Source organism: Schistocerca cancellata, chromosome 5 (assembly GCF_023864275.1).
Source record: "Schistocerca cancellata isolate TAMUIC-IGC-003103 chromosome 5, iqSchCanc2.1, whole genome shotgun sequence".
NCBI classification, from domain to species: domain Eukaryota; kingdom Metazoa; phylum Arthropoda; class Insecta; order Orthoptera; family Acrididae; genus Schistocerca; species Schistocerca cancellata.
In genome coordinates this window covers 374545294-374680062 of record NC_064630.1, presented here as the reverse complement: position 1 = coordinate 374680062, position 134769 = coordinate 374545294, and the positions used below count along the sequence as shown (strand labels likewise).

The window sequence follows — 134769 nt, the reverse complement described above, 5'->3', positions numbered from 1 at the left end:
ACTAGCAGATTAATACATGATGAAAAATGGGAGGAGAGGAACCAAGGGGGTACATTAAATATGAAATATTGAAAGAGAGAAAGTAGCTATGCATGACCATGTATAGTACATGAAATTAATTGATAATAGGCTTCAGAACTTGAAATATAATTCTGAGGGAAACAAACATCAGGCAGAGGCCAACAGTGAGCGGTAAATTGGCTACGTGGTCACAAGTAGTGGCTTAAATACTTCAAGATAATGTCAACTTGCAAGCTGGAGCGGATTGATCGAAATACTGCCGTCTCTGTTCACTCTGCACTTTTACCTCTTTGTGCAGAATTACGATATCCTCTAAATTCCCCAGCGAATGATCAGCACTAAGTAAATGTTCTGCGAAGGTGGAATTGTGTACATTACAATGTTTCTATCTCAATAGATGTTCTCTGCATCTCACTTTGATTGGACAGCCATGCTACAGTGTGTTTGCTACATTTGGTACAGTAGGCAGACATTTTCGAAACAGCTTCTCCTGATGGAAAAGTGGTTTTGTTGCCGTAAGGTGCAGTCAAATGAAAATGAGACAGGTGGAAAAAAGTAAGCAAACTGATTATTATTTCAAAAGCAGTCGCTAGGACAGGTAATAAATACATTTATCTCACTGTGAGACAGGACAGTCAATACCTTCAAGGAAAAATGTTTTCGGTTGCCTATGGAACCAAGATCGTACTCAGGTGCGCACGTCTTTATCCGAAGCAAATCGATATCCACGAATGTCTTACTTCAATATGGAAACGCATGGAGAGAGTTTGGGACTGTACGGAGGATGTGAAAGTGCTTCCCAGCGAAACTTCTACAGCGTAGTCGAAACAACCCTAGCAACAGGAAACTGTGGTGAAAGGATCAGGGATTGATGTTGACCATCAATTTCTGTTTGATTGCATTATTTCTAATAAAATACTGGAAACAATGACAACCATGACATATGTATGATTAACGATCTGTAATTACCTAAAGTGGAATGACCACATAACACAAATAGAAAAAAAGCACATGCCTGGCTGAGTGCCATTAGGAGAGTCTTAAGGAATGTGATTCAAGAAAAAAGTAGCTTAGGAAACACTTGTTTAACTGACTCTTGAGTACTGCTCATCGTTCTGGGATTCTTTAACAGGTATGATTAATAGACGAGAAAGAGAAGATTGAACAAAGAGCGGTGCTTTTTGTCATGATTGTTATCACAGTGCGAGAGTATTACGGATATTCTTAACAAATTCCAAGGGTAGACACTACAAGAGAGGCATTGTCTATCACAGGGAAGAGTAGAGGGTGGTACAGCAATTTCAAGTCCCATCAATTGAACAAATCAATCATGACACATAAGCATTACCTTGCAAAATGAAGGGCGGGTCCCTCACAGTGTGTCGCAGATTTTCTCCAACCTGGTCGCAGGCTGTGTTCCAAAAAGATCAGCTTATCGAATGAAGCACTGTCACTCTCTGTAGGACCTGCCCACAATGCCAAATAACCTTTTGGGGTGTGTTTTTATCCCTTCAAAGTGGAACTGGGCAAAACAAAATAATGCCACACTATTTTGCCTCTTCTACACACCCATTAGGTTTCATCAAGATTGTTTATTGACACTTGGGATTGTTCCCTTGACAGTACAGTCACATTTGCACTTACAATCATGGCAACTCTTGGTTGAGAGACAAATTAAGTTGACATATTTTGCATATTTTCATTCAATAATGTTATATGGAATAATGTTATGAGGTAATTCATCTTCAAGAAACAAAGTCTTTAATGCTCAATAGCGTGCTATAAGAATAATATTTAGAGCTAACCCATGATCATATTGTAGAAATCTGTTTAAGGAGTTAGGCATTTTGATCAGTGCTTCACAGTATATTTATTCCCTCATGAAGTTTTTTGTAAATATCCACTGCATGTCAAAAGGAACAATACCAGAGGAAAAATGACTTTCGTTACTCCACATTAAGGTTACCTTTAGCGACTAAAAAAAACGGGGGGTGGGGGGGGGGGGTGGGGGGGTGGGGGGGGGGGGGGGGGTGTGCATAATGCTGTAACCAAATGCCAAATGATGTCTGAAAAATGTTTTTCACATAGAAGTTCATGTGTAATTAACGTTCTTGGAAAAAGAATGACCTACTTCAGCAATATTTTGAAAAAGGAAAACTTTTGTTACAACATAAATTAACGAAGCTTTCAAGTCACATACACCCCTGTGTAATAAAGCTGATTTCTAAAATACCGTTTTTGAAAAATAAGTTTGACACAAATGTGCTGCCTGGGTATTTTCAACATGCTTAACTAAAATTATTATGTTACTTATATTTGTTTTATGTTTTAAATTGTTATTTTACATTCATGTCTTTTGTTTGTTTTTAGTTTACCATTTACATATGTGTATTTTGATAATTGAAAGTAACAAATAACTCATTATTACAATACACAATAACTATAATAATGATAATCTGTAAAGAAATGTTTAAAACATAGCTTTTTTTGCACCATGCACAAAAAATGAATGAAATTTCTTCACATAATCTACACAATGGAGACGACAATTATAAAACAAAATTCAGTAGGATTTCAAACGGTCACACATGATCCTCTAAATATCCTGACTTGTATTGCAAGCTATTGTATTCCATATAGCAGTCAAATTGTCTCTGATTAAATAGTTCACCTGAATACAAATCACTATGAAATAGAATTTATTATGAAAATTCACAGTTTGAAGCGAATTTTTCAGGACAATGCTTGGTTGCATATGATGCAAGTTGTGACTGATTTGTTTGACAGATTTGATCGATGGGTCTGGGAAGTGGTGTAGCACTGTAGCACCCACCACACTTCCCAGATTAAAGCCTCTGTGACTTCAGTTTGATTGCTAACATGAAGAAAGCTCTTCACGGCATCCGCTTCAGAGCTGTTACAGAGATTCGGTGGAGAATAGGCCATACTACTCAAAATGTCAACACAACAGATGCTCCTAAGGGTATCCTATGATTCCCACATTAGTGTCAATAGTTTACTCACAATGCTGGTGACTATTTTAAAGGGGAGTAAAACTTTGAAACATTTATCTATTTAGTGTAAGTTGTAAATAAACAGTTGCCACAATTTAAGCTTCTATCTTTGTATGTCAGGTTGGATTAACAGGGTTGGTTGGTTGGTTGGTTTGGGGTATAAAGGGACCAAACTACAGGGTCATCAGTCCCTTTTTCCTGACGTAAGCAAGGCTCACGGTACAAAAATACCCAACACCACACCTAAAAAGAAAACAAATGGAACAAACAAAAAATGGGGAAAAAAATACACCAAAAGGAAAAGTAGAAGAAGTTATTAAAACCATAGAGCATATGGTCTGGGCTGGCTGATCACAATAATTAAGCAGTCCACCACTCTACAACAGAACACCACTCTACAACACATTAAAATGTCCACCCCATAAATACAAAGTGAGATGAACACATGTAGGGAAAAGATGACCACCAAGACAAACAAATGCAAAGGAAGTGTGACAGAGTTAAAATGGAGGGAGGGTGGCGACCTCAGAGAGAAGGCTAAATGCTCACCCTTAGATGGTACGATAAAACAAAACCTCACGAATAAAATTTAAAACTAAATCTGCTGTTGAGACACTGTTGCCCAACACTGAAGCTAGAGTGCTGGGAAGGTTAAAAGTCCGCCGCAGTGGCTAAAAGTGGGCAGTCCAGCAAAATGTGGACGACAGTCATATGTGAGCCACAGTGACACCGAGGTGGGTCCTCCCGACACAGGAGGTAGACATGTGTTAGCCACATATGGCCAATGTGGAGCCAACAGAGAACCACAGAGTCCCTGCGAGAGGCCTGCATGGAGGTCTTCCACGCATTCATAGTCTCCTTAAGAGCACGCAGTTTGTTGTGCATACTGAGATTATGCCATTCGATCTCCCAAAGCTGAAAAACCTTGTGGCGTATTAACGACTGCAGGTCAGTACAGAGAAAAAATGACTCGCCAGGGCATGTGCGGATGTCCTCAAGAGCACGAGAAATGGCTGCCAGGTCTGCAGTGAAAACACTGTAGCCATCTGGCAAGGAGTGCTGTTCAATATGTCCTCCTTAAACATGCGCGAAGCCAACGTGAACATCAGCCATCGAGCCGTCAGTGCAAACCACTTCATGGTCCCAGTACATGTCAAGAATCGAGAGGAAGTGATAGCAGAGAGCTGCGGGTTTAACTGAGTCCTTAGGACCATAGAAGAGATCGGACACGAACCGCAATCTTGAGCCCTGACCTGGGCCTCCGCGATGTGGTAAATGAACAGCCATGGATGGGAAAAGGAGACTGTAATTCGGATGCTCAGGAGAACTATGAATGTGTGCAACGTAACTGGCGAGCAGTTGTGCACGCCTAACCTTCAATGGAGGCACTCCGCCCTCCACCAGGATGCTGGTTACTGGACTCGTCCTAAAAGCTCCTGTTGCCAGTCAAAAGCCAGTGGTGCACTGGGTCGAGTTAACACAATGCTGAGGGTGCTGCCGAACCATAAACCAGACTCCCATAGTCAAGACAGGATTGAACAAGGGCTCAGTATATCTGCAGCAGCGTAGAGCGATTTGTACCCCAGTTGGTTGGTGTTGCTCAGGCAGCAGAGGGCATTGAGTTGCTGTCAGCGCTTTCACTTCAGTTCACGAAGATGAGGAAGCCACGTCAATCGAGCGTCGAAAACCATTCCTAAGAATCGATGTCTCGACTACAGTGAGTGGATCATCACTAAGGTAAAGTTCTGGTTCTGGATGAACGGTACAACACCGACAGAAGTGTATGACACACAACTTCATGGCTGAAAACTGGAAACTGTGGGCTAGTCCATGACTGCGCCTTGTGGATGGCTCCCTGTAGGCACTGCTCGGCAACACCAGTACTGGAGCAGCATTACGAAATGCAGAAGTCGTCTGCATACAAAGAAGGTGAGACCAACAGCCCAACAGCTGCTATTACACCATTAATGGCCACCAAAAATGGAAATACATTAAATACAGAGTCCTGTGGGACCCTATTCTCCAGGATATGGGGGGGAACAATGGGAGGCACCAACTTGGACATGGAAAGTATGGAGCATTAGGAAATTTTGGATAAAAATCAGGAGTGGGCCCCGGAGACCCCACTCACATAATGTGGCAAGGGTAGGATGTCATGAGGTCCTGTCGTAAGCTTTTTGTAAATCAAAAAAGACGGCAGCCAGGTGTTGGCGTCTGGAAAAGGCTGTTCGGATGGCAGACTCGAGGGAAACTAGATTATCAATGGCAGAGCGACCCTGGCAGAATTCCACCCTGGCATGGAGCCAGTAGGCCACATCACTCCAGGACCCAACACAAACGTCAACTTACCTTACTTTCTAACAGCTTACAAAGAATGTTGGCGAGGCTGATAGCTATCTATGTTAAGTGGGTTTTTACCAGGTTTGAGCGCTGGAATGATAGTGCTCTCCTGCCATTGTGATTGAAAGACACCATCACACCAGGTGAGATTGAAGATGATGAGGAGATGTCACTTCTAGTCGGACGAGAGATGTTTGATCATCTGACTGTGGATCCGATCTGGCCCAGGAGCTGTGTCAGGGCAATGTGCAAGGAAGCTAAGGAGCTCCCACTCTGTAAATGGAGCATTATAGGGTTCACTGTGATGTTCAGTGAACAAGATGGCTTTCCTTTTCATCCGCTGTTTGAGGGTGCGAAATGCTGGGGGATAATTCTCTGACATTGAACATAGTGCTCAGCAAAGTGTTCGGCAATTGCTTTTGCTTCGGTATATAACACGGCACAGATTTTAATGCCAATAACACCTGTAGGAGTCTGGTACGCACAAACATGTATGATCTTCATCCAGACTTGGAAAGATGACGTATGGCACCGAATGGTCAAGACGTACCTTTCCAAACATGCCTATTTCCATCTTTTCATAAGCTGGCGAACACGGGCACAGAGCCATTTAAAAGCTATTAGGTGCTCTAGAGAAGGGTGCCGCTTATGTCGGTGTAGGGTTCGCCGACGCTCTTTAATGGCCTCAGCAATTTATGGCGATCACCAAGGTACTGACTTTCACCGAGGGCACCCTATAGAACAAGGGATCATGTTTTCTGCCACATAAATGATCGTTCTTGTGACCTGCTCAACTACTACATTGATTGTACTATGTGGGGGGAGATTCAACAGTGACAGCAGAGGTGAAAGCTTCACAGTCTTCCTTGTTTAAAGCTCATCTTGGTAGACGTCCGGGGGAATGGCACTGTGGAGTGACGGGAAGATGGGAAAGTGGTCACTACCACCCAAGTCTTTGTGGGCTCTCCAGTGGACAGATGGGAGAAGTCCTGGGCTGCAGACAGATAAATCAATGGCCTAGTTAGTACTATGAGCCACACCTACCTGTGTGGGGGCCCCAGTATTTATGAGGCAGAGGTAGAGTTGAGAAAGGAAAGTTTCGACATCTCTACCTCAGCCAGTAAGCACAGTGCCACCCCACAAGGGGTTATGGATGTTAAAATCTCCCAAAAGTAGGAAAGGTTTAGGGAGTTATTGAATCAGTGCAGCCAATGCATTCAGGGGTACTGCACCATCTGGAGGAAGATATACATTAAAGACAGTTATTTCTGCACCGTCCTTATCCTGAGAGCTGGGATTTGAAGGGGCACAGGTTCACTGCATGCTGAGCTCAGGACATAGACACAAACTCAACTCTATTATAGTCACAATGGTTCTTGTAATATCCCCTATAGCTGCGAAAGGCAGCGGTCCACATTTCCGGGAACCAGGTTTCCTGGAGGGCAATGCAGAAAGCAGGTGTAAAGCTTAACACTTGCTGTAGCTCAGCCAGGTGGTGGAAAAAACTGCAGCAATTCCACTGGAGGATGACATTGTGAGGCTGGAAGTGCATGAAGCACACAAGGAGGCAGGTTATGCCTCAGGGTCACCTGCTGCAACCGATTGAGTATACGTATCCATTCCTATTGTGGATGAGACAACAGTGAGATCCAGGTCCTCAGGGGATGCTGAGATCTCCACCTCATCCACAGGTGCAGAATTGGTAGGAAGTGGTGATGTTGGGGCCACTGGAGGGTCCTTTTTCTTAGCAGACTTCTTTGCTTGCCCTCTCACTTCTCTTTAGGAGCTTGCTGGGTGGACTTCTCTGAGATAGCTTCAGGCACGGAGAAAGACCGTGAAGCTCTTCGCCCAGCAGCTTGTGGCTCCTTTAGCCACTGGCGAGTGTCTGCTGTGGCATTAGTGGAGGCCTTGGGAGAGAGGGTCCCAAGGGATCCTTTCCGCACGAGGGGAGCCGATGGAGGCTGTTGCTTCTCCGGATGGGGGGAGGGGACTGATGTCCCCTGCGTTTAAGGGGGCGGGGGCTTGCTCCTGAAGTAGGTACTTTGGAAGCAATGGAAGGAGATTTTCCCCCTACCACCAAGGGGGCAGATGTACAGATATTCTGGAGGCCCGGAGGGTCCACTGTTCAAGACACAGAGAGTGGTATGACTGGTAATTGTGATGGCAATGGTAACGTAGCTGCAGTGTATGTGGACGTCAACTGAATGGGGTGTGATCGTTCAAATTTATGTTCAGGCTCTGTATAAGTCAACTGGTCCAAGGTCTTGTACTCCATGATTTTCCACTCCATGATTTTTGGAGTACTGTGCAATCTGGCGAGCAGGGAGAGTGCGGCTCTCTGCAGTTGATACACGAGGGAGGAGGCGCACAGGGAGTATCTGGATGTAGTTGACTTCCGCAGCGTCAACATGTGGCGTTGGAAGTGCAGCAGGAAGATGTGCCAGAATTTCCAGCACTTAAAGCAACGCATAGGGGGAGAGACGTATGGTTTAACGTCACAGCAGTAAACCATCACCTTGACCTTTTCAGGCAATGAATCACTCTCAAAGGCCAAGATGAAGGCACCGGTAGCAACTCTGTTGTCTTCGGGTACCCTGTAAATGCGCCAGATGAAATGAACACCCCGCCATTCTAGATTGTCATGGAGATCATCATCAAACTACAAGAAGTTGCGATGGAAAATAATCCCCTGGACCATGCTGAGGCTTCTATGGGGAGTGACGGAAATAGGAATATCACCCAGCTGTTCACAAGTGAGTAACGCTTGGGATTGAGCTAGGGATGCTGTCTGAAGCAAGACTGCACTGCTTCTCATCTTGGACAGCACTGTCACTTCTCCAAACTTATCCTCAAGACGTTCAACAAAAAAATTAAGGCTTCATAGGTAGAAAGGAGTCCCCATGAATTCTCTACAGACTAAATACCGAGGCGAATATGGCTCTCTTCTCTCTGTAGCCCTACGTTCCTCCCATTGTGTAATGAGGGAGGGAAACGATTTAGGGTCATATCTGTCAGCATTATACTCGATCTTACCCTTCTTAGAGACTGCTGGTGCCGGACGGTCACCAGCAAGAGATGACTTAGTCTGCTTCATTGCGGGTCATCCGCCCTGATGCCACCCACTCCAATTAGGGGCTCTCCCCACGGGTGCCACCCAGCCATAGCAAAGGCCACCTGCCATGATGGCCATTGCCAGGAGTCCTGATGCCCCAGGAAGACAAGCATCATCTACTCCTTGGCATACATGGCGAGTTTGCAGCTCAGGCATCAGCAGTGGATCCCTGTGTTGTCAGGCACCTACCACCAAATGGGTACATGATGGCCCCACCACAACAGACTGGCTACTGTGCTGGATATTGGGTGCAGAGAAATCCAATACTGTCATGGGGGTGAAAGAGGACAGGAGACAATGGAAGAAGATGACATACCCCGGAATGTGTCTTCACCCAAATAGTTTAATTGCAGGTGGAGATCCAAAGTCATGACAAGAGGTTCAGGAGATTGAATCAAAAGGCACTATGGATAACTCATGCAGGACATAAGGTGTCTTCCCCCATGTGGCCTGCACTTCTGTAGAATTTGGAAAGTGGCAGGTCAAACCATAAAATGAGACCTGAACTTATAGGGCCAAAAAGTGTTAGACTCCTTTTAGTCGCCTCTTACGACAGGCAGAGATACCTCGGGCCTATTCTAAGCCCCGGACCTGCAGGGGGAGATTAACAGGGTGTACCAATCAAAAACTAAGAACTAAACAACCACATATGTTGCAAGAGCTGAAAGGCTAGACACTTAAGAAAGATGTTGAATATCTCGATGAAATATACTTAGAAAATTTCTTGATATGGTTTCTGGGGCAGAATGTACACACATTCTCCATACGCATTCTTTTTTAAGTATGTGAATTGCTTGCAAAATTTTAATAAGCTGGAGACATACCTTTTCCAGAATTTCACTAGAATGATGAAACATGATTTTTGAATATATTTTAAAAGCAACTGGACTGAGACTTGGTTAAGATCAATATCAATACGAAAGACGGAATACCAGTTACAACCGGACTTGCATTACCCTTCAGTTTTTGCATCACCCAGGATGTCACTGTACTTCTAAAGGACACTTCTCATGGACTTACATCTCCATACAAAGACATTGACAACACTTGGTGGAAGGACTCAAGGATTCATCACAGAAGTTTGAAATAAAAATCGTATGTGTATGTCGATATTTTATTTTTATTCACCAGTAGAGAATTATTGATTTCTTACACCTACAACCAGAATTATTGGATGTGGAAGTAATGTGTGCAAAAGAACATGAGAGCACTGCATCAAGTTTACACCATGCAGACTACAATCACGGATCACTGCGGCATATCTTCTACTAATACGACGTAGCAAACAAAAGATAATATTATGAAAAGGACAGATTGCTACTCACCATATAGCAGAGATGTTGAGTCACAGATAGACACAACAACAAGGCTATTAAACAACTAATTTCGGACAAAAGTCTTTCTTCCAATACCACACACATCCACACATTCATGCAAACGCAACTCACACACACGACCACTTTCTCTGGCTGCCGAGGCAAGACTGCAGCCTGGCTTCACCAGCCAGAGAGAGTGGTCATGTGTGTGCGAGTTGCTTTTGCGTAAATGTGTGCACGTATGTCATGTAATTCGGAGGAAGATCTTTGGGCAAAAGCTTGTGTGTTTAACAGATTTTTTGTTGTGCCCACATGCGATTCAACATCTCTGCCACGTGGTGAGTAGCAATCTATCATTTTCATTTTCATAGTAATAGCAGACAATGTCCTTTTTCTGATAGCAGTCTTTGTATTAATACATTCTATATTCTCTGTAAAGGAACAGTGACCTCTGTATAATAGACTTAAGACGTAGCATAGGTACACAGATACAGAGCCTTTAATGACTAAAATAACAAATCTTATCTACAGATCTCTCAGAAAATTAATGGCTGTGAATGACACAGAACCTAAAACTGAGCACATGAAAGCAAAACTAGGAACACTGCACTCCTTTTTCAATTGTTTGTTTACTAAGGAAGATACAGATGTACTATCTCAGTTTACTTCTCACACCATTGTAAAGATGGGCAGTATAGGTATTAGTCTTAGTGGAATTGAGAAACAGCTGAAATTACACAAGGCTCCAGGGCCAGATGGTATCTCTGTCAGATTCTATAATGAATTTGTAGCTGAGTTAGCTCCCATTTTAACCATCATATACTACAGTCATTTCAACAAAAAACTGTATCCAGTGATTGAAAAAAAAAAAAGTACAGTTAACATCTGACTACAGAAAGGGTAACACAACTGATCCACAAAATTACCACCGGTTCTCATCCCAACTATTGTAAAATCATAGAACATATCCTGACCTCAAATACAATGAGGTATCTTGAATGGAATGACATCCTCTATGGCATCCAGCATGGATTCCAAAAACATTGTTATATAGGCACTAGTTTTTCAGTAACTGTTGTTCAACATCGATTAGAATGGACAGGGACTGTAACTTCTGTGTTCGGATGAGGGCTGAGTTGGCATCCCTTCGCTCACCGCTGCAGGCAGTGCTGACTTCGGTCGCGCAGCTTGAGGCTGTTGCCAATGGGCACCACTGTGGGGAGCCGGACTTGGGTATCACGGGGATGTCAACCTCGTCCCGTCTGTCCCCAGATCGGTCTGCTGCTGTGGTTGCCCCAGTTGCTGCCCGCAGTGGGACTGAGCCCTCGCCTGTGGTCGATTGGGAGGTCGTTCCAAGGCATGGCAGGCAGCGAAAGACATCCCCGGAGGCTGATCAGAAAGCCTCCCCGGTGCGTCTGACAAACAGGTTTCAGGTACTGTCTCTGGCTGAGCCAGATGCAGCTGCCTGCCCTGTTTAAGAGGATGATTCTCAGCCTTCAAGGTCCGGGCAATCGCAGAGGGTGGGCTTATTGGTAGTTGGGAGCTCCAATGTTAGGCGCGTAATGGGGCCCCTTAGGGATATGGCGGCTAAGGAGGGGAAGAAATCCAGTGTGCACGCAGTGTGCATTCCGGGTGGAGTTATTCCTGATGTGGAAAGGGTCCTTCCGGATACCATGAAGAGCGCATGGTGCAGCCAGCTGCAGGTGGTGGCACATGTCGGCACTAATGACGTGTGTCGCTTTGGATCTGAGGAAATTCTCTCTGGATTCCAGCGGCTATCTGATTTGGTGAAGGCTGCCGGTCTTGCTTATGGGATGAAGGCAGAGCTCACCATCTGTAGCATCGTTGACAGAACGGACTGTGGACCTTTGGTGCAGAGCCGGGTGGAGGGTCCGAATCAAAGGCTCAGACGGTTTTGCGACCGTGTTGGCTGCAGATTCCTTGACTTGCGCAAGGTGAGGTTTCGGGTTCCACTGAATAGGTCAGGAGTTCACTACCACTGAATAGGTCAGGAGTTCACTACCACTGAATAGGTCAGGAGTTCACTACCACTGAATAGGTCAGGAGTTCACTACACTCAGCTGGCGGCTACACGGGTAGCGGAGGCTGTGTGGCATGGACTGGGCGTTTTTTTTTAGGTTAGAAGGCCTCGGGAAAGTATGGGGCAATCTCAAAGGGTGCATGGCAAATACAGGACGTGCTTGGATCAAGGATCAGTCGGAATTGTAGTTGTAAATTGTTGTAGTTGTGCTGGGAAAGTCCCTGAGCTTCAAGCGCTAATAGAAAGCACAGAAGCTGAAATCATTATAGGTACAGAAAGCTGGCTAAAGCTTGAAATAAGTTCTGCAGAAATTTTTACGAAGTCTCAGACGGTGTTCAGGAAAGATAGATTAGGCAGAATTGGTGGTGGAGTGTTTGTGTCTGTCAGGAGTGGTTTATCTTGTAGTGAAGTCAAAGTAGATACTCCGTGCAAATTGGTATGGGTGGAGGTTACACTTGCTGATACAATAGCTCCCTACTTAGCAATCATATACAACTGCTCGCTCACCGATAGCTCTGTACCTACAGATTGGAAAATTGAGCAGGTCGCACCAGTGTTTAAGAAGGGTAGTAGGAGTAATCCATCGAACTACAGACCTATATCATTGACGTCGGTTTGCAGTAGGGTTTTGGAGCATATACTGTATTCAAACATTATGAATCACCTCGAAGGAAACGATCTATTGATACATAATCAGCGTGGCTTCAGAAAACATCGTTCTTGTGCAACGCAGCTAGCTCTTTATTAGCACTAAGTAATGGCCGCTATCGACAGGGGATCTCAAGTTGATTCCGTATTTCTAAATTTCCGGAAAACTTTTGACACTGTTCCTCACAAGCGACTTCTAATCAAGCTGCGGGCCTACGGGGTATCGTCTCAGTTGTGCGACTGGATTCGTGATTTCCTGTCAGGAAGGTCGCTGTTCGTAGTAATAGACAGCAAATCATTGAGTAAAACTGAAGTGATATCAGGTGTTCCCCAGGGAAGCATCCTGGGACCTCTGCTGTTCCTGATCTATATAAATGACCTGGGCGACAATCTGAGCAGTTCTCTTACATTGTTCGCAGATGATGCTGTAATTTACCATATAGTAAGGTCATCCGAAGACCAGTATCAGTTGCAAAGCGATTTAGAAAAGATTGCTGTATGGTGTGGCAGGTGGCAGTTGATGCGAAATAACGAAAAGTGTGAGGTGATCCACATGAGTTCCAAAAGAAATCCGTTGGAATTCGATTACTCAATAAATAGTACAAATCTCAAGGCTGTCAATCCAACTAAGTACCTGGGTGTTAAAATTACAAACAACTTAAGTTGGAAAGACCACATAGATAATATTGTGGGGAAGGTGAGCTAAAGGTAGGACACTTAGAAGATGGAACAAGTCCACTAAAGAGACAGCTTACACTACACTTGTTCGTCCTCTGTTAGAATATTGCTGCGCAGTGTGGGATCCTTACCAGGTGGGATTGACGGAGGACATCGAAAGGATGCAAAAAAGGGCAGCTTGTTTTGTATTATCACATAATAGGGGAAAGAGTGTGGCAGATATGATACACGAGTTGGGATGGAAGTCATTAAAGCAAAGATGTTTTTCGTCGTGGCGAGATCTATTTACGAAATTTTAGTCACCAACTTTCTCTTCCGAATGCGAAAATATTTTGTTGAGCCCAACCTACATAGGTAGGAATGATCATCAAAATAAAATTAGAGAAATCAGAGCTCGAACAGAAAGGTTTAGGTGTTCGTTTTTCCCGCGCGCTGTTCAGGAGGGGAATGGTAGAGAGATAGTATGATTGTGGTTCGATGAACCCTCTGCCAAGCACTTAAATGTGAATTGCAGAGTAATCATGTAGATGTAGATGACACGAAACCCAACTCGTGCTTTTCTCACAACCTCCTGAAAGCCATGGATCAAGCATGTTTTTGGCTTCTGAAAAACGTTGACTCTATAACACACCAACATTTATAAACCAAAGTACGATCAGATGGAATATCGAACAAACTTTGTGACTGGGTTGATAATTTCCTGGTAGGCAGGACACAGCACGTTATCTTGAGACAGAAAGTAATCGACAAAAGTAAAAGTAACCTAGGTGTGCCATAGGAAAGTCTTTTGGGAGACCCTTGCTCATTTTGTATATTATTGATGCCATCCACAAGCCCTTATGGGTCCATCAGTACCGACTGACTGCCATGTCATCCTCTGCCATTGGCATCATTCGATGCAGTATGGAGGGGCGTGGGATCAGCACACCACTTACTCTGCTGTTGCGAGTTTCTGAGGGCTGGAGCCACTACTGCTCAGTCAAGTAGCCTCTTGATTGGCATCATGAGGCTGACTGCAACCTCTCTCATCCTCCCACCAAGTAAACGTCCCTGGCAGTACCAGAAATCAAACCCAGGTCTTACACATGACAGCCAGTCATGCTGACCACTCAGCTATGTAGGCAGACTACATTAATGACCTTGCAGAGTAACTGCAATAACAAGGTCACAGTTTATCATACGTGATGTAGTTATTTATAATGAAGTACAATCTGAAAAATGCTGCAGAATTATTTCATTAAATCTTGATGGGATTTCAAAGCGGTACATAAACTAGCAACTTACTTTAAACACACAGAAATATAAAATTACACACTTCACAAAATGAAAAAGTATAGTACCCTAAAACAACAATTTCATAATTAGAATCAGTCAACTCAAAAATACCTGGGTATAGCACTTTGTTTGGAAATGAAATGGAATGTCCACACAGGCTAAGTCAGATGGCAGACTTCAGTCCATTGGCAGGATACTTGGGACATGTAGCCAATCTACAAAGTAGACTCTTTTTATACCACAAGTGTCCCATTTCAAAATACTGCTTAAGTGCGTGGGACTCATACCAGATATGACTTACGTGAGATACTGAACATATACACTGGGGTGACGAAACTTATGTGATACCTCCTATGTGTTGTCGAACCGCCTTTTGCCTGGCAAAGTGCAGCAGCTCGATGTGGCATGGACTCAGTCAATGGAAGTCCCTGTAGAAATAGTGAGCCATGCTGCCTCTATAGCCATCTGTAATTGGTAAGACATTGTCTGTGCAGGATCTTATGCATGAACTAATCTCTCAATTATATCCCATAAATGCTTGATGGGATTCATGTCGGTCGATCTGGGTGGCCAAATCATTTGCTCAAACTGTCCAGAATGTTCTTCAAACCAACACAATTGTGGCCTTGTGGCACAGTACATTGTTACCCATAAAAATTCCATCATTGTTTGGGAAGATGAAATCCCTAAATGTCTGCAAATGTTCTTCAAGCAGCTGACCATAACCAGGACGCAGTCCTTTCTAAGTAAAAATGGCCCACACCATTAGGGACCAACCACCTGCTTGCAGAGCCTTGTTGACAACTTGGGTCTACGGCTTCGTGGGGTCTGCGCCACACTAACCCTACGATCAGCTCTTACCAAATGAACTCGGGAATCATCTGATCAGGCCATGGTTTCCCAGTCATCTAGGGTCCAGTCGATATGGTCACAAGCCCAGGAGAGGTGCTGCAGGTGATGTTGTTAGCAAAGACACTTGCATCGAATGTCTGCTGCCATAGCCCATTAACGCCAAATTTCGCCACACTGTCCTAACTGATATGTTCATTTTATGTCACACATTGATTTTTGCAGTTGTTAGCGCTGAAAACTCTTTTCAAATGCCCCTGCTCTCTGTAAGTGAAGGCCATCTCCCACCGCATCGTCTGTAGTATGAGGTAATGCCTGAAATTTGGTATTCTCAGCACACTCTTGACGCTGTCAATCTCGGAATATAGAATTCCGTAACAATTTTAAAAATGGAATGTACCATGCATCTAGGCCCAACTACCATTCCGCATTCCAGTTGTGTGGCCACAATCATGTTGGAAACATTTTCAGATGAATCACCTGAGTACAAACAACAGCTTTGCCAAGGCACGCTCTTTTATACCTTGTGTATGTGATACTATAGCCACCGGTATATGTAGATATTGTTATCAGATATGTTTTATCATGGCAGTACATAAAGGAAGATGGCTAAAGTGATCATAGGTTTATGTGACTCATGGAAGACTCACCGACATGTTGAAACATCTGAATTGGCAGACTATAGAAGATACATGCAAATTATCCCACTAATGCCTACTTACAAAATCCCAAGAGCCCATATTATGTGAAAATCTAGAAATATTTTTTATCTTTCTACACTGTGTTCCTATAGGGGATATAAAAACAAAATCTGACTAATTACTACTCTAGCCTCAGTCTATCGCCTTCATTTTCATGACCTTCGCATGGAACTTGGTGAAAGTACCTTTGTATACACTGATGGCTCTCTGAGTGACTGTGAAGTCAGGTGTGCCTTCGTCATTGGCACCCGTGTCTTTCGATATCGGCTTCCGGCACACTTCTCAGTATTTACAGCCGAGCTTTTTCGCCTTGTACTAGGCCAAGGAGTACATCTGGCGACACAGTCTTCCCAATTGTGTCCTCTGCCAAGACTCACTCAGCGCCCTCCAAACTGTGTGTGTGCTGTACACTGCTCATCCTTAGTGCAGTGTAGTCATTCTTCCCATGGGAAAAAATCGTAATGTGATGCCATGCTAAGTACCTTCAGCCATGAATTTCACAGAGATTTGTAGATTATGTATTACAGATGGAGTTAGATAGGACCTGGCCATACCAAATGTTCTCCACCTTTGGTGGACAACACCCTGTCACCTTGGCAATTACTCACAACAGCCTGCTGTATGAGCAACATTGCTGGATCATGCAGAAATATTACCAAATATTGCAGCCACATTGCAGCAATGTTGCCAACACTATTGTGGCTAAACACTGCTGTAAAATGTGGTCCATGAACTCCTTTACAATAGCTAAGTAGATATAAACAGTTTCTTTCTGCAAACAAAATAACTATTTGTTGAAAACTAAACAAACAAACAAACATTATTACTTGATTGTATTACTGAAACAACAATACAGTAATACAAAAAAAGATTCAATGGTGCCTTCAAATATGTAAAAATGAATTTTAAAACAAAATTATACCTCAAAAATTTTCACAATAAATTATTTATTCAAAAATTCTTACAAAACTTGAGAAAGATGTATACATTATCTCAAAATATTTTTAAAAAAAATAAATAGGCATCTCTCAAAATTCAATACAACTTTGAGGTTACTTTAACTCTGAAAGTATTGCAGCTGACAATTTCATAAATACAAGACTTTTTCTACATTTACAAACATAAATAATAAATTATTTTTGTACTTTTAGGGGTAGTACCAATTTTCATCTGAGTACAGAAAAAAAACTTCTTTATAAAACCATCAAATCCTGAAATGAAAAACATTTTCTTTACTACTATTTTCTGTCCAAACTACAAATCACAACAAAATATTTTACAAAGTAAAAAAAGCAAAGTTTCGTACCGTTTGATTCAGTGACATCTTTCATCTGCCACAACAGATATTCTGTTTATTGTTATGTAAGACGGTGGAATAAATAAATAAATAAAACGCACATTTCACTTGGTTTTGCAACTAACTTATTTTGGCAAATTATAATAGAAGTCTTCAGAAGCTGTCCACATCAATATTTCAGAATGGAATTCCTGAAACAGATAATAAATATTTCTAACTAAAAATTCTGAAAATTTATCACAAAATAAAGAAATGTGGCTTTCTGGAGTAACTCGTCAACAAATTAAGAGCCTAGAAAGATAATATTTACTGTACAAAAAAGTACAGGAAATAATGATGAGACAATGAAAGAGAAAAAATAATTTCTTCCAATGTTTTTATTGGTAAAACACTACAGCAAGGTTCAACTTTGCTGTGATATTTCCTCCATTCCCAATTTGTGGAGCAGTCTAAATTTGCTATTCTACTAACAAAATACATTTTGCCTCACATTTAAATTTAACCAAGCATAGAGGAAATAATAAAAATCATTGAAAAAAGACCCCCCCCCCCCACACTTCCTCCAGACATTTATCTCATTAGTCCTCAATCAAGCTACATCATCTTTGTCTCCAAAATGGTTATAGGTATTATGGGATAATTCTAATAGTCTACAGTGTCAGTTATTTTTATTAGCGTTTCCCAACCCCTTAAATAAATTTCAGTCTTCTGTGCAAGTCTATCAAATTTTTATTCATATATTTTCAGCATTTTTACTTCAGGTATTTATCTCTCAAGTTTGTCTCCAACAGTCTTTATATCTGTAATCATTTACCAATAACATTTATATTCCCTTTGTATACCTACAGCTACACATTATTCCTGATGGATCCTCAATTCACTTGCCCACATAAATTGAAAAGAAACACCCAACCCCCTGGGGGGGACATCCTGTTCCAGAAATTCTGCCTAACAAATGCAATCTACTCCCACACACTCCCCCAAAATTCCTACCCACAAAAGTCCCAAATTCTGAATGCAAATCCTTCTTTGAAAAAGGCCCAAAGCCTTCAGACTGCATTGGTCCCTATACTCACAACGAAACATGTTCCCTTGGTGTAAGCCTCCCTCAACTACCTGCGTTCCCTTCAGAGAATACTCATAATACGCAGTCCAATCTTTCCTATATCTTCGACTTCTGAATTGGAGCTCTTGTTCTCCAACAACTGGAACAGATTCAAAAATCTCCTCGAAAGCTACCAAATCTTTTGCCTTTCTACTCTCACCTTGGAATGCCATTACCCAATGCCACATATAAAACATCCTTGCTAGTCCCTCTTTAACACCCAGACCCTGCCACATTAATATTTTCCATCTGTCATAACCCAGAACTCACTTCCAACATCCAACAGAACTCAAAGAAATCCACAACACTGTTGCTAATCTATCCACTACGAACCTTAATCCTGCAGAAGTTTCAGTCATTTCGGAGGTCTCCCTGAGAGCCTCAAACCAAAATTCTGGCCGGGCATGAATTGTATGTTCCATCACCTTGCAAATGCAGCTGGTAAGAGGCATGGGGCAGTAGCTGGAAGGAAGGTTTTTGCCCTTACCGGTCTTAGGTATGGATATGACGGCAGCTTTACAACAGCGTCCGAGAAATGTGCCCTCTGCCCAGATGAGGTTGTACGTGTTAAGCAGAAAGTGCTTGCCCGCGTGCTGCAACATCTGAATCTGGATGGTGTCTGGCCCTGGGGCAGAGGCCCGGGGTGAACTGAGAGCATGATCTAGATCCCTCACAGTAAAGGCAGCATTGTAGCACTCACGATTCGAAGAAGAGAAGAGTATCGCCCGAGCCTTCTCTGCTTGTTTCCAATGTAGGAAGGAAAGGTGATAGTGGGAAGAACTCAAAACTTCCGCAAAATGGTAGCCCAAGGTGTTGGAGATGGCAATAGGGTCCACATGACATTGTCTGCTACTGTCAGGCCAGAAATTGGGGAATGGATCTTGGTTCCAGAGAGCCGTCGGAGGTTGGTCCACATAACAGAGGCAGGGGTGAAACTGTTAAAAGAACTAGTGAATGAAATCCAGCTAGCTCTTTTGCTAATCTGAAGAACACAATGACACTTTGCATGCATCTGTTTCTAATGAATGCAGTTTGCCATTGTAAGATGACTGTTAAAAAAGTGGAGAGCACATCTCCTTGTGCGAATTACGTCATGGCATGTCTCAGTCCACCAAAGGACTGGGACACGACGTAGTAAAGAGGAAGTGTGAGGAATGGAAGCATTGTGCAGCAGTAAGGATAAAGTTTGTGAGATATTCCACCTGGTCATCACAACTGCGGAAATCTTGTTCGAAGATTGCCAGGGAGGAGTAAAGATGCCAGTCAGTCAGCCTTAGTAAGCTGCCATTTGGGCATGCATGCAGATGGGATGGGAGTCAGCAAACGGATAGCACACGGGAAATTGTCGCTCGGTGTCAGAAAGAATGGACCAATCAAGATGATGGGTAATCTGGGCTGTGCAAAAGGATAGGTCCAAATGGGAATAGGTATGTGAGGAGTCGGAAAGGAAAGTGGGTGCTCCTGTGTTAAGGCAGAAGAGGTTAAGAAGGTCAGTCAAAAGGGCACCTCTCTGACAGGTCCTGTGGGAACCCCAAAGGGGATGATGCACATTTAAGTCACCGAGTAGCAAAAATGGGGGCAGTAGCTATCCAATAAGATGAAGAAAGTCTGGTGACATCGAATGATGGAGGGACATAAATGGTATAGAGGGATAAAGTCAAGTGAGGAAGGAAAAGGCGAACTACAACAGTTTGAAGATGGATAGTCAGCAGATGGGTTGACAATGAATGTCATCCTGTATGAGCAGCATAACACCCCCATGAGATGGAATGCTGACGTCAGGGGAAAGGTCAAATCGAATCGGTAAGTAATGTGAAAGCTCAAAGTGGTCATGAGAGTACAATTTCGTTTCCTGAAGGCAGAGTACAAGGGAATGCTGCGATGCTAAAAGCAGCCATAAATCCTCTTTGTGGAACCGAAGGCCGTGAACATTCCATTGGAGGACAGTCATGATGAGGAAGAGATATAGGGGTGTCAACTCGGTGTCTGCAGAGTGACAGGCGGTGTAGAGTTGCTACTACAGGGCACACAAGCGGGAGGATCCTGCTCCATGAGGTCCACAGAAACATCGGCTTGCTTGCTTGTGCAGCTGGTCTGTGGAGTCCAACGATGAAAAACAGCTGGTGGTGTGCACCAGCGATACAGAGGCCAGCCAGGCTAAGGTACTACATAGTAACACTGCTGAAGAGGATCTTCGAGTTGGCGAACGAGAAGATCGTTTGTCTTCGGTGGACTTCTTTGAGCCTTTCCGGTTAAAGGAAGACTCAGGTGTTCTTTGGCTGGAGGGAAGGAGAAAGTCTACACGAGAGTGCTCCTTCAGCCCTTTCCAGCCAATCGGTTGTGCAGCTGGTGGCTTCGCCCCTTGAGGAGAGAGTTTGAAGGTTTGTTGCACGTGGCCATGTCCTCCATGGAGCGAGGGTAACAACAACAGACCTATAGGTGCCAGACAGAAGAACACAGGATTTGCGACTAGCCAGTAACTTGTAAGCAACTGGATAAGGCACTTTTTCCTTCACCCGGATCTCTTGGACAGCCCGCTCATCAAGATACACGGGGCAATCCTGAGAGGAGTCAGCATGGCCGCCATTGCAGTTGATACAGCGGGGAGGAGGAGGCAGAAAGTCGCCCTTGTGTGCATTCCTACCAGAGATTACACATTTAGATGGGTGTCAACAAGACGTTCTAGTGTGGTTGAAACGATGACATTGGTAGCAGCACTTCGGGTTTGGAATGTATACTCTATCAAATGTGAGGAAAAGAGTGCGGGTGGGCACCAAGGAGGAATCTACCTTTTTCATTACACGATGGACGGCAATTACACCCTGTTTAGAGAGGTAAGATTGGATTTCAGCCTCATTAAGAACGTTGAGCAGTGTGGTGTAAATTACACTACCGAAAGAATTCAAAGTTCTATGGGCCTCAAAATGAACAGGGTAGCTGTGAAGAAGTGAGGCAGCAAGCAGTTGTTGTGCTTGAGAATTACCAAAGTGCCATTCTATAAATGAGAGCAGGATTTCACAGGGTCAGTAAGTTCATCAACACCTCTCTGAATAATAAATGAATTGACTGTGGGAAGGACTGACGGTCTTTAGTACGCGAGACCACAAGGAACTGTGGTGCAGCGGAAAGGGTCTTTGAATCATTAGCCTCATTACGTTTATGTTTCATAGACTTTAATTGGGAAGATGACTGACTCATTGTGAGAAAATTCCCCATGATTGCCAGCACCTCCAATGGCACACTCCTTCCAACTGGGGGCTCCCTTCGCAAGGGGTTGCACCCACCTTAAGTGATTGTTCACACCTCAGGTCACAACTCCCTAACATCTGACAGAGAGACCAATCGGGAACTTGGGAAGGTTGCAGCTCAGGCCACCCCTCCCTGGGCCTCGCCTGTACCGGGGATACATGCGAACCCTACCTGTCAAACCAGGGCTGGGAATTACGCATTAACTAGTCAGTTGTTTCATGTAAGATGCGTGAGCCGGCCTTCAGGAGTGCACAGGGAGGAAGAAGAAAAAGAGGAACCTCAAATGCTGAAGCGAAGGAACGACAGTAGGGAAACAAAGAAAGGAAAAATGTTCAAATGTGTGTGAAATCTTATGGGACTTAACTTCTAAAGCTTACACACTACTTAACCTAAATTATCCTAAGGACAAACACACACACCCATGCCTGAGGGAGGACACTAACCTCCACCGGGACCAGCCGCACAGTCCATGACTGCAGCGCCTTAGATCGCTCGGCTAATCCCGCGTGGCACAAAGAAATGAGAAGGGAGCGAAAAAACAAAGATGAGACTGTTCTTACGTCAGCGACAGACAATGCAGAACATTCCCAATAACATCCCAGACATGTTTCCCTAGGGAGGGGAAAAAGAATAACAAGAGGACAGACATATAGCAGGGAAGGGAAAAAACACTGCAAAGGCTGGGGGCCTGTGGTAGCCAAGCATGAACCCGTAAAAGAGTGGCGAGCCCACTGGGGAGGGACACCTGTTGTTCCAACATTGAAATCTGCAGCACTTTGTGGATGGGTTGCACTTCTGTCACATTGAACGATTCTCTTCAGTCTTCGCTGGTCCCTTTCTTGCAGGATCTGAAAGTGATGTCAGAGATTTGATGTTTTACCGGATTCCTGATATTCATGGTACACTTGTGAAATGGTCATAAGGAAAAAATCCCCGCTTCATCACTACCTCGGAGATGCTGTGTCCCATTCCTCATGCAGCAGTTATAACACTATATTCTAACTCACTTAAATCTTGATAAGCTGCCATTGTAGCAGCAGTAACTCATCTAACAACTGCGCCAGACACTTGCTGCATTATATAGGCGTTGCTGACCACAGTGTTGCATTCTTCCTGTTTACATACACTACTGGCCATTAAAATTGCTACACCACGAAGACGACGTGCAACAGACGCGAAATTTAACCGACAGGAAGAATATGTTGTGATATGCAAATGATTAGCTTTTCAGAGCATTCACACAAGGTTGGCGCCAGTGGCGACACCTAAAATGTGCTGACATGAGGAAAGTTTCCAACCGATTTCTCATACACAAACAGCAGTTGACCGGCGTTGCCTGGTGAAACGTTGTTGTGATGCCTCGTGTAAGGAGGAAAAGTGCATACCATCACATTCCGACTTTGATAAAGGTCGGATTGTAGCCTATCACGATTGCGGTTTATCGTATCGCGACATTGCTGCTCGGGTTGGTAGAGATCCAATGACTGTTAGCAGAATATGGAATCGGTGGGTTCAGGAGGGTAATACGGAACGCCGAGCTGGATCCCAACGGCCTCGTATCACTAGCAGTCGAGGTGACAGGCATCTTATCCGCATGGCTGTAACGGATCGTGCAGCCACATCTCGATCCCTGAGTCAACAGATGGGGACGATTGCAAGACAATAACCATCTGCACAAACAGTTTGACGACGTTTGCAGCAGCATGGACTATCAGCTCAGAGACCATGGCTGCGGTTACCCTTGACACTGCATCACAGACAGGAGCGCATGCGATGGTGTACTCAACGATGAACCTGGGTACACGAATGGCAAAACGTCATCTTATCTGATGAATCCAAGTTCTGTTTACAGTATCATGATGGTCGCATCCGTCGTCGGCGACATCGCGGTGAACACACTTAAGAAGCGTGTATTTGTCATCGCCATACTGGCGTATCACCCGGCGTGATGGTATGGGTTGCCAATGGTTACACGTCTCTGTCACCTCTTGTTCGCACTGATGGCACTTTGAACATTGGACGTTACATTTCAGATGTGTTACGACCCGTGGCTCTACCCTTCATTCGATCCCTGCGAAACTCTACATTTCAGCAGGATAATGCATGACCGCACGTTGCAGGTCCTGTACGGGCCTTTCTGGATACAGAAAGTGTTCGACTGCTGCGCTGGCCAGCATATTCTCCAGATCTCTCACCAATTGAAAATGTCTGGTCAATGGTGGCTGAGCAACTGGCTCGTCACAATACGCCAGTCACTACTCTTGATGAACTGTGGTATCGTGTTGAAACTGCATGGGCAGCTGTACCTGTACACACCATCCAAGTACTGTTTGACTCAATGCCCAGGCCTATCAAGGCTGTTATTACGGCCAGAAGTGGTTGTTTTGGGTATTGGTTTCTCTGGATCTATGCACCCAAATTGTGTGAAAATGTAATCACATGTCAGTTCTAGTATAATATATTTGCCCAATGAATACCTGTTTATCATCTGCATTTCTTCTTGGTGTAGCAATTTTAATGGCCAGTAGTGTATCTCTGTAATTGAATACGCATGCCTATACCAGTTTCTTTGGTGCTTCAGTGTATGTGTGTTAAGGATGCACCAAAATACACTCCTGGAAATTGAAATAAGAACACCGTGAATTCATTGTCCCAGGAAGGGGAAACTTTACTGACACATTCCTGGGGTCAGATACATCACATGATCACACTGACAGAACCGCAGGCACATAGACACAGGCAACAGAGCATGCACAATGTCGGCACTAGTACAGTGTATATCCACCTTTCGCAGCAATGCAGGCTGCTATTCTCCCATGGAGACGATCGTAGAGATGCTGGATGTAGTCCTGTGGAACGGCTTGCCATGCCATTTCCACCTGGCGCCTCAGTTGGACCAGCGTTCGTGCTGGACATGCAGACCACGTGAGACGACGCTTCATCCAGTCCCAAACATGCTCAATGGGGGACAGATCCGGAGATCTTGCTGGCCAGGGTAGTTGACTTACACCTTCTAGAGCACGTTGGGTGGCACGGGATACATGCGGACGTGCATTGTCCTGTTGGAACAGCAAGTTCCCTTGCTGGTCTAGGAATGGTAGAACGATGGGTTCGATGACGGTTTGGATGTACCGTGCACTATTCAGTGTCCCCTCGACGATCACCAGTGGTGTACGGCCAGTGTAGGAGATCGCTCCCCACACCATGATGCCGGGTGTTGGCCCTGTGTGCCTCGGTCGTATGCAGTCCTGATTGTGGCGCTCACCTGCACGGCGCCAAACACGCATACGACCATCATTGGCACCAAGGCAGAAGTGACTCTCATCGCTGAAGATGACACGTCTCCATTCGTCCCTCCATTCACGCCTGTCGCGACACCACTGGAGGCGGGCTGCACGATGTTGGGGCGTGAGTGGAAGACGGCCTAACGGTGTGCGGGACCGTAGCTCAGCTTCATGGAGACTGTTGCGAATGGTCCTCGCCGATACCCCAGGAGCAACAGTGTCCCTAATTTGCTGGGAAGTGGCGGTGCGGTCCCCTACGGCACTGCGTAGGATCCTACGGTCTTGGCGTGCATCCGTGCGTCGCTGCGGTCCGGTCCCAGGTCGACGGGCACGTGCACCTTCCGCCGACCACTGGCGACAACATCGATGTACTGTGGAGACCTCACGCCCCATGTGTTGAGCAATTCGGCGGTATGTCCACCCGGCCTCCCGCATGCCCACTATACGCCCTCGCTCAAAGTCCGTCAACTGCACATACGGTTCACGTCCACGCTGTCGCGGCATGCTACCAGTGTTAAAGACTGCGATGGAGCTCCGTATGCCACGGCAAACTGGCTGACACTGACGGCGGCGGTGCACAAATGCTGCGCAGCTAGCGCCATTCGATGGCCAACACCGCGGTTCCTGGTGTGTCCGCTGTGCCGTGCGTGTGATCATTGCTTGTACAGCCTTCTCGCAGTGTCCGGAGCAAGTATGGTGGGTCTGACACACCGGTGTCAATGTGTTCTTTTTTCCATTTCCAGGAGTGTATATGAAATTAAGATAAGGAATAACAAAATTTCAGAATTTAAATACTTGCCAGAAATAATCCCACCAAATCCTCTCAGCAAAAAGACTAAAATAAATAGCACCACCAAATGGAAACAACATGCCACTTAATACGTACAATAAAAAAAAAAATCCTTATCTATTAAAACAAAACCATAGCATTATAACGTGGTGACTAAAACCAGCTGTCTTTATGACTCTCAATGCCTCACCACAAACACACCTAAACAGATAAATATTATGAAAAGGAAAGTTGCTACTCACCATACAGCGGAGATGGAGTTGCAGATGGGCACAGAAAAAAAAAAAAAAAAAAAAAAAAAAAAAAAAAAAAAAAAAAAAAAAAAAAGGCTTTCCATTTGTGTGTGTGTGTGTGTGTGTGTGTCCATTGACAAAGGCCAAAGCTTTATTTGTGACAGTTTTTTAGTAGTGTCTATCTGCAACTCAGCATCTCCGCTATATGGGGAGCAGCAACTTTCCTTTTCATAATATTGTTACATTCCATCCTGAATTTTCCATTGTTTGACAAAAAGATAAATAATTTGAAAAAGAAAGAAGAATAACTAAAAAAAAGAGGAGGCAAACAAAGTATGAAAAACGAATTAGGAAATCGAAAAGTAACAAGGATGTGTACGAAAAACTGAGAATATAATCGATACAATGAGAAAATAGAGTATTACATTTTATGGCTGTACTACTGCATATTCGACCAGCACATTTCTTGGATATCCGTTGTGTGGCAGGCAGTGCCCTTACATCATCTGAAAGCAGCTCTTTATCAATAGACTGCTGTGCTGTTTACTACCAAGCCTCCTGTGGCTGCCACAATATCCAGGGGCGCAGATTGCAGCAAATGCCAAACGGCGCTGCAGTCATGGGTGGTTTTACTACATGCGAGGACTTTGGCCTCAAAATGGTTCTAAATTAAGTTCAAGTTCAAGTGTGTTAATCTATCAGTGCTTTAGTCCACCACTTGGCAGGACACTTCAACAGCCAGTTAAAAAGAATGGGGAAAGATTTACAACAGGTGGGAATAATAAAGATACAGGAAACAGGTATGATTTCAGGGTAAAAGTGCAAACAAAAATTCAATTGTTTTGGGGAGAGGAGGAGAAAAGTATGAAGATATAAACCGGCTGTTTCATGTGGTCCTGACATGGCCAAATTCAAATAATAATAATAATAATAATAATAATAACAAAAACAATATATTTCTTACCACAGATTTTGTTCCAGGAAACAAGTAAGTTCTTCTATCACGCGTACTCCACTATATCTAATGGCAGACTCCGAAATTCCTCATCATTTACTGAAAAATAATCATGCTTTGATTATTATTTGATAACTAAAATACAATTTCATTCAAACTAATTGTTTTTAATACATAATGTTCAAAACAAAAATTGTCTGTAGTCCATTTCTTTAGTTATATTACTTCACATCAATTAACATCTAAAGATGATAATACAGCGATTATGTTCTCGTAACATCTAGAAAAAAGGGTATCACTTAACAGGAGGCAAGACAACTAATCTGGCGTCCAACACATGACGAATTATTTACAACATCTGACTAGAAACAGACACAACATTATCAATGTCATGTGAAAGAGAAAATGTTGATAAGCTTAATAATGATAATAATCACAGACTAAAAGTTTATCAAGAAGGCTAAGTGAGTATTTGTGCTTGCTACAATACAATCGCCAACATATAGCCTAAAAGGCAAAACAAGCACATTTAGTTAAAATGTAAGATGCAGAAGATTTGTGGTGAAAGTCTAAACCCTGTCTAAAATCCCGTGTGCCATAACAATCTCATCATACAATTGAAAAGTTACCAAAATTGAGGAAAATGTGAACACTGTCAAGTTCCAGAATGCCACAAAGAATTTTATCTGACCCATTCTATTTGTGATGGCTGCACATGTTCCAACAAAATAGACAACACAGCAAACATGTTGAGCCAAAGGAAGGGCTGTGATTTGGCAACAACTTGTCTCTACAGTAACTCTGAAATTTCTTACCAAAATTATTATAATCAATTACAGTATTATGTTCATAAAATAAGACAAAGGCAACTACTCACAGATAGTGGACTGATGTGTGGAAAATAAAAACATGTAACAGGAAACACTATTCACACCAGCTTTTGACCTCTTACTCTTCTTACAGTAAAAGAATACACATTCACAAACACACAGTCCCATGGCCATGGTGAGGCAGAGCTGGTGTCGATAGTTATGGGTAACTTCAGTGCCTCTATTAGGGAAGATACATACTAGAGTGTAATGCTACCTATTTTAGAGTACTGCTCTGGTGTGTAGAGTCCGTGTCAGGCCAGCCTGAAGAGAGATACCAAAGTAATTCAGAGCCCCACTGCAGTGATTGCAATAGGATGGTATTTTCCATTCAAAAGTGTAGCACATATGCACAGAGAAATTAAATGGGAGTTGTCAAAAGAAAGGCAATACTGTTCACATGTTTTGATGTTTACTACAGAACAATTCTAAGGCCTTCTGTATATATATGGGCCCCAATAATAAGGTTAAGATTATTAGGGGGAATCTGGAGACATAAAGCCATCCATTTTTTCCTCCATTCGTAAGCAATTAAAATATAACAAGAGGTGTTTGATACTGAAATGAGTTGTCCTATGCCACAAAAGTCTAGTGTTTGCATACTGAATCTATAACACAACAAATTACTATTTCAGAATTCTATGCAAGTTCAGAACAGTGGATGTAGTGCAAACAAATGTACTATAAAATGTAAACACATCTAACAAAATTCTTTCATCATGTGTAGTTACCTATCAGGAAGAGCCTGATAAGATAACCTACATTTTCTCCTGAATTACACAAAGTTCACTTAATTACCTGTATACTCATGAAAGACAAGTGAGGAAAGTCTTACATTTTAGTACTACGTAGGCACGATCTCTGGAAATTCATCCTGTGAAAGGTGTCTTAAAATGTGTGATTCAAACTATTTCTAATATTATTCTCCAAAGTCTACCTGTTTTTCACATGTATAATTGCTTCTCACAAATACCGAATATACAACAAACAGGTGGATACGATGTTGAACGAGACTGGATGCACTGTGAATGGCTGCCTATGACCAACTCCTGTCAACCTATGACCAACTCCTGTCACAGGACTATCATTATAGTTGTACCCTGACCTGACATCTGCAGAAATGGAGAGAAAGGAGAAATAAATTGATCCCCAGACACTCCCAGTTTGGATATAACACACAAAAACCTAGGTTGAGGTCAAGGAGCACACATGGCACACAACATTAGCAATTCCAACAGCTCCTGGAACTCGCCAAAGAGACCTATGGCAAAATTTGTTAACCGAACGGATTGGGGAGAACATCAAAGAGGAACCTGTTGCAGAATATCATTTGCCATATGTGAGATCCAGTGCTTTAAAATGACTGACAACAGAAGTGTCATGGCAAACCTAAGGAAGTACTGCTTTACAACTCAAGATGAGTTTCACAAGTGTGGTGACCTACAGGACCCACAACATCTTTTTGCCTGCAGGTACCTGCCCAATCCTAGCACCACAGGAGATCTATGTGCAGCAAGTGATAAGGCCATCAAGACATCAGAATTCTGGAGGTTGAGGTCCTAACATAAAAGCAGCAGTGCCAGGTAGAACTTTTGTTATTATTTTGTGTTATCTACATCCTTCACACATAAAATAAATAAATAAACAAACAAATAAAGAAACAATTTATTCCATTATAATGTGCCATATTGAACAACGAATGCATCACAGTGCTTTGTAATATGAATGTGCAAAAGCACCAAAACTAAACCAGGTAATTCATTCACTGCACAATACGCTCAGAGCAAAAGGTTGGATTGCACTACAGTTATAATGGTTTTGCTAGATAGTATCCTGGATATGAGACCTTACAAGGAGCAAGTCAAGTTGTAACCTCTCGACAAACATTGTTTCTATCTGCCCTTAAGCTTTAGTCCAACTACCAACTTCTCATACATCACTGTTTTCACTGCAATAGAACTCTACTCTTGCTCTCACTTGATATCTATTTAAAAATAAACATGAACAGTCACAACCACAAGTTACTTCTTTTTTTCTATGGGGTTACTGGTTTCAGTCCGTTTCAGACCATCTTCAGACCTCACCCGATGATGGTAGACAGTGGCTGTGAATGGAGCAGGCACTACGACTCCACAAATGCTAACTTCGTGAAGCCATAGTGCCAGCTCTGTTCACAGCCACCATTTACCACTACAGTGTGAGGTCTGAGGAGGGTCTAAAACAGACTGAAGCTGGTAACTTTATAGATAAAAAAGAAGTATACAATGTGATCAAAAGTATCCAGACATCTGGCTGGAATTGACTTACAAGTTGGTGGTGCCCTCCATCGGTAATGTTGGAATTCAATATGGTGTTGGCCCACCCTTAGCCTTGATGACAGCTTCCACTCTCACAGGTAAATGTTCAATCAGGTGCTGGAAGGTTTCTTGGGGAATGGGAGCCCATTCTTCAAGTGGTGCTGCACTGAGGAGAGGTGTCGATGCCGGCCGGTGAGGCTTGGCACAAAGTTGGCATTCTAAAACATCCCAAAGGTTTTCTATAGGATTCAGATCAGGATTCTGTGCTGGCCAATCCATTACAGTGATGTTATTGTCATGTAACCACTCCGCCACAGGCCGTGCATTATGAACAGGTGCTCGATCATGTTGAAAGATGCAATCGCCATCCCCGCATTGTTCTTCAACACTGGGAAGCAAAAAGGTACTTAAAACATCAATGTAGGCCTGTGCTGTGATAGTGCCACACAAAACAACAAGGGGTGCAAGCCCCCTCCATGAAAAACATGACCACACCATAACACCACCCCCGAATTTTACTGTTCGCACTAAAGACACTGGCAGATGACGATCACCGGGCATTCGCTATACCCACACCCTGCCATTGAATAGCCACATTGTGTACCGTGACTCATCACTCCAGACAACATTTTTCCACTGTTCAATCGTCCAATGTTTATGGTCCTTACACCAAGCAAAGTGTTGTTTGGCATTTACTGACTTGATGTGTGGCTTATGAGCAGCCCTCGACCATGAAATCCAAATTTTCTCACACCCCGCCCAACTGTCATAATACTTGCAGTGGATCCTGATGCGGTTTGGAATTCCTGTGTGATGGTCTGGATAGATGTCTGCCTATTACACATTACGACCCTTTTCAACTGTCTGTGGTCTCTTGTCAGTCAACGATGAGGTTGGCCTTTATGCTTTTGCGCTGCATGTGTCCCTTCAAGTTTCCACCTCACTACGACACCAAAAACAGTGGGCATAGGGATGTTTAGGAGTGCGGAAATCTCACGTACAGACATATGACACAAGTGATGTCTAATCACCTGACCATGTTCAAAGTCTGTGAGTTCTGCAGAGTGTCCCGTTCTGCTATCTCATGATTTCTAATGACTACTGAGGTTGCCAATATGGAGTACCTGGCATTAGGTGGCACCACAATGCACCTAATATGAAACGTATATTTTGGGGGTGTTCAGATGCTTTTGATCACATAGTGTATCTTGTGACTGTTCACGTTCATTTTTAAGTAATAAAAGGACCACTGTTCTCCAAGATAAATATTCTCGCAATTTACTGATATCTATTTGCTTTTAGATTAATAACAGTCATTCAACTTTATTGTTTTCAGCGACTTAATACATTGGCTCAGTAGTTTCAGAAACAACTGAATATGAATAACAGAATGAAATATAAAAATTCGACATATTTCACTGAATCTACTATGCTAAAAGTATAAAAATCCTTTTTAGTTTATAATCAGGACTACAATTAATATATTAATTCTTCAAAATAAATACTAACAGATATTACGTGCAAGTACCAATGGATCCATCTCAATATTTTTCTGTATGTCTTCAACAACATTTTTTATTCTTCCATAACAATGCCTCACTGCTTCCCTGTGATATCCTTCAAGAAGATTGTAGTTTTCATCCCAAAAGTAATTAATGCATCCTAATCCTAGCTGATGTTTGAGTACTACCAGCATCTGAAAATAATTTAAAATTTTTGTAAGAAAATTTCGTAAATGACAAGCAGTGGAATCAATAAAATAATGACACATGGAAAAAGAAACTTACATGCACAAAGAGGTTTACTAAAGAGTTGCGGAAAAACCTGTCGTCTTCCTGCTCTGAAATCACCTTCATTACCAGGGTCTTCAAATAATAACTGGCAAGCATTGGCATATCCAATGTGTCTCTCAATTTCTAAAAAGAAAAGAAAATAATCAGATATGAAAAACTTACTTTTAATCCTTTTCATGTGAGCCATGATATAAACTACAAGGCATCTTGTCCCCCCCCCCCCCCTCTCCCTCCCACAGGCCCTGCACTTCCCCCAAAGAGGAGATGCAAGATAGGGTTTTATGTCCCATCGATGACAAGATCATTAGTGGTGAAACACGTTTGGAGAGGGGGCGATGATCTTTGGTTTGTGTGTGTTCATGACAAAGAGATGTCTCGAATGGAGTCTCTCTCTGTTGTAGACACAAAGAAATCTAAAATCATTGGTGTTTGTTTCTTTTTAGCAGTCAATCCAACATATCAACTGAAACACCTCTACTGTGTTTACATCTGGAATGTGTTACAATATCATTTTCACAGCGAAATGCAAATTTGAAGTGAAGATGAATTTGCCAGTTTTTCTGCAGGATTGCCGATGAACGTAAAGAAGGTATTAATGATTGTAAAATCTAGGTTACTTTTCTTTACTTTAGTAAGTGACTTTCGGCAATGCTCAGAATTTTGCCTCCTGAAAGCAAGTACAGTCCAGCCATTTCTGTCCTGTGTAATTTGCAATTTTCTCAAGTGATTTTTCCTTAAGATCCCAATATGAAATGAACTGACAGTATAAATTTTGTCCTCTAAAACACCTATGGTATTCTTTTTTCCCTGGAAGTATGAATTTCATTTATCAATGCTGATGAAGGGTGTTAACTAAAACACAACATCATAATTAAGTTCCTACACTTAACTGTTCAGATACAAAGTGTGCAGCACAAATGGGTTAATACTAATAGTTTATTTACACGTGAAGTCCAATAACAACATGCAACTTTGCTTCTTACAAAACAGCAAGACACAGTTTAAGTTTTACAATAAAGTAACACAGCTACCAGTCATTGTTAATGTTATTTATTAGGAGCAAATTAATGGTTTCAAATCAACAGGCTCATCCTCTGGTAGCTATTCAATTTAAAATTACATTGTGCTCTAGTCACTGTTAAGACCGAGTTTACAGCTTTCAAAAGCATTAATAACAATTATCCTACATTTTCATTTTCACATAGCCGCGATCTCGACAACATGTAGAGAGGTTATCATGAACTGCGAATGTGAATTAATTTGGGAGTAATTAAGCATTTACCTTCAAGGGGTAAACATCAAAGCTCGTAAAAATGGTAATCAGATGCTTTTATACACATCTGACACTGGATCACACCTTACAAGGATATGACATTAAAGTACGATTTGAAATAAATAAATAATGTAAAAATATACATAAAAATAGGAAAGAATTCTTAGAGAAAATGTTAAAAATAAATTTAATTCTGTTACCACCTTCAGAAGACGGCAAACTGGTTTCATCATTCCAGCTCCATATGTGGCTAGCACAGCCCTTTCTTGTTCATGAAATGCCAACCTCCAACAATCGTCAGCTTTTGGAAGTCGCTTGTTGGGCTTTGGTACTATAAAAAATGTGTTATGCTGTGGAATAACCAAGACACTTTTAAGTTACCAGCACACAATGCAATGCAAAACGTTCACAATATATGACACACATTTTTAAGTCTAAGGCGCTGGTAAGGTCTTGGAAAGATAGGTTGTCATTTTACATGTTAAAATTTTATTTAAGTTTTCATTTGAATACATGTCTAGTTTTAATTACTGTCTCAATATGTATTCTCAGACTTTTGTATATCAAGAAACATAGTGCAGTAATCCTATTTTTGGGGAAATGCAGAACAATATAACTCACAGCTACTGACAAATTAAACCCATGGATTGAGCTCCCATGAAATGCATGAGAGAGAGAGAGAAAAGTTGGATCCTATGGGTACTTTCGGATGCAACCATGTGTATCAAGACGAAAGAGGAATTACAGGAGTTATACAAGTTGGCAAAGAAAGTGATAAAATACACTTGTTACAGCCTACATGGTTAAGACACAATTATGGGCTATTTCATCACCTGAAATTGGAGTTTGTTCTCAGTCATATACATGGGATCGGACATCGGGCCACCTGTGAAGGCAACCATATCATATACCAACTCTGCTGCAGTAACAGCACAGCTTTGTATTTGGTATGACTACAAACCAGCTGTCCACAAGGACAAATGGCACAGCCGAACTATGGCCAAGAGCAAAGTGGACCACCCTATGGCACAACATGCAACTGAACATAAACGCTAGATTTTAATTGCTGCTTCGCAACCCAGGCCATCTGGATCCTCCCTTCCACCAACAGCCTTTCTGAGTTGTGCAGATGGGAGTTAGCCTCATTATAAATTCTCCACTCCCGAAATTATTCCAGCCTCAGCTATGGCCCCACACCCACCATCCAATAGTTTCTGCCCCCTCACCTCCTCGCAATTCATGTCCCCTCGACCTCATTGTGCACAACTCTCTGCCAGTCCATCCACCAGTGTTTTCTCCTCTCTGCTCCTCTCCTTTTCCACCCCCACCCCCCTCCACACCTGCTGCTGGGCCTCGTAGTCTTGTCCAGCCGTCTTCTAGGACCTGCTTGCTCTGCCAAACAGAGCTCTTTTCTCCCTCCACCCATAGCCTACCTGCCTCCCCATCTGTGCCCCCCCCCCCCTCCAGACTACTGCTTTTGTTCAACATAACAGAAGCATTCTGGCCAGAGTGGCCAGAGAAAGTGGTAGTGTGTGTGTGAGGGCACCTGCTTGTGTGAATGCATGTGTATTTTTTTCCTGAAGCGGGCTTTGGCTGAAAGCACAGTGCTTAAACTGTCTTAACAGTAAGAATTTTCACCCTTGTAGATCAGAAAGAAAAAATATTTATCAGTAAACTGTACGAGCACCTATGATAAAGGTCCCCGAAATAGTATCGCTTATTAAAAACAACAGTGTCTGCATTGTATTAGGAACAAGAAATTGGCTAAAACTGGAAGAAACCACTCACATTCCTCTATCCACTACAAGGAAAAACTAATACTACTGAAAGTTAGGATATTATCATCACTTTTACTTTTACGTGTGTCTCAAGACTGAAAGAAATTTCTTAAATAATTAATAAAGATATTTATGTTATTGTCTGTGCAAAGGGGCCTACTCCACACACTTCCAAGAGAAGTTAAATGATTAAGAGTGGACTAATATCTCCTCAACCCTCACCAGAAGAGATTCAGAAGCTTTCCAAATTCCTTTATTCAGCCATAAGCATACCATGTACAGCTATTTATGGTGAAAGTACAAGAACTATTAGAGCACAGATGTCCTTGATAAGGAGGATCACTGCATTTGTTCTTTCCAAGTCTGGAAATGTTCTTGCCTCATCCACATATAAGAAGATTAATTAATGAAAAAGCCTGAGTTTACTAGAAAGCATGGTTGATGAAATAATTATAAGTAATAAATATTCTAGAACTGACAGAGGATTGAACTCTGGATCATTGGCTATGTAGTGTGACCTCTTGTCACTGGGTTGCAAGTTGTTATATTACAGATACATAGTTTTATATTTTTCTTTTCTTTTCAAAGAACTACTAAATCACAAACACTGACAAAAGAAGTAGGGTGTTTACAAACTGAATCATGATGCAAACTATCTGCTCATAAAATTCATTGCATAAAACATAGTCTGATGGAAATAATGCTGTGGTTTAAAGCCTATTCATACATTGGGAATTGTGTAAAACTTTACAGTAAAGGATGAAGAGTTAGCCTTTTGTCTCTACACATAGCACCAATGTTGCTATTGGCAGTTAATTTTCCAGTTTCTACCCGTACTCTCCCAATTTGAAGATCATATAAATAGGGCCAAAGATTTCCATAATTTTCATCAGAGTCTCAATCATTAACACTCATTGTTGCATTTCTATAGCAAAAATAATTTACTGTGAATGTGGATCAGCAGCAGGACAGATTATTTTAAAACCAATTACAAACCGTTTTACGCTCTGTAATATGCAATTTCATTGTTTCCTTTTTCTTTTCAACTACAAAATGAAAATATCAGCATGTTATGCATAGGTCGCTTATGGAGTGCATTCTTGTATTACTCACAAATTAATCGTTCATATAGCAATTAACATTTTAAAATTTGTTAATTGCAGATGTACATAACATAGGTAAGTTTCATAACAATTGTTGAAAAAAGTAAAACTATCCTCAATCAAAAGACTGAATTAAATAAATAAACAAAAAACAATGCTTTACTTGTTTTATTAGGCATAATCCAACTGGCGGTGGTGTTGCCCTTCCTTTTCTACAATCTTTAAACTGACTTACCCAGCCATTAATTGGAGTACCTACAATTCCACATCTCACCTGAACAAGGGTACAATTTGACTTTTATTAGGTATCATAGAATAAGATAATAAGCAGAAAAAAACTAACGATTTTGCTATTCAAATGTCATCTAATAATATTTGCTCTACGTGTATTCAACTCTGAACACAAATTTACACATTTACTCAACAGATGTATGACTGAAAAATTGTCTTACCCTATCACTGTATTGCTGTAACTTAAAATGAGAAGGTAGATGTTCACAGCACCTAAGTTCTATCACTGGAACAAGATCAACATCCATTCTGAAGCCATCAAGTAAAACAATGTTCAGGGTAAGAGCAGGTCCACTTTTTTTCACCTTAACCTGAAATCAAAATAATTTTACAGACATATTGTTCCTATTGTATCATGTTTCTGCAGGTAACAAAATTGTATTTTAAAAATAAATAGATGTTACAATTACAGAGAAAAGGGCAATAACATTATAGATCAGAAGATTCAAATGTAAACTACCTACTATAGCAATCAAACAATCAAAAAATTTGTGTGTGGGTGGGTGGAGAGGAGGAGGGGGGGGCACGAGCGCGCATGATAGAGGACAAGCGCAGACATGCCTTTTTCTTTTTCTGATGAAGGACATCATTTGATGGCTGTGGTGAGTAGCAGTCAATCTTAATATTCCATATTACTATCTATTTTATACCTTTACAAAGACTAAATCATTTGGTATAACTCAAGTCAGTGGATTTTTAACTTGTTGTAAACATATTGAGCAGCACGGGCAATGTTTCACTTACTCTCTCCACCCTTTCCTAGACAGCACAGTGAGGAGGGGAGGGCAAGTAAACACATTTGCACAGAATTTTATTTAGGCAAGTATCCAACACAAAAAAATCAGGCACTAGTAAAAATGTCCATCAGAAGAGATAAGGCTAAGATTATCCAAATGAACTTCATAGCCGGAACACACAATTCTGAAAAGATGAATCAGGACTTCATGTTCAATTGACAGGGGCCTGAAAAAGTCACATTTGTGATAATGTGAATATAAATGCAAATTCTGCAACAAAATGCATAAATGTAAAATTACTTAATAAATGCTATTTCATTGAATATTCTTCCCAGATGAACTATTCTACTGGAGATTGTTTGAAATATCTTTATTTTCTGCATATAAAAATAAAAAGGTGTCAAACTTTCAGTTACTGGTGGTATTGCACGTCATCTGGCGGAGCTCAATTTGGAAAGATAAGGTTTGTAAAAATGTCAAACAATGGAAAATCCAGGATGGAATTATTCTGGATACCAGGGCATGTTGATATAAATGGAAACAAGGCAGCCGATATAGCGGCAAAGGTTGCTGTCCCTTTGTCAATGTGCGCTCTGTCATAAATTCACGGATGAAAAGGGGTAGCCGACCTCGAAAGCTCCAAGAGAACAGTGTACAGAGGATGCCTGTCCTCAAACAGGTATTTTATGCGTTCTCCACATCAAAAAACATAGCTACCGTTTGGCGTTCCCTGAGAAAATTGTTCATGATATAAGTGGAGAGAGCAACAAGATGGTCAACTGTGGAACGATGCTTTCGGGAACCGCATTGGGCAGTAGTTGAAAGGTTTTGGGACTCCAGCCACCAGCCTAAACGGCAATTGACCATATCCTCCAAAACCTTACAAACACTACTCGTGAGAAAGATTGGACGATAGCTGGAGGGGAGATGTTTGTCCATTCAAGGTTTCGGAACAGGAATGACGACAGCTTCCCACCATCTTCTGAGAAAGGTACTGTCGACCCAAAGTTGATTATAAAGGTGAAGGAGGTAGCACAGACTAGGGTATGATAGATTCAGCAACATTTGGATGTGGATACCATCTGGTACAGGAGCAGAAGAGTGAGAAGAGGGGAGTGCATGTCTGAGTTTTCGCGTAGAATAAACAGCATTATATCTTTCGTGATTTTGAGAGGAAAAAGCAAGAGATCACTCCTACGCTACCCTTTTATTTAGGAGAAGGGCTGGTGGGTAATTAGAAGAGCTCAAAATCTCAGCAGTGTTGACCCAATGAGACAGATTGCGACTGGACCCACTAAGGTATCCTGCGCGACAGCCCAGAGGTCAGGGAAAAACTGGATGTGCCAGATATCCGTCAGATTCGACTCCAAACAACTGATGAGGGAGTGAAAGTATTACAGAAGCTGGTAAAGAAATCCCAGCTGGTCTTCTTGCTATAGTGTATGATGTGACGGCATCGCATGTATCACTGCTCATAGCAGATACAGTTGGCCAACATAGGATGATGGCAGAAAACACGAAGAGCACGTCTCTGCTCACGTATTGCATCACAGCTCACCTCGTTCTGCCAAAGGTGTTGGGCATAGGTCGCTACATAGGAGAAAAGTGTCCAATTGGCTTGGGAAAACTTCCAGCATCTTGGGCACATAGAAGACAGTTGTGGTTGTAATTGAAGGGCACACGCAAAATGGTCACTCAAGTCACTAGAGCGAGTTGTGGTTTTAATTGAAGGGCACACGCAAAATGGTCACTCAAGTCACTAGAGCGAACCATTGAAAGTGTCGAGCTAGCCAAACAGTATCAACCAAAAGGTCGAATGAGAGTAGGGTGACATGGAGGCAGACAAAAATGTAGGTTCCCCAGTGTTGAGGCACACAAGATCCACTTTGTGGAAGAGGTCAATCAACAGCGAGCCTCTCGGACAAGGACACAGAGATCCCCAAAGCGGGTAGTGAGTGTTGAAGTCACCAACCAGCAAATAGGGTGGGTGGGGGGGATTAGAGAGCTGACAAAGGAGATTAACGAGACTGGCTCTTGCCATTGGTGGGGACGATGGAATGTATATGGTACAAAGAGAAAAGGTGAATCCAGAAAGGGTAAGAAATACAGTGACAGCTTGGAAGGGACTGTGTATGTGGATTGGGTGATAAGGGGTCGTATGATGGAGAAGAACCATAAGTCCCCCATGTGCCGAACACCAGCAACAGAGGAGAGATCAGATCTGACTGATTGGAAATAAGGGGGGAAAAGTGATCATGGGGACATAGCTTTGTTTCCTGAAGATAGAAGATGACCGGGGAGTAGGATCGTAAGAGGATCAAGATGACCGGGGAGTAGGATCGTAAGAGGATCGACAATTCATCCTGATTGGAGCGAATTCCATGGACATTCCAATAGATAACTGACATAAGGTGGACGAAAAGGGAAAAATCTCACTATGGTTGCCCTCAACTCAGCAACCACTGAGAGCCAGTGGCCAATGGCATGGAATGGCATTCAGTCAGAGGCAGAAGATCCTGATTCATACATTGTGTGGGGGCAACTACTGCCGATAGTGATCGACTGGTTGATCGGCCACCAGCGGTGCGTCTCGGTGACATGGTAGGTGACCGAGGGCAGCTACTGCAGGGTGGTGCTGTAGAAGATACACACCATGGCAGAGAAGGAGAGGAACTTTCTTTTTATCAGCCTTCTTGGAAGCGGGATGTTGAGATGACGGCAGAGGTGATGGTTGTGAGGTCCAGGTATGTAAAAAATCTCCACGAGTAGGCTTGTTTTGGATTTTGGGGCCTGTGATTTAGCAGCAGGCGATGAAGGTTGAGCCTTAGAATGAGCAGATAATAGTGGGGAGGTTGATTGGGCAATCTTTGGGCTGACCAATTAGATGACCATGGCATTAAAGGTCAAGTCTGTGTGGCTACCTCTTTAATAGGTGGAGGAGAGGTGAAGACAGGGCTATATTTAAACACTGGGAGCACAGTGGGCTTTCTACTGGCAAATAAGTTATGTGCAGCGAAGGTAGACACCTTTCCCTTCACTTTGATTTTCTGAATAATTCGTTCATCTTTAAAAAGAGGACAGTCTCTAGAGGAAGCAGCGTGATCGCCGATACAGTTGATGCAATGAGGGGGCGGAGATGGACAATCACCCTCATGGGAATCCCTGCCACAGGAAATGAATATGACCATATTGGAACACGACTGGGTGGTATGATTGAACCTCTGACACTGATAGTAATGCTTAGGGTTGGGGATGTAATGGCAAACCGAAATTATCTCATATCCCGCTTTAATGTTCAATGGAAGTTGAACTCTGTCAAACATCAAGAAGAGTGTGTGGGTTGGTACTAATTGCTTGCCAACCCTTTTTATTACTTTTATATATAATAACAATGAAATTTCATAAGGCTGTTACTCCCTGATCAGACAGGTAATTTTGAATGTCCTCATTTGATAACCCGTTGAGTGATCTTGTATAAACCACCCAGTGAGATGAGTTTTACATATGGTGTGCTTCCATCCGGACAGGGAATGTGTGTAGTAGTGTAGTTCGAAGAAACTGTTTTGTCTGGAAAGCATTGTCTATTCCTAACAACAGGGGGCCGTTTGGTACGTGGGAAGAAGACTTTACAGGACCTGCAATTGCGTCGACACCTTAATGAATAATGAAAGGGTTGACTCTTGAGAGGTCTTGACCTACGTCAGACCCAGAAACAAATGGGGCCTTCGCACTGATGGAAGAATTTTCTGCAGTGTGGACTCATCTAGCTTTCTCTTGTGGGCAGAAGGTGTAGAAGTAGAAGAAACCATTGTAAAAGTACCCCCATGATTACCGGTGTCTCTGATGGTGCGCTACTTCCTAGTGGGGGCACTCCCACCTTAGGTGATTGTTCACACCTCCCGAGAAACAAACGGACGGACGAACGGGGAGGGTGGGGGGTGGGGGGGGGAATGGGGGCGGTGGGCAATAATCGGCATGTTCAGGTAATCACCCCTCCCTGGGCCTGGCCTTTACCAGGGAGTACGTACGTGTCCTACTTGTCTATCTGGGGCGGGGAATTACACATCACCCGATGATCGGCTATGTGTGGTGGGAATGCATGGGTAGGCCTTCAGATATGCACAGGGAGTAAAGAAACAAAAATAGAGAAACAAAGAAAAGGAAAGAACAAAAGAATTCTCAAACACCGCTGCAGAGTAGAATCACGGAAAGAGATGGGCAGAGTAAGGATAGATACTTTACATTGAAGAGATAAAAGAAGAGAAATCACTTCATTCATTCACAAGCATCCGTCTCCAGACGTAGGCATGAAACATACTCCCAAAGAGAGGGAGAAGGGAGGGGTGTGTGTGCAGGATCAAGAACATGGAGGGATGTGGAAAGGGAGGGCATGCAGCCCAGAAAGGAAAGAGAGCTGCATGAGCTAAGGGTCCCATGCTTGCCACGCATGTATCCACAAAAGAGTTGCGGACCCCCAGGGGGGGAGGGGTGCTCTGTCAGTGTAACACTGACCGTGGCTGTTAGCACTCCACATATGGCACTGGCATTGACTGACTTGATTATGGTTCTGTGCTGCTAGGGTTCTACGTCGTTACCCCACATAAATTCAAAGAAATAGTATCGGCAGCAATTGAGACACTCATACCAAATAAATTAACAAACTACGGAGCCGATCCTCATCCGTACACAAAACGCGTTAGAACACTGTTGCAGAAACAATGAAACAAAGATGCCAAATTTAAACACACGTAAAATCCCCAAGATTGGCGATCTTTTACAGAAGCTAGAAATTTAGAGCGGACTTTTCAATGCGAGATGCTTATAACAGTTTCCACAACAAAACTGTCTTGAAACATGGCAGAAAATCCAAAGAGATTCTGGTCTTATGTGAAGTATGTTAACGGCAAGAAACAATCAATGTCTTCTCTGCGCGATAGCAATGGAGATACTATCGAAGACAGTGCTGCCAAAGCAGAGTCACTAAACACAGCCTACCAAAATGCCTTCACAAAAGAAGATGAAATAAATATTCCAGAATTCGAATCGAGAACAACTGCCAAAATGAGTAACACAGAAGTAAATATCCTGTGAATAGTGAAGCAACTTAAATCACTTAATAAAAGCTAGTCTTCTGGTCCATACTGCATACCAATTAGGTTCCTTTTCGAGTATGCTGATGCATTAGCTCCATACTTAACAATCATATTCGCTTGACAAAAGATCCATACCCAAAGACTGGAAAGTTGCACAGGTCACACCAATATTCAAGAAAGGTAGTAGGAGTAATTCACTAAATTACCAGCCCATATCGTTAACGTCGATATGCAGCAGAATTTTGGAACATATATTGGTTCGAACATTAGGAATTACCTCAAAGAAAATGGTCTATTGACATACTGCCAACATGGGTTTACAAAACATCGTTGCTGTAAAACACAACTAGCTATTTATTCACATGAAGTGTTGAGTGCTATTGGCAAGGGAGTTCAAATCGATTCTGTATTTCTGGATTTCCGGAAGGCTTTTGACACGGTACCACACAAGTGGCTCGTAGTGAAATTGCATGCTTATGGAATATCGTTTCAGTTATGTGACTGGATTTGTGATTTCCTGTCAGAGAGGTCACAGTTCATAGTAACTGATGGAAAGTCATCGAGTAAAACAGAAGGGATTTCTGGCGTTCCCCAAGGTAGTGTTACAGGCCCTTAGCTGTTCCTTATCTAAATAAACGAATTAGGAGACAATCTGAGCAGCTGTCTTAGGTTGTTTGCAGATGGCGCTGACTAATAAAGTCATCAGAAGATCAGAACAAGTTGCAAAACGATTTAGAAAATATATGTGAATGGTGCGAAAATTAGCAGTTGACCCTAAATAACAGAAAAGTATGAGGTCATCCACATGAGTGCTAAAAGGAACTCATTGAACTTCAGTTAACAATGAATTAGTCTAATCTAAAAGCCATAAATTCAACTAAATACCTAGGTATTACAATTACGAACAACTTAAATTGGAAGGAACACACAGAACATGTTGTGGGGAAGGCTAACCAAAGACTGAGTTTTATTGGCAGGACACTTAGAAAATGTAACATCGAAAAAGTTCAAAAAAAGGCAGCACGTTTTGTATTATTGCGAATTATGGGAGAAAGTGTCACAGAAATGATGCAGGATTTGGGCTGGACATCATTAAAAGAAAGGCGTTTTTTGTTGCGCCGGAATCTTCTCAGGAAATTCCAATCACTAACTTTCTCTTCCGAATGCAAAAATATTTTGTTGACACCGACCTACATAGGGAGGAACGATCACCATGATAAAATAAGGGAAATCAGAGCTCGTATGGAAAGATATAGGTGTTCATTCTTTCCGCGCGTTATACGAGATTGGAAAAATAGAGAATTGTGAAAGTGGTTCGAAGAAAACCTGCCAGGCACTTAAATGTGATTTGCAGAGTATCCATGTAGATGCAGATGTAATGCAATATAGGACTCTGCGACCTAGCATCTTAGAACAAAGGAACATGCATGTTTGTCTTCTTGCTAAACTTCGAAAGACAATGTAACCTTTACCAAATGCTTTGTGCTGGATATTGCTCGTTGTATTCTTTCTTATTTTGAAATAAATCAAGAGACTAATCATGGTTCACCACTGAGTTTAATTAGACCCTCACAATACCAGCAAGGATTGGTGATCCCTATGTGGTGTGTCATTTCTGCTTCCGCAGGAAAACAAAATGTGGGTGCTGTCTGGCTAACCTATGAGAGGGAGGCGGGGCTTGTTTCCCCACACCACTGCTCTCCCAGTGATAATTCTAGTTTGTTTTAATGATTGTGGCTGACTGCCTTTTTATACTGTCCACGCACTGCATTGTAATGACTGGAGAATGAAACCTGTCACTATTTCAAAATGCTGAAAGTCTTCCCCTCTCCTGCAAATAGAGTTACTTTCATTTCTACTTTACACTAAGTACCTGGTTGGGAACATCGAAATCAATATTCTGCAGGTTTTATAATACTGAATTGTGTGAGAAAAGAAAAATAATGTTGAAAACACCTTAAATTAGGGAAGCACTCCATTCAATGATAGGAAAATGCTGCTACTTCTCAACAGAAACATTTGTTGGGAGCTTAAAAGTAACAAAAAGAAGAAAATAAGCAATTGCCATTTTAGGCAGAAGGAGGGGGAGGTGGGGGAATTGTTGAAGGCTTCTCATAAATATTCCACTCAGAAAGCTCTCTAATCACCATTTTTCAAATAGTCAATTTCAAAGCACTAAAGCTTTCTTCTCAAAGACGAAATGTGACAACCTTTTAAATTTATGTGCCTAATCACTTACAAACAAAGAAAAATTAAGATTCAAATTTTGAGAGAGAGAGAGAGAGAGAGAGAGAGAGAGAGGCTACATTTTCAGGTCCCTATCCATTACTGATGGGGTCATTATACAGGGTGGTCCCGAATTCATGGTACAAACTTTAATGGTAGGTACAGGACATTGTAACAAGGATTTATTGTATAGGAATGTATAGTCGCAGGTGACGCGGTGAGGCGTAAACAGGGGAAAGAGAAATGGAGTGATCGGTTGGTGTCACTGCCGGTAGAGGGCAGTAGATGAACATGATGTATCGCAGTAGGGACAAGCGCCATTCACAATTGTGCTGCCGTAGACGATGGGTGACTTTACGTATGCAGAAAAAGCAGACATGCATTACATGTACGGCCGTGCAAATGGTAACGCCAGAGCTGCGTTACGAATGTATCGCGCGGAGTATCCTAATCGACGAATGCCGGATCATAGAATTTTTCAACGGTTACATCGTCAACTTTGTGAAACAGGTACGTTCGACGTCAACAGACATGACGCTGGTCGATTAAGAGCTGTACGCACTCCAAGACTGGAAGAACGCATCTTGAACATAGTGGCTGATAGACCCGAGTCAAGCACAAGAACTGTTGCGCGTGACGTACATGTGAGTCATCAGACTGTATGCAGAGTGTTAAATGAAAATCGCTTACACCCCTTCCATTTTCAAAAAGTACAAGCATTGAATCCGGCAGATTATCCTCTTCGCGTGAACTTCTGCCAGTGGTTGTTGCAGCAATGTGCGTTGCAGCCGGATTTCGTAGGTCATGTGCTATTTACAGATGAAGCGACATTTTCACGCGAGGGTGTCTTTAATGCGCACAATTCCCATGTGTGGGCAACAGATAATCCACATGCAACGCGTCCACATGCGTATCAACAACGTTTCGGTATTAATGTGTGGGCTGGTATTGTGAACGACTTTTTGATTGGGCCATACTTACTACCCACGCGACTCTGTGGCGAAAGCTATCGTATTTTTCTGCAAGAAGTGTTACCAGAACTGCTGCAAGATGTTCCGCTCGCCATTCGTAACCGCATGTGGTTTCAGCACGATGGAGCGCCAGCACACTTCAGCACTGCTGTACGGAATTACCTGAATGCCACGTTTGGTGCTAGATGGATTGGGCGTGGTGGACCAGTCCCTTGGCCACCCCGATCTCCTGATTTCTCTTGCCTCGATTACTTTTTATGGGGACATCTTAAGAGTCTTGTTTATGAGACTCCAGTTGACTCAGATGAGGATCTCGTTGCTCGCATATCTGTAGCTGCTGCAGGTGTGCGTGAAATACCTGTGCGTGAAATACCAGGCATCTTTGAACGTGTACGCCAATCGCTGCACCGACGCTGTCAAGCATGTATCGCTCATGGTGGACGCAATTTTGAACACTTACTGTAAACATGACACTTGTCAACAACGATTTCAATAAAATCTTTCGTTTTCCTTTCGGCCGTTATTTCCCCTGTTTACGCCTCACCGCGTCACCTGGGACTATACATTCCTATACAATATATCCTTGTTACAATGTCCTGCACCTACCATTAAAGTTTGTACCATGAATTCGGGACCACCCTGTAGATTAATTGAGGAAGGTAACGGGTGTGCCCTTTCAATGGAACCATCCTGAAATTTAACTTCATTGATCTGTATTTGTACTGCTTTTCCTCCTGAATAAAGTCAACTGTTTTATGACTGTGCCACACCACAGTTCTGACCTGTAATGGTAATGTGGAGATTATATGAGCAATGCTGCCAGCCACATTTCAGTAACTTAAGGTTGCCTAACAGTAAAATAGCATGCTTTATAGCTGCTATTTACATGTCAAAAAGGAAGGCTGAATGGACAAAGCTTTTCCAGATGCTCAACATTTTGATCTTTAAGTATGAACATGTGACATAACATACACCCATAAACTGCCCCTTTTCAGCTTTTTAACCTCTCCTCCCTGTAGTCTGGAAAAACACAGATTACCTGTCTGTTGTTTTACGGCTGCAAATTTAAGTTAGGTCTACACCCGAAATATACATTGTCAAACAGCAGGTGTACCAGCAAGCACTGCAGCAAGTTTAAACAAAGACATATCAGACTCTATGTGATGATACATGCTGTACAAGGTATGAGCAATCTACACACTTTTTCTCGATGATGATGATGATTATCTGAGGTGAAGAGGTGCTCAACATTATGTTCATCAGCTCCCTGACGAAAAGTCAGCTTATCAATCTCATGGGCGGGGATGAAGGTTGTCCACACACGCAATGCAGTTGATATTGTATTAAAGTCTGCCTCCCTCCCCACCAACATAGGGATGAAGCCTGACAGTTCACAAAATTTCAGCACTCTTGTGACACTGGAATCGGTATTGGTGAGGATGGTGGGCAGATCTCCAATGAGACTGAGGATTGCCCTAATATCACACACTGCCACACATGCTGAACAAAATGGCACACCAAAAACCTCACCTGATTACTGCCTGGTAAGCAGAACCTCCTTCCAGAGGTGAGGCTGATATGGAGTCTGCCTTGCCTCTGATCGGTTTGAGTGACCACAATTTGTTTTCAGTCACCTGCAACCATTCAGTCTGCCACTGATGCACGATGTTTCTGTCAGAATATGATACGATGGCATGCAACAGAATGGGACATCGATGGACAACACCATCCCGACAGCTTCCTTGGCTGCTTTATCGGCCATGTCATTTCCCTATATCCAGATGTGGCCTGGTACCCAGCAAAAGATCACCTCCTTGCCACAGTGTTGGAGCCACTGTAAGGAGTCATAGATGAGATGAATCAACTGGTCTACCAGATCTATTTGGTGAAGTGATTGTAGTGCACTAAGTGAGTCGAAACAGACAAGAAACCTTTCACAGTGATGTCTGTGAATCCTCTCCATAGCCCTCATAATACCATATAACTCCACATCATAATTTGTAAATTGTTCTGGAAGACACACTTTGAAAACCCTATCATGACAACAGCAGAACAACCAATGACATTCTCTTGGTCGGATCCATCTGTATGAACAACAACAAAACTGTGTGTGTACTTAAAATGGAAGAAAACTAAGTTGTAAAAACGTAATCTGGAGTACAAATTTTCCTGTACTGCAGCAAGCTTCAAATCACATTGAGCCTCTGAAGACACCGAGGCAGCAACAAACTCCACCCCCTGGCTGTGTATTTGGAGGTCTGATAGATACAGATCTTTGAGGCAGTCAGCAGCACATATCCCGAATGGCTGTCGCATGGGGCCAATTCCTGAATAGTCATTCAAAGTTGGGTTGGACCATTGCACTAAATGCCAATGAATGAGGTGACACTGAGATTTTCAGTACCTGTTGAGCCAAAAGGATATGTCACAAATCCAGAGTGGTGGTTCACTAGCCTGAAAACAGACTCTGAATTGGGTTGGTCAGACAGGCTCCAGTCCATATCCGGATGCCCTCATGGTGGATAGGTGGATAGCATGTAACATCTTGAGGTAGGAAATATGGGCTCATCCATAGACCGCGCTGCTATAAAGTAAACATGTTCGAACAAATGCACTAAACCTGCAGACGGCAGGACCTGTCAGCTCCCAATGTTTTTCCGCTAAAGCATTTCAAAATATTCAATTACTGGAAGCCCTCTGTTCCTCAATCACTTCACTGCACATTTACTGCCATGAGAAGGGGAACAGCACAGACAACTAATTCCACTTCTCCGATACGACGCAGTTGGAACACCTTTTTCTGTAGTGGGCATGTACAAATTCGTTTACTGAAGTACACAATGATAATGAATACTTAAATGTTCTGTGTAACTGATGTCAATCATCATTTATTGCAGCACATAAAACATGAACATAGCAGAATGATAAAAACACACATTACAAACAACTGCTGTTACAATACAGTATTATTGGACCACAAAGGTCGACAGTGACTGGAGAGACATTGGTAACTTGACAATTTTTTTAGTTAAAATTTACGACCAGGGAGAAGAGGAATCACGGAAAAAACTGAACAGACAGATTGTCTTCATAGGACATACTTGTGACTGCTGTAGCAATAACTAAAAACTTTCAAAATCAAGAAGTGTGACACTAGTAACTTAAAGCACACATCAAACATGGCTGCAATGTCAACATTGATCAAATTAACTCTATGAGCAGTTAATGGTCTAGTAATTAAAGATTTGATAGTGAAATACTATCTGAGATTTTACAAAATATGACTCAAACAACAGAAAACAAAAAAATATATATGAAATAAAATGTGTTGCATGAACAAAAAGTTGGCATCAGGCGCAGGTGACAAACAAAGGTAATAAGGAAAGAAAAGTTATCAACATGAAGAAACTAACACGATTAAAAAAGACAAACCACTTACCATGTTACAATGGTAACAACACTGAGAGAAGAAATTATATTTTGGTGACCAGGTGTATTAGAGAGATTTCATTAAAAAATTACCACTGGCCATGAGAGAAACGATATTACTGATACCAATACATTAAAATGAAATAGTTGTATCACCTGCTTGATATGATAAAGAAAGACAAGAACTTGAGAGAGATAATAAAGGGCGGAATCAGGGTTCTGGATCATTCAGCGAGGTCACTGGAACCATCAACAATCAGAATCAAAGATCTGCCATGTGAGTATGAAGACAATTCGAAACCAATAGGCAACAACTGTGGAGAGGCAATTACAGAAAAGAATAAAAAATAAAAACAACTAATCTCCATAAAATTCATCTGCGTTGTAGTCAGCAATGTGTTATAAAACTGTATATCAATATTCCCCCAACAGTTGCAAATGGCTTTCAACTGGGATTGTAACATTACCGGAACAGCACAATTTTAATATGTTGCCTTCATTCCTGCTCCTATAGTTCTTTTAAGGGAGCTTAAATAAAGATCATAACTTGATTGACTCTAATTTAAGACAGAATTTTATTAAGCCACACTGGTGCATCAGAGATTTATTTTTTTGATGTGATGCTGCTCCTGCAGTGCCCAAAGGTGGTTACGACAGGTCAGTATGAGCGCCTTCCGCAGAAGTATTTGAGACTACCCATGATGCAGTAGTGTCACAAGTACTGTCTCTCCATACTCCACATAATACTGACAGCAACGACTAACGAAGTCTGTAACCATCATTGCAGTTCATGTTGGTGGAATGCTTGATTATCTCAATAACTTCTCTTATTTTCCCCTTATAGGTAAGCGAATATGTTGCTATCATGCAATCCACCTTAAACTGTGTATGTTTGCACATTCAGTTTGGTATACTGTCACCTAAGATTTATGATACTGCCTGTATTGTATGTGACACTCAAACACTTTTAGCCTGTAAGTGCCCAACTACCTTACACCTGAAGCTAACTGAAGAAATTTATATCATATTGAGAATACTGATGGTATTTATGGTGGTCTTCAGCAGTTCTCTTATTTCTTGTTGCCCAATAGATCAGTTTAACACACACTCAGAAAAGAATTTTCCCCGAGGACTCCTTACAAGTGCAACAGAAAAGCAGAGTGCAATTGTTTCACCTCCTCTGAGCTTTGTAAACATGATTTTGTGAATGGTTTTATCACTATCAATTTGACGTTCTTCTGAAGTTCCAGCATAATATTGTCAGAATTGAAGATTCAGTTAGCCTGTTGATCAATGTACATTATATCAAATTCGTCAGTTACAAGTGAATCACTGGAGTCGAAGAATATGATTGTGTGTTTACACATCACAACAACTGCGGCTTTCTCTGCAACAAAGACTTAACTGAAACCCAAATCAGTCAGTAATTCTTATATATTACACTATCATGCCATATATTCTGAAACCATAATATTTCTTTTCTATTTGACTGAAATTTAGTCCGTGTATGAGAGTTTGAACCGAATAAAAACATCTCTAAACCATTTCATGCTCTTTATCTCGATCTCAATGTACTTCAGTTAAGTCATTATTCCACACCTCAATTTAAACTACATTGATTTTTGGATGAGTGGAATATGGACCATATGAGAAAAAACTGATGAATGTGATAAAATATGAGGATAAAAACAACGAAAAAGACATGAAGCTTACCAACGACAAATTAATGCTAATAACAACAAATGGAATTTGCAGTATGAAAGTGGGTACTATTTGGATAGTGGTAGTGCAACCAATACAATCTGAACTAAATTATGGACTCTCATTCGGGAGGATGACAGTTCAAACCTGTGTCTGGCCATCCTGATTTAGGTTTTCTATGATTTCCATAAATCTCTTCAGGTAAATGCCAGGATGGTTCCTTTGAAAGGGCACAGCTGATTTCCTTCCCCATCCTTCCCTACTCCAGACTTGTGCTCTGTCTCTGATAACCTCGTTGTCAGTGGGATGTTAAACACTAATCACCTTCTGCTCCCCCCCCCCCCCCTTCCTCCTCCTCCTCATGAAATATTTTTGCAATGAACTATGTGACCTGCAACAATATCAGTCTCTTCTGTTGATGGTTTTGAAACTGTATATTTTTGGCAACTTGAACAAACCTACAGCTGGACAAACATCAACATAATTTTAGATCCAGAAGAATGAATAAGAACAAGACGCTTTAACTATAACTACTTTAAATACACATTACATCATAGGCATGCAATGATACATGGTCCAGTCACATTAATGCGAGCATCTCCTATGTTCAACATCAATGTGCAATAACCACTAGCAGTGGAGGGAACATTAAGCATGGGTGGACACAGAAAACAGTGCAGTCTTTTTAGTAATGCAGAAATGGAGCAATTTTTCTGGTGTCCAAAACAGCATGATCATTAGCTTTCAGGCCAAGGGTGGAAGCATTTCAGAAATGGTTAAGTTTCTAAACTGTTCGCATGCCACAGTGCACGCCACAAAGCACTATCCAAACCAGTGCCTATGCAAGTGGTGGCTTCAGAGATGTTTATGGGCAAACAGATGTGCAACTGTTGGGAAACTGGCTGCCCGAATGAACCAAGAAGCAACCAAAGTAAACGTTGCTGCATATGGGCCTCAAGAGCAGGCACCTTGTTCAACGACCTGTGCTGACTGCTGTTCATTGGCAACGAAGGCTGGAATCTGCACACTAATATCACAAGTGGACATTCACCGAGTTATGACAGGTAGCCATTTCATATTAATCATGTTTTATGCTCCATTGGACAGATGGTCACTGACACATTCACCATAAAACATCTTAAAGTAAACAAGAAAGGAGAATTATGGTCTGGGGAATATTTTTATAGCATTCCCTGGTTGATTTCATCATTCTGGAAGGCTCAGTTGGTCAACACAACTATTCACCTATTGTTGGGGACCAAGTCCATTACTACATACAGTTTGTTTCCCTTAACAAGATGACCTCCACCAGCAAGGACATTTCACACAGCTCACAATGTACAAGCGTACACCAGGGTAAGTTTACTGTACTCCCCTTGCCATCAAATTCCCTGTATTGAGACCCAATAGAGAATCTGTGGGACCACCTTGACTGGGCTGTTCGCGTCGTTAATCCTCTACTGAGAAACCTAGCACAGCTGGCCACCGCATAGGAGTCAGCCAGGCTTCACATCCCTGTCAGCACCTTCCAGAACCTCACTGACATTCTTCCTGCTAATCTCACAAGCTTCTGTGCTGCATAAGGTGGTTATTCAGGCTTCTGGCAGGTGGTCAAATTAATGTGACTGGAGGGTGTAATAAAGGAAAAAAAAGCAAAGTTACATTCTGAAGAGAGTGATTTCAGAATTAGTAAAAATGGAGGACAGAGAGGAAGATTAAGTATCATGAATTTATTGAGGTTAATGAAGACAGTACTGTTGGTGCAAATTTGAAGTTTCTGCTCATGAAGAAAGAAGAGGACAAAGGCAGTCCTACGGGGTTGATGAATATTGTTTGTCGAGAAGCTACTGCTATGCAAAAGGAAGAAAAAACATTTGGAGTGAAAAATATCCTACACCAGTAGCAAAACATAGCACTGTGGAGACTGAAATAAAAAGGATTATCAGTAGTGGCAAATTAGAACATTCAGGTAACAGTTACGCTAAACTAAATCCACGCTGCTTCTAACAAAGATTGAAATGTCTACTCAGTAATAGGTGCAGACCAAGAAACAACATGATTTTACTTAAAAGAAATCAACCAGCAAAAAAAAAAAAAAAAAAAAAAAAAAAAAAAAAAAAAAAAAAAAAAAACTGAAGGAGCTAAAAATTTATCAAACCTGACCAATGGCTACTGCAAATGAAAGCTTCATGAAACAGCCCACGGATAGATACAGTATAAACCCATTTTTATGTTCCCAGAATTACAAACAATCCTGTTGGAGGAACATCCACAACTGAGCATTATACCAGAGGTTGAAACTACCACAACAGTTGTAAAGTTCTTTTTTATTATCACACAACTGGTTTTGGACTCTTATACACCCATCTTCAGGTGTCGTAACTTGGTGCTGTGACCCCTCGAGTGCCGCAGTGGACGTGTACAAGTCATCATGCTTTGCACTTGTAGGTAGCACACCGCGCATTGTGCACGGGATCACAGCACTAAGTTTTGACACCTGAAGATGGGAATATAAGAGCCCGAAACCGGTCGTGTGATAATAAAGAAGAGCTTTATAACTGTAGTGTATTTTCAACCTCTGGTTCCCCAATTTAATGGCTTCTCCATGGTTTGAAACATTTTTTATTGCTCCTGTCAAATTTTCTATGTTCACAATGTTAATTTGCACCCATTTTGTGTCAACATATTTAAGATCTTCCTGCAATTTACACTTTATGAAACTATTTTTATGGGAGATAAAACTGATGTAATTGACATTAAATTATACTGGCATGGTGTTAGCATTCAAGTAATGATTACAGGTGTTATGTGGTTACCTTTCTAGACACCCAGCTGCACCACTCAGCAGATCTGAGTTGTAAAAACTCAGAACAATTTGTGCTTTGCGTCCTGCCACTATTAAGGTCTCTCAGTGTGGTGGCTGATGGGACTCACTGTTTTGATATAAGTCTGAAGAAGGTGTGACTTCACACGAACTCTCATCTGTTTTTTGTCACTACCAACCCTAATTTTCAACACCGTGCACTATACGATAAGTAGTATGCATACATTATTGTAGCCATATTGTTTCGGCATTAACTTCGCCCCGCAGTTATGATCATATGCAAAGCACATTCTCTCCCCCATATTTGTAACTAGATAATAATATACAGTAGTTCCATTTATGGTTTACATATGCACTGGACACACAGTCGTCTGCTAGCTCAGGTTGACAATGTTCACCAAGCAACACAGTTACTCTTGGCAGCTGCTGTGTCATGAGTCAAATGTGTGTGTAGCACAGCTAGGCATGTTCAGGGTGCTATGTTAATCTACGTACGTCACTTTTGCAGGATAAGTTATGCTAAAGAAATAAGTGCCTTTAATGCACTGTACACTTCAACTGCATTTATTGAAGGCTGCAAATATAAATACGAAAATTACCAAACATGGCACCTTAGCTTCAACAACTAAATCAACATGACATCTCTATTTGTTCTCTCCAAAATGCATAGTTTTTAGTCAGATTTGTTATGCAAAAGTGTTGGTAAATGTCACTTAAGCAGCTTAACACAGTACAAAATTCAGATAACTCTTATAGGATAATTTAAAAAAAAAAAAACACGACCAGTATGTTGATGCCTGTTATGTACATATACATAAATTACGAAAATGCGAGAGATGGGGGGGGGGGGGTGTCTCCTGAACTTAATTTTTACTGCTTAAACAGTTATTTCCCATATTTTACATTTTCCTGGAGTTTACACTATTTTTTAAAGTACAGTGAAAAATGTAAAAGCAGGGTTTCACTCTAGTAGTTTTGTGTAATGGCCACTGTTATCACTTTAAAGCAGGATTCACGGAACACTGGTGGTGAATCAGTGCTCCATGACAAACTATTAATAACATGGCATCCTTTTCTACATTTTGACAATACTACAACAATACTGGAGAAGGAAAGTTGCTACTCACCATATAGCGGAGATGCTGAGTCGCAATAGGCACAACAAAAAGATTCACATTGTGACTCAACGTCTCCGCTATATGATGAGTAGCAACTTTCCTTCTCTGATATTGTTACATTCCATCTTGGATTTTCCATTGTTTGATTTCTGACAATACTAATTATTTTTTAAAATTTTTGTTATGGTTTCTGTGTTATTAGTTACAATTTAAAACTGAAGTAACTGGTGAATAAAATAAATTTATCCAATTTTCGAAATGGTATTAACCTTCAAGGTATTCCACTGAAGTACAGGGCTCATGTTCCATCAGTGGAAAGATTTTGGAAACCCTGCTTTAAGGACGTGCCTATAGGACTTGACATTTTGGTGCCTGCTTTTGTGGGAGCTCTCAACAAAATTCTGGAAGGATATTTACTGAAAAAAAAGAAGGAAAAAAAGAGAACTCGATTGACTGATACAAATACCAGTCAAGAACATATTTAAGGATGTTCTGTCAAAATCTGCAAGTCTAAAAAATCTAGCATAACTTTTAATTTGGAGAAATTCACACAAAAAAATTCTCAGCCTTATTATCAACCCAAAAGTAACTGAACCCTGTACCTACTAAGTAAGAAGCTTTTCAAATGTATCCTGCACTGAATGCCAAAAACAAGTGAAAGCATTTCTTGGACTTTTAAACTGCAAAATAAAATTATCCGTGGCCGATAATAAAATAACCTAACTTTGAAAAGGTTATTAATAAAATTTGCCCCAAGGTCCTGCAAATGGAACAGGAAGATGAGTTCCACACATTCAAGCCAAAGTTATACAACATCCGAATCTTTTATCACCCTGATCTTACTGAAAAATTTTACTCAGGGACAGCCACCAACAATTAAGGCCTTCATGGATAACTGTGCCAACTTAATGAGACTGATGGTAAAATACTACACAGAATGATCACTTTTTCCAATTGATCTTTGTCAGACAAGGAAAGAAAATTTTAATTATAAAGAGGGAAGACCTTGCTGCTGTTTGGAGTTTTGAAAATCACCTATTGTGTTGACGTATTATTGGAATGGAAACTGACGCACAATTGTTTAATGTGATAGTTTCGGGTCTTTGAAAGCGAACACTTACCTGGCAGAAAAAACATGTTTTACCACAACTACTGTCCAATGCTGTCAGAGTATGTGTTACAATCAACTGTAATTGAATATTAGATCAGAACTAAAAGACAACCCAATAATAAATATTGTTAAAGATAATTATGAAAATGAAAATATCAAATAGACCCAAAGTTATTATTTGAAGAAAAAGAAATACTGTACAAGCGAAAGAACCGAAATTAGAACAGGTGGAAATTGTGTTTCCCAATCCATTCCACGGATGAAGTAATTAAATCTATGCCTCTTAGGCACGGCGTTTTTGGACCAAAAAAGTGCATACAGAAATTATAAGAATAGCATATTCACCATGATATTAGAGGGAGCTGTAGAAAATAAAAATAACCACCATGTCCATAAGAATAAGAGGCACCCTGAAATCGTATGATAAATGTCAAAAATGAAAAGTATCAACAACAGAGTGAAAAGTCTTTAGGGATGATGGTAAGCCCTAAAAATTTCATGTGATGTCCATAACTGAACTTTTTGACTCTTTGCCTATGTCCACAGCAAATTTTATGCAAGCAGGAGCTTGTTTTGAAATGTCACTGAAAAAAGCTGATAGCAGAATATCATTAAGAAATTACAATAATATTATTTTCTTTTATTAACAGAACACCATGTATGATTAACAACAGATCCTAATTCTGTTCCAAAATTTGTAAACAATTCACTTAAAGAAATATCTTCAGACAAATCTGCATTGCCAACTACTTGTAAATCCAGTAGAGCATGTGATAGGGGCACTGAGAAAATTATTCAGTAGCAAGAGCAGGACAAGAGACAAATTGTGGTCCAAAAAATCACCGCATTTTGAGTCATCAAGAGTTAAAACCAAAATAGTACTGGCATGCCATACTATACATTGTTAACAGAACATAAACCTGAAAGTATCTTTGATGAGTATGTGTGTTTTTTCCCAGAAACTACAAATAATGGGAGGGGTAAAGACAGGCAAATGTGGTGCTGAGTCATTGACAGGCACATAAACAAGACAGAGTATGCTGTGAGCTTGTGAACAAAACCTTCCCCAGAGTAAACAGAATACACATACATACACACACAAACATGCATGGCTATGAAACTTCCTGGCAGATTAAAACTGTGTGCTGGATCGAGACTCTAACTTGGGACCTCTTCCTTTCTCACACAAGTGCTATATCAACTGAGCTACCAAAGCACGACTCACAACCCATCCTCACTGTTATACTTCCACCAAGAACTTATCTCCTGTCTTCCAAACTTCACAGAAGTTCTCCTGCAAAGGGTAATTTTCCCCGAGTTTGAGTCTCCATCTGGCACACAGTTTTAATCTGCCAGGAAGTTTCATATTAGTACACATTCCAAGGCAGAGTGAAAATTTCATTATACATGGCTACATTTTACCTGTCAACTACGTTGAGCTAGCAATCTCACTCAACTGAAGTGAGGGGATTTGTCAGATGCAGTGAGGCAGGATTTATATCACCACAATCAACAATGAACAAGGATGAGCTGACCAAAGCCATGTTACAATCCACCAAAAAAACACACCAACAATAGAAAGCGAACACATGAAAAAATTGAGGAAGTTATAGTACCCCATTCGGGTAATTGCATCAAAGTGAAATTACATGCCAAATCAGAAAAATTTACTGAATCAGGTGTAGTTCAAAGTTTCCATTTTGGGGAAGGCTGTGACATTTATCAATTGGAATTATGATGCAAGTAGCCGAAACAAGACAAAATACTGTTAAAATACGTTTTTTTTTTTTTTTTTGTGGTTTTAGGGCGCACAAATTCAACGGTCATTAGCGCCCAGACTATGTTAGGAATGCACCGCGAGTCACAAGTTTAAAACAGCAACGAAACGGAGGGGGGGGGGTGGGGTGGGGGTGGGGGGGAATGTGTTGTGCATCACAATACAGATAAAAAGCAACATTGGTTTTGTGCCTAAAAGATGATGTGAGGTGACCTTGTTGTGCCTCAAGAATTTTGGGGTAAATTCTAGAGACCCTCGTATTTCCACAGTCTCAAACATGCATTATTTTTAGAGACGAGTGTGGTAAAGTAGAACTGTGTCTACTGCACCACAATTATGTGTGTGCAGGATGGACGTGTATCGGACAGATGATTGGCTTGGGCAGGTAGTCACGAAGCCCGCTTAAGAAGTTACACATCCAGCACAAGAAGTAACCGAGACGGTGCGACGTCATGCATTATTGTGTGAACATTAAAATGTTGTTGAAAACTGTTGTGTGTGATGAAAACACAGTGACACTGAATTTAAAATATTCTTGAGTGTACGGAGTTATTTTAGAAGTATAAAAAATTCCTCCAAAGTAGCATCTTATCTTCGGAGAAGAAGTTATGCAGGACCTTGCAGCCGGCTATCCTGAAAAGAAGATCAGCGAAGCAACTAAAAGTACCTTCAATAGCCAAGGGGGAGGGTGAGTCTTGCACACCAATACCACACTGCCACCCTTAATCAGCAGAAACCACCAGAATGTGGCGACTGCGACAGGACACGAAAAGGAGGAATTTTTTTTTGAAGAAGATTGAGATGAGAAAAAGTTGAGAGTTGCCGTAACAACATATAATAACAAGACGAAAAAATTGTTCTACAAGATTTGATTAAGAAGATTTGGTTGTGGGGAGGAAGCAACCCTCACACACACATTAACCAGCTGACACCGTCGCAGTAACCCACTATCGTTGCTGGTTGCTGTTTGAGTTGCCGACTTCGCGCCCGCTGATGCCACGACAAACATTTGATGCTGCCGGCGACTGTGCGGTTCACCGGTGCCGATTCTACACCTCACTGACGCAGCATAATATTCTACACCAGGTGAGTGGGAAATAAAAACTTTATTACTTTAGTAACAAGTGTTACAGAATACTGCGGAGTGAACTTTTATTGTGTAATTGATATAATTGAAATTAGTATTAGATGCTCACAAGAGCTTAAGTTTATAGAAATATGGATAGCTTAAAACAGGCCACGCAGAATCGAGAACCAGCTACGGCCATGGAAATAAGTAAAGAGATGCCTGATGGGCCGGAATTGGTAAAGGCCGAGTTGATAAAGTTTTTTAATGCTTTTGGGAAAGATTTAGACCATCACTTCGCAACCTCGAGGAAAACATTAGACAATAACTTCAAGAAAAACCTGGACTTGATACACTCAATAGGTACTAAAATAGATACCCAGACTGAAACTATAAAATCCCAGACTAAAGTTTTATGTGAGACTCTAAAGAGGTAGACTCTGTAAGTTCTAAGTTACATGCTCTGACTGAAATCCGAAAAAAGCCAAACAACAAACATAGATTCGTTGTACGTCAAAGTAGACACTCAGAAACGAACCTAGTAATCTGTGCGAAGGTACAATTGCTTTGGAAACTAAATTTGACACTAAATGTAATAATAAAGAACCCAATCTTAATGAAAAATTAGAATCTTGTGAAAATGTATGTAATGTTAAATGTAATTCTGTACGACAGAAAATGAATATCTTGAAAAAGAGCACAGATCGACATAAGGAATTAATATTGATTATTCAATCAAAAAGTCTTGGTGTTAGCAGACCAATTGCCAGTTCGCAAATAAACGATGTAGAACAAAATTTCAAAGAAGAAATACTCGACTTTGACACTATAAATGTAGGTAGTCTGGTGGAACCTTTTGAGCTAATTGTAGATCGAGAAATTTCCGAGAGTATAATCTCCGGAAATGCTGGGTTGTTGCTTTTTCCAAACCTAAAGATGCTAGCAAGGTTATGGATGAAGAATTCAAACTTGTCCAAGACGGAGTGGAAAACAGAACAACTTTACCTAATATTGGGCTACGTAATAAAATGGTAACTTTTCGTTGTGGGGAGACTTTCACACGAAAGTTAATGAGAAATATTGGTACATGAATAATCAAGCGAGGTTGGTGTTAGATCCATGAGATCCGGGCGGAGTCACATCTGTACTCCAGGGATGTTAACATTCTGTGTTAACGGGAGGAGTGACAACCATCTGTTCCTGAGTTGGGTTCAGAGTTACTTCCTACACTGAATTCCCTTCAAATCTTCGACTATTCTGTAATCTGTTCATAACCTCTTAAACTACCCTATTATATTAGTATTTAAGTGACCGAACATGACTACCCGATTGTGACTAATTTAGGGAATCATGAATAACCACTGATCTCTGGACATAATATGGATCAAAAAGAAAAATAATCTGATGGTAAAGAGAATGCTATCTCGATGACACAAAATGAATGAGAGTAGTATATTTAAGAAAGATATAGTGTGAAGTCACTAGCTGAACAACTATTTGATTATAGTGTATAATTTTCTATTTTTATAAAATATTTTGTACCTTTTGGTGAGATGATATATGAATAGGGAGGGTTTTCAAAGGGGTGGATAGTGTAGGTACACAAGGTTAACAACACACACACACACACACACACACACACACACACAGAGTACACATCTTTCACACAACCCTCGCAGACAAGTGTGACTGATTTTTCACCATTTGCCGTTCCATAGGAGTTGCTAAGCTCTTCTTCAGGGACTTAAAAGGTGAAGGTGAGAATGTCCTTTCTGCAGGTGACATTCAACATCATACCTCCTCTAGCTTCTCACTCAAGTACCAGTGAAGTGGGGATCCTGGGGAAGGAGCGTAGGAAGGGTTTCCTGTCTTTGGGGCTATCTTCTTTCTCTTCTTTGATCTTAGCAACCATTTCTATTTTTTCCTTTCTTACTTCTCTTTTGAGTACCAGTCTATCTTTCCTTCTGTCCATATGCATACACATCTATTGCTGAAGTCCTCAATTTCTGTAGTTTTCTATAACCTTCAACTTATTTTCCATAAGCTGGCTGAAGAATCAGGCTACACGACTACCCATACGCATACACACAATGATACACAAAGACACAAACAGAAAGAGTACAGCTTAAGATAATGTGGGAACTGTCATGTGTTGGAGGCAGAAAAGTGTGCACGTAGTGATAGGTATGCACTCCAGGTTATGCGAGGTGACAGTTCCACATCCCGTAAAGGTATGTACAGGGATATATTCATATATGTAAGAGCGAAGAGTATTTATGGTTATGATTAAGGTATTATGCTAGTATGTGTACATGGGAGGAGGATGAACATATTGTGGTTCGTTATGCTACACTGTATACTTAAGTGGATAGAATTGATGTCAGTCTAACAACTATTCTGACAAATTGTAGGATAATGGGACGAGCAGAGCATAACTGAGAGAGAGAGTGTATGCGTGTGTGTGTGTAAGAAAGAGAGAGAGAGAGAGAGAGAGAGAGAGAGAGAGAGAGTCTATATAAAATATTTCCAAGTGTAGTGTCTATTGGGAACATAGGACTGGAAGAGTAATGGAGGACTCTAAAGGGTTAAAGGAAGTATTGAGAAGCAAGTGTAAATAGTGAAGTAGGATGTTCATTTCTCTAAGAGGCATCTGAATTCTAGGGTACACAAAGATGTATGCTAGGGCAATGGGCTATGAAGCATACACAGGAAGAAGGAAAGCGCACCCAGCATTGATTGGATGGAAAAGGGCAGGTAGGCAGACCCAAGAAAGCCTGACCTATACTGTGCGGGCATGGGCACCAAGAAGGGGATTGACCTGTACCATAGTATATTAGAAATTTGTTTAAAGGGGCGTACCTACCAAAATGGAAGGAGAAAATGCTTTCATAGTATCAAACCATATGTAAGGTATACGTACTGTGCCCAAAAGGAAAAGGGCAGTATCGTGACAAAAGTCACACATTTTGTAGAGATTATTCTGCTAAGTTTGAATTCTCATTTCCACTCGCATTGTTATGTTTGTGTGAAGTTACTTGTATTGAAAAGAGCATCTTTATTTACCCAGAGTTCCTCCAGATTGTAAAAGGTACCAAATAAATCCATACTTAGGAAAAGTAGTACCGTCAAACAGGGTGATTTCAGACACCAAGCGAATTTGGACAGCATGGCTTATTTGCTCTTTGCTACTGCATAGAAACAAAGAGTTACTTATTTTAATGTTTGTGTGCCAGTTATATTAAGTGCAAGATTGCATTTATCGCTTGCCACAACTTTTATTTTGTGTCAATTGTTTCCCTAGGTGAATAACTGATGAACAGTTTCAGTGTTAAAAAACCATGCATTATTGTAAAGTGGAAACTTTCTATTGTTGGGCCGAGTAGGAAGTTATTGTAACCGTAATTGTCAATGCACTCAGTAGCTAACAGCATAGAGACAATTTCTGTACAAGTTTGTCGAGTTTCTCGTGCAAGGTTATAAAATAACAACGGTTTTTGTAAAACTGTGTACTGTTTGGGGTGATTTCGGACAATGCCAAGAACGTATAAGAGCAGGAGAGGTGCTACAGTATGGAGTAATTATGACCCGGAACTTTTAGATAAAGCTGTTTGTGATATTCAGAGTGGTAAATTATCATACAGAAAAGCATGTGATTTGCAAGGTATACCTAAATCAACCCTACAAAATAAATTGCAGGAAGAACATCCGAAAAAAATGGGAGGGCAGTCAGTGCTAAACAAAGAAGAAGAAGAAATCTTGAAGCAAGGTATCTTGAGGGCTGCACACTGGGGATTTCTCTTCACTAAATTGGATATTAGATATTTAGTTAAAGGCTACCTTGATAAATCTGGCCGAAAAGAGAAGAAATTTCATAATAATTTGCCAGGAGAAGAATGAGTGCATTTATTCCTCAAATGACAGTCAGAAGATCTTTCCGTTTGTTTAAGCAAAAATATTAAACGAGCTCGTGCAGAAGTGAACAAAGAGACTGTTTATTTAAATTCTCGCAAAATAAAAACTTATCTGTAATATATAAAATTCATTATATCATTCCATATCACTTATTCATGGCAAAGGGCTGCCTTAAAATGTGTAAAATGTCACCAAACTCAAAAAGCATGTAGAATTTTAAAAGAAGGCAGTAACTGTCCGAATTCGCCTTCTATATACAGTAGAACCCCTCTAATCCGCCACCATTGGGACCGGGACCATGGTCGGAACGAAAAAAGGTCGGATTATCCGAAAAATCTAATATTTATTGCAAAAAATATAAATAACATTTAGTACAAAAAATTAAACAATTTAAGAGCTAAAAAAGTCTCCAGTAATATAAAAAGATGTTTTTACAGTGTTAAACAATATATTAACTGAAAAAGTCTACATATACTATAACATGTATTGGTTTTAAAAGAAAAAACGACAAATAAATTACAATACTGTACTGTACTGTACTGTACTTAATAACGTATAAACGATATACACTATAAACTAAAAAAATGTTTATAGCACTGTATATAAAAAGATTTTTTTAAAAAAGAAATAAACTACTGCATGTATAAACTAAAAAATGATTATACTGTATGCATTGTTTTTACAGTAAAAACGAAAACAAATTACTTGGAAAAAAAGTCAGTGACACATTTTTGTTTAGCAGATGTTATTCTAGATTTAGCTGCAGAGTCCCTGCATTTTTATATCCACAAAATGTCCATTGGAGTTGAAGCTGGATTCTGCTCGATGTACTGAAGGGCGATGTCAAAAGTGTTTTTTGCATCGTTGTGTGAAATCCGGGTGGGGGATTCGTCTTCGCCGTCCGAGTCCTCATTCACATTGGCAACGATGTGGTCGTCATTGAGCTCTTCAAAAGTGTCACAGTCTTTGTCACACTCGTTTATCCACTCTTCGACTTCATTGGCAGGGACGTTCAGCTCCAGAGTTTGCAGATCTTTAACGATTTCCAGTGTGGCGTTGTTTTGCTCATCTTCGGTAAGCTCATTTTCAGTCATAACTTGTGAACAAAGTTTTCGCCACGATTCCCACAGAGTGCCAGGTTTCAGTTCATCCCATGCTGCAGAAATTGTGTAGATAGCATCATTGATGTTCAGGGATTTCATTGCCTCAAATAATTTATGATCTCCTTCATATTTTTCCAAGATTGAGCTGATACACTTTCTGCGATATCGCCTTTTTAACTATTCTATAACACCCTGATCCATTGTTTGGATGAGTGAGGTCCCATTAGGAGGCAGAAAGAGAACTTTTATGTCCCCTTTCATCAAATCTCCCTCACATGGATGTGATGGTGCATCATCCAACAGCAGTAGAGCACGAACAGGCAGATTTTTTTTGCTTCAAGTCTTTTTCAACCGATAGCACAAACTCGTCGAAAAACCAGGATTTAAAAAGGTTGCAGTCCATCCAAGCAGATTTTTGATTGCGGAAATAAACTGGCAAGGAAGATAAGTTTATATTTTTCAATGCCCTTGGCTTCTAAGATTTGCCAATGACGAACAAAGGGAGCCTGTGGATACCATCTGCACTGCTACAAGGAATGACTGTTATTATAACTTTTATAAGTTTCCTTCCTAACATGGATTCATTTGAAGCTGCGAGCATTTTTGTTGGCAACATTTTAAAGTTCAGACCTGTCTCGTCGATACACTTGGCAAGGTAACAGTTCATTTTCTTCTACAATTTCTTGAAACTCCTTAGCAGCTGCGGCATCGGCAGATAGTTTTTCACCGGAAATAGAAACAATTCGGACACCATGACGAGTTTTCCAACAATCAATCCAGCCTTCACTGGCAGCAAATTTACTTTCGGCTTCCAGTTTTTTGTTCACAACTATCGCTTTTTCATTGAGAATTGGCCCGGATACTGAAGTTCCTTTCCTCCTTTATTGACAAAACTGCATCCACAATGAGTTATCAAGCAGTTCAACTTTAGGCTTTTTTAATGTTTTGCGATTCTTCAGAGTGTTTTCACCATCAATCGTAACTGTATAGGATTCACTGTCTTTCCGATTCTTCCTCCAATCCTTAATTGTCGTAACACCTACATTCAGTTCCTTTGCAAGTTTTTGGAGCGATTCTCCTTCGTCCAGTCTTTGTAGCACTGTTAATTTTTCATTTAGTGAAAGAGTTACGTGTTTACGTTTGAATCCAGACATGTCGAAAAACAGACAACTGTACACACAATGAATCTATAGTAACAAGTACTGCAGAGAACATGGAATAAGGCAAATGACGACGTTTTTTAATCCCAATAAAGGATAAAACTGCACAATAGCGTACAGTATAACAATATGCACAGCGATAGACACCGCAACAATGGCCTGACAGGCGTCCAGTCAGTGACAAGTTGGCACAGGCTCGCGAGCCTGAGCATAGAGGGGTTCTACTGTACTGTAACTTCTGACAGAGATTTAAAAAACACATGTGTCCGAAATCACCCCAATCCAAGGGGTGACTTCGGACACTTTATTTAACTGCCTCAGATAAATATACCCACACATACATTTTCTGGTTCTGGGATATTATATTCGTTACACATACACCCTACCACATCCATAACAATCAATTTAATCTAAGAATATATACGAAAGTTACAATCAAAATAACGATGAAACTGTCCAAAATCACCCCGTTTGACGGTACGCAAAGTAAGAGCAAACAACAACATCAACTTGGGTATTGCACACTTGCAATCTACGATTGGAAAGGGAACAGAAAGATTCTTGTCCTTACAAAGTTTACATTGATCAAACGGTCCATGATTATAATGGTATTAACATGGAATAGGAAAGAGAGCTATATATGAAGTACCCGATGGCTAGGAAAATTTATATAAATTGATGGAAATGTAAAGTAATACTATACAAATACAATATTGATGTACATAATGAACATGTATAAAATATTGTGTATTTGAGCTAATGGGAGGGATATGTAGTGCCTCGAGAATTTCGGGGTAAATTCTAGAGACCCTCGTATTTCCACCATCTCTAACACCCATTATTTTAGAGATGAGTGTGGTAAAGCAGAACTGTGTCTATTGCACCACAATTATGTGTGTGCAGGACGGACGTGTACTGGACACATGATCAGCGCAAGACGGTAGTCGTCAAGCCCGCCTAAGAAGTTATACATCCAGCACAAAGAGTAACCGAGATGGTGCGACATCATACATTATTGTGTGAACATTTGAATGCTGTTGAAAGAAGAGAAGAGACAATTACTCATTCATTCGCTTACTTTCGTAAGTTCCGGACAGTTGTCTTGTTAAACTTGGAGAGATTTGTAGACTGTATTTATGGGAAAATGAATGATAGTTTCTAGCGGACCGGAAGGTTTCGAGGTTACAAAAAATGTTTTAGTTGTATGAAAACTGTTATGTGTGATGAAAATACAGTGAGATTGAGTTCAAAGTATTTTCGAGTGTATGGAGTTATTTTAAAAGTATAAAAAATTCCTCCAAAGTAGCATCTTATCTTCGGAGAAGAAGTTGTGCAAGGACATCGCAGCTGGCTATTTCGAAAAGAAGATTGGCGAAGCTATTCCAAGTAAGTTCGATAGCCAAGGGGGAGTGTGAGTCTTGCACACCACTACCACACTGCCACCCTTAATCACCGGAAACCGCCAGAACCTCCAAAACCAAAACAATACTTACTCTACTCTGGTGTTTATACAGATTCCAACAATTACAAAGTTCATTATACATTGTTCAAACTGAAATTAATTGAATTTAAAATTAAGATTTTGATGTTTTTAGAAAACAAGTTATGGAATTTGGCTTTGCGAAGCCTTACAATGTTTCTGAAACAGTATTCCGAAACATTAAAGTTCTGACATAAAAGTTGACATATGTCAATAACAATATCTTAATTATTTCTTTTAATTACTTTACAAATACAATTGGACATTTGTCCCTAACATAAATCCTGTATCTTTACAGGGGGCTGTATCATAATTACTATCACTTTTCTATGTATAAATTCCACAGTGGTAAACTGGGCTTTTGTTTGCATTTTATTTGACATATTTTTAGTTTAATGCTGAAGTGTCATGAGAAGTGGCTAAATATGCTACCACCTTACAGTGCTCTGTTGAAATTACACACACACCCTTGCCTGGATTGCACTGATTTTGCTTTTGACTGGTGTTTGGGTCTTGATTTGGTGCAAGGAGCTTCTCTGCCTTCATCCCAAGCTCATATTCCAAATTTTTTGCCTAATAAATCTACTAGTTCTGATGTTGGCTGTGGTTTAAACAAGCTAACGTATACAATGTTTAAAAATTGGAGTAAGATGGTCGATTATAATGCTATACTGACTAATAAATTGTATGCTGCATTCATATAGTGCTGCCTTCAGTCTTGTAGTACACTACAGTTACTCATAAGAAACTAAAATGCATAAGAACTTAGGTGCAATAAACTCACAAAAAAGGACCTATGTAACAACTCACTTAATCCCAGAAACACAGTTAGCAAGCGATTATATGTCATTGTTAATGTTTTTCCATGGAAGGCTTCTGATTAAGTATTCCTTGGAGCGACATATGGCACTGAAGTGTATTGGCTACATCTGTGCTGACGATACAGCATTGGTCGCTGTACCCACAATGCCGCATGACGCCTAACGAATACCTCCACAGAATTTACAAAATATAGGCAGAATCACTGATCTACAAAATCTGAAGCTTATTTAATGGTAACTCATGTCCACTCAATATGACTATATAGTATGTTCACTGATTCATAACCAATGCCAAAAAATACAGAAATTTCGAAGAAATATTCACAAGGATCTTCCAGACTAAAAAACTCTAATTCTCTGTATCATCTCAAGACCATCCAAAATTAAAAGAACTGTGCCTCCAAATGTCATAGAACCCATATATATATAAATTTGGAAAGGCCTCATGGATTATACTATACTGAGATTATAAAAGCATACCACCACAGCAGTGTCACCATACATTCTGCAAACGAACTGTTGTACCAAATTTCCAGCTAATGTTTCCTCAATTAGTGAAGGTATCATACAGCGGAATGATTAAAGACTTAAGACTGATAACTTCTGTCAGTGTTTATAATTATTACTGTGCAAAGCTTGAGGAGAGCGGCATCACAGAGTCCTAGCAATTAGAAGGAACCTAAGTGATAGGGTAAGTCTCCATGAAGTGTATAGTGGAGATGTGTTTTAAATATTTTGTAACAGCCTCAAACAGCCTGATGATGCTGAGGGAGAATTGGCATGCACAGAAGTATGATATGTGCGGTTCCCCTTTCCCATCTAAGGAGATGCCAGTATGGAGAATATATCAAACATCATAGTTCCTGTGTACTTGAAAAATACAATAATTTGTATTTTTCATGTAAGGCAACATCACCGTCATGGAACCAACTGCTGTATGCACTGATACCAAAACTAAGTCCTGCTGAAGGTACATCCGTGTTATACAAAGCAACACCCTGTGGCAATCAACATCAAAAGGCTAAACTCACTCATTTGATACCACTGCTGCTCTACCCCCAAAAATGTTTGTGATAAAGAGTGTAATGAAACAAATACTCAGTGCAAAATAAGAGTATGACGGCCAAATTAAATGCAAAAGTGTAATTAATGGGTTGAAAAGTATTAACTTTGTATATTTTCAAGCCTATTACATTCTTTTCTAACATTAATAGTACAGTACATTGACAACAGCCTAAAAAATTAATAGAATTTAATATTTCCATATATTATGCACAGAATTGGTAATGCAGTTTCACTTCATGCTATTTTTTTCAATATAATAACAAGATTAATTACAGTAAATAGTTTTCACATTTTTTGTCGAATTTCTGAATCTACATAATGTTTTGCTGTAATCAGACTGTTTTTGTAATATGTTCACAATGATGATATATTTTAATAGTAACAAAAATTAAGATTAGATTACTTTGCTAATGAGAGTATATTTTGGATACAAATTAACAATAACCGCATTTCAGCCTGTTAGGACTATAATAATTATCAGTTTTGATGTATTCCTGGCACATAAGGCAATGTGAACTATTTTTACTGTATATATTAATGCATAGCATGATCTCTTGCAGTGATGCATAATATGAGGAGTTAATGAATTTGATTTTATTTTTTTCCATGTATTCAAGTACCTCAAGTTCGTGCCAAATTTTCCGCTAGGAGCAATGAGGAATTGTAAAGTCTCACATACACAATAAACTCCTCTCCACATAGTGCCATATTTTGTGGACTATTAGACGCACTTTTTTTATTTGAAAAATTGCCTCTAAAATTCAGGAAACCTATCTCTATCTAGCAACACTGGATTCAACTGGCAGCTGCAGTTTACAATTGCAGCCTCTAGACGTCTTGATAAATAAACCATTTAAAGTGTGTACGAGAGAGGAATGGAACAAATGGATGATGGATGAAACCCAAAGTGAATTCACGCTGAATGGAGCTTTAAAACGATCTACAATCAAACAACTGTGACAGTGGATAAACAGTTGTGGTCTAAGAGCAAGAGAAGAGGCATTATTAATACGTCTTTCAAGAAATGCAGCTTAAGTAACACTCTTGACAGCAGTAAGGACCATCCTATATGTGAGGAGGACAATGGTACTGATGAACAGGAGAAAGAGGAGGAGGAGGACGAACAATAACAACAAAATTCAGATGACGATTTTCAGGCATTTTAAAGGGTACAGTTTTATGAACTAAGAATTTCTTTTAGTCTGGTTTGCATAGTAATAATAAAAATGGTAAAAATGTTATTTAAAAAAGTTGGTTAAAAATTAAGGCCATATCATAGTCTGTAAAATACGGTATGTATAGACATAAGTTTATTAAAGTTTTAAATAATAATGAGGCAATTTGGCTGTTAAGCGCTACAGCAGTGTCAACAGCTAACCAGTGATTAATGTGCTGTGTAGTTTACTTATTTCCAGTATGGACTCAAGAACGGGAGGGGGTGTATAAATTGATGATACAAAAACGATGCCAAAATAGAAAGCTGGAGCTGTTATAAGCAGGGGCATCAGCCAGAGTGAAAGGGGCTCCTTGAAATCAAACACACGAAGTAACTGGAGAGAGATTCGCACCCTGTTATTCTTGACCCCGGCACAAAGGGTGAAGTCTCCAAAGGACTATCATGGTAATGAATATAGTATTATTGCTACACTGTTGCACGCTGGCTTCCCTTATGAAAGTAGGCAGATCTAGTCTTGACAAGAAAAACGAACACAGAGCTTTAGAAATACCAACCCACATCCTACCACAGAACTAAATTTACTGCCCAAAATTTTGCTTCTTCACTAGTTAAAAATGCTGATTTATACTGGATTTGTTTCATCTAACTTCCATATCTTAGTTATTAAAGTTCACAAATAGATTTTGAAACATACCATGTACTGCCTCCCTGGCTGCTTTTCATCGTATAACACCCATGAATCACCTTCCTGTGGGAAACAACCAAGAGCCTGGTGCAGCACACTTTCCATCCACGTGCGCAATGGACTCTGGGTCAGGTATCGTCGATAATCAAGTAATGACTCGAGAAGCCTTGAAATTAACATCAATGTGAAGTAGCTGGTAATACAAAAGTGTAAATTCACACAAATAATAAGTGTTTTTCTTACATTTTGCCAAAATTGGGTTGGTTTGACGGTTCTTTTGGTGGTTGTTTGGGAGGCTTCTTTTTTTGGCTTTTCTGTTTCCTAAGTAACAGAAACATATGAAGAAACTGGATAATATCAAACTTTACACATACAAGCAACGTTTAAAATAAAATATGAAGAATTTAACAAACAATCCCGCTTTTGAATGTCACACTGGGGACAATCAGCTGGACAAAGCAAATGCAGGTCATTTTCTGAAATTGTCTTATCAAAAATATCTGGCATTAACAGATTTCAAAAACTATTTGTTCGCCTATCAATATTCAGTGCACATTTGCTTCCAACAGCAGCTTCAAATAATAAAACTATAATACAACAAGGAATATAACGACAAATTCAACAACAAGAGAAACATTCAATATTTCTACAAACATTTCTCCCAGGATCAACTTCCTCAATTACACAAGATGGCTGCAGGTATAATATCAAAGTTGCACTCCACCTACATCTAAACAATTGTTTTCAACAATGATGAACAATAACATAAATATGAGAAACTCATTTTCAGACCTTAAAATAATACTGCGCGCTATATCTACAATGCACACAAACAGGCTTAGAAAACATAAAAAGGAATAACAACGAGAGTGTGAGAGTTGATTACAAATCATTACACATGACGACTTCAACTGGCAGCATGGAACAGAATGTGACTTTCACGTGAATAGCAACAGTGGAGTGGGGAAGGGAGAGGGACAGTACGAGTACTGGTGAGGGGCAAGAAGTGTGGAAGGACTACAGACTGCCAGTCACAATATCGGCAGGTGTGAGGGGGAAGGAATTGACACTCACCCCCCAGACACTAAGCATGGCAGACTCCAGTCGTGCTTTTCTCTCACAGACCCTGCTATCCCTCCCCCTTTCCAACTTCCAACCTCACACCATATTGTTGCTATTCAGGATAATTGCATTCCGGTACGAGCCTCTGGTGGAAGCAGTTATGTGTGCATGAGGTGGGCTTGCTTGTGTGTGTGTGTGTGTGTGTGTGTGTGTGTGTGTGTGTGTGTGTGTGTGTGTGTGTGTGTGTGTTCTTAACTGAATAAGGCTTTGGCCCGAAACTGTTAATGTTTAACATATTTTCATTGTGCTTGTCTGACACTCAAAGGGTCATCTTTATGGCATCTGTCTATCCTTAATATTGTTCAGTTTTTTGTTTAGTTTATAGCAGTGTAACCTCATTTACAGTGACTTACACATTTGTTGTTGCAGAAGTAATTAGCCTGAGAAATATCCAGTGTCCTCTCTCTAGTCTCTCACTTGTGAGCAATTCTTCATTAGTCTTGTAGTGACACTGACTCACATGGGACTTTATTTTTATCCCATAATAAGTACCTTGGCATGATAAGGTCCAGGATATGTGGCGGCCATTTGAACAGTGGTATGTTGCTGAACCACATTCACTAAAAAGGCCACGAAATAGTTCATCTGGTGACCTCTATCCTGCTGTAACCACATGATCCACAGTTCCTTTGTATCCAACCCAATATTAACCATACTTGCAACATGACCAATTATGAATTTCCATTGATGCACTCTTTAAAATAAATAGTTTGAACATGTATTGCGATGACATCAAGGCCCACATCGTAGGGTGCGTTTCTTTCCAAATCTTGCACATAATGGAAATTTTCCCCACACTAGAAAACCATACTCCCTTTTGTGATCTGTAATACATGGTGCATTGGGCAGAAAACTAACACCCTTGAGCAACATGTGGCATTTGGAAATTGTGCCAACAAAGCACAGAAGGCTGGAAGTTGCTACTCTGTATCACTGTCAGATAATTCATTCACAAACACTGGTCTAAATCCTATCATTTTTTAAATGTAGTCATGTGTCGTTGGCTGTAGTACTTTAATTTCACCTGTTCCTTTGCGCATGAATTTAAATGGAGACTGCTAGTGGCACATATTGCCTTTCAGGTTTTCTTTCTGTCACACATTGCCTCTCTCGTTTTCTTACATCCCCGGCATGGCCCGTCTTTTACACTGCCCAAAATTAAAACATGTTTCTCCCAATCAATGACTTCAAAACAGGGATCCTAAAAAAAAAAAAAAAAAAAAAAAAAACTATTTATTTGCACAATAGTACAGGGTCAGGAGGGGCAGGGTCGGGTGGGCGCTTCTCAGATACACTGTATACATAATGCTTTTTGAACTTCATACTAAATCTATTAACACTTTGCAAGTAACTACAATTTTGAATGCTTTGTTTCAATAATACAGCTAATTCATTTTTCAGCTCACCTGAAATTAGGTTGTCGTGTACCCACTTTAACTTTAACAAATGCGGGACTTTCACATGGCTCAACCTACATAGAAAAAGACACAATGCTGTAATAACTATTTATATCGCAACCATTTAATATAAAAATTTGGAAACTATCTTACACCAAAAGCCCAGAAACAGAAGTTTGCTTTAAATAGTTAAAAATAATTTTGTATGACTTCCTAATATGTTCACTTAGCATGCACACATTATTTCACTGCCATACACGATTACATATTTTAACAAATGTAGGATGAATATGTTGGTTTATCAATGCACATTTACAAACAAATAGTTGAATTATGAAAGGCACTTAGTGTGTTTTTAATAGCTATAGTTGTGTGCATGTACAATTGCATTTAGTAAAAAGAAACACTAAGAAGCCTCTCACAGTTCGACTATGTTGTAATAAGAGTCTTTTGAAAAACAAAGTATTTAATTATGAGGAGGCCAAATTTCTGGATAGTATTTATCTTCACTAGAAGCAAAATCCTACTACTGTCAATAGGCACATAAAAGAAAAAGTAAAACTTATCCTAGATTTCAGAACTATTAGTTCTCTCATCAAGGGTAGGTTCAGGAAGTTTGTAACGTAAGGGCAGGCCACTCAGACCTCACAAGGACAAGCACCCGCCTGCAGTGAGCATGAGGACTTTCTGATGCCTTCTCCTTATTCTCACAACATGCACTGCTCTCACCCTGGGATCTGAGTGACTTGCCCCTCCTTTTCAACGTTCTCCATCATACATGCGCGAGCGCGCGCGCGCGCGCGCGCCCACACACACACACACACACACACACACACACACACACACACACACACACACACACACACACACAAGGGGGCGGAGAGGGGGGACGACGGCATAGAGAAACAGTAGCTTCAAAATTACCTCAACAAATTATGGCAGAAAGACAAAGTGGGAAATTCCTGTCAAATCTTCAGCTCAACAACAGAATATCATTAACATCCTAAGGTTGCATTCACAATGGCATGAAACAGCCACACCAGATGCTGTTTCCAGAAGTTGCCCACAATGCGTCCAACCTCCATCATCAGTTTTTGGAGGGACTAAAGGGGTTAGATTTTAACCTACTCAGGTGGAATGGACACCATGCTCCCTCTGTGCTCACAGATGAGAGTAGCATTGCAGCTCCTACTATTACAAAAATGCTCAATGCATTGAAATAACCTATACCCATCTCAGAAAGAACATGGTGTTTACCTCACACTCTCGACATAACATACAACACCTTTCTCACTTGAACAGATTGTTTTTTGAGGTTATAACTGAAGCCTTAAATTCCTAACAAAAATTTTGTCTACTTGTGGTTTCCAATAAAATTGTGATTTCAGTCCACAGATTCAGAGCACGTTAGATATCTATGTCATGCCAGACCTAGATTTTAGACAAGCTATGGTATTTTTCACTCTCAGGGTATCACAAATCACTCCTTTCTTGGACTAATGTTATCCATTTCTCACAGTTCATATTTCATGTGCGAGAATGTCGACTGATTCAGATCAGTTTGTTTTCTTTGGTTGAATGTCACCAATTGTTATAAGAAGTCTGTATATTTGGTGATGAGATCAGCTGTGTTGTCACCATGAACTCAATGGCACACTGATTTTAAAAGCTCTGCTACTTTTGGCTGATGTCAGTCATTGACAGAATCCACCAATGTCAGTGGCACTGTGACCACAGCCTTAACAGAAAAACATACGATTTGATTTTTGTGAAAGAGCTTGTAATTTATTTGTTACTGAACTGTGATTGAGATGCCACGTTAGATATCTATGTCATGCCAGACCTAGATTTTAGACAATTTTAATTTTTAACTTAAATTATTCTAGATAAGTTTTCTGAACACTGTGTATTTAAAATATAGACATTTGTTTGCTTTCTCGAGGCTGTACATATGGAGGCCACTGTAAAGGACATTGTCTAATAAAAACCACTTTAAAATCATTGAAACAGAAAAAAACATTAACCATATTCAATTAACATTTGACAATTAGAGTAAAAGATATTGTGTTATATTTGAATTGCCACACACAAAAGTTCATAATTTCAAAAAAAATACATGAAAGTTCAATATTTCAAAAAAATAATCACATCCACATTTAATCTGCTGTAGTGTTTTCCTGTCTCCTTCAGACGATTAGAAGTACGCCAAGTCACTACTTTTCCTTTAATGCTTTAAGCACAAGAGTTTTCGTTACTTCACATAATACAAAAATCACAGACTAAACCATTACCAACAGAGCTTCTCCATACATACTGTCTCATTTGTATGACTGCTGTGGCTGCATCTGTCTGCAATGCTGTTGCATTAACTGTAAACTACCGTATTTATCCAATTATAAGATGAGATTTTTTTTCCAAACTCATTTAAAAAATATTGGGTCATTTTACATTCATAGATTAAAATACTGATGCAGAGATCACCATTTTTACATTGTATATCTGATTTGCTAAGAGTTCTAGATACCGAACTACCACTTCCTGCCAGTTTAGCACAACAAACCATACCAAAAATGACACATTTTGAAGAGATCTTAATTGCTGTGTATCATTTACACGGCATACTTTTGTAATATATAAGTACAAGAACAGAGATCTTGAAGCATAGTATATGTTAGCTTCATAAGCAATGACATAAAGACGGTGGCTCTCTCATTTGTTTCTGTAATGGAATCACAGAACAGGACTTGTCAGCCAATCATATCATACAACACTGCGCATCAGCACCAATAAATTAAAGATGGCCAAAAAACTTTGGACACCAAGCAATAGCAAACCTCGAGCCGCAACCCTTCGTGAAAAAAACTGCACCCGGGTATAGGTCAGACCACAATTTTCTCGACATGCGAACCACCTACCCTCAAAAAACTGGACTCATTTCCAATGTGAACAATGCATGAACATCCCGTGATCTACCATTGACTGTTGCTGCCTTCTGTAGTCAGCTCTAGGATTATTTTGAAACAAACATTAGTGAAAGTAATAGTGCTGCCATCAATGACTGAGCCAATATGACTGCACTGACATAATTCTGTGCATTTACTTGTCATGTTTTGCAGTTTGCTGTAATTCTGTTACAAATATGTCATGTTTGTTGAGTGAGTAAGAAATTTTGGAAGCTGAAGGGGAAGAAATTGCTAAATGACTCACCTCGCACTTTTTTCTTGGAAGAATAATTATACTTTCTGTCATCATTATTTCAAAATTTGTAATCTATCAATGAACTAAGTTAAATATTAAAATTAATATTTAAGCTTGGCCCTTTTTAGCATGTATTACTCTTGAAGATACATCAATTACATATGTGCCAGTAATGCTTTAAACAGTGGCATGCATGGCCGGTTTCCTAGGCCCAAAACTCTTCCAAGTGGACAGTCTCCACAGTGTTAAAGTGTCATATAGAAGGTATTTTAGAGCTCTCTTTGCAGCTACAAGAATATGCATATTTTGAAAACAAACACATTTAGTTTTATTGAAACACATCATCATCATTGGTCTATAATGAAAGATATTTACAATGTGGCTTGCTTTCTAGATTGAAGAACAGTTCGTTACAAAAGATGATTTTACTTATTTTATGTCCAATTTTCATTCACATCAGGAAACGCCATCTGCTTGCACATTTTCGAGGTGTTCCTTTTTTTTGGCACTGTTGATTCCATCCTAATCCCACATTGCTCTGCATAACTTTGCATTTACTGATGTACAACACAACACAGCGCAGCACCACAAAACAAGGTGTATTAGGCTTAAATCAACAGTGCCCTTGTAACTCAAAAATGAGCAAACAAATGACATTTCCTGATGTAAGCAAAAATTGGAAGTAATTAAAAAAAAAAAAACTTTCGTAATGTACAGTTTTTTGATCCAGAAAGCAAGCCAAATTGTAAATATCTTTAATTACAAGCCACTGACAATGTTTTATATCAATAAAACGAAATGTGTTTGAGACAAAATAGGCATTTTCTTGTAGTTGTAAACATTTACATAGCAACTACGGATAATATGGCCACACAAATTAAGAATATATAAACAGTATTGTAAAAAGCAAAGTTATGCCTTCACATATTGTGGTTAGGCGAAAACCCAATAGTACAGCTCATGAGCAGCAATGAGATTTATGTCCTTGCTTGTTAAAAATATTTGTCTGCTTATTCCCGAATATGTCGCAATTTGCATCACTCCTGTGTGGGACCCTTAAAGCTGCCACTGCTCTACAGCACTTTATTTTCCACGTTGGCTACAGTGTTAATCAGAAATTGTACAATTTCTGCCGATTCCCCTGTCGGGAGCCCTGATAATACCATACTGTTGTCACTAGGAATGCTTCTATTGTCAGTGACATCAGGACCGTAAATTGCAGCAATAAAAAATGGATCCAAATTACAGCGTGACTCAGTGGACAAACATGGACCCATGTGTTCACAGTTCCCAACTGGTTAAGGAAGACATTAAGTTAATGGTGATCCACAAAGCAGAAGCAACAAACACCTGAGCAGCAGGTACAAAATTTGGCGTCACAGAAGTGAATGTTCATAGGTGGTGTCAGATAAATAGTAAATTTGAGAACACTAGTTCTACATGCTAAACTTTCAGTGGACCAAAGCACGAAAGGTTTCATTATTTGCAGCAGCATATTATTTAATACACACACAAGAAAGATGCAATGAAGAATTTTCCAACTGCTTGCATCTTGGGATTCAAAGCAAGTACTGGTTGCTGTGTGAAGATGATGAAAAGAGGGTGGGGCTTACATTATAACACAGGACTATGCTATCTCAGCGACTTCCCATGGCACATGACAAAAAACTAGTTGTTTATCAGCATCACGTAATCAATCTTAGGCAACAGCATGATTATTTGCTAGGTCATATGAGCAGTGCCGATCAGACATCCGTTTATTTTTATATGCCATCAAATGTTACTGTTGATGTGAAGTGGGTTAAAATGTTCCTATGAAGACCTCTCAACGAAAAGGCTGGAATAACAATAATCCTGGGTGCACTAGCAGATGGAAGGAAGCTGTCCCCAATACATGATTCTTTGTAGGAAAATAATGCCAAAAGAAAAACTGCCAGCAAGGCTTATCTTTAGATGCCAAGAAAAGGGATGGATGACAAGGTTGTTTGGAACAGAATACCAGGCTTTTGTGTAACACAAGGAAAATGTTGGTGCTAGATTCTTTCAGAGGCCACCTCATCCAGAAAGTTACGGATCTGATAGCAAAGTACAATAAACATCTTTTAACAATTTCTGATGGTATGATCTCAAAACTTCAGTAAATGATGTTGTTGGGAATAGGCCTTTTAAGGTTCACCTGTGGCAGCTTTACAGTGAGTGGCTTCTTCAAGGAGACCATGACCTCACACCAGGTGGGAAGTTGAAAAAACCCTGAATCTCCACACTTTGCCAGTGGATCCTTACTGCCTGCAGCAGAATTTTAAGAGAATCTATTATGAAAGGATTCAAAAAGTGCTGCATGTCCAACACTACGGATGGCTCAGAAGATGAAATACCAGCAAGCTTAGAAATGAAGATAGTGATATCAGTGATGATGATGATGATGATGATAATGATAATTGTGGTGATGACACTGATTAAAAATTTGATACCACGGAGGTTATTTTCGTCAAGTTGCGACTGCCCCATTCCAGATATGAAGTGCGACAGGAAACTAGGGTTAGTGAGTCGAGCTCTCTCTAATTGCTATGTGCTAAAAGCTGGACTGCTACATTCTGGGCACCAACAGACCATACCAAAATGTATGTGGAAGCATACAACAGAAACTACAATCAACCAAAATCTTGCAATGTGTTGTACCCACTGTAAACTGCCCTCAAGTCATGGAAAATGTTAAAGAATACGAACAATGCACATATGAACTCAGCCAAGAATTTCAACATACAGTACTCAGAAATTATTAAGAACACACCTGAAGAAACTGGCAATGCCACACAGTAATTAATGAAATCATTGCCAGAAGTTTTTAATGACTATTGTAACACATAAATAAAACAAATGCAATTGAAAAGGCATATGAAGATACTTAAGACACAAACTTTCAATAAAGTAATACAAACCTGAATCAGATTACGAATGAAGGGCAGCTTTATTACAATGTCAACATCAAATTCTGTTGGCTTCCCAACTTTAAGCCCATCCCAGTAACTACCAGCAAAAAATATTCTCTGGTAACACTCATTAAACTTCTTGTCCTTTTCTTTCATTTTCTGAATGATACAATCCAAAACCTGGGAAAAAAAAAAAAAAAATTCTGTGTTCACTGGAACAAGCACGATTCATATACTAAGCAAAACTGCCTGCAATGAACAAGAGGACTAGATACTGCTCACTCTGCTCTTTTTCAGTGTGGCACACTTTTATCATTCCTTACAACACAAAAACTGAACCATTTAGATGTGCCTTCCCCACACATGTTTAAAAGGGCCTTTCCCTCCCTCAATCAGTGATATTTGGAATTTTGTCTCCTGAAGATAACTAATAGAGCAATCACTGATCTCCTTGTAATTTTAACATTATGTAGTATGTAATGCTATGTTACAATTAGCTCTTGTTCTATAATTTTCTGCAAATAAATATGAAAGACATTCATAAATGTGATTCTCTTATATAATCGGAACACTGTACTTTATCATACACATTCTATAATGACAGATTTCTTGCTTTACTTTTCCCTTAATACAATCTGTACATTTCAAATGGTAACAACTTCCAATACATATTAAACACAAAATTTGAGAGATTAATTTGAAGTTGTGAACAAAACACAAAAATGCAACTTTTTACTGAATAGCTTACTTGCATTTCTCAGGACTTTCAAAGCACCTTACCGTTCTGAACTCAGCTCCATACTTTTTCATATCGTCATCATTTAATGAAACATAATGTTTATTTATATATTCCAACAGTGCATTAGCACGTCCAAGTGAACTTCGGGACCGCATGAGATCTGGAAAACAAGAAATTAATGTAAGATTATTTTTAATATCAGTAGTGTAGTTACTTAGGAACCACATCATTTCAAACTGGTGTGCACCTTAATTCTACCTCCATTTCTTGTTTTAGACGGACTTCTCAAACTAAGCAATTGCACATAGATCATTTCCGTCTAATAAACTACAATGAAATAAATATTATTTTACTTTGTTCTACCCTTAGTGTGTTCCAAATTATGAATATATATCAATCTTTTTTCCTCTCTCTCTGTTGTAATGGAAAAGCATCTGGACAGAGAGAAAAAACTACTTGTCAAAACAGCTCAAACAATCGAAAATTCAGGAGGAAATGTAATAATATTATGAGAAGGAAAGCTGCTACTCACCATATACCTGAGCTGCTGAGTTGCAGATAGGCACAACAAAAAGACTCACAATTATAGCTTTTGGCCATTAAGGCCTTCGTCAACAACACACACATACACACACACACATACACACACACACACACACACACACTAACACATCACACATTGAGTTGTATGTGTGAGATGAGTTCGCATGTGTGTGTGTGTGTGTGTGTGTGTGTGTGTGTGTGTGTGTATCTGTTATTGATGAAGGCCTTAATGGCCAAAAGCTATAGTTGTGAGAGTGTTTTTATTGTGCCTATCCAACTCAGCATCTCTGCTACATTGTGAGTAGCAACTTTCCTCCTCATAATATTGTCATAACAGCTGCTGCACAGGAAGGCACTCCGAACAACATACACCAAAAACACATTTAAAACATAAACCTACAAACCCTGCCATAGTGATCCCATCCCAGAACTCCAGCATAACTTCCAATCACTACTCAAATCCTAACACACATTCCAGAACCTCCCCCCCCCCCCCCCCCACCACCACCCGCCCATTAAAAATCCATCTCCTTTTTCTCCACAATGACCCCCAACCCCCACCCCCCACATTCTACACACTTTCCAAAACCCATAAACCCAACAACCCTGGACACCCCAGTGTAGCTGGTTACTTGCACTCCCATCAAAAGACTCTCTGCTCTTTTAGACCAACATCTCCAATCTAGCATCTCATATTAAAGATACAAACCACTTCTTTCACTGACTCAACCATACCCACAACATTATCACCCAGATCTATAATCGTCGTTGCTAACATTATCTCCCTATTCATCAACATTCCCTATGCCCATGGCCTTGTCGCTACTGATGAATGCCTTTCCCAATGTCTTTCCAGCTCCAAACTCACAGCCTCATACTTGGTACATCTAATCTTACACATAACTACTATGAAGCAGGTTGGATCCCACCAACCTACTTTGAGTACACCCCTATATCAAATATTAAGGTCCATATAAAATTTTTCCTCACTTTTTTCCCCAGCACGTTATGTAAATTGTCAAAATTGTAGAAACAAATTCCCACCCATAAAACTTTATTGTTCAGCTATTCAGTTTGTTGTTCTGATCACAATAAGATAATTCATTCATCAGAAATGATGGCAATCAAAAGTTACTGCAATTATGAAAATTCATACATCCACCTAAAGGGAAAATCCTATGTGCTAATAGGCAAATTTGGCAGGAAAGGTCACTTTCAAATTAAAGAGCTTTTTTTCTTCTTTTCTGTAACGCATTTACGTTAGCCCCAACTTAATTAGTTTAAAATTAGGTTTCCACCTAATCAAAACTTTCATTGCCAATTATAGCCAAACCACTGTAAATTTCCAGGATCTGATGATATACTTTGGATTATCTGATTTTTTTGAAACCAATGATGCCCCTATCAATAAGAAAGAGTTGCTAATTAAAAATTTTCAACACACAAGATGTATCTCATGGTCATAAACCTGGGATTCCCATTGCGTAGGCATAAATTTGTATTGCATACTTTATTAGCTGCTGTCCATACCAAATAATATACAAATAAAACTGAATAAGTAGCCTCGATTGCCAGTAAAAGATAAAAATTCCAACCCAGAAAATTTATAAGCTATTATTAATCAACAAATCTTGCATAACATTCTGGAACAAGTCTTTATAAGGCCAACAATGATGCTAAATTCAGTCAGTCTCACTTCAATTTTCGTTTAATCTGTATTCAGATCAGCATAGCTTGTTCCAAGACGTATTTAGTGCCAATATGGTCTTTGTTCACATTAGCCTCGGGATATGCTTGGACTACACAGTCAATTTATCTAATAAAAATTGAATGAACTTATTTTTTATCTATGAGCAGTCTCTCTTAAAACTGAGCGATTCTGTTTAGGCGAGTGCTACTGTTGAACATTGTGGGCTTTTGTGACGCAACCTAATGTCGTTTTATGTGCACTGTGTGCATTTTTATTTTGAAGATATAGGAGCAATTAAAGCTCCACATTTGACCGTACTTACTACCTGTTTGTAGAAATAATTAGAGAATGTAAGATACCTGGTCATCACTGGCATGTTTTAACGGAGAAATTAAATTCTGGTGAAATTCCCAATTTGAGCTCCTAAAGAGTCTTCCATTATTTTATTCCAAGATTAGATCTTACAAAAATACTTACAGGTGGTGATTCATCAAAACAGCACAACTACCGCAGGCCTATAAAACAGCAAGTAGGTCTAGTAATACGGAATTCTCTTTGAGGGAAATACATACAGATAAAGTTCCAGCATGCCAATCAACATTGCAATGGTACCTTCCTAAGTCGACCTGTTTACAGGCCATCTGGACTAAACTTTTCTAATCAGCCATAATCCCTGTTTGGTTCAAGTTCAATGACGTTATCTTATAATCTGAAACCAGAGTCGAGATGCACCCTATCTTCATTCCTCCACAACATCAACCCCCATGCCTACTCCCCATTTGCTACAAGTAGTCCGGGGGGAGTGGGAGGGAGACGAAGGTTGTCTGCACACGCATAGTAGTCTGTAATGCATTGAAGTCCACTTCCCCTCCCAAAGACTTTAGGGATGAGCCCCAACAGTTCACAAAATTTCAGAACCCGTGTAACAGTGGTGGATGGCTCCAGACAAACCAAGAGATGCCCTGGTGTCAGTATATAAGACACATGTAGCCAAAAGATGCCAATCTGAAAGTCGTACACCACAAATTTCATACGTAGTGGATTCTCCTGCCAATGGAGGGAACTGTGTGTTACAAGGCATGTCCTCTGCGCATTTTGGTGAGCAGCACTTTCTTCCATCGGTGAGGCTGGCATGAAGTTCACTGTGCCTGTGCAGTTGATCTGAGTGACCACAGCTTGTTTTCTGCCACCTTCACGCATTCTGTTTCACAATGATGGATAGTATGACTGTCAGATAATGAGATGGCAGCATGCTACGGGATGGCACATCAACATATGCTTCTTTGGCTGCTTTGTCGGCTACGTAATTTCCCTGTATCCCAATGTGTCCAGGCATGTTCCAGAAGGCGCACTTTGAAAACCCTGTCACGAAAAACAGGTGAACAATTGGTGGTATATTCTTTTTGGGTTCCATCCATATAAAAAATGATAAAACTGTGGTACATACAGTACTTAAAAGTGACAATAGGATTGTAAAAACATAATCTGAAGGACAAGTTTTCTTGTACAGTGTCAAGCTTAAAATCACTCTGGGTTTCTACAGATGCCAAGGTAGCAATTTTTTCCTTCCCTGGTTGTGTACTCAAGAGGTCTGATACATTCAGATCCTTGAGACAGTAAGTAGCACATATCCCGAATGGCTTGGTCGCATGAGACAGATTCCTGAACAGGTCTCAAAGTTAGCATGAACTACCACACTAAAATGCCAATGACCAGGACAATGCTGAGATTTTCAGGCCTCTCAAGCCAGAAGGAGGCACCAATGAATCCAGAGTAGTGGTTCACCAACCTCTGCACATAGACTCTGAACTGGACTGGTCCAATAAGCTCCAATTGATACCTAAATGGCCTCATAGAGGACAGTATCTTACATCTTGAGACAAGGAATACAGGCTGATCCATAAACCACACTCTAACCGTGATGACAAATGCCCTACAAAACTGCAAGAGGTGGAACCTGTCAGCTCCCACACCTTTCCACTGAGGTATTTCAAACTGTTCAATGGTATGAAGGTCTCTCAGGTGCATGAGCCAAGTTAATTTCAAGTCAAATAGTAGGCCCAAAAATCGAACAGTACCATTAAAAAGTAAAATATTGTCCCCACTGTGAAATCTGGTTAGTTAAAACTTTGACAAGCATGGTTAATATTGAAGCACAGCCTTCTGTGGTGAAAACCTAAAACCCCTTTGTTGACCCAAACTACAGCTACATCCATACTCCGCAAGCCACCTGATGGTGTGTGGCGGAGGAAAATCAGCCTCCTGATCGTCAACTGTGTTTGCTTTATTGTCATACGACCAGAGGAAGCGTACAAGATTGCGAAGTCATCCACAAACGAAAGACTGTGGAGACAATGCCAATAATAGCAACTGCAAACCGTGTGACAATCAGGACACACCTTGGGACCCCATTCTCCTGACGTAGCAATCTGACAAGGCATCACCAATGTTATATCGAAAGCACTGTCCCTGTTCATGAAGTTGGCGAAGTATGCTGAACCTCTAAGTGGTGTTGTATGCTTTTTTGAGGTCAAAAAACACACCAACCAAATGGTTTCAGCATAAGAAGGAATCACGTATTGCCATCTCCAGTACAATTAAGTTATCAAGGGCAGAATAGTAGTGCCTGAAACCACAATCGAGCAGCACATGTGACATCGGGATTCGACTAATCAGATAAGGCGATAGTTGACCATGCATTTGAGAGTCTTACACATTCAATTTATATGGGCTACACTGATAACTCCTATGGTCAGTATAGTTCTTGCCTCGTTTCCATAATGGAATTAATATTGCCTCCTTCCATCTCATGGGGTGCTGTCCATCAAACCACATCTGATTGAAACAAGACAAGAGCTTGCCTTCAGGATCAAGGCACAGACGATGGAACATGTCATAATGAATCTGATCAGGTACTGGTTCAGTGTCTCTGGTAGCGGACAAAGCTGAACCCAATTCCCATGTGGAAAATGGAGTGAAATTTAAATGAGAAATGAAAAATTCACAACGATTTAAATAGTAAAGAAGATTTTGATGAATTTGTCGAAGAAGTACGCACAGAACACTTCAGCTAAGAATACCAAGTGCGGGGAGTATACAATTCTCACACACACTCACACACATCGCTGGGACGCAGATGCAGAAACCAACATACACCTGACGCTGCCGACACCAGCTGCTGTTCACCGGTGCTGACCTGTCTCCACATCTGCTCACCTACGCAACGAGAATTCTACGCCAGGTGAGTGTGAAACTAAACTTGATCGCTTTAGTACAGAGTGGTACAAGATACTGTTGAGTGAACTGTTACTGTGTAATTATCATATTTAAAGTTAGTTTTAAATGCTTACAAGAGCTAAGGCATAGAAAAGTATTGAAAATATACAACAGGTTGGGGAAACTAGACCAAGCTATGGCCATTAAAATTAGCAAAGAAGTGCCTGACTGGGCTGAATTGATAAAATTAATCAAAGCTCAGAGTCTTAAAGTTAAATTCATTAAGTTCTCAATTAAATGCTCAGAGTGCAACTGTAAATATTCAAACGACAAATTTTGGTTTGTTAAATGCCATAGTAGACTATCAAAGCAAAGAATTTAGTAATCTATGCGAAGGCATGGGTGCTTTGAAGACTGAGTTTGATGCTATAAATAATAAAGTAGAGAATTTAAAAGTACAGTTAAAGAGCGAGCTGACAAATTCTTTAACCTCTCATATAAATCATATGTTTACTGACCTTAGTCAGAAATGTTTACTGACCTTAGTCAGAAACAGAATGACACCTTTCAAGATTTATCGAAAATGTTAGAACTTGACATTGAAAACAAATGCAATAACGTAGAATCAGAACTCATTAAAAAGTTAGGATCTTTTGAAAACGTGTACAATATTAAATACAATGATGTAAGACAGGGAATGAATACTTTGAAAGAGAGTGTAGATAAGTATAATCATTCAATCGCAAATTACAGGTGTCAATACCCAGGCAGGGAATGTAGAAAGGAATTTCAAAGAGAAAATAGCTAACTCTGATATTATAAATGTAAATAGTTTGGAGGAACAATTTGGGGAAATCATAGAATGAAAGGTTACAGAGAGAATAACGTCCAGGAACGTATCACCTATTCCTTCTTCCAATTTTAATGATACCAGGAAGGATATGGAGGACCTGTGGAGAGAAATTAAGCTTATCCAAGACAAAGTAGAAAAAAGGGTAACTTCACCTAATGTTGTGTTAATCAGTAAGGCAGTGACTGATTTGCAATGGGGGGCTAATTCAGGTTTTTCTAGACAATTCCCAAAATTTAAGCCGGACGGAGATGTGCATGCAACCCATTTGTTAAAAAGATTTAACCTGGCTTTGCCAAAAAACTGGGAAGATTCCAAGAAGATCGAATTTGCTGTGAGGTGCATTCTAGGGGAAGCCTCATAATGGGGAACAGTAAATATTGAGAATCTTTCCTCTTGGGAAAACTCAAAATAAATTTAAAGAGACATACTGGTCTGCCAGTGCTCAATAAAAGTTAATATCAGATCTGTGGGACCCAAAATATTATTATAATACTTGGAGTATTATGAGGAAATATTTCGATCGGCATTTAACACGAACAAAATGTTCAGACAAGCCAATGGAAGAAGAAGAAGAAGAAGAAGAAGAAGAAGAAGGATAAGTATGTATTTTAACTAGATGACTGCCAATCTATGCAAGAAAATACATCTTACGTAGTGGTTCAAAAACGATAGAAGAGTTGTTGTCTGTTGTTGACACACTTGATGCAATAAATAAGGACCGCAATGAAACTTTACACCAAGGTGAAAGTTCAAACTATAAAAGAAATAGTGGAAATAATTTTAAAAAAAGCATGAGGCAAACTTAGCAAAAGTACACCAGTACAATAAGAAAAGTTGTAATGACAATTATCAAAAGAAGCATTCACCTTCAAATTTAGATACAGTAGTCAGTCAAAAATATTTACCGAGTAACCGTGAAACACAGAATCCCCCAGGGACATTAACATTCTGAATTAACAGACGCAGTAATGACCGTCGGATCCCGAGTTGTTTTCAGTGTTTCTTCCAAGTAGTTTCCTGCACCGAATTCCTTTAAAATCTAGAACTATTCTGTGATCTTATTGCTTATAAAACCAGATATGACTGTGACATAGAGAACAACTTATAACAATCACAGGAAAAAAAAGTGATATCTAAATGAAATAAATTAAACAGAGTATTATATTTGTGGAAAATATAATAAGGTGTCACTAGATAAACAACTGTTATACCGTGGTGTATAGATTTTCTATTTTGTATAGAGTATTTTATACCTTTTATGAGACGTGATATATATGGAAGGGTTTGTATAAATTTTGAAAGGGGTTTCCATAGGGTTACTAGGATTTCCTTTGGGGACCACAAAGGGTGAACATGGGACAAGTCCATTTTGTAAGAGATGATTTAACACCAAATCTCCTCTGGTGTCTCACTCAAGTACCTATGGGGTTGGGATCCTAGGGAAGTGGAGTGGGAAGAGTTTCCTGTCTTTGAGGCTATCTTCTTTCTCTTCTTCGATCCTAGTATCCATACCTATTTTTTCCTTTCTTACTTCTCATTTGAGCACCTGTCTATTTTTTCCCTCTTTCCATATTCACGAACTTCTATTGCTGACGTCCTTCCTTATCTTTAGATAAGGAGGATGAAGAATCAGACTACAAGAACATGCACCCACATATACACAAATATACACTTCTACACAAACACTGAATCACATAAGAAAAAGCCTGTCAGGATGTGAGAACTGCCAGGTGTTGCAGTGAAAATAAGTGTGTATATATATATATATATATATATATATATATATATATATATAGGAAGCTACGACGGTTCTACATCAAATACACATAAGAAGAGGTGCACATACATAACAAACAACTATAAAGTAGTAATGTATAATATGAGAGAGGCGTGAGCAAAGAAAGAAAATGAAAGTAGGAGTAGAATTAGTCATGTTGCTCATTAAGAAATGTTAGTGTAATAAGTGCTCTGATGAACAGAAGGAAGTGGGACATAAATAATATATGCAGACACAGTATCTATTGAAAATATAGAAGTTGATAAGTAGAGGAGGACTCTAGGGAGTAAATTATGCATTAAAGAATGAATGCGAAATTTAAAATAGATTTATATCTTTACCAGAAGATACACAGAAATGTAGACTACGGTAATGAACCGTGAGGCCTACTCAGTAAGAATAAGGGAGGCGAACCTGGCAATCACTAAGTATAAACGGCAGGCGTACCTACGTGGAGATAGGACGATCTGTGGCCTAAAAAATAGGGATGTTTTGTAAGGGCGTATCTACCAGAATGGAAAGAGGAAATAAGGTCAACCCACAAGCAAGGAATAGGTGCTGATCCTAGGAGAAGGAAACAGTATTGTGACAAAAATCACAAATTTTATAGGGATTATTCTGCGGAGCATGAATTCTATGAACGACTAGCATTATTATGTTTTGTAGAACTAAATGAGAGTCAACAGAACACTTCCATTTTGTCCAGAGTTCCTCCAAGCTACAAATAATGAAAATATTACATAGCACGAAAAAGGTAGTACAGAAGATAAGAATAAAAAATAGATTACTCATATGTCACAAAAATCTGAAGTTTACGATCGAAAAAAAGTCCTCACAATTCCTGAATATCAGTAAAGCTGACTAAAACGAGTAAATTCTCGTGTCTTAATGTTGTTGTTGTTGTTGTTGTTGTTGTTGTGGTCCTCAGTCCTGAGACTGGTTTGATGCAGCTCTCCATGCTACTCTATCCTGTGCAAGCTTCTTCATCTCCCAGTACCTATTGCAACCTACATCCTTCTGAATCTGGTTAGTGTATTCGTCTCTTGGTCTCTCTCTACGATTTTTACCCTCCACGCTGCCCTCCAATACTAAATTGGTGATCCCTTGATGCCTCAGAACATGTCCTACCAACCGATCCCTTCTTCTGGTCGAGTTGTGCCACAAACTTCTCTTCTCCCCAATCCTATTCAATACTTCCTCGTTAGTCATGTGATCTACCCATCTAATCTTCAGCATTCTTCTGTAGCACCACATTTCGAAAGCTTCTATTCTCTTCTTGTCCAAACTATTTATCGTCCATGTTTCACTTCCATACATGGCTACACTCCATACAAATACTTTCAGAAATGACTTCCTGACACTTAAATCTATACTCGATGTTAACAAATTTCTCTTCTTCAGAAACGCTTTCCTTGCCATTGCCAGTCTACATTTTATATCCTCTCTACTTCGACCATCATCAGTTATTTTGCTCCCCAAATAGCAAAACTCATTTACTACTTTAAGCGTCTCATTTCCTAATCTAATTCCCGCAGCATCACCCGATTTAATTCGACTACATTCCATTATCCTCGTTTTGCTTTGATTGATGTTCATCTTATATCCTCCTTTCAAGACACTGTCCATTCCATTCAACTGCTCTTCCAAGTCCTTTGCTGTCCCTGACAGAATTACAATGTCATCGGCGAACCTCAAAGTTTTTATTTCTTCTCCATGGATTTTAATACCTACTCCGAACTTTTCTTTTGTTTCCTTTACTGCTTGCTCAATATACAGATTGAATAACATCGGGGAGAGGCTACTGCCCTGTCTTATTCCCTTCCCAACCACTGCTTCCCTTTCATGTCCCTCGACTCTTATAACTGCCATCTGGTTTCTGTACAAATTGTAAATAGCCTTTCCCTCCCTGTATTTTACCCCTGCCACCTTTAGAATTTGAAAGAGAGTATCCCAGTCAACATTGTCAAAAGCTTTCTCTAAGTCTACAAATGCTAGGAACGTAGGTTTGCCTTTCCTTAATCTTTCTTCTAAGATAAGTCGTAAGGTCAGTATTGCCTCACGTGTTCCAGTATTTCTACGGAATCCAAACTGATCTTCCCCGAGGTCGACTTCTACTAGTTTTTCCATTCGTCTGTGAAGAATTTGTGTTAGTATTTTGCAGCTGTGGCTTATTAAACTGATTGTTCGGTAATTTTCACATCTGTCAACACCTGCTTTCTTTGGGATTGGAATTATTATATTCTTCTTGAAGTCTGAGGGTATTTTGCCTGTTTCATACATCTTGCTCACCAAATGGTAGAGTTTTGTCAGGACTGGCTCTCCCAAGGCCGTCAGTAGTTCCAATGGAATGTTGTCTACTCCGGGGGCCTTGTTTCGACTCAGGTCTTTCAGTGCTCTGTCAAACTCTTCACGCAGTATCATATCTCCCATTTCATCTTCATCTACATCCTCTTCCATTTCCATAATATTGTCTTCAAGTACATCGCCCTTGTATAGACTCTATAGATACTCCTTCCACCTTTGTGCTTTCCCTTCTTTGCTTAGAACTGAGTTTCCATCTGAGCTCTTGATGTTCATATGTGTGGTTCTCGTATCTCCAAAGGTCTCTCTAATTTTCCTGTAGGCAGTATCTATCTTAGCCCTAGTGAGACAAGCCTCTACATCCTTACATTTGTCCTCTAATAACAAAGTAAAATAAGAAAAGAGTAGAGAAACAGTAAGCGAAAAATTGTTCAAAAGATGACAGAGAATTGTTATGGAAAGGAAGATATGTATATAAACATATGTAAGAAATGTATACTATTAAGATATGAAATGTTATTATGAGTGATATTATTTGCATAATTACTATGTATAAATTATCCCGTGTTTGATCTGAGGGGGGGGGGGGGGGAGGAGATATGTACTGATTCGAGAATTTCTATGTAATTTCTAGAACCACTCAGCCTCTACCGTCTCGAACACAAAATACTTTGGATATGAGTCTGGGATGGTAAATTCTACCTACTGCATGTCACATGTTTGTGTGTGCAGGTTTAAAATCAGTCGCGGGAAGAAAGTGGACGCGTCGGTCGGACGGCACCGACAAGTACCTGTCAGGCAATCCATAGATGTTTTAGTGAGAGTGTAAGGAAGAACCATGGAGTTTACAAGCAACTCTGTGCTTGTTGTGTCATTGACTACTGTTACTAAAACAAGAACAGTTGAAAAAGTACTCTTGTAGACTCTTAATGAAACCCTGTTAAGAGGCAAGACTCATTTTATGGTTCATGTTAAGAGAGGTCATGGTATCCACGCCAACTTTCTTTTAACAGTAACTCAATTTGTTTCTAACGTCTGATTGTATGAAAGACGTTCAGGAAGTTGCATACTCATGTGGAAAGTTAGATTTTTATTGTGTATGGAGGTCAAATACATCATTAGTTAGCGAAATGTAAAGTTTGTATGTCTACTTATTTCATAAGTAGACATTTCGTAAGTACCTAGCATTATTCGACAGAGAAGAAGTCAAGAGGGTTTCCAGCAGCCAGCTATTCAGTAAAGAATAGTGGCTGCAAATTCCAAGTAAGTCATCTCGTAAAGAAGTGAAAGGTGGACTGGGGGAATAAGCCGACACAACCCACATCCACACTCGGACTTTAAGTTGTCAGAACGTTAGAAACTGGCTAAAACTGGTTATCTATGTAACAAAATGTGTGAGCCAGGCAATAAGGTGTTCTAAAAGGATACTAGTCTCTCAAACATAGAAGATTGTATCCTACTCCACTGACTACGACTGGTAACTATAAAGTCATAGTATCACTACTTGAACTTACAACCACCAGAAGAGATTAGACAGAAGTTTTTATTTTTGAAGTGAAGAAAACAGGAACACTTATTATGGTCGACTTTTATTTTGGCCCCTCTTTTAACTGTAGTCTACTGTAGAGCCCGTGAACAAAAATCCGTGCCCAATAGTTAGAAGAAAGCACAGATTACACACGATGACAACAAGGTTAACAGAAGCAAACCACTAAAACTACCATCTGATATCCTTGATGTACATTTGTTGGAGAATCTTAGAACATATTCTGAGCTAAAACATAAATAGATATCTCAAGCACGATAACCTCCTCCATGGCAACTAACAGATTCCAAAAACAACAAGCATTTCAAACCCAACTTGCACTTTTCTCATGACATGCTGAAAACCACCGATTGAGATGTCAGATAGATGCAATAAACCTCTATTTTAGAAAAGCGTTTGACTCAGTACCATACCTATGCTTACCATCAAAATTGCGATTGAATGAGCTATAAAGTGAAATATGTCACAGAGTTGAGGATTTATTGATAGTGAGGATGCATCATCTTTTTTGGATGGAGATTCATTGACAGATGTTGGAATAACATTGGGTGTGCCCCAGGGAAGTATGCTGGGACCTCTGCTGTTCATGTTTTAGACTGGTGACCTTACAGACAATAGTAATAGTAACCACAGACTTTTCACAGATTTACTGAAGTACCGTACGAAAAAGCTGCACAAACATTCAGTCAGATCTCAATAACATTTCAAAGTGGTGTAAAACTTGGCAACTTGCTTTAAATGTTCAGAGATGTAAAACAGTGCACTTCAAAAAATGAAAAAAAATACTTAGTATTCTACAATTACAGTATCAATGAGTCACAGTTGGAACTGGTCACCTCACAGAAATACCTGGATGTAAATCATTGTAGTGATATGAAATGGAATGATCATATAGGCTAAAATGTACGCAAAGCTGGAGGCAGTCTTTCGTTTGTTGGTAGAACATCAGGGAAAATGCTATTAGTGTGCGAGATCCATATTAACAGTTGTAAATGTGCTCTTATGGTGTTAGGGTCTGTTGCATTGCACATTGATGTTGGTAATAACTTGTGTGATGAACAATGGGACAGAACATGAAGTATCACACAAGTCAGTTGTTGGTATTGAATCAGAGTGCTGGTTAAAAATTTTCTATGGTTCATAAATAAAGTTAGCTGACGTTTTATTCTACTTGCTTAGAATTTAATCACATCACCACAATTTTTGGCAAAACTGGAAATAAGACATACAAGTAGGTGATCGCAATGACAAATGTCTATGTTAGGCTACACTACACATCAATCTACTAGAACAATCACATTTTCATGTTTACATGTTTTGGCTTCACCAGCTCACAAGCAAACTGCCACATTCCAGCCTAACTTAGGCCTTGAGTTGCACTACAGGTCAGTCTGTCTAGTTTTTTCTATTAAAATTCATAATAAGCAAATCACCAAAAGTTAATCTGGCACTCTCCATACTGAAAATCTTCTGCCAAGGGAAACCATTAGTTTCAGCAATTCTTGATTGCTCTCGTGTATTATCATCTGATTAGTCACAACGAATTGCCAATTTCAGCACACAATGCAAGAGCTGCCGTCACCATTAAGTACCCTTTAGCTCTAACACAGGATACCAAATGCTTGCAGAGTATGGTGTACATGTAGAATATATTGCTATGTTTCTAGACTTTCCTAGTCTTGACCATTAGGTTGGAAATTCAACTGCCATTGCCATACAGTGCTATCTACCAAAGGTCCAATTTAAGCACTTCATTAATGTTGAGTACATACAACATGGAATCTTGCATCAAGCCTAACAGTGTCAACCATGCTGTCACACCATATCAAGAACTGTTTCCACAGCAAGGATGAGTCAATCATGCGGATCATGTGTTCTGAAATATTTAATCATAAGTGTACATAATTCCAGCCTTTGGGATAGAAAAAAATCATTCCAGAGCTTGTCGATAGCTTTCTCAGAAAAGTGCCCTAGTGCTACATTTACTGTACCTCAACCAATATATGTGTTTTAAGAGAGCAAAGATAGATCAGTGGTGGTGTGTGAAAGTAATAGTAATACTAGTACTAGTAATAGTAATAATAGTAGTAGTAGTATTAATAATAATAATAATAACAATAAGTACATGGGAATTGCATGAAGTATCCAATGGTGTTAATTTCTTTTTTGCATAACGAGATCGAGTCTTGTAGAATATGACAGTCCCCTGCTTTTCTCAGTAAGTTCACAGTGAGATTAATCATAGAATTTGGTAGAACTACTAAATAAGAAGTTTTCAGAGGTGTCAGGTAGGGAGTTATTGACAAACACTGACTGTGTGAGGTACCCGCTACCTAAATGTGCACACACAGGATAGATTAGGTGGATTAATAGTGGGACGCAAAGCTTGCCACAATCCAAGGATCTGGCCTTCCCTTAAATGTCCCATATAAGCACATAAAAAGTTATTAGAAACAGAGTATTAGTATTGTTGCTACCATTAGTCTACTAAATCCAGTGTCACATCTGAAGGCCTGCACATGTGACTCAGTATTTGATACACAGTATGCAGAAACTAATTAGCCAAAATAATATTCTATTCTTTTGTCTTTATCTTTTAAGTCCTGACTGAAATTGCTATATTATTCATTGGATTGCACATTTCCCACCAAGCATGAATGGGCAGCTGGGGCAGTCAATATTTGTAACTAGCAGAGTAACTGTGCACTTTGAATTAATCAGTATGCGGTGGATGTGGTTCACTGATATAAATAATATCTTAGTATATGTGTCTAGAAAGTCCTACAATTTGGACTTCAACCTAAGAATTCTGCTGGCTTTATAGTTTAGTAAAACTACCTCTTCCCAGTCTTATATATTACCTAGAATCAACCTGTTGCGGATAATAAATAGAACAGAGGCAGTTGCTTTTCACACACCAGTCACTTACAAAGATTTTTTGGGGAAGTAGTAGATGGAACTCTTCCGGATTCGCATATTGACAATACTGGCGTAAATGCAAATGTATGCTATCAAAGATGTAACAGAAAAGTACAGGCAATTGTGAAGATAAGTAAATTTCGTCTGAATGAGAGTAACTTTTGAACAACTGTGACATTTACATCAGAAAAGTGATCACTGCAATAACTGTCACAAGTTATGACATGTTTCTGAAAATTATATGCACCAATTACGCAAAAAGTAAGTGTCAAATCAAGAAAAACTACTCTACAAAAATACACTGTAATGAGAAGGCACATATTTTAGTTTAACAAGATTGAAGGAAATGAAAGACAAAGATGACATTACATAAAAACTTAAGTAAATACAGCAATTACCATGTGACAATGCACAAATTCATTACATTTCCTTCGGAAAAAGTAATTCTTATTTCACCTCGACTCATTACGTCTGAGCTACCATAGGTGCGTGATTTACTATCATTTTAACAACTACTCGAATGTTTGTACAGATTTCATGTAAACTAACTGCAGAGTCTCCGATATCAACTTAATAACTTCTGCTGCGAGAGATGTTCAAATATTTCTGGGCCAATTGTACTGCCTACCACTGTGTAGTCAGTCATGAACAAATCTGAATGATGAAATCATCTCCACTACCCACTTACAGTAAAATCATTTCTATCGTGTATTATTAACTATTTCTACAGCAAAGTAGCTTGAACAAGTTACATCAAAATGGTACAAAAGTACTCACCACTTTCCGCGAGACTGTTTCCGCCAAATATATCTGGTGACCGTGGCCAGCCACCCAGCATTATTGCGAATTGTGCCCGTCTTTATATACAACACACTGCTAACCAGGTTCTCCCCCCAGTTTCCGTACAAATGTTTCAGGCGTAAATTCGTACTTCCCCCCATTGCATTTACGTGTGAGAAGATGCATAGCGTTAAGGCGCAGTTCATCTGAGCAACAACGAGGGTACCGACGCACAGTAACATCCAAAATATGTTCAAAATATTATGTGTAAGTCACTAATAAAGGTATTAATGAAATTCAACCGGTTGAGACAATATGGCTTGGATTTCAACTCTGCTCACTGCAATACCTGGCGGTAGAAAATGCACATGTAACATCGTTGGTGCAAGTATTAATATCTTCCGCGGGTAATGCACTGAATAATGACGCACGTGACATTGACACAGGATGTGGTTTTAGGTTCGTCTGCTTCGAAGTAGGAATCGTATGTGCTGGCATGCTCCGACGAGATATGGTGGTGGCCGAGAGAATTATACATTTTGAGATGCTGGGTTGCCAAATAGTAGTAACTTTTCAGTCTAAATAATCAAGTTCATCGAGTCTTGATTTTCCTGGTAACCGAATCTTTTTCTTTGGTGACTAATAATGTAATTCCAGATGACTCATGGTTTTAGTATAGTATAGTTTTTAGAAGGATATTTGTTGAAGTATGAACAATTTCATAATAATTCTTTGATATTTTCTCGTTGCTACGTTACACAGCAGGCCTATGCGTTTCTCTCTGTGCGTAATCGTTGTGTAATATCTTACTTAGACGTTGGTTGAGGCGTAATTGCAATACCTAATTAATTATTATTACTTGTCTAAGTGAAGCTTCCCAGTTTTATAGCTAGAAAATATTCACAGAAGTTTCTAGCTATAACAAGAGGTTATGATCGTAGAGTCAGGTTTTACAGTGCGACAATAATTACGGTGGAAAAACGAATTCATAATTCAAATACACAATCTACCATAATGGCCCAGGAAACAAGTACAGGGTACCGTTGCTTTATTACGCCAACTAAAGCTATTGGGAATTTAGGACTGTTACTCTTTACATAAGCTGGAATCATTGAGTCTTGTGGAACCCCCCCAAAAAGAAATGGTGAAGTCTACTCAAGGTGACACAGCCGAACAACTTGCACAGAAGAAAACTCTTCTGGGAGTACATAGCATAAACGACAGGAAGTGTAAGTCGCAAATAAACTAATAAATTTCGCACAGTTACTTGGAGTATGCCAAGACAAGAAAATTGCCAACGACTTGTGGAAGTCATTAATACAAGCTTTTGATGGAAAGGTAAGCCCAATGAATTTTTATTACCGGTACGAAAAATTTCGTTGAAAATGAAGTTTAATGTAAATGACGATAGCCACACACTTCTGGAGTTCGATAAATGTAATGTGAAAGGATCTGGAGCTAATATTGAAGAAACATACCGTGTGCAGTTTGTTACCAACAATGTCTACAGAAAACAAAGTTCTTGCTGCTCTGAAAATCTCGTTAAGTGAGGAACTAATATTGAGCTTTGTAAAACGTAGCCTACTATATGAAGAAGCAAAACGTAATTTTAATGCTAATTAAACAAACTGCCATCATCTACAGCATTTATCTTGAAAGTCTAAATGTGCTCGTTTCAGCGGTAGGAATGCAAGTCATATTAGGGAACACTAAAGAGCGAAATTATCACGAAAACATAGCGACTAATTTGCAAGAAACAAATGGAAGTGAAGATTTTTTTTCTCAACTGTTGCTGCAATTTTTTCTGATGACAAACTAGAGTGGTTTCTAGACTCAGAGACAACAGAACATTTAGTTAATGTTCCTTTGATGAGAATGTGGGAATTAATGATGCAAAAACAGATACAGTATAATTTTCCATAAAGACTGGTATAGTTTCTGTTGAAAATACTGTCTGTGGAAAAATTTCAAAGGAAATGAAAAGGTGTTCTTGCAGTGCCATGTTCAGTAAATAATCTATTGTCAGCATCTAAATTAGAAATGGCTGAGCATCACATTGGTTTTTAAAGTTTAGCGGGTTCAATTTAAAAAGATGATAGTTATAGCAGTTGATCAAAGAAAAGATTCAGGTTTGTTAACCCTTTTGTTCAGTCTTACTGAAAGTGTTTGTGTGTCAGACAGGGATATAAACTTGTGACATAAATGCTTCAGACATCTGAACTTTGCAGATTTGTAGGAACTTGGTCATTTAGCAGCGGGACTGGACAAATACAAGTTTTCTGAACCTGTAAATAATTATTTGTGCTGCATAGAAGGTAAACAAACACAGGTAACATATTCAATCTCGCATTTGAGGCAAATGACCAGATGTGCTTGGTGCTATAACACCAGTCTCATTTGGTAGAAAGAAATACACCATAGTAAGTTCCACATGCGATTATACACACTTTACAGCACCTTATACTCTCCAGTTACAGTCAGTAATTTAAATTACAAATAGCTACTGCTTGTTTTAACAGGAAAATCATCAGATGTGACAATGGTCGTGAATATATTTCAAATTAAATTATGAGGTTCTTCAATGAAAAGAGCCTGCAGTTCGAGTTTACCGTAAGGTTTTATTTATTTATTGTATTTTTTTGCATGGAGACACCATCTGGTGTCTTTTGCAAACGTCATAGCATTTATTTCACAAGTTTAGTACAAAATATATATATACACTCCTGGAAATGGAAAAAAGAACACATTGACACCGGTGTGTCAGACCCACCATACTTGCTCCGGACACTGCGAGAGGGCTGTACAAGCAATGATCACATGCACGGCACAGCGGACACACCAGGAACCGCGGTGTTGGCCGTCGAATAGCGCTAGCTGCGCAGCATTTGTGCACCGCCGCCGTCAGTGTCAGCCAGTTTGCCGTGGCAAACGGAGCTCCATCGCAGTCTTTAACACTGGTAGCATGCCGCGACAGTGTGGACGTGAACCGTATGTGCAGTTGACGGACTTTGAGCGAGGGCGTATAGTGGGCATGCGAGAGGCCGGGTGGACGTACCGCCGAATTGCTCAACACGTGGGGCGTGAGGTCTCCACAGTACATCGATGTTGTCGCCAGTGGTCGGCAGAAGGTGCACGTGCCCGTCGACCTGGGACCGGACCGCAGCGACGCACGGATGCACGCCAAGACCGTAGGATCCTACGCAGTGCCGTAGGGGACCGCACCGCCACTTCCCAGCAAATTAGGGACACTGTTGCTCCTGGGGTATCGGCGAGGACCATTCGCAACCGTCTCCATGAAGCTGGGCTACGGTCCCGCACACCGTTAGGCCGTCTTCCGCTCACGCCCCAACATCGTGCAGCCCGCCTCCAGTGGTGTCGCGACAGGCGTGAATGGAGGGACGAATGGAGACGTGTCGTCTTCAGCGATGACAGTCGCTTCTGCCTTGGTGCCAATGATGGTCGTATGCGTGTTTGGCGCCGTGCAGGTGAGCGCCACAATCAGGACTGCATACGACCGAGGCACACAGGGCCAACATCCGGCATCATGGTGTGGGGAGCGATCTCCCACACTGGCCGTACACCACTGGTGATCTTCGAGGGGACACTGAATAGTGCACGGTACATCCAAACCATCATCGAACCCATCGTTCTACCATTCCTAGACCGGCAAGGGAACTTGTTGTTCCAACAGGACAATGCACGTCCGCATGTATCCCGTGCCACCCAACGTGCTCTAGAAGGTGTAAGTAAACTACCCTGGCCAGCAAGATCTCCGGATCTGTCCCCCATTGAGCATGTTTGGGACTGGATGAAGCGTCGTCTCACGCGGTCTGCACGTCCAGCACGAACGCTGGTCCAACTGAGGCGCCAGGTGGAAATGGCATGGCAAGCCGTTCCACAGGACTACATCCAGCATCTCTACGATCGTCTCCATGGGAGAATAGCAGCCTGCATTGCTGCGAAAGGTGGATATACACTGTACTAGTGCCGACATTGTGCATGCTCTGTTGCCTGTGTCTATGTGCCTGTGGTTCTGTCAGTGTGATCATGTGATGTATCTGACCCCAGGCATGTGTCAATAAAGTTTCCCCTTCCTGGGACAATGAATTCACGGTGTTCTTATTTCAATTTCCAGGAGTGTATATATATATATATATATATATATATATATATATATATATAAAAATTATTGTATATATATATATATATATATATATATATATATATATATACAATAATTTATTTTAGTTTAATATTAATATTCACTTAAAGAGTATAAACACTTGTCAATCAAGAAATGTTTCAGTTTCACTTTGAATAAGTTCCCTTTGTGGCACCTTATAGAGCTCGGTAATCTGTTGTACCATATTTGACCACTAATGCATGGACTATGGTCTGTTGTTTTTAATTTTGTTCTTTGTCTGTAGTAGCAGTCTTTATTTCTTGTATTATAGGCATGCATATCAGAGCACTTTGTTTCTTTGTTTTGATGTGTCACAAAAAATATAATTAATTTGTAAAGATACATTCAGTAGACTGTGAGGTATTTATGATGAACAAAGATTTCCCTGCATGAATCTCTATACCCTAATCCATGGATAATTCTGATTGCTCTTTTCTGTAGGGTTAATATTCTGTTCATATGTATGTTGGCAGCACAACCTCATATCTCTATCCCGTAATTAATCTGTGCAAAAATGGTTCCATAATACATTGTTTTTAATGTCTGATGTGGAACTACTTTTGATAACTGGCTGATTTTATTGCATAAAAATTTGATATGGTTTACCCATCTTAGATTTTCATCTAGGTGAATAGCTAGAAATCTGCAGCCTTCTGAGTCCACTACTTCAATTCCACCTATGTTACTGATAGAGGTTTGGTGTGAGTTTGTAAGTTTAAATGGCAATAACTGAGATTTACTGATATTAACTTTCAAACCTTGATCTTGGAAATAAGTAGTTATTTGCTGTAGTCCCTCAGTCGCTACCAACGTTAACTCATCATTTTGTTTACCAAGAAATAACAGTGAGGTATCGTCTGCATAGGTTACCAATTGGGAGTTGAAAGGTTGCTCTATATCATTTATGTACACTAGGAAAAGGAAAGGGCCCAAAATTGAGCCATGGGGTACACCTTGTGTGACTGTCTCATATTTGGACTGGAAATTAATGATGTGATTATTGATTTTGTAAGTCAGCTTTGTACACTGCATGTGGTTAAATAAAAATGTAGCCAGCAATTGCATGGATGCAGCATTTACATTGTATGACTCAACTTTACTTAAAAGTAACTCATGGTTTACCGAGTCAAAGGCTTTAGTAAGGTCTAGAAATATGCCAGCTGTTTGCATTCCTTGATCAAGGGCACCATACGTTTTGTGAAGAAATTCCGTAATTGCTGTGATAGTACTATGATCTTTTCGGAATCCGTGTTGTCTCTCTGTTAGGAACTTATTTTTCAAGAAATAGTCACTAAGTTGTGTCAGCAGCACAACTTCAAATACTTTGCTGAAGACAGGTATTAATGATATGGGCCTGAAATTTGAAACCTCTTCCTTGGATCCTTTTCTATGCACTGGTTTAACTGTGCTCCATTTCAATACATTTGGACATGTATGTTCTCTGATACTGCAGTTTACCAGATGGGTGATTATTTTAACTAATTCCTTATTACATTTTTTAATCACGATACTACTCAAACCATCCCATCCAGATGAGAACTTATTCTTTAGGTTATTTATTATCCTGCCTATTTCTTTTTCACTTACTTGTTTGAATTCAAAAGGTGGCTCTTCAAAGGGGCAGAGCTTTACCTCACTACTCACAACTGTGTTATTAATTGGACTAACAGCTGCAGATATAAAATATTTATTGAAAACATTGCATACTTTATTAGGATCTTTAATTGTGTTTCCTTCATGTCTTATAATTAAAATTTCAGTTTCTGGCTTCGGTGTGGCTTTGCGAAATTGATTTACAATTCTCCATGAGGTCTTGGCTATAATGTCTGATTGAGCTATTTCACTGCTGTGTATCTGTTTTCTTAGATTTGAAAGCTCTTTCTTAAAGATTTTCTTGGCTTCATTGTACTTGGCCTTAAAAACCTGCAGGTTTGTTGACTTGTGTAACACATCCAGGTCCTGGATGTTTTGCCTGAGTTTTATCATATTTGCTGGAAGTATCAGTCTGTTGGTTTTTGCACTTTGGTTATGGGTGAACACTCTTTGTATTTTCTTAACAGGGCAGCATTTGTCAAAGTGTCTTAGCATAGTATCATAGAATTTGGCCCATTTGTTTTCAGATCCTTCAGTCTGGTAAACCAGATCCCACTCCTCTATAGCTAATTTATTTCTTAGGGCAAGGATGTTACCCTCTTTTAGGATTCTTTTATTTTCGATAACTTGTGTCATTTTTGGGATGCTTGTGTTTACATACTCTACAAGCTGGCATTTGTGGTCAGAGTAGTGAAAATCCATATTCCAGCACCTAACACTGTCTTTAATATGTTTACATAGTATAACGTAATCAATTCTGCTAGATGTGGACTTTGTTACCCTGGTATCACTATTTACTACATTTATGAGATTATATGAGTTAAGAGTATCTATTAACCTCATATTACACAAACTGGAAGATTTTGCCTCAATATTCAGATCACCAAGTATAGTTAGGTCACTGGAACCACAATGTCCCACTACCCTACTAAATATGTCTATGAAGCTAACTACATCAGCCTTTGGTGGATGGTAAATCCCAATAACTTTGTTTTCTCATAACCTCTCTACACTCTTTGGTGTGGACTTCAATGCCTGTCACTTCAATCAAGCCTTCTTTGTTGTACTGGTCGAGATAGTTTATTTTGTTGTACTCGAGATTCTCACTAATGTAAACTGCCACACCACCACCCTTATGTTGCTGTCTACAATAACTATTTGTTAAGGAGTAGCCCTCTAGTTTACAGTAAATAATTTCATCAGATTTTAATCCATGCTCAGTTAACACTACTATATGAAGTGACTGTTCACTTACAAAAACCTGTAATATATTAAGCTTATTTCTAAGGTACTGTATGTTTAGGTGCATGAGCCGTAGTGGTATTTTTAACTGGTCACTCTGATTATCTTCCTTTAAAATGCATTTAGTTGGTTCACTTACATAAGTTCTGGACCCAGGCACTAAAAGTGTTCCTGTTCTTCGGCGATCTTGCATTTCTCGATCTACTACCCAACCTGGCTTCTGTCTGTCTAGTTGTCAAGGTAGCTGTTGAGGTGCCTTCTTTCTCCATACAGTCCGAGGAGTTGCCAAGCTGCCTGGTGTTGCAGTAACTGGAGTTGTATACTCCACCACATTTGATTGAGTAAGTGATGCTTAAGAGTCTGCAGTTGATGCAACAGCTTCTGTTGTTTTAACTAGCTGGCTTGGCCAGTTGTTTTTACCCAGTCCTGGGAATTTGTTAGTTGCTTTACTTTCCCACAAAAACGTCACTTTGAACTCTGGGTTTTATTGGTCTTGAGGATCTTCTAGGAGCACAATGTGTTTCTGGACTTTTGAATATCCTGTTCCTGCAAACTGATCTTCCAACTCCATTGATCGTTACTGTCCTCTTGACAACTTTGTGGTTGATTTATGGTACTGTAATTTTTTCTTGCTGTGGTATTATTTGCTCTGTTCCATCTGGATCCTTCCACTCAAGTGATATTGCAGGCTTTAGTTGATTTTTTGGAGAGATGGCTGCAAGTAGAGTTCTGGCCATTTTTTCCTTGCCATTATCATTTAGGTGTAGTCCGTGAGAAGTGTACCAGTCTCTGTTTCAGGGACTGTTACAAACTGAGTGTTTTGGAAAGATTTCACTATTTTGGCTATTTTCCTATTTGTTCGCCTGGTTTCATTGTTCACACAAGACCAGCTTTCAAGATCATATCTATGGGGTATTCCTACTATGATTACATTTGTGTGCTGAAGCTTAATTAATGCTGATGTTATAGCATTTAATGCCTTGTCTGCTTCGTTTTTGGCTACATCATTTGTGCAACCCCAGATTATAACTGTGTCATTCATTGTGAGAGCTTGTAAGTTGTTACAGCTTTCAAGTATTGAAGTTAATGGTGCACCTGGTATAACATTTCCTTGGATTACGAAATTATTATGACTTTGATGCATTAAGTTAGCTGCAACTGATCGCCCATGGCTGTCTGCAAACACTGTTTTTTTTGTGTGTTTAGGTGAACTTTTTGTGTTAGTGCTGTGTCTGTTGTACGTATGTTTCTTGCTACTTATGCTGTTTTCTTGAACTATGAAGTTTTTATTTACCCCAGTGCTTTGTTGTTCACAATTTTCATCTTTTTGTAGCACGTCAAACCTGTTCCTTGTCGTAATGTATAACGAGGAATCATTCGCAATTTTTTTCACAGCTTTAGATGTTGTTTTAGGCGTAATATACTGATTTTGTTCGTTAGATGTAGTTGCTACACACTGGGATTTCTCCGATTCTGCATGTCTCCTTTCCGCAACTTTTGATATTTTAGTGCAAGCTAAGCACATCCTGTCACTGAAAGTGTTGTACTTTTTACACACGCAACACGTATTTTCGTAAATTTTACTCTTGTTTGTCGAGTAATTCGACTGATTAGTTACAATTGGCGCCATGTTGCGATGGACTTCCAGCTGCTCAGCATTTTCGTTTCTTAAATGCGAAATGTCATATCTTAAAACGTCCACAGTTTTTTGTAAACTTGAAATTTGTTCTTTTAGCTTCACGATTTCACTACTACAATTCCCATAGACACCTGTTTTTAAGGCACAACTGTAACTTTTGTTCACTTGATCACTACACACAACCGCACTAGACGCCATCTTGGGGCTACCTCATGCTTCAGAGCAAACCTGAGTGGTGGAGTGACTAAATCACACTGTCGTTGAAAAGGCTCATTGTATGATTTTCACTCGCAAACTTGGGAAGTAGTTTTGATCAAATGGAGTAATGATGCCTGTTCTTATCATTTATTTTAGTGTTCCATTAGTTGTAGATGGAGAAATTTCACCAATGGTACAATATGGAAGGAACCCAAATTTGAGTGAACTACAAGCATTTGGAGCACTGCATACTTGCACACTCCAAAACAATCAATGGCAACTTGAATGTCAAGGAAGACTGACAGCAGATCTTTAAAGCATTTTGTTTCTGTATATTGTCCAATTGGTTATAGACCAGGCCTGTTCACTGATCTGCTCGTAAGAGCTGCTCTCTTCCACACATGTGAGCAATCGACAGGTTCACCACTGCTTTGTAGCCCCACACACGTTCACAGTGGTACTGCAAGTGACAGATTGCTGATGTCTGTCTCTCATGTGCTGGTTGGTAAAGTGAAGCGGGAGAAAGGGAGTGGCATCAGAAATCAGAACAAGATAGCTTCACAATGGGTCTAATTTCTTCATATGTTTTACAGAGATGTTTCGCATTGTTTCACAGGGACTCATTACTGTGCTTCATGGCTAATTTATTTTGTTAGATGGTTGCACTTATTACAAATGATAGTAAAATGAAACTTAAACATCTTTCAATATTTTGATGAAACAAAGAACATGGGGCAGCTAAGTGCAAAACACTATATTTCTTATGACTGATGCAGCCTTGTGATGAATACCATTTTAGGATGAAATTTGAATTGACATAAAGTGTAAGATGGGTGTTTCATTTTGATTTGTGTAAGTTATCGATGTGCACATTGGAGAGAAAGAGAGAGCAAGTTATGTTACTGTTGAACAATCTTAGTACTCATTGTGAAACTTTCTTTGCCTCTGTGCAGTCTGATACATTCTTAGTTCAAGTCTGATAGACGATGAACGTATTCAGCAGAGTTATGTTGACCTGTGATTGTATCTTTTGGACAAAGAAAACTTTATTGTAAAGGACCAATGGCTCTGAGCACTATGGGACTTAACTTCTGAGGTCATCAGTCACCTAGAACTTAGAACTACTTAAACCTAACTAACCTAAGGACATCACACACATCCATGCCCAAGGCAGGATTCGACTGTAGCAGTCGCGCGGTACTAGACTGTAGCGCCTAGAACAGCTCAGCCACTCTGACCAGCTTGTAAAGGACAGCTAGGATGAATCCAATGCATATATTAAAAGGCGAAAAGATTATCAGTTTCGAATAATTTTTTTTTCTCAAGAGAACAAGTTTGAGGTAAGATTGCAGCACTGCACGGCTATTTGTTAGAATGACTATTGTCAGCTAGTTAACTTTGTTCACTTGCTCAGAACTGAGAGAAAGACCACCCCACTTCCCTGAGTCATGCATTAACATATCAACTGATTAAGCTGTTTCGTTTTTATAGAAATTCTCTGTTAACGCTGAACCCTTTTTAAATCATTGTCACTTTATTAAGAATAGTACTGATCAGACCAACATTATGTGAGAAGATCACACAAAGTTTTACTCTGTGTTTTGGAATACAATCTTTATTCTAAAATCGTTGTCTGGGAATATCATTTCATACACTCCTGGAAATGGAAAAAAGAACACATTGACACCGGTGTGTCAGACCCACCATACTTGCTCCGGACACTGCGAAAGGGCTGTACAAGCAATGATCACACGCACGGCACAGCGGACACACCAGGAACCGCGGTGTTGGCCGTCGAATGGCGCTAGCTGCGCAGCATTTGTGCACCGCCGCCGTCAGTGTCAGCCAGTTTGCCGTGGCATACGGAGCTCCATCGCAGTCTTTAACACTGGTAGAATGCCGTGACAGCGTGGACGTGAACCGTATGTGCAGTTGACGGACTTTGAGCGAGGGCGTATAGTGGGCATGCGGGAGGCCGGGTGGACGTACCGCCGAATTGCTCAACACGTGGGGCGTGAGGTCTCCACAGTACATCGATGTTGTCGCCAGTGGTCGGCGGAAGGTGCACGTGCCCGTCGACCTGGGACCGGACCGCAGCGACGCACGGATGCACGCCAAGACTGTAGGATCCTACGCAGTGCCGTAGGGGACCGCACCGCCACTTCTCAGCAAATTAGGGACACTGTTGCTCCTGGGGTATCGGCGAGGACCATTCGCAACCGTCTCCATGAAGCTGGGCTACGGTCCCGCACACCGTTAGGCCGTCTTCCGCTCACGCCCCAACATCGTGCAGCCCGCCTCCAGTGGTGTCGCGACAGGCGTGAATGGAGGGACGAATGGAGACGTGTCGTCTTCAGCGATGAGAGTCGCTTCTGCCTTGGTGCCAATGATGGTCGTATGCGTGTTTGGCGCCGTGCAGGTGAGCGCCACAATCAGGACTGCATACGACCGAGGCACACAGGGCCAACACCCGGCATCATGGTGTGGGGAGCGATCTCCTACACTGGCCGTACACCACTGGTGATCGTCGAGGGGACACTGAATAGTGCACGGTACATCCAAACCGTCATCGAACCCATCGTTCTACCATTCCTAGACCGGCAAGGGAACTTGCTGTTCCAACAGGACAATGCACGTCCGCATGTATCCCGTGCCACCCAACGTGCTCTAGAAGGTGTAAGTCAGCTACCCTGGCCAGCAAGATCTCCGGATCTGTCCCCCATTGAGCATGTTTGGGACTGGATGAAGCGTCGTCTCACGCGGTCTGCACGTCCAGCACGAATGCTGGTCCAACTGAGGCGCCAGGTGGAAATGGCATGGCAAGCCGTTCCACAGGACTACATCCAGCATCTCTACGATCGTCTCCATGGGAGAATAGCAGCCTGCATTGCTGCGAAAGGTGGATATACACTGTACTAGTGCCGACATTGTGCATGCTCTGTTGCCTGTGTCTATGTGCCTGTGGTTCTGTCAGTGTGATCATGTGATGTATCTGAACCCAGGAATGTGTCAATAAAGTTTCCCCTTCCTGGGACAATGAATTCACGGAGTTCTTATTTCAATTTCCAGGAGTGTAGAAGTAGTTACTCTCTTCATCCCACTGTTTAAAGAAGCTGTATCGTTAGGCATTACCACATTGCACCAAGTTGTGTGCAACAGTCTGAATATTGTTTAGAAATTTTATTTAAATATAGAAATCTAGCTTAGCCGCTGCCTGCTTGTTTTCGATAAATTTGTAACAGCATTGTCAAGATGCTAGGTAAGTAGAAATTTTTGTTATGAACAGATAACTGTTTTACTTCAGTTGCACATTTAATATAATCACAAGTTGTATTCAGACCAGTTGCAGTTCAGTTAAAATTATGTTCTGTTTAGTCAAAGGTTAGCATACGAGTTTAATCTGGATACCAGTTTGTGGGTATATAGTTTTTGTAATACATAGACATTTTATGGAGTGAGAGGAATATTTGGGCTAAATTTCATACAGAAACACATAAAGGGGAACTTCTGTATGTCAACGTTTTTTGCCACCACAGTTCATTGGTCCTTTTGGTAATTTATAGGCAGATAGTAATGGATTTCTCGAAAGCAAAAAATACTGTTGCACCAATTTTACTAATGTTTTACTTCTTTTTCAGGCAATTGATCTAAAATTTTATGTTCAGCTTATAGAATTTTGCTCTTGTGACGATTATCGATTACTTTATTATGTTAATAGTTGGCATAATACTAGAGATTCTGTGTGGATTTCATTAACTGATGAGTATTTGCAAGCACAATAGTACAGTTTTTCTGTTTGGTTATTGTAGCAATTTTGTTTCTCAAAGAAATAGTATTTAATCATGTTTGACACAACAGTGTAGCACAAGACTACAGAAAGTGTTACAAAATAATGAGTGGGTACAGGATGAGATAAACCACCTTGAGCAATTTGCAACAACCAATGGTTTACATGAGACTTCAGGTAACTGCACGGATCCAAAATGATTAACCAATAATGAAACAGAACAAATGATGGGTAACGAAAACGCAAAGTCTGAAGTTGAGTCTGTCGATGATAAGTCGCAACAGTCTAGTGAAAGCTTACAAAAGTCGCCACAGTCATGCAAAATTTTACAACAACCAGTAGAAGATGTCAGAATCTGGTTTTGCATCAATTTCTTTTCAACAGCCAGAATGCACAGCACCTTCAGTGAGTAATAATATGGTGTCAAACGATGCCATTCTGGTAAATTTGTTAGAATCAATTTGTGGGATATTTGAAAACTCACAGAAAGAAATGGGTAAAAGATTCGAAAAATTGCGGGAAGAAAATTGTAAATCACTAAGGGAAGAAATAAATAAATCACAGACTCAAAAGAATAAATTTCAGGAAGAGAACAAAACAGTGCTCCAACCAATTCTTAGCAGTTTTGATGACAGATTATGTAACCTGGAAACTTGAAAAGAAATCAGCAATATGATAAGGCCGTATTATTGGCTAAAGTTAACACTGTAGTTGGAAGTGCGATAGATACAGAGATGAGCGAACAGTGCAAACAGGTTGACACAAGATTTAATTAAATCAGCGAATGTATGAAAACCTTAACAATTAATTGTGGAGAACAAAAGGAATGGTTAAGTATGACCAAAGAAATTATGGATGACTTGACCACTAAATTTGCAAATTCATCAACCAGTGCAGACAGAGATTCAAATGACACAATGCCAGTACAATTTTCAGACACAGCAGAATATCAGTCATTAATAAATTTGAAGACAACCAGGAGAAAATTAATTGGGAAGTAAGCATTATAGGAACATTATGAATGAAAAAGTCGAATGTATTGAAAGAAAGCTTCATGACCAAGACAAAAAAGGACGCATTTGACTATTTACATTCATATTAAAAACACTTTAGTTACCATGTAAATTTATGACGTTTAGGTGATTTTCAACAACAACAATACCACACAACCAGATAAGAAGCGGTGCAGAAATCATTACTTATCGAACCCATACAGTCCATCAGAGCTAATTCGCATTTGCTTAACAATGTTACCTACACATTTGAGACACATAATTTCGACTGGTAGATGTAAAGATGATTTAAAATCATTTCAAACATTACTTCATGAACTGGAATTGGATAGTAACAACAGTTTAGCGACAAAACACAGTAACAATATCAGCAACTATGAAATGCAAGATGCTTTTGGACCACATGAAAACAAAATCTATGGTAACTCACATAACAAATACAACCACAGTAACAGTTATAGGTGAAATAACCAACAATGACTGGATAATGTGTAATTCTCACAGATGACTAATGATAGTGTGATAGAAGTAATTTCTGGAGCTCTGATTATCAACATAAAAAGAGACATCACAGGAATTATGGTAATGAGAATAGGTATAATCATAATTATCACAACAATCAAAATAATACAGACAGTACTCAAACTTAGACGGTAGTCATGCAAATTCTCATGGCACAATTCAGGTAGATAAAATTCGCAGAATACACAGCAAAACAACAGTATGCAAATAGCAACCAACACAAACAAAACCAACACAATCACAGTAATCAACATCATAATTCACAGTGGCAAAATTCTCGAATGGTAAGCCCAGCAAAACAGATAGAAATAACTGAAGTCAGTACACCAAATCCACGAGCAATACAGTAATACAGGACAACGTCTCGTGACTAAGACTGCATTCAGAGTAACACTGACAACAGTCGTCAGACACCATCGCCGAAGGTTGCCCAATAACATTGGCTGATGGCTTGGTCACAGAGCATCCAATCTCGTTCCTCAGTTTTTGACGGGATTGAGGAGATTAGGTTAGGTTAGAATCTATTTTCTGTATGAAGTGTGTTATATTTTAGCCTCCAAGGATGGGATGGACACCATGATGTCTCTATGCTTGGAGACGAGTGCTGCAGTGCCACTTTTGCTATTAAGATGCATGTAAGTGAGCTAATTTGTCTTGAAAAGAACATGGTGAGTAATGTACACTCTGTCCTCAGTTACTGGAATTACAAGATAAGTTTTACGAATACACAAGATGAAGGGAAACACAACAGGCCACAAAAGTTAAAAACGCTCTAAATTTGTGACGCCAATGTCCTTATCTCAACAGTGATTAGTGTCAGAAACGAACAGGTCATAATTGATATTTTGCATATTTATATGTGTGTATTACGAAAATATGCACTAATGATCTGTCCAAAACACGTTGTTCAAAGTTCTTGCCAATAAGGTTATGAACACATAATGCTTAATTTACGTGGTGAGGGTACCTGTTTCTATTACATAATGCTTGGATAAAATACGTGCGTAAGTAAGCAAATACTATCTCATAAATGAAAGGTAGATTTGTGGTTTCACAGCAGCTCAGTTTATTCTTTAAGTGGTGAAAACTAATGCAGTACTAACAGGCTATTCAGATAATCAGATTATACTGTGCTTTACTGCTCTCTAAACATTTACCCAGTGGATTTGAAAAAGGAAGTAACAGTATTATTTCAGACTGAATGTTGCTTTAAGTAAAGAAAATCTACCACATTACAGTGTCTTTTAGTGAACTTGCACCACTCCAGAATTTGGCATAGAATAAAGTAAAAATTTCGTAATACAGGTATTTGAGATGCAAGAGTGAAAGTATTAGATTTTAAATTGGTATTTAGATGATCATGAATAACATTCGAGGTATCATACAGACACATTGAAACTGTACTTTTCAGAACGAGGTATAGGCCTAACTGTTAAATTCAAATATCAAATTGTCGCTTCTAATTCTACTTGAACCAGAACTGCATATTTAATATGAGAATCGGACTTTTTAATAGACTTCAAAATACACCTTTCCAAATAGAGGCCTACACGAAATCTGTTTTGATGGTTTAATTTAACAATGTGCAGACATATGTCAGTTAATCTTTAATGACTGTAATTCAGTATAAGTGTTAAAGACTCTGAAACTCTGAACACCTAAAGCACTGAAAACTGGAAAAACGTATGTACACCACGTTTGCAGACCACTTCATATACCTTAATCGCCACCCTAATGCCATAAAAATTTCAGTTAGCAGTAATAATAATTAGTAGACGGTAACTTTAAGCAAAAGACAAGCCATTCTTGCTACTCGAACAAATTATTTTTCCATATTATAAACAACCTAAAATTTTTGATAAAGATTTTGCCCACTTGTGGTTTCCAATAAACCTGCGGTTTCAGTCCGTAGATGCCAAACTGTATCCCAGTTATAATATTTTTATGCTCAGGATGCGACAAACTCCGCCTTTGGCTAAACATACAAGTCGCTCTAGTAATGTTTTGTGTAGTGTCAGCCATTATGACTGAAAAAAAAACTGATTTGAATTTTACCACTTGTAGTTGAAACATGTATGTTCGGACCATGAGGTCGGCTCCATTGTCACCACGCATAGCAGTGTACTGATTTGAAACGTTCAGCCGTCTTCGGCCGATATCGGTCGTCAAAGGAATCCACCAATATTGGTGCTGACGACTGACAGTGGCCCGAGACGGGCGATCTTTTCAGTTAAGTACACTACTACGTGCATGGTCACACTAAAATAGATCATATCTTCTGAATGTACTTCAGACGAGAATCAGTGAAGTTCAAATCAAAACATTTTCTTTGGTCAAATCGACCGACGTTCTCAAACACAAAAGAAACTGATAAGTCCACAAAAGAGTGAATTAGTGGCATCCTAAGGATGAAAACGTGAAAATAGGAATATAGTTCGAAATCTGTGGAATGGAATCGCAGGTTTATTCGAAACCTCAAATAAGTAAAATCTTGAAACTTCCTGGCAGATTAAAACTGTGTGCCCGACCGAGACTCGAACTCGGGACCTTTGCCTTTCGCGGGCAAGTGCTCTACCACCTGAGCTACCGAAGCACGACTCACGTCCGGTACTCACAGCTTTACTTCTGCCAGTACCTCGTCTCCTACCTTCCAAACTTTACAGAAGCTCTCCTGCGAACCTTGCAGAACTAGCACTCCTGAAAGAAAGGATATTGCGGAGACATGGCTTAGCCACAGCCTGGGGGATGTTTCCAGAATGAGATTTTCACTCTGCAGCGGAGTGTGCGCCGATATGAAACTTCCTGGCAGATTAAAACTGTGTGCCCGACCGAGACTCGAACTCGGGACCTTTGCCTTTCGCGGGCAAGTGCTCTACCACCTGAGCTACCGAAGCACGACTCACGTCCGGTACTTCCGGTAGTTCTGCAAGGTTCGCAGGAGAGCTTCTGTAAAGTTTGGAAGGTAGGAGACGAGGTACTGGCAGAAGTAAAGCTGTGAGTACCGGACGTGAGTCGTGCTTCGGTAGCTCAGGTGGTAGAGCACTTGCCCGCGAAAGGCAAAGGTCCCGAGTTCGAGTCTCGGTCGGGCACACAGTTTTAATCTGCCAGGAAGTTTCATATCGGCGCACACTCCGCTGCAGAGTGAAAATCTCATTCTGGAAACATCCCCCAGGCTGTGGCTAAGCCATGTCTCCGCAATATCCTTTCTTTCAGGAGTGCTAGTTCTGCAAGGTTCGCAGGAGAGCTTCTGTAAAGTTTGGAAGGTAGGAGACGAGGTACTGGCAGAAGTAAAGCTGTGAGTACCGGACGTGAGTCGTGCTTCGGTAGCTCAGGTGGTAGAGCACTTGCCCGCGAAAGGCAAAGGTCCCGAGTTCGAGTCTCGGTCGGGCACACAGTTTTAATCTGCCAGGAAGTTTCATATCGGCGCACACTCCGCTGCAGAGTGAAAATCTCATTCTGGAAACATCCCCCAGGCTGTGGCTAAGCCATGTCTCCGCAATATCCTTTCTTTCAGGAGTGCTAGTTCTGCAAGGTTCGCAGGAGAGCTTCTGTAAAGTTTGGAAGGTAGGAGACGAGGTACTGGCAGAAGTAAAGCTGTGAGTACCGGACGTGAGTCGTGCTTCGGTAGCTCAGGTGGTAGAGCACTTGCCCGCGAAAGGCAAAGGTCCCGAGTTCGAGTCTCGGTCGGGCACACAGTTTTAATCTGCCAGGAAGTTTCATATCGGCGCACACTCCGCTGCAGAGTGAAAATCTCATTCTGGAAACATCCCCCAGGCTGTGGCTAAGCCATGTCTCCGCAATATCCTTTCTTTCAGGAGTGCTAGTTCTGCAAGGTTCGCAGGAGAGCTTCTGTAAAGTTTGGAAGGTAGGAGACGAGGTACTGGCAGAAGTAAAGCTGTGAGTACCGGACGTGAGTCGTGCTTCGGTAGCTCAGGTGGTAGAGCACTTGCCCGCGAAAGGCAAAGGTCCCGAGTTCGAGTCTCGGTCGGGCACACAGTTTTAATCTGCCAGGAAGTTTCATATCGGCGCACACTCCGCTGCAGAGTGAAAATCTCATTCTGGAAACATCCCCCAGGCTGTGGCTAAGCCATGTCTCCGCAATATCCTTTCTTTCAGGAGTGCTAGTTCTGCAAGGTTCGCAGGAGAGCTTCTGTAAAGTTTGGAAGGTAGGAGACGAGGTACTGGCAGAAGTAAAGCTGTGAGTACCGGACGTGAGTCGTGCTTCGGTAGCTCAGGTGGTAGAGCACTTGCCCGCGAAAGGCAAAGGTCCCGAGTTCGAGTCTCGGTCGGGCACACAGTTTTAATCTGCCAGGAAGTTTCATATCGGCGCACACTCCGCTGCAGAGTGAAAATCTCATTCTGGAAACATCCCCCAGGCTGTGGCTAAGCCATGTCTCCGCAATATCCTTTCTTTCAGGAGTGCTAGTTCTGCAAGGTTCGCAGGAGAGCTTCTGTAAAGTTTGGAAGGTAGGAGACGAGGTACTGGCAGAAGTAAAGCTGTGAGTACCGGACGTGAGTCGTGCTTCGGTAGCTCAGGTGGTAGAGCACTTGCCCGCGAAAGGCAAAGGTCCCGAGTTCGAGTCTCGGTCGGGCACACAGTTTTAATCTGCCAGGAAGTTTCATATCGGCGCACACTCCGCTGCAGAGTGAAAATCTCATTCTGGAAGTAAAATCTTTATTGAAGATTTATACATAGATTGTTGTTGTGGTCTTCAGTCCTGAGACTGATTTGATGCAGCTCTCCAAGCTACTCTATCCTATGCAAGCTTCTTCATCTCCCAGTACCTACCACAGCCTACATCCTTCTGAATCTGCTTAGTGTATTCATCTCTTGGTCTCCCTCTACGATTTTTACCCTCCACACTGCCCTCCAATGCTAAATTTGTGATCCCTTGATGCCTCAGAACATGTCCTACCTACCGATCCCTTCTTCTTGTCAAGTTGTGCACACAAAATCCTCTTCTCCCCAATTCTATTCAATACCTCCTCATTAGTTATGTGATCTACCCATCTAATCTTCAGCATTCTTCTGTAGCACCACATTTCGAAAGCTTCTATTCTCCTCTTGTCCAAACTATTTATTGTCCATGTTTCACTTCCATACATGGCTACACTCCATACAAATACTTTCAGAAACGACTTCCTGACACTTAAATCTATACTCGATGTTAACAAATTTCTCTTCTTCAGAAACGCTTTACTTGCCATTGCCAGTCTACATTTTATATCCTCTCTACTTCGACCATCAGCAGTTATTTTGCTCCCCAAATAGCAAAACTCCTTTACTACTTTAAGTGTCTCATTTCCTAATCTAATTCCCTCAGCATCACCCAACTTAATTCGACTACATTCCATTATCCTCGTTTTGCTTTTGTTGATGTTCATCTTATATCCTCCTTTCAAGACACTGTCAATTCCATTCAATTGCTCCTCCAAGTCCTTTGCTGTCTCTGACAGAATTACAATGTCATCGGCGAACCTCAAAATTTTTATTTCTTCTCCATGGATTTTAATACCTACTCCGAACTTTTCTTTTGATTCCTTTACTGCTTTCTCAATATACAGATTGAATAGCATTGGGGAGAGGCTACAACCCTGTCTCACTCTCTCCCCAACCACTGCTTCCCTTTCATGTCCCTCAACTCTTCTAACTGCCATCTGGTTTCTGTACAAATTGTAAATAGCCTTTCGCTCCCTGTATTTTACCCCTGCCACCTTCAGAATTTGAAAGACAGTATTCCAGTCAACATTGTCAAAAGCTTTCTCCAAGTCTACAAATGCTAGAAACATAGGTTTGTCTTTCCTTAATCTTTCTTCTAAGATAAGTCGTAGGGTCAGTATTGCCTCACGTATTCCAACATTTCTACAGAATCCAAACTCATCTTCCCGAGGTCGGCTCTACCAGTTTTTCCATTCATCTGTAAAGAATTCGCGTTAGTATTTTGCAGCCGTGATTTATTAAACTGATAGTTCGGTAATTTTCACATCTGTCAACACCTGCTTTCTTTGGGATTGGAATTATTATATTCTTCTTGAAGTCTGAGGGTATTTCGCTTGTCTCAAGCATTTTGCTCACCAGATGGTAGAGATTTGTCATGACTGGCTCTCCCAAGGCTGTCAGTAGTTCTAATGGAATGTTGTCTACTCCTGGGGCCTTATTTCGACTTAGGTCTTTCAGTGCTCTATCAAACTCATCACACAGTATCATATCTTCCATTTCATCTTCATCTACATCCTCTTCCATTTCTATAATATTGTCCTCAACAACATCGCCCCTGTATAGACCCTCTATATACTCCTTCCACCTTTCTGCTTTCCCTTCTTTGCTTAGAACTGGGTTATCATCTGAGTTATTGATATTCGTGCAAGTGGTTCTCTTGTCTCCAAACCTCTACATCCTTAGAACCTCAAAAAGTAATTTGTTCAAGTGAAGAGAGTGGTGTATCTTATATACTTATAGCTACTGCAATGGATCTTTTTTGTGGTAAATTGTCTACAAATTACTGCTAAATGGCGTTTTATGCCAGTAAGGTGGAGATACTGTTAATATGAAGTGGTTTGCGAATGTGGTGTACAGAACATATTTTCACTTCTAAGTACGTTAGGTTTTTAGAGTACCTTATGCTACATTTTATGATTTACCCATACTGAATTTACCCATCAAACTACTACTGCTGCTGGTGTGGGAGCACTGTCCGCCACTGTTTTCTGCAGATGAGACTTTCAGTGGAAAAAGTATTTTGTACAGATCACCATATTGCACTGACAGCTAAACCCTGCAGAAGTGTCCTACAGATCGTCAATACGGAAAGACTCTTACTCAATTATACTGCTCTGCCACTGAGGACGGAAGCCTGAATATTAGAGCGTGAAACAGATCTCCAACCTGGCAATATATCTCTGCATACTGTGTCGATGTAGTAAACACACAATAAGTATCTGACACCATATATAATCATCCCCTTTTCCATTATTCGTATAGCTATCGACTGCCAGACACTCGCACATATACCGCGAAGACAGACAGCACCATATAAAATCCTCACTGCACTGGATATTTCCTGCTAGGTTGGGTGGTTATCCACTCCAGACGCATGATCAGCATGCCCTCTGTGGACCAAAGTCACTTGCAGAACTGTTGTACAAAGGCCGGTCGCTTCCTCTTGACACAAAGACGTTACTGTTTCTGGCCCCGACCTGCTTGCTTGCTTACTTTTCTACACCCGTCTCCAGTGTCTGGGGATTACAAGAACACATGTATTTTCACATGGTTTGCCATAATATTACACCATTTACGCGATACATCTCGATATCAGGCACATAGCAGCATCCTAACCGATTGCTCACGCAACATAATTATGAAGATATATGCTGGGAATTTTTCTATAAATCTGAAACTTCAGTGAGGCGGAGTGCGCTGTAAACCACTGAGTAACTAGAAACTTATCCTGTCTGCAAAGACTTTTACGTGAGAACTTGACAAAAAAATGAAGGAAAGTGAAACTTCCACTCATGAATACCAATGTCGGTGTATAACAGATACCAAATCATCCGTATAATTTAGAAAGGCAACTAAGGTGTTTCTCATGTCTAGGGATCCAGCAAAGGTGTCTTCCACTTGTCTTTCACCTGCTAGATGCACACTCCAAAATCAAGGTTCCCTCAACTAAATAAAGGCACGAAATATGAAGAAGCAGTCAACTGAACAATTTACATGGGAGGGAATAACGGTCCAGCACAATCACATGTCCATATTGAATCTTCTCAAATTTCCACGTGATCACAAAATCTCTCCATCACTACTAAGTATTAGTTCGCTATTCGGCCGTCTAGAGGACGATATGGTTAACTCAGCTACATTCTTACACCCCAACAGGCCTATCCATTCGGACATCTCCCACCATTAACCAGAAACGTGAATCATTCCTGCCACAAGTCACCGGCGCTGCATGTCAGGCACGCATAGACAGATTCGTCCTAGGAAAAAAAACAGCCTTGCATATATTTTATCTCTGTACTTACAGTTAAATATTACACTCACGGTCTCAGTTGAACAACATTCGACAATGAGCAAAGTATTGGAAATACACCCTGCTGACGGCTGTGGCTTTGGAAATAGAACCATCTGTGCTATTCTTATGTCTTGACATACTCTTCTCTTTGCTATCACAGTATTCCATGTCAAATCCGTACCTTGCTTATGACTGGACATAGTCATTTTCTTTGCACATGTCGAAACACACACATATACTTTATAACCCTGACACTCAAGGCGAACTTATCACGCACCCCTACAACTAAGTATAATACTTCATCAATAACTGATTGCCAGTGACATGTCTCATAAGTTTTTCTTGCGGGTGCTACCGCCATGTCTTAGAAAGGAAGGCATAATCGTCTTACAAGCTGCTATAAGTTAAAAAAAAATACAACCATATTACCATCACAAGCAATCTTGGTTCTAGAGGTGCACACAAGTATCCATGTTAAAAGCTGTACCGGCTTTATAAATCCACATATGGCATTAACTATGTATGACGTGGTTTTTCCAGACAAATACCGTGACACTGAATATAGACAGTGATCGCCAGAGTGTATATTATCAGAGCAGCAGGGTGGGTACACTCTCATAATAAAATTACCGAATTTTGAAAGTGATTCGGCTAAGGAGCATAGTATAAAACTGATATTTGCAGTTCCCTCACACCGCCGTCATTAGATATTTCTCCAGTATTTATAACACATTCTGTCTCGATGCTATGACAGATGTTCAGTGATATATCGACTGGGTTATAGGTGATGGTTGATTGGGAAGGATCACAAACAGTAGTAGGTGGTGTGCTGATTGAGATCGTAAGAAATGTACACTAGCTTTTCAGATCTCTAGTGGTACACTTTCGGTAGAAATGCTGTCTCGGATTTGTAATCAAGTCTTTCCATTCAGCCACATACCTGCGTTGGATCCTATGGCGATGTCCTTTCATTATTTCAGCCACTAGTGAATCATATTTCTGGCACTCTCAAATCTCCAAACGAGACACCTCTCTCAATCAGATGCTACTGTAAAATTCCAATGTTGTTTTAGGTAGTTCCTAAGCATCTTGCAACTGCACCTAGAATCTACGCTACCATCCCTGAAACTTTGTGCATGTGATCATATCAATGTAAGTCGGAACTGAGTAGAAGTTGCAGAAAGCGATATCTACCACCTTCTGCAACCCATGTAGAAACACGCTAAGCTGAATTACAGCTACAGGACCGTGTTTTGACCATTCGATGGAAACAGGAACTGGGAGAAGGACGAGGATTTTACTACTGCACTGTGGTGTGTCCCCAAACTGCATACAAGAACTACTGATTTGCGTCCCTCAGAGCCCATTCACATCTATCACCCCAACATGCTATCTTCGTTATTCTGTACCATTCAACACAGATAAATTACGAGCTATAAAAGTTCCACTAACTTCATCCAATAGAGAACTCGATAAGATTTTTACTGCATTTCTCTCCTCCCATATATCCTATTAAATATACAGGTATTGATCAACTGCACAGACCAGTTTAACGTTTCTTCACCTGTACTGTAGGAGGATCATCGTATCCCACAGACTATACTGTAAATCGCGAGACACTCCCTGTCACCCTGTGTCGTTGTTTGAAACATTGTTTCTTTTCTGCTGTAACACACTTTGTATGCTGCCGTACATTTTGCTCTTCTGCCACGAATTCAAGGTCTGTGGCATTCTAAACTGACATTAACAAGTTCTGATGTATTGCCTCTCACAGAAAACTAGACGTCACAAGGTGTAAATCATGTTGTACTGCTGCTACCATAACACACCACACACACTGGATGATTTTAAATAAAAGACAGTAACAATGTAAGGAAACTAGAAAAGTTTGGTGGCGTTGTGGAGAGTTTCCAAAATGCAGTCTGAACGTGACTGACGACCTCTACATTTAAACTCGTCTGTCACAGTGACGAAATAGCTGATGACCCTGCATCCTGTCTGACTGATTCCCCATAAGTAGTGGGTCAACCTATGCGTCAAGACACACTGCATTGTTGCAAAATCTATTCAAGATGGCGGCGATGACGTTTCCAAGATGGCGGCATGTAAACTTGGCAACATCGCATGACGTCATCCAAGATGGCGGCTTTTAACGGGAAAATAGGCCAATTGTGCTATGTCCATTAACCTAAACTCCAGAAAAAATGGCGGGAATTTTGAATTTTGGCGGGAAAATAACCCAGTTGTGCTATGTCCATTAACTTAAGCTTCCAGCAGAAAAAATGGCGGAAAGTTTGAATTCCAACAGGATAATGCATGAAAAAACCGTACTTATCTTTATTATAATTATTGATTATCATTTATTAAAACTCATTATCATTCATTATCATTCATTATCATTTATTATTATTATTATTATTTGTTATAGGCCTACCTCCACAAGAAAATTGCGCCAAATTCAAACACCAACACGATAATGTCTCGAAAACTGTATTTCTATTTATTATTATCATTTATTATTTATTCAAGATGTCCGATTTTCTTGGTGAGAAAGCCATTTTCCTTACATCCATAACAAAAATCTATCACAAGTTCAAATCCCAACACCATAATTGATCACACGTACGAACTTTCTCCGTCACTTATCTTTTTTCACTGGTAGCCTATCATAATCGTGTCAAATAATAAACTGCACTTATAGTAACGCAAGTCACGTCCTTTGATTTTGTAGGGGGGAAGGGACTGAAGACTTTATTTCAAGCAGTACGGTCATCACTTGTTCTCCAACACAGTCAGCACACACATCTTTGATATCACAGTGCAGTCACCATGACGTCCGCGCTCCAACTGAATTAGTTGAAATCCTCACCACCCCCTGGCCAGCGCGCGGAGACACTGCCGACGCCTGTAACGTGAGGCGGCCGGCCACTCGCGCTTGGACTGGCGGTACGCTGGGGGCGAGCCCAGCGATCGCACCCACGTCGTAAACATGTTTTCGCTGGACACGCTGGATCTTGCCGAGCTTGACGTCACAGCGGTCCCTTTCCCGCTCACCATGTGTATTCGTCGCCTACACACGTTCCCCGCCAAAATTGTTTGCCTCGGAGCGGTATCACACAACGGTCGGCTGTTCACTGCCACACTTCTGGCGCCAAAGTCGTTTTCCTGGGCACGTTCAAACCTGTCGATGCCGACCGCTCACCGTCCACCACGTGTCCCTGTGCGATCGAGAACGCAGTGCTACACTTTTGGAGGCAAAGTTTGCTCGACAGTGGAATCCGCCATGACTATATAACAGCACGTTTGGTCCGCACTAGAACGCTCGCTAATTAACTCTCTCTCTCGCGCGCGTAATAACTGTACAATCGCTGCGCTGCCGCCCCAGTTACGTCCCCCACCCTCCAAACACACGACGGACCTAATTTTCTGTAAGTAATTCAATTTACAATTTCATATACGTATGCAAAGGTTTTCAACTACCTAATTTCAACTACTTATCGAGGACCAGACAGCCACCTCTTCCTAGGAACCAGCGCCGAGTTTGAATTCTGGCAGTAAACAAAGGGCACTTGTACCAGCCTCCTAGGAACCAGCGCCAAGTTTGAAATCTGCCAGAGCCGGCCGGTGTGGCCATGCGGTTCTAGGCGCTTCAGTCTGGAACCGCGTGACCGCTACGGTCGCAGGTTCGAATCCTGCCTCGGGCATGGATGTGTGTGATGTCCTTAGGTTATCTGCCAGTATACAAAGCTCTTTGCGCTCCCGCCACCAACCTAAGAAAATTGTTGCAAACCAAGCTCTTCACCACTAAACTAAGCCACCAGCACTCAACCTCTTCCTACACATTTCGGCTAAAAGGACTCACCATGCACTAGGCCCATGGATGGAGGAACCAATTTACTTTATTTAGGAATGGAGTGTACGTATCACACCGACATGTTCCACACCATACAGACCTGCAAAACACTCCTACATAATTCATTTATAATGCTCCAGACACACCCTTGCTAATTGTAAACAGTTAAAAATAACTCATAGCACAGCCTACAGACAGGCGAACCGCTCGTAAATAATGCAAAACATTTACGTCCAAATAGCCAAACAACCGCTAATTTTCCGCAATGAGTTCAGTGCATAGGCTGATGGAAGGAGGAACGAGTGTACTTTATTTATTTGCGACATATCGTTTTGAAACTTTTGCTTCTCATAGGTTTCGACATGTAAGGCTGACATAAGGCAGTTTCTGAACTCCAGTAGTGCACTACACGTGGTAACACAACCACACCCACCAAGATATTCATTCCAATCCAGACCTCTAACTCCTCTACAGATAAATTTGTCCAGTTATTTGTTGACTCACTCACAGTCTGAGCAGATTGCAGTTTTTGCGCAAAAACCACTCAGACTGCGCTGTGCTGCTCGGGGAAGTAAGGAAGGGCTGCACTCTATTTATTTGGAGCCCTTTTATTTAGTCGTGGAGTATATTTGTCACAAAACACTCACACTGATCCGACTGTGGCCATCTGACACAGGCCACAAACACGTAAACAACTGATAATTTCACCACACAATAGCAAACAGCTCTTAAATAATGCATTACACAATATCAGCAGACGAGCTCTGTACTCTTAAACTCTCCAAATAATACACCGCACAGTGCACAGACATGCTCGCAAAATAGTGCAACAGACGCGCCCAAACACCCTCAGCTGCCAAACCGACCTGAAGTCTCTGCTCGGCCTCCCCCAAACATGACCTCAACACAGTCGAATTCGCACCTAACACTGGAGACATTGATATCGCCTATGCGCCTTAGATTACGTTCCAAGGCAGGTCGCGCGCGCGTGCTGTCGGCCGTGAGGCTAGGCAGGCGCAAATTGAGAAGCGTATAGCACGTGTGACATGACACGACACTACAGCGCGACACGCACCGGTCGCGTGGGTCCAGCGCATATTGCGCCGCTACACCAACTTCTCACGCGCCGACTGTCGAAGCTCTGCGCTGACTGAACAGAAGCGCTCGCAACCTCTTATTTTTCTCAAACGATTTTACAGGAACTATTCTCTGAAAATTATGATTTTTGCCTTACTTGTAACGTTATATGTCAGCTTCGTGACGAAGTGCCCATCACCTCGCTAATGACTATTCATATTGTGATGTACACATTTTAGTAAGACACTACGTAAAACTCAAAGTTTGCAACGAAAATTAGGGGTCGCTATGATTTTGCGTTTGGTGCGTATTACACCGTATGTTGCTGCGTATGAAATTTAGCTAACATGCTGAATTTTTGTTTTGCCTTACTTGCCCGTGAGAATGAAATACTCGCAACATCTCTCGTAACTCCTAAACCGCTCGATACATCGAAACGAAAGTTTGGCGAATGATAGCACACAAGGAGGAAAGTGTTTTGCCAATTATTAAACACACGGAACTTTCTTATCTATGGCGATATATCACTAGTTTTTTTATTTATTTCACTCCAGTGACTGTAATTTTTGAAGAGTTATCGACAGCTAGCGAAACAAGAGCTTCCTAGTATGAAAATAAACATGAAATTTCTTCTTTTATGTTACTGCAAACCGATACTATGAGGTTTTTCGTAAGCTATTAAGCTCTGTAATTATCAATTACTTGTTTAATGAGGCCCTACGTTTCGGAATTCTGTCACAATAGCTGCTGTGAGATGAGTTTGGCAAATTACATTGTGACAAAGAAAGTACAATTAAACCAGTCACCAAGAGAAATGTGGCCTTTACTCATAAATGGCGTGCTTCTTCGAATGAGAAAAGGTTAAGAACTCACACAAAAACAGATTGGCAGTTCTGTTGGAATTTTGGTGGAATCCCCGTAACCCATCGTATTTTTAACACTGAAAGACGGGAATGGAAACTTACCAAAGCATTTTATTCCTTCTCTTGATCTGAACAGTATTAAAATAATGACGAGCGTTCCTTCAGGCGGAATGATAGGCACATGCTAGATATTGTTTACTCATGTAGGGCTTGCCAAATTGACAATGCGTGATCGCGAATAAAATAGTTGTTGTTAAACAATTGATCTGTCGCACAACACAATGGTTAGTGTATTGTCAGCAGCGAAGGATAATGCGCGCGCAGGAATGCACAAGTTAGCCAAGTTTGCCTTGTGAGATGGAGTTCGAAAAACATTGTCATGAAAGTAGATCGGCCTTTGTCAGCAGCACATTTCAACAAATTAAATATATCTAATCATAACACTCTTTTTGGATATTCCTACTTTCGTAATAATACCGACCATTTTCTTCATTTGTGTAGCCTGTTGCTGTATAATTAGTTTATTAATGCTGATAATGTCCATGCAACAATTGAAATGCTTTTTCTCATCACAGCGAACTAATTAAAACATTGTCATTTGTGACTGATTTTCGACTGTTTCTAGCTTGCAGTGGAGATATGTTGTTCACATGCATGTAGTACAGTGTGTCGTATTACATTATTACATACATATCAGAGTAATCACAGTGAAACTACTATACTTCAGATCTTGGATGCTTTTTGCCACAAGAACAAAGGGATCACACCAGTAGAGATTATCCCTTTCTAAATTTTTGTAACAGATCGTACAGATACGCTAGCTTACTAGGCAGCGAGAATATAACCTTGCTTTACTTTCCTGCCTTGATTCTTAATCACATGATTCTGTAATATTCCTTGCTTCCTTATTCACTACCCTCTGTCCCTTCTTGCGATCTGAAAACATCACGGAGGCATATGGTGCAAATTCCAGCGGCCAATGGCTCATCAGTTACTGAAGTATACATTTTTCTTGACAGAAGAAAAACAAAACAAAACTATGCAGGTATAAATAACAGAAAAGTATAACGTGCTAACGAAGAAAGCTGGAGCGTTTAAAACGGCGAAAAACGAAACACTACCCAAAGGCAATAAAATTCAGTACACAGTAAGGCAAAATTTATCGTATTGGCAATACTACCACTGCTGACATGCACCGTTCCGATGTGAGCATATGGCTGGGCTACTTTTCCGCTCCCCTCCTCAAATTTCCCACGATGCTAGCGAGTCAAGCGCGACGCGCGGCGCGAGAAACTGTGCCTCAACAACAACGCCGCGCGACCTGGCGCAGGCGCGTGTCGCGTCCCAGTCGCGTCGCGTCGCAATTTGCGCGGTCCCATTTGAACCTGTGATGTTACAAAAACGTGCGCTGCGCTGCGTCGCGCCACACACGCTATACGCGTCTCAATTTGCGCCTAGCCTGAAGGGGGTTCCAGAGTCTCCAGCCAAGTTTAGTTTCCGAGCGCTCGTGACAGCCGACACATGTGAAAGCTGCATTGTCCTTCTCATGTTGAAACGTCCCCTTAGAACAATTATACAAGACTGTGCTTAAACTGACACACAATATTTTTTTAGCGCAACGCAATCTGACTTTCAGAAATCCCTACAAAGGAATGGCCCTGACTAACATTAACCTGTACCTTTCACAAATCACTTACCTCACCAAAAATCTTCGTTACTCGAGCTACAGCAATACAGCGAGCGCCACTACTGCCAGCTAAATAACAGATTCAAACTATGGAAGGCACTAACTACTAGTAGGCATAGTTAGCAAATGAAAGATTTTAATAGAGAACAAACAATGTATTACCTTAATAATCATAATATATATAGCAGTTCATGCCATCCATTCTGTACTCAAAAATCCGCCATCTCATTTCCCACATCACCACTGCTGGCGGCTCACCTCCAACTGTGCGACACTACGCGCTGTTCACATCCAGCTGCCGCTGCCCAACACTACAATGGCAGACAACAATGCAAACTAGCCACAGACTGCACACAGCACAGCCAGTGATTTTCATACAGAGCGCTACGTAACGTTGCCAATAAGAAAACATAAACAGCCTACTTACATAGCCCCCATGCTCCCCACAAAAAATTTTACAAATTGTTTTGGGCAGTGCCCAATAATGATTTGATAAAATTTTTCATAATTACAATAACAAAGATATCAAATGCACACACTTATTGATACAATGTTGGTCAAAAGCTAAAATTTTCTCACAGTCCATAAAGATAGTCCTGATCATTCATCATAATAGTAATGACAGCTTTTTTTTCACAAAGTCTCATTAGTAAAAGAAATTGCACACAGAAGTAGTGGATTTCCATGCAGTCTTGAAGAAGTAGTGTTGTCCTTCCAACGGAAAGACAGTGCTGACTCTTGACATGCAGACAGGTAATGCGCCACAACAGAGCAAACCCACAACAGAGTCATTCGACGTTTTGAAGAGTGTTGGTAGGTAGGTCATCACAGAGTAGACCCACTGTAGTTCTGGTAGAGATTACGGTATTGGTGGGCCACCAGAGGTGCAGACCCACTGCAGTCCTTGTAGAAATAATGGAATTGGTGAGTCATCAAAGGTGTAGACCCACTGTAGTCCTTGTAGAGATGGCCAGCAGCCATCTGCTGCGACTGTGCAGGTGCACAATCACCATTGAAGAGTCTTGCGGAGAAGAGCAAGTCCATAACCACCACTTGTGCACTCACAAAGTTTTTGGAATTGTCCTTAGAGCCAGCAATGCTGTTATCCAGTCCCTTGCTGAATTATTAACACATGTGCAAACACTATCAGTCCCTACTTCTCACATATTGTCCATTACTATGACCACCAGAAATGTGTGCAGTGAAATGAATGCCTACAAGTTACTTAATTTGATGAACTGGTGTCAATTACAATTTTATAACATAAGAATACAATAACAAAAGTACAAAATACATCATTAAAAACATAACAATACAGATAACATTTGTAGAAATACAGGCTTTACAAAAGAATCGAAATAACATATACATCAGTGTTACAGGAATTATTACATGAGTACATACATAAAAGATCAGAATAACTTTTGAAACTACAAGGTCCTATTATAGTAACAGAGATCGTTCTGTTTATAGACAGGTTGTAGAAGGTAATAGATATGTCTTTCTCTGACTTAAATTGCAGAGATCAGATGGGTGAAGATAAATGCATACTCATCTATGCTTAGAAAGGGAGAATGCTTTTTTATTAGTAAGTGCATTTTGACAGGAGTGAATATGATTTTATATAAGCGAGTGTTTCAGCGAAGAGTGAATGATGACGGGTTCGCTGGCTGGGGGAGAGACTGTTTACATGTCCTGTTGGAGATGCGAGGGGGAGATAGAGATCTGCGCTATTCAGGAGACCATTTGTGCACTGTATGTCGTTAGACAATAGCTGGAGAGCAGGTATAGGGAGAGCCCACTCCAGCATTCTGGTCCTGGGGCTGAGTGGAGCGCTGTTTAGATGGACAGCTATGTGGCTTTGACATGCCACCGGCGGCGCTCGGACAGTCGCCTTGTAAGGCGCTATGGGATTAGTTTGAGCATTTAGTACTTGTTTCGGTGGTTATTGGATTAAGAACTGTAATAATGAAGGTCATGTCCTCAGCGGGGCCGCTATGTAATTGAGTAAGTGTGTTCACGTATTTGAAGATATGTTTGGTGAATGGTGATGTTAATTTGATGGTGCAATTTAGCCAGCACTGTAAAAATATAGCTGTCTGCTGCTGAAAGAAAGAAAGAAAGGGGTGACCTTGCCCCCAGACCTTTTGTTATTAGATAAGAGCAAGTGATAGTTGAATGATGCTATGTGTTCGGATATAGGAGTCTCTAAACGGCGGGGCAAGATTTTTTTATGTGGAAATTTATGCAATCTATAGATAGTGATATTGGACTGCTAGTGACAACAGTTAAGAGCGGAAAAATAGGTACAAATCGAGCGCTGGCTGAACGTTGCGGCAATGGTAATACTATTTATTTCAAGGTGGAAGTGGTAAATAGGGACCAGGCTTTTAATATTGTCGTATGTGCTTGATGCTCTGTATAAATGTTTGACTCTTTAATTGCGATTGGTATTTCTGGGTGTGTGTAAAATTAATTTTACTGTTGAAAGTGCGAGAAAGATGAGTTGATGGTGTTTAGATAGAGGCTACGTTTGTAATTCGAAAAGAGGGGATGAGAATGGTAAATTGATTGATGGGCATGGTTTGTGGGGTGATATATGAGTGTCAAGATAGGGTTGAGGACGTTTGCGTATGTTGATTTGGGATGGGTGTGAGGTTAGGTGCGGTGCGAGGTGTAAATTAAATCTTTTTTTTTTAATGTTGTAGAGTAGGAATAATTTTGAGAAGGTTTTAGATGGCTGGTCACGCGACGAGGCGAGAGCAGAGATGTGTAGTTATGTTTCGTTAAAGGGCCATGTAATGTGGTGTGAGGAGCAATGCGCAGTGTGCTACAGTGTCATAGGAGGTAAAGACATGTGCTGCTATGATGTGTTTAGCGTATGGAGGCTGTGCTTTGATAATTATGCTACGTTGATATAAAGTTGACTTTCACCCGCGTTCGGTGGTAGCGGCTCGGGGTTGTGATGGATTGCTGTCCTGGACGGATGTAGGCCTATGTGTGTGCTTTGGCCGCTGACAAGCGCGTTGAACGCGCCAACTCACGCTTGTGGAAGCCGAGCAGGGGATGTGTGAGGTCTGAAATCAGACGGATGGGTGACTTCACGATCCTGTGGGCAGGGTGCGGAGTGGGGGGTACCTGCGCACGTCTGCTGAGTTATTTTGCGAGCGGATCAGCAGGCTATGCTATTCGTTATTAGGATAGTTTATGAGTACTGAGCGTATCTACACATCTGTGTGAGGAATTATTTAGTAGCACTTTGCTGTAGAGTGTACTGAAATTATGATTGGGTGCGTGTCTGTGGGCTGTGCAACATGGCCCAGGGCACATCTGGGATTGGTGTTTTGTGATAGCGTGACAGATATACTGTATGGTTAAATAAGTTGTTCGAAAAAATAAATAGAGTGTTCTCAATGATTACATGCGCCTGCAGCGCAGATCAGAGTGATTGGTTTTCCGTCACCATCTCGGTTGCATGCGAGTAGTAAATGTTTTCCCAGCCGCGTTAATCGTGTGTGTCTACGACCTATGAGCTATTCTGATAATAGACGTGAATGCAGGTCCAGACCTGAGACGCCGGTGGTATACATGAGAAGGACAATGCAGCTTTCACATGTGTCGGCTGTCACGAGCGCTCGGAAACTAAACTTGGCTGGAGACTCTGGAACCCCCTTCAGGCTAGGCGCAAATTGAGACGCGTATAGCGCGTGTGGCGCGACGCAGCGCAGCGCGCGTTTTTGTAACATCACAGGTTCAAATGGGACCGCGCAAATTGCGACGCGACGCGACTGGGACACGACACGCGCCTGCGCCAGGTCGCGCGGCGTTGTGGTTGAGGCACAGTTTCTCGCGCGGCGTTGTGCTTGAGGCACAGTTTCTCGCGCCGCGCGTCGCGCTTGACTCGCTAGCATCGTGGGAAATTTGAGGAGGGGAGCGGAAAAGTAGCCCAGCCATATGCTCACATCGGAACGACGCATGTCAGCAGTGGTAGTATTGCCAATACGATAAATTTTGCCTTACTGTGTACTGAATTTTATTGCCTTTGGGTAGTGTTTCGTTTTTCGCCATTTAAACGCTCCAGCTTTATTCGTTAGCACGTTATACTTTTCTGTTATTTATATCTGCATAGTTTTGTTTTGTTTTCCTTCTGTCAAGAAAAATGTATACTTCAGTAACTGATGAGCCATTGGCCGCTGGAATTTGCGCCATATGCCTCCGTGATGTTTTCAGATCGCAAGAAGGGACAGAGGGTAGTGAATAAGGAAGCAAGGAATATTACAAAATCATGTGATTAAGAATCAAGGCAGGAAAGTAAAGCAAGGTTATATTCTCGCTGCGTAGTAAGCTAGCGTATCTGTACGATCTGTTACAAAAATTTAGAAAGGGATAATCTCTACTGGTGTGATCCCTTTGCTCTTGTGGCAAAAAGCGTCCAAGATCTGAAGTATAGTAGTTTCACTGTGATTACTCTGATATGTATGTAATAATGTAATACGACACACTGTACTACATGCATGTGAACAACATATTTCCACTGCAAGCTAGAAACAGTCGAAAATCAGTCACAAATGACAATGTTTTAATTGGTTCGCCGTGATGAGAAAAAGCATTTCAATTGTTGCATAGAAATTATCAGCATTAATAATCTAATTATACACCAACAGGCTACACAAATGAAGAAAATGGTCGGTATTATTACGAAAGTAGGAATATCCAAAAAGAGTGTTATGATTAGATATATTTAATTTGTTGAAATGTGCTGCTGACAAAGGCCGATCTACTTTCATGACAATGTTTTTCGAACTCCATCTCACAAGGCACACTTGGCTAACTTGTGCATTCCTGCGCGCGCATTATCCTTTGCTGCTGACAATACACTAACCATTGTGTTGTGCGACAGATCAATTGTTTAATAACAACTATTTTATTCGCGATCACGCATTGTCAGTTTGGCAAGCCCTAGGTGAGTAAACAATATCTGGCATGTGCCTATCATTCCGCCTGAAGGAACGCTCGTCATTATTTTAATACTGTTCAGATCAAGAGAAGGAATAAAATGCTTTGGTAAGTTTCCATTCCCGTCTTTCAGTGTTAAAAATACGATGGGTTACGGGGATTCCACCAAAATTCCAACAGAATTGCCAATCTGTTTTTGTGTGAGTTCTTAACCTTTTCTCATTCGAAGAAGCACACCATTTATGAGTAAAGGCCACATTTCTCTTGGTGACTGGTTTAATTGTACTTTCTTTGTCACAATGTAATTTGCCAAACTCATCTCACAGCAGCTATTGTGACAGAATTCCGAAATGTAGGGCCTCATTAAACAAGTAATTGATAATTACAGAGCTTAATAGCTTACGAAAAACCTCATAGTATCGGTTTGCAGTAACATAAAAGAAGAAATTTCATGTTTATTTTCATACTAGGAAGCTCTTGTTTCGCTAGCTGTCGATAACTCTTCAAAAGTTACAGTCACTGGAGTGAAATAAATAAAAAAACTAGTGATATATCGCCATAGATAAGAAAGTTCCGTGTGTTTAATAATTGGCAAAACACTTTCCTCCTTGTGTGCTATCATTCACCAAACTTTCGTTTCGATGTCTCGAGCGGTTTAGGAGTTACGAGAGATGTTGCGAGTATTTCATTCTCACGGGCAAGTAAGGCAAAACAAAAATTCAGCATGTTAGCTAAATTTCATACGCAGCAACATACGGTGTAATACGCACCAAACGCAAAATCATAGCGACCCCTAATTTTCGTTGCAAACTTTGAGTTTTACGTAGTGTCTTACTAAAATGTGTACATCACAATATGAATAGTCATTAGCGAGGTGATGGGCACTTCGTCACGAAGCTGACATATAATGCTACAAGTAAGGCAAAAATCATAATTTTCAGAGAATAGTTCCTGTAAAATCGTTTGACAAAGGTAAGAGGTTGCGCGCACTTCGGTTCAGTCAGCGCAGAGCTTCGACAGTCGGCGCGTGAGAAGTTGGTGTAGCGGCGCAATATGCGCTGGCCTCACGCGACCCGTGTGGCACGTGCGTGTCGCGCTGTAGTGTCGTGTCACGTCACACGTGCTATACGCTTCACAATTTGCGCCTAGCCTCACGGCCGACCGCACGCGCGCGCAACCTGCCTTGAAGCGTAATCTAAGGCGCATAGGCGATATCAATTTCTCCGGTGTTAGGTGCGAATGTGACTGTGTCGAGGTCATGTTTGGGGGATGCCGAACAGAGACTTTAGGTCGGTTTGGCAGCTGGTGGTGTTTGGGCGCGTCTATTGCACTATTTTGCGAGCATGTCTGTGCACTGTGCGGTGCATTATTTGGAGAGTTTAAGAGTACAGAGCTCGTCTGCTGATATTGTGTAATGCATTATTTAAGAGCTCTTTGCTATTTTGTGGTGAAATTATCAGTTGTTTACGTGTTTGTGGCCTGTGTCAGATGACCACAGTCGGATCAGTGTGAGTGTTTTGTGACAAATATACTCCACGACTAAATAAAAGGGCTCCAAATAAATAGCGTGCAGCCCTTCCTTACTTACCCGAGCAGTCTGAGTGGTTTTTGCGCAAAAACTGCAATCTGGTCAGACTGTGAGTGAGTCAACAAATAACTGGACAAATTTATCTGTAGAAGAGTTAGAGGTCTGGATTGGAATGAATATCTTGGTGGGTGTGGTTGTGTTGCCACGTGTAGTGCGCTACTGGAGTTCAGAAACTGCCTTATGTCAGCCTTACGTATCGAAACCTATGAGAAGCAAAAGTTTCAAAACGATATGTCGCAAATAAATAAAGTACACTCGTTCCTCCTTCCATCAGTCTATGCACTGAAATTATTGCGGAAAATTAGCGGTTGTTTGGCTATTTGGACGTAAATGTTTTGCATTATTTACGAGCGGTTCGCCTGTCTGTAGGCTGTGCTATGAGTTATTTTTAACTGTTTACAATTAGCAAGGGTGTGTCTGGAGCATTATAAATGAATTATGTAGGAGTGTTTTGCAGGTCTGTATGGTGTGGAACATGTTGGTGTGATACGTACACTCCATTCCTAAATAAAGTAAATTGGTTCCTCCATCCATGGGCCTAGTGCATGGTGAGTCCTTTTAGCCGAAATGTGTAGGAAGAGGTTGAGTGCTGGTGGCTTAGTTTAGTCGTGATGAGCTTGGCTTGCAACAATTTTCTTAGGTTGGTGGCGGGAGCGCAAGTGAGCTTTGTATACTGCCAGAATTCAAACTCGGCGCTGGTTCCTAGGAAGAGGTGGCTGTCTGGTCCTCGATAAGTAGTTGAAATTAGGTAGTTGAACACCTTTGCATGCGTATATGAAATTGTAAATTGAATTATTTAATATGATTAAAATCGAAATGGAACTAGGTACTTACAGAAAATTAGGTCCGTCGTGTGTATGGAGGGTGGGTGACGTAAGTGGGGCGGCAGCGCAGCGATTGTACAGTTACTACGCGCGCGAGAGAGAGAGTCAATTAGCGAGCGTTCTAGTGCAGACCAAACGTGCTGTTATATTCCACTGTCGAGCAAACTTTGCCTCCAAAAGTGTAGCACTGCGTTCTCGATCGCACAGGGACACGTGGTGGACGGTGAGCGGTCGGCATCGACAGGTTTGAACGTGCCCAGGAAAATGACTTTGGCGCCAGAAGTGTGGCAGTGAACAGCCGACCGTTGTGTGATACCGCTCCGAGGCAAACAATTTTGGCGGGGAACGTGTGTAGGCGACGAATACACATGGTGAGCGGGAAAGGGACCGCTGTGACGTCAAGCTCGGCAAGGTCCAGCGTGTCCAGCGAAAACATGTTTACGACGTGGGAGCGATCGCTGGGCTCAACCCCAGCGTACCGCCAGTCCAAGCGCGAGTGGCCGGCCGCCTCACGTTACAGGCGTCGGCAGTGTCTCCACTCGCTGGCCAGGGGGTGGTGAGGATTTGAACTAATTCAGTTGCAGCGCGGACGTCGTGGTGACTGCACTGTGATATCAAAGATGTGTGTGCTGACTGTGTTGGAGAACAAGTGATGACCGTACTGCTTGAAATAAAGTCTTCAGTCCCTTCCCCCCTGCAAAGTCAAAGGACGTGACTTACGTTACTATAAGCGCAGTTTATTATTTGACGCGATTATATTAGGCTACCAGTGAAAAAAGATAAGTGACGGAGAAAGTTTGTACGTGTGATCAATTATGGAGTTGGGATTTGAACTTGTGATAGATTTTTGTTATGGATGTAAGGAAAATGGCTTTCTCACCAAGAAAATCGGACATCTTGAATAAATAATAAATGATAATAATAAATAGAAGTACGGTTTTCGAGACATTATCGTGTTGGAATTTGAATTTGGCGCAATTTTCTTGTGGAGGTAGGCCTATAATAATAATAATAATAATAATAATAAATGATAATGAATGATAATGAATGATAATGAGTGTTAATAAATGGTAATCAATACTAATAATAATAAAGATAAGTACGGTTTTTGCATGCATTATCCTGTTGGTATTCAAACTTTCCGCCATTTTTTCTGCTGGTGGCTTAAGTTAATGGACATAGCACAACTGGGCTATTTTCCCGACAAAATTCAAAATTCCCGCCATTTTTTCTGGAGGTTAGGTTAATGGACATAGCACAATTGGCCTATTTTCCCGCCAAAACCGCCATCTTGGATGACGTCATGCGATGTTGCCAAATCTACATGCCGCCATCTTGGAAACGTCATCGCCGCCATCTTGAATAGATTTTGCAACAATGCAGTGTGTCTTGACGCATAGGTTGACCCACTACTTATGGGGAATCAGTCAGACAGGATGCAGGGTCATCAGCTATTTCGTCACTGTGACAGACGAGTTTAAATGTAGAGGTCGTCAGTCACGTTCAGACTGCAGTTTGGAAACTCTCCACAACGCCACCAAACTTTTCTAGTTTCCTTACATTGTTACTGTCTTTTATTTAAAATCATCCAGTGTGTGTGGTGTGTTACGGTAGCAGCAGTACAACATGATTTACACCTTGTGACGTCTAGTTTTCTGTGAGAGGCAATACATCAGAACTTGTTAATGTCAGTTTAGAATGCCACAGACCTTGAAGTCGTGGCAGAAGAGCAAAATGTACGGCAGCGTACAAAGTGTGTTACAGCAGAAAAGAAACAATGTTTCAAACAACGACACAGGGTGACAGGGAGAGTCTCGCGATTTACAGTATAGTCTGTGGGATACGATGATCCTCCTACAGTACAGGTGAAGAAACGTTAAACTGGTCTGTGCAGTTGATCAATACCTGTATATTTAATAGGATATATAGGAGGAGAGAAATGCAGTAAAAATCTTATCGAGTTCTCTATTGGATGAAGTTAGTGGAACTTTTATAGCTCGTAATTTATCTGTGTTGAATGGTACAGAATAACGAAGATAGCATGTTGGGGTGATAGATGTGAATGGGCTCTGAGGGACGCAAATCAGTAGTTCTTGTATGCAGTTTGGGGACACACCACAGTGCAGTAGTAAAATCCTCGTCCTTCTCCCAGTTCCTGTTTCCATCGAATGGTCAAAACACGGTCCTGTAGCTGTAATTCAGCTTAGCGTGTTTCTACATGGGTTACAGAAGGTGGTAGATATCGCTTTCTGCAACTTCTACTCAGTTCCGACTTACATTGATATGATCACATGCACAAAGTTTCAGGGATGGTAGCTTAGATTCGAGGTGCAGTTGCAAGATGCTTAGGAACTACCTAAAACAACATTGGAATTTTACAGTAGCAGATATGATTGAGAGACGTGACTCGTTTCGAGATTTGAGAGTGCCAGAAATATGATTCACTAGTGGCTGTAATAATGAAAGGACATCGCCACAGGATCCAACGCAGGTATGTGGCTGAATGGAAAGACTTGATTACAAATCCGAGACAGCATTTCTACCGAAAGTGTACCACTAGAGATCTGAAAAGCTAGTGTACATTTCTTACGATCTCAATCAGCACACCACCTACTACTGTTTGTGATCCTTCCCAATCAACCATCACCTATAACCCAGTCGATATATCACTGAACATCTGTCATAGCATCGAGACAGAATGTGTTATAAATACTGGAGAAATATCTAATGGCGGCGGTGTGAGGGAACTGCAAATATCAGTTTTATACTACGCTCCTTAGCCGAATCACTTTCAAAACTCGGTAATTTTATTATGAGAGTGTACCCACCCTGCTGGTCTGATAATATACACTCCGGCGATCACTGTCTATATTCAGTGTCACGGTATTTGTCTGGAAAAACCACGTCATTCGTAGTTAATGCCATATGTGGATTTATAAGGCCGGTACAGCTT

General features: G+C 40.7%; 1 protein-coding gene across 2 annotated transcripts; it reads right to left on the bottom strand.

Annotated features, from left to right (window-relative positions):
- Positions 1-16997: 16997 nt before the first annotated feature.
- On the bottom strand, positions 16998-95178 carry LOC126187467 (cyclic GMP-AMP synthase-like receptor). 2 transcript variants are annotated; one of them, XR_007537731.1, is made up of 13 exons: positions 94777-95178; positions 79196-79314; positions 78425-78595; positions 72297-72361; positions 70012-70089; positions 69778-69934; positions 36474-36623; positions 33344-33490; positions 31862-31990; positions 31584-31770; positions 26918-27007; positions 17302-17483; positions 16998-17206 (listed from the first exon to the last, which is right to left on the bottom strand). XR_007537731.1 is itself a non-coding variant. In XM_049928564.1 (12 exons), the coding sequence occupies exons 1-11, from the start codon at positions 94835-94837 to the stop codon at positions 26955-26957; spliced, it is 1317 nt and encodes a 438-aa protein (XP_049784521.1). In that variant the 5' UTR covers positions 94838-95178; the 3' UTR covers positions 16998-17483; positions 26918-26954. The 2 variants fall into 2 exon arrangements, 1 of the variants encoding a protein (XP_049784521.1); XM_049928564.1 differs by having other exon boundaries at positions 16998-17483.
- Between the last annotated feature and the right edge of the window lie 39591 nt (positions 95179-134769).

What these genes read in the sequence shown, in the direction of transcription:
- LOC126187467 (XM_049928564.1), bottom strand. Translation starts at nt 94,837, where the DNA reads ATGCTGGGTGGCTGGCCACGGTCACCAGATATATTTGGCGGAAACAGT. An exon ending in CAACCCAATTTTGGCAAAAT is followed by an intron (nt 69,935 to 70,011) that starts GTAAGAAAAACA and finishes GTTAATTTCAAG; the next exon opens with GCTTCTCGAGTCATTACTTG. An exon ending in TACAGCAATACAGTGATAGG is followed by an intron (nt 33,491 to 36,473) that starts GTAAGACAATTT and finishes GTTATTCCACAG; the next exon opens with CATAACACATTTTTTATAGT.